The sequence below is a fragment of the Falco cherrug genome, chromosome 2 (genome assembly GCF_023634085.1).
Source record: "Falco cherrug isolate bFalChe1 chromosome 2, bFalChe1.pri, whole genome shotgun sequence".
NCBI classification, from domain to species: Eukaryota; Metazoa; Chordata; class Aves; order Falconiformes; family Falconidae; genus Falco; species Falco cherrug.
The window spans coordinates 31,165,999-31,310,177 of NC_073698.1; the positions used below are offsets into that span (position 1 = coordinate 31,165,999).

Genomic DNA, 144,179 nt, shown 5'->3' on the forward strand with positions numbered 1-144,179 from the left:
GGCTTTTATTCATGCTATATGTATCATCTGACCTGGATGTGATAGTATTACGTTCATAGAGGCACTTATTTATTTAATTTTTTAAACTTTCATTGCATGCACTTTCCTTGGCACTTAAAGGTCAATGTTTAAAAAAAAACATACTGGCTTAGGTGGTTAAATGTGGATACCTGTATATAAATATGTGCTTGAAACCTGATCGCAGGACATTTTAGAAGAAATTAGGCATGCATTTTACCATTGTGAGATGGTCTGCAACAAACTTAATTTTGTGGATCTTGCAGGTTAAACACTTAAAAGTATTTAAGTATGTGTAACTCTGTTCTAGGACATCACAGACAAAAAGGTATTCATTAAAAAGTGAAAATAATGTCAAGTGTAAACTCATCTGGGGTTTAAACAGAGGGACGTTCCACTTTGCAGAAAGGGAACCAGGTGGGTAACTTTCTGAATCAAATGGCATTTGAAAGAAAAAGAAATTACAGGAATAGGGTCATTCAAAGCTTCTCTTAAGTTACTGAAGCTAAGAGCCAGCATTGTATTGTCATCTAGTACCTACCCCTAGAGTTCTGTTACAATGCCTGATAACTATGTAAACTGCTGGGTGTATATGATCTGAACAATTTCTGTGGGGTTTTCCTCATAAGACAAAGCATTTATTTACTCCATAGAGACAGGACTCATTGGCTATTGCCTAATGATGTAGAACGTTTACAACCTGAACATAAAACTATGTTTTCATTTCCTGTTTCTTTATAAACTTGCCTGGTTTTAACAGACCATTAATAAAAATGCTGTAATATATAAAAAGTACGAGTGGAAGTTTTTTCCTTCCTTTTCAGTAAGTGATGCTTGTAAACAGAATTGACTGCTTAGTAGCGTGGGGGGAAAAGAGAGATAAAACATATTTCAGAGAGATAGTCTGAAGACTATTTGTGTTCTTGAGGAAGTAACTGCCACCAGATAAAGCATTTGTATGCAGAATGAAAACTGAGACACAAAAAAAAAAAAGCTGGAGAATTTGCATAAGTGTATTTCCACCTTTCAAAGAAATTAATGCCCTTGTGACTTAATTACTAAAACCATCCTCAAAACACCAATAATTGTTTCTGAAGCAAACACAGCCATCATCATCTTCAGCTGTTTCACATTTGACACAGGTTATCTTCCTCCAGCCACTCGTGCACTTCAAAAGACGCAGTTTACACATTCCCTGCATCTGTTCAGGTACCTGTGAGGAACTCGCTATTTACTACAGCCTCTCTGGACCAGCACTGCGTAATACCTTATTATGAAAAGCAGGGTGGCGAAATGATGGGAACACTTCTAAATGCAGGCACCAGCTTCTCTGCGGGACTGCCTGATGCGCCTCCACGAGGGCTGTGCCAGCGACCCAGACCATGATAGGGGCCTGCATCAGCCAGAAGCATTACCAGTGGTGACCCTGAAACAAAAGCCCTGGTGAGAACAACATTTCCAGAATGTCCTATGGACACTCCTGAAGGTAACTGCAAGCCCAACCTGGACCTCTGCACCAAGAGGGAATTACTGGAGATGGAGTGACCTCTGCTTGTACCAAGCTGCTGAATCCTGGTGGAAGTATGACAGAAGGACCTCATTACCATATGACGTCACCTTCTCTCTAATAAAAGAAAACTACTACCAACTATAAATCTTTTTAAAGCTATTTTATTTACCTTGAAAGGAAACTGATTAGTTGTATAAAACATTATCATACGTTTGTTGTAAAGCCTTCCATCTGTTTGAACAAAAAAAAAAAAATACATTGTCACAGTAAAATAATAAATCTTGTTTAGGTACTAGACTCCGTAATGTCACCCCTGTAGCTAAAGGATCATGGAAGAACTTCAACTGCTGTAACAGAGCTTATGGTCAGTGTACCTTAATGTTAACATATATTCTGTCTGTAAAACTCTGCAAAAAGTGAAAAAATAAAACAAGGTACTCTTAACACTTCTGTACATGTTGCAGGAGAAAGTTGAAGCCATACAGAGACTAAAAAAATATTTTTATTTTAAAATTCACTGACAAATCAAGTGTGCTGCTTGTCGATATTTTAGTAGCTCTAGGATTAGCTCCCATTCAACACAAGACGTGGTCTTTAAAATGTACTACTGTGAGTATTCTAGGATCAGCTAAACAATTTCTAAATAAGCTACCCAGAGAAGACTTCGTTTTAAAATGTTTGTGTAATGAATAAATGGCATGCTCTTCTACTATAACTGTTTTAAGTAGCTGCATAAGCTAAAATTCATAAAAATGTGTAATTTTAAAGCAAGACTAAATTTGTTTATTTATGTTTTAATCCACTGGAAGTAAAACATGTGCTTTCCTTAACAGGCTATTTTGTAAACACTTGCCTTTGCAAGAAAAATTCCAGTATCTGGAATCAGTAACTTAGAAATACGTAAGATGAAAAGGGTTTGGGGTTTGGTTTTTTTTGCTAGTTGCCAAGAGTTCACAAGTTGCCTATTTAAACTCTGCCTTTCAGTAAAATAAGGCAGACTGATTTTTCCTAGTGTGAGCTCATCAAGTTCAGCTTTTGTGCAGACGCTGCAGTAAGGCCAATGGGAAAGGCCCTGTGCTTTTACAGACCAGGCTACTCTTACCTGGAACCCAACTGGAGCCACCCAGCTTTCAGCTACAGGAAAGAGGTTTGGTGCCTGTTCCTCAAGGTGTTTGGATCGGCTACAGCAGTTAGGTGAAAATTGGAAGAAATCAAGACCATTCTGCATAAATAGAATTTTGAAATCTTGCGCGTACGAGGTGGGATTTAGGGTTGGGGTTCTTTCTTTTGTCTTTTAAAATAATTGAGATCTTCAAAGATAAGAAAGTGCACATAAGGTACTCTGCACATGAGAAGAAGCTTCGGCTTCTGGAAAGATTCTCTGTGGGATTCATATTCCATGAAATTCAAGCTGATGGACAGTGGCCCTCTAAAAGGCCACTGGGGTGAGAGCTGGGGAAGGAAAACTACAGGACGCTAAGTATTGGTTTCAGTAGTATGACTACATAATGAGTTCACTTTGAATTCAGGCTGTACTTGTCATGTGAGGCCCTGACTCCACGAGGCCTACGACTCCTATGCAGTTTAAGGTAGTGGGAATTTGATGCGCTAATTATATACAGAGACAGAAATCTTTGCAGTATCTGGCCCCTCGTTTTCAAAATTTGCAAGTAATGAAAATCTAGAAATGAAATCTAAGAAACAAAATTAGTGCATTTCAAATCATTCTAGCTAACATCTTGTCTTTAGACAGACAAATTCAATCCACGTAGACTGAATTGGCCTAAATCAGTAATGTTGCAATAGGAAACTAAGACACCTTCCAAGTCTGTTTTTTAAATCCTCAAAAAAAATATAAATTAAATTCAGTGGCTTACATTGTATATATGCTACATCATAAGGCAAAGTATCATGAAAACCATTTAAAAATTTTAAAAGTCCAAATGCTTTCAACTAGCAGTTCAGCATAAAAAGCAACTAAAAAAGCAATTCCATTAATAGCGGCTGTAAAACAAAATCTTAGAGGGCCTGCAGTGCAGCCCCTGGTCCTGAGAAGAATCTCACTTTTCTTCACTGGCTGAGGTATCATTTCCATCATTCAGTTTCTGTTTTTGCATTCTTGTTCGAGTAGATGCTAAAAAAAAAACAAAAAAAAACCCCAAATAAACAAAAAAAACCACAAAACAAACAAAAAAGAAATACTTTCTTCAGAATTACTTTGAATGTGATTATTGTAAAAATTTGTAATGGCGCGAGGAATAGAAGTACACCATTTAAATAAAAAAAAATCCTCATTTTAAAATAAACACATAATTCTGAGTTGCTTCAGCAATTCTTGTTCAGTCTCACACATCTGAAGAAATTCATTCCACCTGTTCACTCAAGTTGTCACTGCTTCCGTACCCTCACTTGGTCTGTTTTCACCCTCAAGGTGGGCAGATGGACTGCATCACGTAGGGATCTCGTGGGCTCAGCCCAGGCAGATGCCGCGGGCTGAGCAGTCCCTGCATCCCAGAGCCCACCTGCCCAGGAAATGCCCTTTCCCCACACTAACACAACAGGACATGTGACAGAACACCCCCTCCTCCTGACCTCTGCCACGAGTAAACACTGAAACATCTCCCCTACCCTAAAACAAACAACGCGTGCCTGGATCCGTACTTATACCTATCTTGATGAGCAAACAATTGCTAAGTAAGAATTTTTAATGAGCAACTCTGCTCAGCTACAGAGCTCAGATTCCACCAGCGAGTGAGAATGCCTGGTCAGACCAAGCGTGTTCCTTCTCAGGAGTGGAAAATGCAACTCAGAAGTGGGAATGGGGCTGGTTTGCCTTTCATGAGCCACAATTGAGTTTCGTTTGAGAAACAGAAAAGTGATCCTATAAAATCTGAAAGAAATGCTGATCCACAGTAGAAGAAAAAGCAGTCTCAGGCATTTTAGTATAAAAGACAGCAAAGCAACACACACAATTACGTACAATTTTCCTGTGTATATAATTTTCCTTTACTATGCCATAATCGCCTGAAAAGGTGTTACGGCCCACTAAATGCTGCTGCAATTTCCACTGATTTCTACCTGTGAGCTCTCAGCTAAGGGTCTGTCATGACAACAAATGGAAAGCCTTGGCATGCACTGAATTCCATTTCAAGAATTCCAGCGTTTAGGAAGAATGTGTCATGCTCATTTTCTTATTCACATGTAATACAGCATCGTCTGTGCTGCTGTGCCATTTAACATCCTCAAAAAGGCTTCTGAGGATTTCCATTTTATAATCTGCTTTCTCAAGATTAAATGGAACAAGTACAAAGAACTAAGCAAATTACCAAAATGACATCAGTGGTGAGGGATGTTTTTATCTGAGTGAGCACAAACTGCTTTATGCAAGGCACTCACTGCTGTGCAGATAATGAAAAAAATAGTACTCACTCATTTCTGCAAGCTTTTGTTGGAACTTGGATTCCTGGGGTAGGTGTTTGCTGCAGACAGAAAGCATATGATTAAGCAGAAGTTAAAACCTTTTTATTCTCATAACCTAACTTTAAATCAAGGTTAGTTCAATTCAGTGCTATCGCCTCTTACAAAGATGCAAACTCTTTTTTCATCCACACAAAATTCAAGAGTTGCTGATTTCTCATGTCTTAGATTTGTTTTTTGATTTTTAAAAGACTGACTAAAGACAACAAGATGGTTAAGCGCTCAGCTGTAACACTGGGATGCTGGATATATAAGCACTGAAAATCATCCTTGCTTCTGAGACCAAAGCATCTAATTGAGAAGCATTATGCTACCATCCCTCACGTAACGTATTTACTGAAGTTCACAAATGAACAGAAGTTAGGATGTCAGGAAAAAGTTGAAGGCCCCGAGAACCAAATATATGTAAGATCAGTGAAAAGCCAAGAACAATTTCTCACCTTCCATCTGCTTCGTCTTGTCCTTCTATATCAAAGCGCAGCCTCTTCAGTGGCTTAGGAGCAGCACTTACTTCTGCGCTGCGTTTTAGCTGGCAGTCACTGTTGCATACCATCTGGTTTATTTTTTGAAACTTTTCAGAAGTCTGAAATGACAAGAAAATAAGGAAAGAATTTCCTATAGATCCTGAAACTGCTCAAACTTTCCAGATTATCCACTAAAAAAATTAGGAGTCCTAAAACTCTGTGGCTTAAGAACTCTATTTTCTGTCAAAACAACTAAAATAAAATGCAAAACATATTAAAAGTGAAGTCTACATATTTTTTTGAAAGGAGTTAACAGAACACCCCTGTAATCTTTGTGCGTGCAGATTCCATAAAACAATACATTAATTTAGAGGCACTCACTGGCCAGTTCTACAGGTGTCAGCAAGCTCTCCCATTCCTCCGAAAGTTACATGCATTCAAGACCAGACATTAAAAATGTTAAAACTCACCCCAAATGATTCACCAATTGACACCAAAATTCTGCCAAATGAAGAAGAGAAATGTTTAAGATTAAGCTACATTTAACAATGACAGAAGCATCCACTGATTTGCACAGCTTATCAAAGTTAACACAGTCTTCCTCCCTCTCTGCATTAACAGTGCAAACCCACACTACGCTTTGTTGTGTTGGGAGCATTTACGTTTCTATTCAGGCCAGTGAATGCTGAATCACCAAATCAGCCGTACCATATAGACAGAAAAGAAACTGTGGCTTGATAGAATCAGAGGCACTCGCAGTCCGTCTCTTATCAGCAGGAAGACACTTCAGTGCTGGGTACCCAGATAATCGTCCTCTCATCTTTACCTTTAAGTGTTTGCTCATCAAAACCGTGTGGGACTTCAATATAAAAAATAAAATAATATTTTAACTTTTGTACACAGTGGGCCAGGTGCAATGGGACTCACTTGATCCTAGTTTGAAAAGTCCGCTGGAAACTGGCACATTTGCTGTCATCCTCGCCTGCTAAGAACTAGCAACCAGCAGTTTGAAATGTTCTGCGCAGTCAACTAAATGCTCTGGACCATTTTGTTCCAAAAAAGTATGTTCTCTTTAAACAAGTGTACAAAGCTCATCTATGTTTTTCAGGAGTGTGATCCAGAGTCAAAGCCAACAACATTTAAGCACCTAGGTCAGAAAACCCCTCTTGGATGTGACTATTCAAAAAAAAAGAAAAGGAAAAAAAAAAAGAAAAAAAAAAAAAGAAAAACTCCTTGAGCACACTGACTAAACTGAAACAGAGAAGTGCTCAAATATGAATAAAGATTCCAAATACAGGACACAAACTTTTAACCAGAAAAGATTTAACCACCACAGACCACTGGCAAACTAGACTGTGTGGATTTCTTTTTGCTTCCACTAAAATCCCCTAAATACCTTTAATTTACTCAAAGAAATGCCTGTCAACAACCTACCTAGACCTTGGAGTCATCTTTGTGGGCGACTGAAACCCATCAGAGAATTTGTATGGGCTCTTCAAGGGCGAGATGTAGATGTTATTGCCAGCAGGGACACGCCGAGGCGAGTTGGAAAACTGGTAAGGGCTCCGAGGAATGTGTGGGATAGGTGACAGAGTGGGAGGCTATAAAAGTAATAAAATAATCACAAGGTTTTACTGTCTCTATATTCCTAGTCTATTAAATAATGAATACGGAACACAGCTAACAGCTTACCCTGTTGGAGGCATACTGCAATATGTTTGTTTTCAGCTTCTGCATAAACACTAAGTTGTAGAAGACTATAATGGAGTCATACTTTTCTTCCCTGATAAGAACACGTTTGAAAGTCTACATAGGGTGAGAAAATCATACACAGATTTAAAAAAAAGATAAAAAAAAATTACATTTGACAAACTCATAAAGCCATTCATGAAGTCTGTGTTAGATAACAGCTAAAATGGCACGTGTATTGTATGCGAGCCATTTTAACTACTATTTAGAACTGTTCTAAATTGTTGGGTTTTTTCCTAGTGTGTATGAACAGCAGCAGAAAAATATACTTAATTAACTGGCACAGCCCCTTAGTGCAAACAGTTCATCAGTACTTTATCAACATTTTCCAGATTCAAGCTCCATTTACTTCCACACACACAACTGTCAAAAAAAGGCTTCCCTACTCTGCATGCCTTGGAAGGCTAAAAAAAATCATTACTGAACTGCTGTGGCTAAAATAATTCTTTACACATTTGGAGACAAAAGTCTGGAGTTCAGCCAAGGTGCACAAACACACTATAAGAAATTCTGTTACTAAAAGGATGCCCACGGTTCAGTTAACTGTTTGGTGAGCTTTTTTTCTGTTGATTTAATCACTGTTTTGTGCAAAAGTTTAAGTACAGTAAGGCCCTTAACAAAGAAAGGAACTTCTTAATGTTAGAATTAAGACTGGAACGCCTATTTGATATATAACCTTACATGTCTATTTGATATCCAACCACATTTCTATTGAAAGCTGCTACAGAAAGTTATCTGCTTCTCTCCCCTTAATGCTCCATGGAAGTAGGTAACTCTTAAAGAAACTTGGGTTGCTTTTGAAAATCCTGTTGGCTCTAGACCCAAGCCTTTCATCTAGTCTCCAAATAGAATCATAAACCATTATTTAGTAACTTAAAGTAAAAACGTGGAATGAAGTCTACTTTCTGAGGAAAGTTACCAAACTATTTGTGCGAGATGTTTAAAGACACATTTAGTATTAGAGCCAGTTTCCTCCTCCACAAAACAGAGATGCAGTGAAGCAGAAGTTTTCTTTTGTATGGTCAAGTGTAGTTTGGTTTGGTTTGGTTTAGACAGAGAAATAACGAGTTTATTACATTTTTATGGAGGGATAATGTTAAACAATTTCCATACCTCTTGATTTGTGTTGGGGAGCTCCTTGTATGCCGAAACTATTATTTTAAATCTAAGATCTACATTCTTTACTTTGCATATGCCATACATGGAACACATCATGATCTATTAAAGAAACAAGACAAGACAACTAGAAATGCAGAAAATTAATTCAGCTTCTTCATTTCAAGTCAAGAAATCAATTGATGAGCTTTCTACTACTGGCTGTGCTCTAGAAACTAGCATGCAAGGTAACTTCGTAAGAACTTCCAGAATACAACTACTGTTCACTCCATTTCTATATGACAATCAACTAATTTGAGCTGGTAATATCGTCTCGAACTCATCTCACACGTTGCCGTTTTAGGGTAGAATAGCAATACATTTATCAGCCACACATGTTGTCTTCCCAAAGAAAATCAGTATTTTCTTACGTAAATTATTAGAAGATTTGGTGTGTCTTCACTATTCTGAAAATAGCTGTAAATGGTGTTTGAAGATCCCAAAATAAGTAACTGCCAGTACTTTAAAAAACCTGAGATGACAGACTTCACTCTAAATTAGTTTTTCCTTTGAGTGATCAACACAGAGATAAAAACTCAGAAGACAACTTCTAATGGCTAACAAACACATAAGGAACATTTTGTTCAGGAGAGTCTTTTTAAACTTTTTAAAACGTTTTTGTTAATGTTACCTGGTCCAAGTGCCTGTCTCTCATAAGCTCATACTCATTCTGCAGTGTGTGCTGGAAGAGGGTCCAGATCAAGGGTTCCAGGTCAGGATGTTCAGAGAGAAGCCGAAAGAACAGGGTACGCAGTCGTAGATACGCCAGTAGATACACTTCAGAAACAGAAAAAATACGAAACCGAATTGTAATAATAGGGGTAAACAAAATAAAAGGAACATGATGAAGGATGGACAGCAGCTGGACGTGAACCATCTCCCAATACAAAAACTATAAGCCATCAAATGAAGGTAGTAAAAGCCAGGTTCAAAACAAATGAGAAAGATTCTTCATACAACAGCCAGCGGACCCACAAAGCCCACACCAAACGATACTGCACATATTTATCTACGTTGATTCCAAAAGAGTCTGAGGAAGCATTTGGAACATGAATCTACTGAGAGTTACTAAGCAGACACGTCGCAAAATGCTCAGGAAAAACCCTGAGTTGGAGAAAGTCAGAGCTCGGGAAAGATTCAGGGGAAGCACCACATATGCTTGCCCAATTCTTAAGCTTCCCATGAGGTCTATTTATGATCACTGCTGGAAAAAGGATGCTATAACAGAAGAACTCTCCACCTGAGCCCACATGGCTATTCTTACAATCAGTAAGTTAGTTTTCAGGTTGAACTTGCAGTGTGTAGAGTGTACGCATTAACTTGCTGGCACTGTTTTACTGTTTCTTCCAGAGGCAGCTGAGGGTTTGCATTGTGTTTACTACAGAATCTACAATAATCTCTTAAGAAATACTGAGCTCCAAAACCCAAAAAGAATCTCTAACAAGAGAGAACTTCATAACTTCAGCAGGTACAGAAGCAACAAACCTTTTTTGTAGAACAGAGAGAGGGAGGTAGATTTCTGTGGTTTCTGTGTTTGGGGGGTCACACCTGGTGGAGCATCTGGAGTGGAAGTAGCACTTAAAGGAGGTCCAGATGCTTTCTTCTTAGGAGATCTCACAGGAGAAAGATAGCTGGAGATTCAACATACATTAAGCATTTAACATCACAGGTTAAAGGAACAATTGTCTATGAATAGTACTTGCAGGAACTCTTCCCTCTTCCCCCATAAGAAGAAATTAATTTCTACTGTAACCTGCTATTCCCTTATCAGGAATTAAACATTCAGGTTCTTGATTAAATACCTGATATAGGGACTTACTTATTCCTAGGCAAGAAAGGCAACAATTTGCAATTACAAGTTTGATAGGGCTTGGAAAAAAATATTTCAGAATTTGATTTAGTGAAATGTACATGTGTAACAAGCAGCAGCAAATACAACAGTTCAACATAACCTAAGCACCAAGCTTAACAAGTACAAAAACAGAATACAAGTGGATTTAATGATTAAGGGTGATATTAACTTCACATTTTACCAGACCTCAAGCATGCATAGCACTCACAGGTCTGCTGCGGTGTGATTATGTTGGAGAGGCAGATTAAGAGTGGAAGTGGGCTCAGGCTGGTCAGTTTGGCCTTCTCGTTCTTTTGACTGCTTGATTAGATCAAACAGAGGTGACCCCTAGAAAAATGACAGTAACAGTACATTGTACTGAGAACAGACAACGACATTGTATGGATTTTGTTCCTTCTCTAAAAACAACCCCCAAAATATGAGCCTAAACAGAAGACTAATGCTTTGAAATACTTCAGAACACTCACATTTTGCCAGAAAAAATTAAACTGTCTGACAAACTCTAACAAATTAAAATTCTAATCTACATTTTAAATACACCAAACGATTTCTATTTCAACAGCACTTCATTAGATACAGACTAACTGTTGAGACACAGTTGTGTTCTAGAGTCTCTCATTACTCCCTATTAAATAGCCATTCCTGAAAAGAAAAGCAAACAATACAAGACAATACATAAATAGTCATATTTCAAAAAAAAACTGAAATACACACATACGCACACAAAAAAAACAAAACCCCAAAACCCCAACCAACCTGCTGGTGACTGAAAGTTCCTGCTATACCTAGTGTCAATCCATTTCTCCTACAACATCTACCCAATATTTTACATACAATGACATACAAACCATGGTCATAACTCATCTAACTGCACCTGGGACTATTTCAGTCTCTGCAGTATCATGTTCTAGATCTATCTCTGCCAAGAGTTACAGTCTGTTTGAATACATTTAAGTGTCTGCCCTCACGCCCAAACACAAAAAAAAAACCATTTTGATTTTAGGTCAATTATCAGTACTTTAGGCAAGGCAGCTGGAACAAGTGTGACCCTACTAAGATGCAGATGCAGAGAGGATGTAAGCGGAATGGAGAAGCTTCTGGCTGAAGCAACGTTAGTACTACTGCTGATGTTAGTAATAAAGAGCACGCTTGCAGAAACAAGATCTCGGGCTTTTGCTGCTTACGCGTCACGTACAAAACGGAATTATGCTGACACAGCAAGAGTGCATGGGAAAATATTTTGGCACCATATTTATAATTAATTTTGAGAAGTCAGAGTTGCTGGCTTCTGGGTTTTTTTGTTTTCTTTATACAGGCAACTCATCCTTGAGCACAATGTTGCCTTCTAACCACGCAGCATCAGTACTCCAGAAGCAACACAAGAACACTTCGTTAGCAAATACCCGCATTTTCAGGGGGAAAGCAGTATCCGTAAGACTGGGAATGAGGTGAGCAAAACCAGACATTCAGCATTTTCCTCCAGATGATCCTCCAAAACACAGCAGTAAAATCAATCAGCTCAGCACTTTGTACATAAAGCATCGTCCAATTGTACAAGATCTATTTGATCCTACAAATGCATGTTACTAATTAAAATATGATAGCACAGATGACAAATCCATAGCTACAATGATAAACAGCAGAGCACACATGTAAAGCGACCTGCATCACCAGGCTAAGGCAGTAAGAAAAGGCCTAGTAAAAGTAGACAAGATTTACTAGAATTAAAACTAGCATTAAGGCTTTCCTCATTTACACGTATTTCTAAAACAAGAACAACTTTTCTCTGAAGTGCATCAACTAAAAATTCACAGCAACAAGATGAGAGAGATATGAGATTTAAAATCTTTCACACTGTGCAATTTTTAAATTACTATTTTGGCAATACTGGAGCTATATCTTCTATAATAGAAAAAAAAATAGTTAATGACTCATAACCACACAGTTATTTCTCCATCATCTCTCAACCAGATTAGCTCTTGAGCTGGTTTGCATCATCTTTCCCTGTACTTAGCAGTGCCTGCACTTCTCACTTGTTTCTTTCAGTGCTGCCCTTGCTGGAAATGCAGACAAGACCGTCTCCATTTCTCATTCTTCCGGCCACTTGGCCTCTTCCTTTTTATTATTCCCATCAGCATTTCACTATGCTCTGAAGAACCGAAGCTTCTTTCCTAGAGCATTCGCTAATTGGTTGCTGAAACACCACTTGATTCCCTGACTAAGAGTGAATCCTAATTCATTCAGTTCACATTTTAGCTATTAATGATTGGGAAAGTATTGTTTCTAATGAAGCATTAGTAATAGGAAAAGGGGTTGATAAAGGGGAATGAAAGGTCAAGAAAGAAGCAGAAGTTATATTTTTGAAGTTACCGTTTGAAACCAGCAGTTCCTGGTCCTCTCAACCCTGCTCCAATTTTCACTACCCAGAGTGTGATTTCATTAGATAAGATGAGGGGACACAGCAGCTTGCTACCTACGGAAGGGACCTGCCTACCTTTGCATCATTTCCACTCCTCCTCTTCTACTTGCCAGCCTGGAAATTAGTCGACCTCCACATAAGTAATCTGATGCACTAAACCAGCAGAAAGATATCAGAGAAAGTAAAACGAGATTTAAGCCAGCTCTGCAGAGCATCACAAGCGGAGCCAGAACAAGCATTAACACAGGGCAGCAACACCATGGAAGTTGGGAGCAAAGCAGGAAAGAGCAGAAAACGGGGAGTACGAGATGTCCCATGTTTAGCTACCACAAGCTGTTCAGTCAGCTGACCGGCGTGCAAAACTTTACCCTGCAACAATTTAGGAAACCTACTGCTGCTTTCCATCCGTTAGATGAACTACAGTTAGCAAAAGGCTATTCCTTGTGTAGAAACACCTACTTATAGACACGAAGTAGCCAGACATAGAGTCCAATACATCTTTTTTGGCTCCCAGAAATACTAATTGACACTGTGGTTAAAAATGTGGTAAGATAAATGGGGTGTTGTTATCCAGCTGGCCCCCAGTAGCGCAGACCAGCCAGCATTGGCAATGGTGGGATGCTGGAAGGCACCAACTGAACCCATGCCCTTGGGCAAACCATGGTCACGTCGCCTAACCTGACTGCAGGAACTTTGTTAGCGCTGTGGTTCCACGGGCAGGAAAAGGTTATTTAGTTTTCCAACCTGGTGAAATTGAAGGTGGGTGTTTTGCCGATCACAATTTCCACATTACACCTGAAAGGACTTTAGATGAAGCACTCCGTGCTCTTTCCCCAGAGACCCCTATCACTCCCACTGGTAGCTTTGCAAATACACAGGCACGCAGTTGGAGAAGCAGGTGTTACACTGAGGAGAATGGTGCCTCACAAAGAAATGAGGATGCCATAACGCAGAAATACACAGAGACAAGTTTTCTCAAATGCATTTACCCCCTACCTTGCAAACCTGATGGTTTCATTCACATCCTTGCCTCCTTTCTTTATACTTAAACATGAAAAAGACTTCTATTTAGTGAATCTGAAGCACATTCTGCAACTTGCAAGGAGTTTTCAAGCTTATCACAGCAAAGTCTGTTCAGCTTCCATCCCACTATTTGGTATTCAACAATCTACCTCTCACTCGAATGAGCAAAATACAATATCATTAACCAGACAACTATCAGTCCTCTAATAGTCACAGAAGAACTTTAACACCCGGGTCCAGCTTTATCAAACAGGAATGTTTCTCAGTAACTCATTTCTAAAGCAGCATTATGCACACCATCTTTTACAAATTGCATATTGCTTTTCAAAGCTTTTAAGCCGCACTTCAGGTCCTCTCCAATGCATTCCTATCATATGAAAGGAGTTTTGCAGGTTTTACTTGAATTTAATTCTCAGTAAGTGATTAATGTTTCTAGATGCAGACACAAAATAAATTTTACTGATTAAGTGAAATGCTGCTTTTCACTTGAGACCTCCCTGTGACGCCTAGAGAAGCCCCATTTTATTAGTGCAAAAAGGGAGAAAGCAATTAAGGCCTAAAATTTCTCAGGGTCAAACAGCCACTGGCATCAGAATGAAGAGTAAGACTGAAATTTGACTCAAGTCTCTCTCACACTACTCGGGACTTACTGTAACTCTACAACGCTAAACTCCCATGAAATAAGCGGAATTTCATTAAGTGAGCTGCAGGGTGCTCCTCTGCAGCAACACCAACATCGCGCGCGCCTGCAGTGGTTTTTCCCAGTCTGAAAGCTCCTTCCATGGCCAGAACAGGCAGAATTTCTTGTTGGCTAACACTTATTTGGCGATGGTGAAACTACAGGACACACATGTGCCTCCCAGCTTCCTGATCTTTACACCAGCTCTGTCCCAACAACATGTTTAACTGGACTTTGGCTTCCATGAAAACGTTAAACAAAAGACAAAACCCCCTGAATACAGGGAACAGCCACCCTGGGGTTTGGGTGTATCCCACTGACTACAAAGGCAGTCCCGGAGCAGCTTTACTCTGGGCAGTGCTAATTAGCAGTTCGTAGTTTTTAAAACTGCTTTTGTCTTTGTTTTCTATTGGTTTATGTTTCTAATCTTTGTAATGATTCCCTAATCAATTTTCAGGTTTTAGTTATTTGTCCACAATGAATTTTAATGCAGTGTTTATCACTAAACGATGTATGTATCTCACTGCCACGCTCCCTTGGGGTTGTTCTGGGGGTTGTTCATTTCTGTGGGTTTTTGTTTTAAATAATTAACACCACCTCAAATTACTGATTCAGTCAATACAATACATGACATTAAGAAGTGTTCTTCTTGATAATATGCTAAAGGATGGTTGTGATTTTGCAAGGCAAAACAACGCCTATTTAGCATTGACACCTTTGGCATGGAAGCACAAGGACTGGATCGGCACAAGATATTTCCACCCCTTTTCCCATGACAGAATGCATGCTCAGAAAGTTGACTTTTTCTTGCAATTGTATTTTTGAAAGCTTCAAGTGACAATTAGTATTCAGAATTCTGAAATAATTTAGGCCTGCCAAAACAAAATATATTTCACAGTCTACATTTAAATAGTATTTACCATGAAAAAACAGTAAGATTAAGAACCATGTTTTAATTTCATACATAAGAGTTGTGATATATAAACTATGCTCCTACTGGGGCTTGTTCTTACCAAATTTATGAAGAAAAACATTAACAACTTCAGTGTTAATGATATAATTCATATGAGAATAGTGACAGATCTGCTTTTAACTCCTTAGAGCAAATACATGTTTAACACAAATCCTATTCCTATTTTACTCATCTCCAGCATTTAAGATCAAGTAATACTGTCATCAAGCTTTGTGAGGATCTCCTTTTACCTAAACGTGTAGTATCCAGAGGGAGAAAAAAAGGCAGAAAAGAAACACTGACTTAATTAGTTCTGGTCATTTGACAGCAATATTTTGACAGGCTTTTCCTCCTCACACAAGAGGCTTAGAAAGTCAGAAGCTACAGAGGAAGTGACAAGCACATACTGATACACATCAAAATAACACAAATGTGTTTATCTGAAGTCCTTGACGCAAAGCACGTGAGCAGCTGACCTGAAAGCAGATGCCCTAGCCTCAAGTCTGTTCGGAATTTTCAAGTTCAGTTCTCTTTACATTCCAGTTTCTTCTAAAATTTTTAAAAAAAAATAATTATCGCACCAGAAAAAGAGTAACAGCTCCTGGTCTGGCACACAGGACCTGTTGTGGAAACATGGAACCAATTCAGGCAGTCTCTAGTGAATATAGATACTTATTAATATGAAATGAAGCATCTCTAATGGGAGAAACCGAGATTTCTTATGAAAAGCTGTCTGAAGGCCTAATGCAAAAAGGAGTTCAAATCTGTCCAGTCAGAGAAGGAAAGCCAGGTCACCACAACCTGGGTACACACCTTAAAAGTGTGTTGCTTTAAATGATGCTGCAAATCCATTCTCTTTACCATTTTGCAATAATTTAGTCTTCCTCAAAAGCCTCTGGAGAGACCTGGAAAATCTTGATAAATTTTATACATTATTTCAGAATAATTAATACCACAATTTTCAGCCCCTCCACCCCCAAAACTGCTCGTCACCAGATGGTTTTTCATTAACCAATCCTCTATGTTTTACCCGGTCTCTCAGCAAAGGTCCACAGGGCCACCTCACTGCAGCATACAGAGGCATCATCAAAATATGCTTCCTAGCAATGGAGAAGGATGTATGTGAAAACAGCCATCAAACTTCTGAAAACCCACCACATGTGTTTTCCCTCGATATTATGGGAAGGTGTGGGGACAGATGAAAAAAAAAACAAACAACTCAAGCAGCATATCAGAGCAAGATAAACAGCTGACAGGCACAGAGAGAGATCTGGAGTGATAGCTGCTTTTAAAAAACAGCAGCAACAAAGTTGAGATAAATTTAAAAGTGAAACAAATTTAAGACAACCTGGGGGTTTCATCAACTTCAATTTTTTTTTCTTCAGTTTTTAAATTTTAACCGTAAAGATGACAGACCTTCTGTGTTGACAGTGACTAACACTATCGGTATGTTAAAAATTATAACAGACTGATGATAACGCTCTGCAAATAGGGAAACTACTGACACAGTTACTGCTTTGTAGCTCTGCAAACTAATCACCAGCTGAATATTGAAGAGCAAAATAAACCATGGTCACCAGGACTGCTCCTATTTGCCAAGTCTGTGAGACTAACTTTTTAAAGTTAAAGTTCTAAAAAGGAGTTTTCAAAAGGCGTCAACAAGCGGAACTACATTTTGATTCAACTGTTTTGTTTAAACTACTCGGGATGACCCTGAGAGGACTGCTACTACATGGCTTGCAGGTGGCTCTTGCACCACTTCAGTAGTTCATCTGCTCAAGACTCACACAACTTACAGCGCTTTTTATAAAGAAAATTTCCTTTTCTTGCTAAGTAACTGAAGAGTTAATATTCAGCACATTAAAGCCTTAATTACACAAATACTCTGAGTCAGTACAAGCCAGTCATCCACCAAGAGACAGTCCCAAACGTCTCCATCTACCTGCGCCTGCTCTCCCTCCTCCCCAACATCCCCAGTCCCTCTTCTGTCAGCACGCTCTGACACCTGGCCAAGGGACCTGATGTTTTGTTGCTGTTTTTATTTAGTTGGAGGTTTTTTGTTGTTTTATGTAAACACATTTGGCAGGGGAGTCCTTAGTTTTACATTCAGAGCAGCTTCCCTACCCAGTTCACCTTTGGCGATGCAACTGTTTGCGTTTTGTCAAATGACAAGACAGGAACGAGCTGCTGGAGTGTAACATCAGACACCACCTTTCAGTGGCAGTACCAGGGCAGAGAAAGAAGACATGCCTTGCAAATTCCCAGGTTTCTCCCCTAAAGCAGTCAATGCACCTTTGAATGGGGTGATCCTGCAGAAGATCTTCAGATCTGAGGCTCTGACAGGGTCGTTCAGGTAAGGCTCTTTAAAGTAAGTGCTGCCACAGGGCAGATGCCAATGCAGTTACTGGCTAAATGACAGCTATTGAAAGTACGAATAAATGATCAATTTTCACAGTGGAGAGAAGTTATGAGTGAAGTCTCATGCTCTCTGCTGGGACTGCTGCTGTTTAACATTCACAAATGACAGGAAAACCTGGTGAGGCAGGGAAGACAAAAGTGCTAGAAGCACAAAATTATTTTTAGGAAAAACAAACACACTACAATAAGAACTCATGATTTTCAGTGACCAGATGAGAATGATAAAATAGCTGTAAGTGTCAGTGATGATAAAAGCAAAAACAATGAAGAGGGGGAAATGACCTTAACTTTACATTTTAAAAAAGGGCTGTAATGTTGCCATTATTAAAAAAAAAAATTTTTTTTTCAGGGTGAGTACGTGTAATTCTGAAAACACCAACTCAACACTCAAAGGCCAAAGCTTAAAGAATTAACAGAAAAATAATAAAACAGTTATCATTATGCCAGTATAGTAGCCCATGGATTATTAGAGTCACCAAACGAAATTATCAAGCAATAGCCAAAACCAACTACTTTATTGTACAGCTCAAGTGTTCAGCTGTGGAAGTAACCACTACAAAATGTGAATGTGGAAAATCCACTTTGCCTTTAAATAAAACTGCACATGTAGGTCCACAAAGCACTACAGAATACAAAAACCCTTACTGTGTATTGTTTGCTGAACATTATCCAAGAAAATAGCATAGTAGGCTTGTCCTCCACATGTTTTTTTCCCCAAAGCAATTGCTACAAGCCTCTTCCAGATGGATCTGTGGTCTGCACTAGCAGTGGTGCTACCGAAATAATCTATATCTGAAGTAATTAACATGTTTATTACCTAGCTTCCCAGTGTAACCAGGCTTCAGCGTGACTAATTCTTGGACAAAGTTTACTTCTCAAGACTTTTGGGTGAAAGCCAAAGGTCTCAAAAACAAACCGAGCTGATACTAGTTTTCCCCCCTTTCCACGCAAGAAATCACATACAATATGTAAACTAAAACCTACCCAATGTGAATCATTTAACTGTCAGAAATGATACTTCATCAGTCAGCAACACAATGTCCTGCCAAATGTTTTGAGGTTGAGAATTACACCAACAACCTTCAACTAGGAAAACATTAGAAAGTGTGAAGACTTTTTCGTACAGGAATTAGAGAAGAGATGCTTTGGAGAACTATTACGTTAACTGACATTACACAGTATTAAGAAAAACCACTTCTGTAGTTATTTCCACAGATGAAAAATTACACTCAGGCACAAAACAGCACTCAAGCACTTACTTTCTTCAGAAGAACTCTGGGGTCACAAAATGCCTATCTCAGTAAAAAGTATTTCTGTAATGGCTGTTGTAACAATCAAACAGATTGCCACGGTATCACATCAAGCTTTCTAGAAGTTTCATTTCTAATTGACTTACACAGCCTTGGCTCCCAGAAGAACAATAAAGGGCAGTTCCAGGAACTATCTTTCAAAGTACAAGTGCAGACATGACAACAACGAAGTGCCTCTGAGATACTTGGTTAAAGCCAGTGTCGTGGTTTAACCCTGCAGACAGTTAACACCACACAGCCGTTCACTTATTCCACCTCCTCCCAGTGGGATGGGGAAAGAATTGGAAAAAAAAAAAACCCCACCAAACAGTAAAATTCATGGGTTGAGATAAAAGACAATTTAATAGCACAGAAAAGGAAGGGAAAATAATACCAACAACAATAACAATAAAGAATTAGATAAAAATAATTAGACAAAAGCATTCTCCCCGGCTGCACTGTAAAGATTACTTTTAACACCCTGTCCTGCCGGGACTGGCCCAAGGACTATTCCATACCATACGGTGCCATGCTCAGCATATAAACCAGGGGCAAAGCTGGCCGGGGGCTGCTGCTCGGGAACTGGCTGGGCATCGGTCAGCGGGTGGTGGGAAACCGCATTGTGCGTCATTTACTTTGTATATTCAAATTCTTTTATCATTACTATTTTCCCTTCCTTTTCTGTCCTATTAAACCATCTTTATCTCAACCCATGAATTTTACATTCCCCCCCCTCCCAGTTCTCTCCCCATCCCACGGCAGGGCAGGGTGGGATGAGTGAGCAGCTGTGTGGTCCTTCGCTGCCTGCTGGGTTAAACCACAGCCCAGCTGAAACAGGACAGCCAGTAATTCAGTTTCAAGTCTCACGTTCTATCCAGTTTCTCATTAGCTGGACAAATTTAGGTACAACATACCACCACCACCCCTCCTAATCCAGCTAAAAGCGGCAAGTGTGCCAGGAAACTTTGTAGGCAGCAGTTTCTGAAAGAGCAGGATGGTATCTTTTACCAACATGACCAAGGAGTAAACATACTATGAACAGAAAAGGAAACCAACTGACAATCTAAAGAGGATGTGGATGAGCTACATGTGCAAAAAGACCAATTCTCCAGATAAAGTAATATTAGCTAGGGGACGGTACATGTCCTGAAACCATTAAGAACAGACCACGATATTTAAAAGCAAAAAGACTATCAATATCTTGCAATGTGCTTCATATAATCTTAAAAACAGGACAAAGAAATTGGAATTCCAAAACTAATATGCCATGTTTCATAACAAAATATGGCAACATGAGCATGAAAACTGTTTTATACAGTGGACTTAGAAGCTCTGCATATGTTTCTGCATTGAAAGCTGAGCGCAGCATGATGACTGCCAGGTTTGTCTCCCTTCAGCAAATACTAGGTATAAACCAAGGTAACAGCTTGAGATATTCCGTAAAGGTAGTCACAGAAATATTGGCTCAAATTTAGATCAAAACTCTTTTATGGCATGGGTTCATGCCCAAGATGTTGTCACACTGATAGTTTTGTCACAACTTTAGTTTTTTCTTTCTTCTCTTCGTCATGTGTGATTTTCTTCAGATTGAAATGTTTTCTAAAAGTGGCTGCTGAGTGCTCAGTTGACAGAATTTAACAAGATGTCTTCAGTTAAACACTTCTGCCTTACAAGCAGTTATTTCATGATCAGACAAAATATAAGAGAGGTAAGGAGTAGTGCACTGGAGATCACATTAACAAAAGATGATTAAAAAACCCACTTGGGCTATTGTGTAGTCTTCATTAAAAATACATTCTTCCCAATCTCACAATCAATAATTGCATTTTGACAGCGTGATACAGAACAGTATAAAAATCACTCAAAATACCCCAAACTTTTCAATATCCTTTCTGAACAGATCTGAAACAAAAACTTGGAAGACACTGGTATCAGTATTTTTTGATGTTACACCAATTTCATACTTATTTCTTAGTAATTTTACAAATCTAGTATTTGAACATTTCCTGACTGTTGTTCCTACTGTTTCGTCTCGAAGTGTTGCAGCTAGTTCTGAGGTAGCTATTACAGTGCTCATGCCACCCCGCTCCTTGAGGGCAATTTCACTGATTTACAGCATTAGTCGGCTTCCTTCACTACAAACTGTAAATTTGTACAACCGTGCCACAAACAGCTCTCAAATTAGTATGTCAGCACTGGCTTTTCATAGATCTGAGATGGAAAAAATCTAACTAATTATGTCAAACATATGCGTGTCCCTTAGTTAATGATAAAAGTCAGAAGTATCTTACTCTAAAACACGTGGAGTATCCATGGAGCTACTCTAGGATCTTTAAAAAAGACTGAAGAAACCCTAACACAATGTAATATATCTGCTTCAATTTTTTTCTAACAACAAAAGATGTAGCTGAACTAGCAAAGAAGGGCAAAAAAAAATAAAAAGGGGAAGAAAATCTGAACAATTTATACAAGATCTGGGTACATTTACCTGGTAAACTAGCTACAGCTATGGTCACTTGGACCTCAGCAACATCTGCAAGAAGGTTGTGCTAATACTTCCCCAAATAAAGCCAGTATTATTTTTCGGAAAATACTATAAGACATGATTTTCAGTGCCTTTTCTCATGTCCATACACAAAAATCTTTTTTGAAGACTGATCAGTAAAGACTAGCTCAGGCTCTGCAAAATATGCTGAACGGCAGAACATTTCCCCCTTAGGTATTCAGAAAAGGAGATGCAGGAAATTATTGATTTATACAGTGCTTTACAACACTTTGTTTCTAGTTTACAGCATAAGGTCAAGCCTAAATGCTTTTATATGTAAATAAAACAGCCTAATACGAAATGTCTGACTACTGGATGTCACAGAGGACAATCGCTGGCCACTACATTGTATAAAATGCGCTACTTGCATTCACCTCGGCAGTTTAGGGAATAGCAGAAAGCATGGTTGCAAATAACGGCACACCATCATTCTGAGTTATCTGACTAACAAATAACAGATAGGGCGCTGCAGCACAGTCAGGTGGCAGTACCATAAAATTTTTGTTGCCAACTTAACCTTCTCATGTTTAGCTTCCTTCAAGCTTGTTAAAAATTAGACTGAGGTTGTTTTGGGGGTTTTTTTTTAAGCTGTCTGAATTACATAACTACAGGACTAGAATGTAAACGTAAGTAACTTTAGAGAAAATGTGTTTGTGAACACAAGTGTCTGAGTGCTGAAGTACAAAAGCAAATTACATCCTGCTGATGCCCAGGGAAAAGACAAAAATTTGCATTTAAAACTCAGTGCACTTTTATCTAGATAACTTCACAGGGATCTAGGAAGGCAAGTTAATCTGCTTCAAGTTTTAAAATCAACAGTTACAAAAGACAAAGATCATGGGGGAGGTGGTGTGTGTGTGTGTGTGTGTGTGTTCTGAAATACCACCCACCATATCGCCCACGTCACATCTGAATAGCACCGATGCAAAACCTTCCCTCCCCATGGGAAGGCCTTGTGCTACACACACAAGCAATGAAGGAACCATACTCAGCATCCAGCCTTCCCATCTGCAGCCCCTCTGCCCACCCCTTCTGGCACCTGAAGCCAGAACTGGGTTTGGAGGCTCCTTGTAAGACCCACGAGGGCAACCAGCTGCCTCAGAAGGGCCTGGCAAAAGCCATGCTGGTCAAGGAGCACGTGCCCAGCTGGGGACCTAAAAGCAAGGTTTTAACCTTGCTGAGACTCGGGCGTGAGGGTCTTGGGTCTTTAGGAGGATGATGAGGAAGCTAACCTTCCTTTTATAACTGCAAAATTAAAATAGCAGCATATCTTAAAAGTAACATATCATAAAAAATCTCAAAATTTTGAGAACGCTTTTGATGCCTAGATACTCCTGAGTGTAGAGAGCAGATGTGTTTATGAAAACCAAGAAATTTGCGTGGCCTCTGCTGTCTCCTTCCTCTGTGCAACACTTACTCCTTGACTGCTTATCTTTCTATTGGCCTATAATGAAAAACAGCAACACGTACAGAAAGGAATGTATGTGACACTCCCTGAAGCAATAAATCAGTGACATTAGGCAATACTAAGAGCACCTATCAACAAAGCAGTAAAACTGACTTAGCTGACAAAGTACATTGAATTACAAAATTATCAAAACCTGTGTTTCTCTTTATCTCATTAAATTACAAATATCCTGCTGTTTCCACAATTGCAAAACCCTTCAGTAACAAAGTGCTTTTCTATTCAAGCTCTCTGAATTTTTATTCATAAACATTTTATTCAATGAATTTTTATTCAATAAACAGAGAGTTTATTGTGAGAAACTCTGAGTAGTTAGTAAACAGGGCAAAACCACAGTTTCAATGTTTCTGATGAAACCACTATGTTTTACATCCTACTTTGAGGAAACTGAAGTCTTTTGCTCCTAGTTTTACTTCCTGAAATTTAAGGAAAATTAAATTAGCTTCTAAAGTTGTTTAAAAAAAAAAATCAGCTGGCTTTTTTGGAAGAAATTTCACTGAAAATTATTACTACAGAAACCTTACATGTTGGCAGTATGATTTCTGACAAAAAGCATTTCAAACCCTTTCTGCTAGTCCTACAATCAAGTTGCAGTATCTCTTTTAGTGATTTCAAAGTAGAAGATCACTGATCGGTGTTTTAAAAGGCATCATACTAATTTTAAAACTTGATCATGCCATGAACTAACATCGTGCATGATTTAATTGAAACGTTTGAACACTTTTACTGAAGTTCACACAATCATGTCAACCTTGGTACTGTTTATTTCCTATGACTTGAGCAAATGCAGGAAGGTTGGGATGACCTGGAAGCTTTCCTCTCCCTCCAAGGAATTTTAAATGGCCAGGCTCATAAAAGCCCCCCAGAACGTTTTCCTTCAGCTCTCAAACTCCAGAGTGTGTAAAGGTCACACATTACATAGAGAATGATGCAATTTGAAGCCTGTTGAATTTTACAGCTTCTCCTACTATTTGCACTAGAAAAACAAACCTGAACCAAGCAGCTTAGCCATTTCTTCCAAACCCACCTTGCACATACTTTCTGCTGTGACCACTTCCCGCCATCAGCACACCGTGCAGTAACTGCAGCTTAGCATGCTTAGACTGTGTAGGTGTGGAGTAAAACCTGCCTCTTACAGGCATGAAGGCTTGAGCTACACCTACGGCCTTGAGCACAGCTAGCACAGCCACAGCAAAAGCAACTAAAAGCGCATTGTGATTGACAGGTCTGTGCAGGAAGAAGAGTGCTGATGCACAGCATGTTCAGACGGATTAAATAAACAGTTTCCAATCCCAGTTATACAGATCTCCAAACACTGTTCTCCCTCCCACCAGAAACTGAAAATAATTTCAAAGAAAGGCTGGGGAACAGAAACAAAGGGTTCACTTAAAAAAAAAATAAAAATCACACTGACTGAGGTACATACATTTAAGTTGTATGTATCTATACACTCTAGATTTGATATCTCAGAGGAAGACAAAGAACACATGGAAATAAATGTCAAATTTAAAGGAGCTCCTTTGGTTTTCACTTTTGGCAATTTCACTCTGCTGTCTTCACTTTCACTGTAGAGAAAATGCCCGTTTCTGCTTTTGGTTAGTGTGGTATCTGTTATGGGCATCTCCACTGACTTCACTACAAATATACTGATATAAAACTCACATAGAAACCAAAGTAAATACACAAAGTATTACAGTCCAGTGTGCGCCCACAAGTACAGCAAAACAGCAGACAGACGCCTTACATATAAACGTTCCTGTTTAAGAAAAGCTTGTACAAGGCACCTCAACTCAGATGCAACAATCCATCAGTAGGACTTCTCCTATGTAGGCTTCTCTTCCTTTTTTTTTTTTTTAACTTAATTATCTAATGAGTCCCTCATTTGTCATTCAGTGGGGATCCTCTATGGCTAATCTGAAGCATATAAATTAATACCTAATCCACAGCAAAAACAAGACAGGTTTTACCATTCACTTCTAATAAAACCAAAGGCTGCAAATTAATGCACTTCTGAAGTTAGACCCAAAAATGACAATCTCAAAGAACCTGAATTTATCTCTCTGCTACCTGACTCTGTTCTGTCTGTTTTAACTGCAGGTGATGTGAGGCGCCTGTAGCATATTTGACTGTGATTTTCTAACTCTCTAGATTAGTTGAAATGAGTCCTTAGACTGTGACATGATAAGGAAAATGGAAACCAATACCAATACTGAAGACAGTTGGCCCTAAACACTCATAATCCTGACATCAGTAAGAAAATTTACAGCACGTTCAATTGAATTCAGATCAGGTATTTGCCTTGCTGTCATCCTTTATCATCCCTATTCATCTCAAATAGGAAAGCATGACCATGCACAGTATTGTCTGTATTACTGCTCATTTTTATCCTCCTTTGTGGAAAAATTAATAAAAAAGACCTATGCATACCTGTTTATGTTATAAATATCACTATTTCAAACCATTTACATGAAAATAGATTAGAGGGTAGTAGACCAGAAGCATAGATCTCACTCTTGAGCTTAGCAGAGGCTTTTAAACCTCACAAAACCAACACTAAGTTAACGTCTGGCCAAGAATCAAAAAAACAAAGATTTGAAAGCCTCAAAGTTGAACATTCTGCCCACAACACTTACAGCTCAGTTTCACAGTTGGGCTTACATCAGTTTAAGTGCACTGCAGCTTCTCTGAGTTACACAACTGCACTTCCTACTTCATCCCCTGCTTCAGTGTCAGCACAGCTATGACTGTGGCAGTTACGAATTTGTTATGGTTAGTTTCAAACCAGAGTTCTCCTCATTCAGCTGAGCACGTATGTATATGCACACAGCACAAGGGAAGAAGCAGAGAGAGGCCTGAAGGGATGACAGTAGGATTACTTTGGGCAACAGCCTATGTTTAAATTGTCAATCATAAAAACCGTATCAGAACCTCAGATTCGAAGAACTTGCATAGCCGAAAGTTAACTTTTTCCATCTATACCACTGAACCACTAAATCACCACACACAGCAGCTGAAAAAATGTGACAAAACCCAGAAGCCTGAGTGAGGGGTGTGCATGCCACAACCTGGATCTCACTGCAAGACCACCACTGCAAGTACCTGGAGGAGCCAAACTGTGCTGCATGGCAGCTCACTGGGAACTGCAGTGGAAAGCTTCTGTTCCCAATGTAGTGCCGCCTTCTGGTGCTAAACACCTTGTTTCAGAGGACTCACTCTTCCAGCAAAAGGATGAGGATCTCTCATAATGACAGCACTTGCTCAGAAGGTGAGTGTGGGTTCCAGCATCCCCTCTCCTGCCAGGGTCAAACTAACGTCTCCCAAACACTTCCAGTAAGATTATTCACAGATTCAAGTGAAAATGGCTCATTTGTGAAAATGTTCTTTCAACCAGCCTTCAGACCTCTGCAGAACTCAGTTGATGTAAAAATGGCTTTTCCTTTTCTAATGTACACTATGTCTTTTGCGTTTAAGAGCCTCACTCCACTCCTTCCAAGATTTCAGCAGAAAATTCTAAAATATCACAAGAAGCATGTCCTTTGTCCCTCCTCCAAAGTTTTGACATTTCCTTTCTTACATTCTAGGTATTAACTGATTGCCACACTAAAAATACAACTGCTAAATGTGGTCAACAATGTAATAAAAAAATGTTCATAAAGTATTGAATTTGTTTCATAAAACCAGGATAAAGGCTAGAAGGAAAAAGAAGTTGGGGTGGGGGAACTAAGCTGAAGTATTTGTAAATGATATGCTAAATAATCATTGAAGTGATCTTACAATACAGAATTTAAAGAGGTTATTTGCTGACTTACACATTTAGAACATTATAGTTCTTCACATTAATCAAGTCCAAGTTCTGCTTTTTGGCAGCAGTTCTCTCTTGACAAGCATTTTCATGTCAGTATTTATCTACACTAATTAGCTTACCAGCTTGAAAAACTTGTATGAAACCTTTTTTTCCCCCCTAACTTCTTACATTGCAGTTTTGTGAAGGAAACCAAATTAATACCATAGGTTTGGGGTTTTAAAATATATGAATTCATATAAATCTTATTGAATGACTACGGTAAATTCTTTCAATAGCTTCATAATGTTATCCTTTATAAAAAAGGGACTAGGAATGGGACTGTGGGCTTTCTGCTGTGCCTGACAAGTAGAGGTTAAAATCTTCTCTTAGAAAGTGAGGGGCCTCCATTCAGCCAAAACTGCAAGAGGTTGCAAGCACTTGATGTGGTGGTTGCAAGTAATTTGGCATGGAAGTGAAATACATCCTCAAGAGCTATGTGGATAAAGACCAGTGATCCTGACATGGAACCAGCCTACCTCAGTATTGGCCAGAGAATGTATCTTGGGCAAAAACTTAAAGACCTGAAAACTGAAAAGTAATTGCCTTAGAACTAAACAAATTATAAATGTATTTCTACAAGTTCTGTCCCCTGACCTGTTTCATCCTGTATGTTTGGAATAGCTCTAAAATAATTCATGACGCTTCTTCCATTTTTTTCCTATCATTCCTAGTATTTGCTTACTACAGCAGCAGATTTCTTTCTTTTTCTGAAACAGTCATGTTTTGCACTTGCAGAGTATTTTGAATAAGAATGTTTAGTCAAGGAACATTTGGCAAACTTCTGCCAAGTCCAATTAAACTTTTAATTTCTAATCCTTTAACTTAGAAAGTATAAGCTTGGGTATAGCCAGATTTGCCACAATGTTAGGGAAAGCCATTTAACTTATGTCCTGCATATAAGGTGGAGAGAAATTTCAAATACTGCCATTATTTCAATCATGTTTGCAGAGTAATTGAATAAACTTTATCCAAAAAGTTTGAAAAAAATCCATGTGAGAGTTCAGGAACTCAGGTATTTCGTTCTAGTTAAGGCACCTCTCTTCCTACCTGACATTCTAGGAATTCCCTTCATCCTATTCCTATCCATTGAAAATCATGTTGCTGAGATTATTTATTGATCCTTTTTCCATTTTTCTTTCCTCTGAACAATATCAATGTCCATTTCTCAAGCTTTTCATTTTATGATCATTTACTTTGCTTTTTAGCCCATCCCTTTTAAACTACTCAATCCATTAAAGCTCAAAAAGACTCCATGTTATCCAACCTCTTAACAAGCCTACTCTAAGATCAACTAGACTTACATGTCATAATCATCTGATGCCTAACATGCACTTCTAATGCTCAATGCCATGCTGCCTCTTCTCCAAGGGAATACACTGCAGAGCACAAAGCTTTCCTGAATTAATCTATAAAGCACAACTCTGAACAGCACCTCAGGACGTATCTGGATAGCTGTTAAAAACTGCCAACTCTCCATGTCACCGTCCCGAACAAACCTCTGTACAACACCTACCTATTCATATTCTAGGGCCTCTGAGAAATACTGCACTACACAGCAGCAGAACCATTTTTTATCACCTTTCATGAGCTCCTTATCTTGCCAAGTGGCCTCATCAAATTACTCCAAAGATGCAATGGAAATGGTGATTTTGTCCTTTGTCCAAACTAATTTCTCCCTTGAAGTGAGACTGTATAAAGCAGGGGTCCTCAAACTACGGCCCGTGGGCTGGATACAGCCCCCCAGGGTCCTCAATCTGGCCCCCAGTATTTACAGACCCCCCCGCCGGGGGTTGGGGGGGGAAACCAAGCAGCCGCAGATGGCTGCCTGCCACTGCATCCACGCGCCGGCCCCCTGGTTAAAAAGTGTGAGGACCCCTGGTATAAAGGGTCAGAGGCTTAAATCAGCAACCCCTAACGCACATACACACACGCTGTTCATAACTACAGAAAATGAAGAATTTAAAAGTTGAGGCTGCAGGGAGGGGTAAGTAGGTGTGGCATTTCTTACCTGTTCTTGTTGCATATATTAGAGCGAGGTGAGGGTCACCATTTTAAAATGTATCAGATAACAAGTGGCGGTAACATCTTACCCAATTCTTGCTTGCTCCCTCTGGATACCTTTATAATCATGTTCTCAGAAAAATTTACTTTGCACATCAAAACATTTGAGAATGTAAGCAAAACCTGCTGCTGGGACTTTCCAGAAGTTACATAAAAAACGTAACTCAAGAACCTTCATGCAAATATTTATCAGTCATCTGTTAGCGGCCTAAAACACTGCTGTAACTGCTCATGTGTATTTACAATGTAAACAACCAATCTGCATATTCCATGATACCCTTTACATAATTCCAGGTAAACCTAACATGTTCATTAGCATTAACTGGACCTTTGAGATCACAAAGCTGCTTTTACCATTAGAAACCGCACATTTCTGTTTGTGCTATAACAAAAACTACTTTCAAACTTGCAACTATTGTGCTTTAAAAAATGAATCCCATATTTTTAATCTCTGTCTCAACTACTGTGGTCAACAAACCAAATAATGCCAAGAACAAGCTCTAAAATGTAAGCAGAGGGAACATATAATACTTTCTGAAATGAAATATTCTAAAAATATCTTCAGAACTTGGATGACAAACTCCAGGACACAGTTCTGCACTTTTCTCCATCACTGTGCATGGAAAGCTTTTCCCAAAACCCTGCTTCAAAAAAAACTTTTGTGCAAAATCAAAATGAAAGCAGAAAAAGAATGTCAAATTAGTAGTATTTTTAAAGATTCTCCCATCTTCTCATTTTCTTAAGAACTTGTCCTGTAAATTACAGAGTATTCAGAAAGCCTCAAGTAGACTTGTAAGTATGCTGAAGGATTATATTATGCTAAGGGATACTGAGATAACTGAACACAGTCCCAACAGCAGCACTTCAGATCTGAAATTCCCCTTCACAGGAGAGGGTTCCAGCTAGGAAAGCAACAGAATATACTTACTTGGCTCTTAGTTGCTTGAAAATTATTCACCAATACATCTTGGTTTTCCTTTCTACCTATATCAGCTTTTACATGGCATTCCTTAAGTAAAAACATATTGTCTGTAGTCCACTTCTCTTTGTAATACTAAGTATATAAAGGACAGTATAGGAAACACCAATGAAGGGACTTCATAGAACTAATTCAAGTTCAAAGAAACTGCTTACTCACACAAACATACCACAAATACTGTGAAGATGTGTTTCAGAACTAGAATTTGACTAAAAGTAGCATTTCTTAAAGTATGATTGTTCTTAATAATATGTGCAGTGAATAGGACAAAGAACCAAAGCAATCCATTGTTTTCAAGTTAGAGAGACTGCAAAAATAAAATACCTTTGCTATAAATGTATGTGGGGTTTAAAACCCCTTCCCTCCATGAATCCAAGGCTATGGGGGGGGGGGTGTGTGTGTGTGTGTAAGGCCCTAGCAGCCTGAATTTATACAAAAGGAGAGAAATTTTTTCCTCTTCCTGCAAGCAGGAGAGGAGCAGTAAGCAGGAGAGGAGCAGCTGTGTTTCCTATAAAGGAAATTGAAACTATTATAAAGAGAAGAGAGAAGCATTTCAAACGCACAGGAATTAAGACCTCTCATTTTCTTTTGAGCTCCCTTTTACCTTTTTAAGCAATTACACACATAGAGAAACTATTTTGACTTAAGAGAACCTAACAGACTCAGAGCCCAAATACTTTAGATTCTCTTGCTTTTGGCTTTTTTAATTACTTTTTAATATTTGAAAGATTTTTGGCAGCTGTGTATTAAAACATAGCTAGTAAAACAAAAACTACTCAGGAAGACTGGTTCTAGGTCAGTCAAACTTTCAGCAGAAAATATTTACAGTTTCCTTTTAACTTTTACTTACAATTTGTAGATGTATCTTTATTTGCATTAAATTAACAAGTTTCCTGATACGGAGGAGTCTTTAACTGGCTATGCAATAGCTCTGCAGGATTAGTCTGGCTAAATAAAAATAGTCCATTCACTCTAAGTCTAAAAATGCTCATTTAAAGACTTGCCTACTACGCTGGAAACTTTTAAAGGGGGGGGAAAAAAAAAAAGAGAATTTCAGTGCATTAACTACTTCACACTGTCTCTGTAAGTGGACACCATCGCTCCTTTTTAAGAGGGCAGGAAGCCGCTTACCAGGGGCAGTCTCGCAGTGACTGACGAGTGTCTGCAAGGCAGTGCCTGGAAGGTAGCTGAGAGGGTCAAAGTTCCCAGCTCTGTTTTCTCTGCACCTACTTCCCCCATAGACTTACGGAGTTGAATTAAATGAAGTCTCTCAATAGGGTCCTTTTGCTTGGCAAGAATCTAATCTAAAAATACAAAGTGTTAATCTTCCTACATTTTTATGGCATTCACTAGCCACTGTAATTATCTCAATATCCTATTTAATAAAGGGTTCTCCATCCACGACTTCAACCTATATTTAACATTTAAGGTGGCCTCACACCCCGGTGAGGAAGTGAACAACCTCTTACATGAAGGGAAGCTAAAAGCACAAAGTCATAGAAAACTTTGCCAGGATTGGAACAGAAAATCTGTGGCGCAGCCAGAAACAACTTCCTGACTCGCAGCCCTACTTCTCAACCATAATAAATTCCTTCCTGTACATACACATGCTCAAAGAGAAACTCCAGTAAACAGACTAAAAATGCTAAAACTCATGAAAATGGTTGAATAAGTAATAACATTTAGTGCAAAGAAAACATTGTCCTGACAGGATTTGTCTTACTGAAACAGTAGCACTTGTTGAGCTCTTTTGCCTAAGCTTGCTTAACCGGAGCAAGAACAAATGCCTGTACCATGATAGCCATGCTTCTAAAAGCAGTAATATTAGTTATAGAATAACGGAGTTATATACAGTGTTCTGCGCATTTGACAACCTTCTTTTAACAGTGCATACTCTGGCTTTGGAAGCATTGTAAGAATTTATTATGTTATTAATGTTGAAGTTGGCTTTTTCCTCTAAAGTAAGAGCTTTTAGTAGTATCATCAGTGCCAGACTAAATGCAGTACGAAAGAACAAGTTCAAAATTCATTTCACCTTTGATTACAATTCTGTTTGATTCCAGCACTGAAGACTAGGGTAGTGCCAGAGGAACACAAAACACTGGCCAAAATAACTCCAAAGGTTTGGAAAGCCTTCCAGTACTTGTGTTGTTTCAGTGGAAATATTTCGTCAGCACTCAACTTGGACTTCGGAATTTAAGGGACCCTGCCCCAGTGTCCTAGGTGACAGCAAGTACCCAGCTCTGTAACTCTGTGGCATTGAGGGGTAGGAGAAAGCAGCAGCTGTGGGTTGGCAGAGCATCCTACAGCTGCTTTATTAGCACACTGTGAGAGTTGTAAGGACTTTTCCTCCTGACCCCCTGTTCAATGCAGGAATAGGTTTGCCACACAAATCCAAGATCACTCAAGGGTGTAAAGAGTCCTAGATATCTAAACCTGGATATCTAAATTAATACAAGCAGAATTAAGTGGGAACTGACTGAAGGAGTGTACAAAATCTGTTCGCTGCTGAAGTGAAAGATGATTTCAAGCATCTCATCAGCTCTCAGCTTTAAGGAGCCCAGGAGCCACAAGAAACCTGTTGATACAGTCTTTGCTCATTTAGCACTAGCAACAAATGACAGATCCTAACTCATTCCCGTCTCTGATGGAGAAAGGCAGACAGACTTAACACAGCATTTCCCTGCAGTGGCAGCTTTGTTTCCTTTGGAGAAAAAACAACCCTCAGTGTACAGGTCCCTCCCTGCAGCTGCTTCCTCCTGCCTACAGCCCCTCCTCATCACAAAGGAAAATCTGCTGGTGGTGAAGGAGCATAAGCAAGGTCATTATCACGTCAATTCTTCCTCTTCTTTTAACTTTTTACAGTGTTGGGGCTTACCAACGGCTTTCCCAAATCTGACAGCACAGAACCCAACATCTTGAAAGATGATCCCACGAAAGGAAAGCATGCGATGAGGTTTCCTCTCTACCCACGCAGGAGCCCGGCCAGAAGGGAGGCTGCTCTCAGCTCCCACGGCTCGCGGTGCACTAACGCAGGTTCTTCAACTCTGAGCGGTTCACACAAATTAAAACACTGCTCGATAACATTCAGGCACATCAAATTCAAGAAAACGGGTATGCAGTTCACCTTTGCCATTCACGCTTTCGCACTAAAATGACTCAGACTGCCTGCTCAGACATATACCCCCTCACTGAAACGCGATACAAAGTAAAAACCTGTCAACTTGCAGTTTTCAAATTTTCTTCTGCATCTGGAAAAACCCTGCAGTTCAATGCTATTTCTGGAAGTACACAAATATCACTTGGTTCTTCGCTTACTGTAAAGTGCATGTACCGTTCTGCACCAAAAAGCTGCAGGGGCAAAAGAAGGTCCTAAAGGCAATACAAGCAAATACCCAAGCCCCTAAAATACAGCTCCAAGTAGTGCCTAAGTTCGTAACAGGAGCAACAACAGGGCCACAGCAAGGCAGGGGTTCTAACGGACAAAATGAAGGCTGAGGACACACCTTTACAATTGCTCTAAAGCACATTTACCGTGGTAAAATGGACAGCGTCCCTGGTCAGACATCCCTGCTCTGTCTCTATGCACCCACACCTTTGCCCAAATGGAAATTCAAGTACTAAAGAATATGAGAGACACACTTCCATTAGTTTCACTCTCTAAAGGTGAATTATTGATTGAGGTTTTGACATGCAATGTCAAATTTCTGTACTTCAGGGATTTTCACTCCAGTAACTGAGCCTGCCCCACACAATTTTCCTGTGCAAACGAAGCTGGAGCAGGAAAACAGAGCTCAGAGCTCGACAGTGCAATGCAGAACTCAAGGACTCTTGCAGGAAAACCCCTTTTATCATGCAAGGCTGCCGGGAATAGACACAGAAGTTAACCACATGTTATGACTGCTTTTCTGATGAAAGCCAGGTAAGGCAACTTGATGCTAAGGTACAAGTTAAGCTGGACACACAAGAGACTCTGCCATGCTCACATTTTCATTTCTTGTTGCCTTCAAGTGGAAAATGCACTACACTTCACAGTTGAGCATGAATTTCAGAAACAGTCAAAAAGTTTTCTTGTGGTTCTAGCCTACTGAAGTGAAGCTGCTTGATTTCACCACAAAATTAAGGTGAAAAGAGATTCACAGAAGAAACCAAGAAAACTTGAAATAAAATAAGCAAGACCCACTTCTGCATGTTTCTGATTTTTGTCTGACATACCTTACACTAAGAAACTACACCAAAAACGTGTGAAGAGCTATTATTTACTCTTCTTTACAGCAGACTAGAAAGGTTTTGCCCAGAGCCTTGCTTAGGTACAACTGATTAAAATCTAGTTCAAAAGAACCATGCCACCCAGTCAGATACGAAGAGATTTGTTATTCTAAGACTTAGAAATAGACTGGTTTTGATGCCAGAAGTGAGTCTACCCAAGCTGTTGTTAAATAAATGAATCTGTCTAAACAAAGATTTATCTTGTATCTGCCCCTAAAGGCAATAAGAGCTTCTTTTTTTATATTTATTTAATTTAATTAGTTGCAACATCATTTTGTTTCATTAATCAGTGACCAATGGGAGTAGTTTGTATATGTGCAGTAATTGGCCCCCTTTAAATCACGAGAAACAACTGCATAGCACAGTATTTATTTTGGTATAATAATTCTGTGCTTACCTATTGAAGAAAATACTTTTTTTACCACAAAATTTAACAAAAACAATTTGAAGATTTTTTTTTAAAAAAAAGAACCATCTTTCTGATTAGAAGTACACCCTGGAATATGCTTTCTAATATGGAACGAGTTAAAATTTTCTCCTCCCACTGCAACGCATCTCAGTCCTGGGAACATCCAAAAGCAACCCACAGGTTCATAATATTTATGCTTCTCTCTTTCAGCAATTATTTTGCAAATTTATTTAATTACCTATCAATGTTATTTTGTCCCTCCTGAGGTGTAACTGAGGGAATTGAGATAGAACCACTCAGCTGATTGCTGGTGAATAAAATGTTCTGCATTGTGAGCAAAGGTATCTGTCAAAAAACTTAACGTTAGTTCAGTCCCACATAATATGTAAAATGACACTACTATCTCCAAAGCCAAAGGGGAATTTCAGACACTGGAAAGTCTCCTCACAACTGAAGAAAAAAGATTTTTGTGATGAAGTTTTTGGACTCCAGCACTGCCGACAAGGCCCTTCCAGGGAGTTCGGAAAGAGTTAACAGGAGGCTGCAGCAGCAGCGCTCTGCTGGTGACTGCCTGCAGCCTGCAAGGTACAGCCCCAGCAGACACGCTATCAGACCGGGCAAGGCAAACAAACTGAACTGAAACCATCCTTCAGCCAGCCCATCCTCTTCCTCCCGTGATGTCACGCTACAAATTGCCTGAGCTCTCTCCTCTCCTCCCCAGAAGGAGCCGGGCTGGCGAGAGGCTGCAGGGGCGCGGGACGCCGGGGCCGTGCTCTGCAGGAACAAACACGCTCTGGAATTTAATTTCTGCCCTCACAAGCAGCTTGCTTCCCACCCCGTGGGGCCGGCCAGCCAGCCAGCCAGCGCTCGGAGCAGCCAAAAAGCTCGTTTCACAGAAAGAAGGCTGAGGGAGAAACCCAAGTGCCGACCCTGCGTGGCATCGGGGAGAGCGTTTTCTAAAGCATCCGAAGCATCCGTACCCCACCGACAAAACTCCAACACCATGATCCGCAGCCGTGAACAAGGCAGAAAGTTCTACAACAGCTTCATCGAACTGAGGGAGCAAAGGGAGCTAAGCAAGCTTTGGGATGACCTCATCTGCCACAAATTATATGGGTTTTGACTTTTGAAGCCTGGCTATGTGATTACAAACACCACTGGGAAGAGAGGAGCGACCTCCTGGTGATCACTGCTGGAGATGTACTCCCCTGCCACAGAGATTATGTTTCTCCTCTGAAGCTTTACCCTGCAACAAACTTACTAAAGCACAGGGTTCAAATACATCTGCAAGTTCTTCTGGAATTTAAAAAAAGTTGCGATAAAAATATTAGAGAAACCTCCAAATCACAGGACTTTTTAAATATACCATTATAATGGTAAGCTCTAATTGCTCCACTGAGGACTCCTTTAAATATACTTTATATGGATGTATCTTTAGTATGGTGTTTGTTCTTGGCCTCATAGCAAACTGTGTTGCTATCTACATTTTTATTTGTACTTTAAAAGTGCGAAATGAAACTACAACTTACATGCTGAATTTAGCAATATCAGATCTGCTTTTTGTGTTTACATTACCCTTCAGGATTTATTACTTTGTAGCGAGAAACTGGCCTTTTGGAGACATTCTTTGCAAGATTTCTGTCACCCTCTTTTATACAAATATGTACGGGAGCATTTTATTTCTGACTTGCATAAGTGTAGATCGCTTTTTGGCTATAGTACACCCTTTTCGATCTAAGACTCTCCGAACCAAAAGGAATGCAAAAATTGTCTGCGCTGCAGTATGGATAACAGTGTTAGCAGGCAGCACACCAGCAAGCTTTTTCCAGTCTACAAACCGCCGCAATAATACTGAACAAAGAACATGTTTTGAAAACTTTTCAGAGGACACATGGAAAACCTACCTATCTCGAATTGTTATCTTCATTGAAATAGTTGGGTTTTTTATTCCACTCATCTTGAACGTGACCTGCTCCACCATGGTCTTACGGACTTTGAATAAACCTCTTACATTAAGTCGGAATAAATTAAGCAAGAAAAAGGTACTCAAAATGATTTTTGTCCATTTGGTGATATTCTGCTTCTGCTTTGTGCCTTATAACATTACCTTAATACTTTACTCCCTTATGAGAACACAGACCTGGATTAACTGTTCAGTGGTAACTGCAGTCAGGACTATGTACCCCGTCACTCTGTGCATTGCCGTTTCAAACTGCTGTTTTGACCCTATAGTCTACTATTTTACATCAGATACAATTCAAAATTCCATAAAAAAGAACCGGACCACTAGGCCACGGGACATCAGATTCTCTGAAAGGCCAGTTTCTGAAAACTTCATTCAACACAGCCTTCAGACCATAAAGATGAAAATATTTGACAGTGACTCTACAATATAAACTGTATTAAAAGACTACTGGGACTAAACTGGAATTAGAAGCCTGCACATTTCTTCAGCCGTGGAAATATGTTCTGATATGTAAATGTTACGCTTCCTTCACATCAGAAAAGTTTATGAGTGTAAAAGTGTTAGGCATAACAGTACACAGAAAAAGTGTTTTAAGAATTTATGTCAAATGTCTTTTCTGACAGGTTGTATGTTAAAAATGAACTTTCGGGGTTGGAATAGATTAACCAAAGTCTAAAGACTGTCTATCAAATCAAACATAGATGAAAAAGTAGGTGGGTTTTTTTTCTAAAGTTAAAACAACTGCTAATTTGTAATAATGATGTCTGTTTCCAAGTTACTGAGGATGGGGGTGAAACTACCTGGTTTACACTGCAGGTTCCAGCTGCTGAGGAAAACAGCACCACTTCGTTCATACCGCCTCAGCTACTGTGCCTGCTCCGGAGTTTCCTCTGTCTTACCCTTCCCTCCTGTCTTTTCTCCTTGCAGCTTCCTTCTTAGGAACTATTACGTTCATATGAGGCTTTGATGACTGGGCTACACAACTTCATTTCTCCCAGGTTTATCTGATAAAATACATTTTCTCTGCACAAGCCTGGCCCCCATAAAGCAATTAAATCTTCTGGTAGTTGAGGGCATCTGCAAACAACTCAGACAAACTGGTTTTTCTTCTCACCTCTGTCTCAGATGTCTGTGTAATTATAACCAAATAACCTTTGATGACTGAAGTTAGTGCTTTAGGTACAGTAACACTTTATTAAACTCTTTTGTGAGAAGCTCTTCGACTTAGCACAACTTCTGAGCAAAATAACATCCTCCAAATAAGGGAATTCAATCTCAAAGTGGTAGTTTCTTAGAAAAACGTGACCTTCGCTAACTATCAATGAGCATCTGTATCAACCCAATTAATTCTAGGAAACTCTTTTATGTCCCATAAACAAATTAAAGACATGGTAATTTTTAGAATGAAACTTCCTCTCAAGTCTTTGTGTCCTAGAAACATTTTTAACATGAGCATTGAAAATTTCAAATGCTATTTTCTTGCAAACTTTATAAGGTATTAAAAATAAACTACCTGGGGCTATGTGGTGGCAAAATCAATCAAGACACTTGGAAAAGTCAAAGCCATGTAAAAGGAACAATCTACGTACATTACTGTTACAAACCAGAATATATAGAGAAAAGTGCTTTAAAACGTCCTGCTATGTATGTTTCCCAGCTATTAGAACACTGTGTACATTTTCCTCAAAATTAACATTACAGCAAAATAAAATAAATATTTAAAGGGTAAAAGTAAGCAGTGTTGGTTTTTTCCTCCTCAAAAACAATGGAGTGAGTCAAGAATGAAAATGGAGTTAAAAATTAATTTGCACTTTGGATTTAAAGTAGTCATCTGCAACACAGATAGAGCACTGAGGCATTTTTACTTCAGAGCAGCATACAGAAGCATGAATCAATGTTGGAGGAAATGCATATTGTGCTGTCAGAATACATGGCATGTTACCTGTGAGTTTCAAAGTTTGCAAAGCTTTTGCTTAATTGTTATAAATCAACTGTACACTGCTTACTACTACAGGAAACCTGAGTTACTCAAAGACTGCTAGAAACTAATGCCAACTGGATTTTAAATTTAACAGCATGCTAAATTTTTATGCACACAACCTATGAAAGGAAATTCAAATAGCATGAGCTTAAGCTACAAGGATAGTCAGTGTCTGCATTGTATCTGAAAATAGACAGTTATCTAAGCTGGGCATCCTAAACTCTTCTGATTCATATCAGACTTCAGAAAAACACATGAAACTCTCAGCATGAATAGAAACTCTTTACATTTTCCGTATGCCACTGACAAATCCTACGTTACTGACAATTCCAAAGTTCAAAAGCCAGGCACTCATCTCTGACATCTCAATGCATCTATCTCTAAAAAGCCTGTTTAATAGAAGACTCCCTCTAAAGACTTTGAGACTAAAAGTTCTTCATGTCACTGCTGGGCTCTTTCTAGGCTACTACTCTTCCCAAGCTTATCAAAGCTGTTACTTGTCTGAGTGACAACTTGTTCAGCAACACCTCTGTATTACGGCAGCAAGCACCCCGGAGCTTCACCCTGGTAAACAGAAGCTACTCCTTCTGAGATTACAAAACTCCAGAAAAATGAAAAATAATCACTGGCTTAAAAGTAGAACAAGCAGATAGTCACATGTATGGGTACCCCCTTTTAAACTAGGCTTTCCTTGGTGTATTAGCTCAAAGAGCCTGGGGAAGCATGGAGAGTAGCTCTTTCTGCTTGGCGCTCGCTCTCTAGGACTGTTGCACTACACTACTGCAAAAAGCAGAAGCTACTCAGTGCAATAGCTTTCCAACCAGTTAACAGCTTGATACCTTGAAACTGTTTGAGGAAGCTTCGTATTTTTAATTATTAAACATACTTCACTCTTTCCACAAAAGGAAAAACAAAAAACAAAACAAAAAAAAGCCCCAGCAAAAAAGAACACAGCCAAAAAAGCAACATCTGTAATTTAGAGAATCTGACCATTACTTGAGAAATTCCTGATCAGACTGATTCAGAAGAGGGGGAGCGAACCTGTACCTCCCACAACAAGCCACTATAAAGCCAAGCTACCAGCTATTCAGGACTGGACAAGGTTTTCTCCACCTTTTCTGGTTCTGCAGCAGGATTATCCTGGAGAGCTGTGGATGAAGCAATGCTTTCACTGGAACATTCCTGAACAGTTGCACTCCTTTCGCTCTGCTCCTGCCGTTAGTATCAACTCTTCTGTCTCTCTGGTACGAGCTTATGCCAACATTTAAATTTAGATGAGGGGATATGCTCCTAAGTCGTGTCCAGGCATCTCAAATAAAAAAGGCTTATATTATCAGAGCTCCTGAGCATGTGAATTGTTGCATCCAGTACTTCCCTAAAAGTACATTATTTTTACTCATATGCCTATGCAGAGGGGGTTAGGAGTTCAGTTTTAGTTACGAATTTGTTCTTTGTAGTCTGGTTTCTTCATCTACAGAGTGCAGATACTGTACACTTACCATAAAAATAAAAGCAGTGGAAATGTAGTTGATTCTAAGCATTTTTCTCATCTAAAGCAGGATAGGCAGCCATTGATAACTACATAATTAACCAGCACTTTCAAAAGACAAGGAAAAAGAAACCAACTTTCTATCACCATCTCTGATTTACCTCAACATACCATTACTTTAAAAGCAAAAGATTTCCCGTTTTATAGTTTTTATGTTCGACTTGAAATTTTAATTTCTGGCTTTCTCAGGAACAGAACGCAAGTCAAAGTTTGTTTCATTCAGTATACATGACTTGACATTTAAAGAAATACCAATACTAGGTCAAATATATCTTCTATATTTTTCATCTAAAAGTGCTTAAAAAAAACCACACAGGTTTGAATTGCACTTCAGGCAGGTGAAACCCTTAACTGAAATCGGCCTCCAAACTTCAATTTCTTAAGAAAGTAACCTCAGTCATAGGAATGCAAAGACTGAAAGAGAGCTCCCGAGATCAGGTAAAAGATATGAATGGTTTTACTGGATCAGATTCCAAACATTCAGCTAATCTACAATCCTGCCTCCAACAGTGGCCAAGGCTGGATGCCTGGGGAAGAAGATAACAGCAGGAGAGCATACAGGGCTTTCTCCTGTCCAAGTGCTGTCCCACTTCAGCTGTATCTCAGGACTTTCTTTGTCAGATGTGTGTGTGATTTCGGCAACACTAAAATTTTTCTTCTGTGAGCTTGTCCCGTCTCCCTTTGAATGCACGTAAACTTTTTAACATCCACAGTATTCTGCAGTAAAAAGTTCACATTGCATGTGTGTGTGTGGGAAGCAAAACGAAAAAAATAAAACAAAACCTCCTGTTTCAAATCCACTAGTTTCATTGCTCCATCTTCATTTCTTTTGGAAGAGGCAAGTAACACTTGATTGACACTCAGCCTTTCCATATCACTCATGATTATAGTGTCTTCCACCACCCCTTGCCAATGAGAAAGTGATTTTAATTTGTAATTTCAACCAGCATCTTTGCCAAAGATGACATTTTCAGAATTACATAAAGAATTCAGCTAAAATTGCAACAAACCCAGCAAGGTTCACTTTGAGATCGGTAACTTTGAAAATTCTACTTGAGCATAGTATCCTCTAGAATTACTTATTCTTTTATTTTCTAAGAGTTTTATCAATGAAGAGTGATTTTTCATATTTTTCCAGCAGTAAATGTAATACTGTAAGGTTCTTGTACCTGGGTAGACTCGTAAATCCTGACAAGTTCCCTTTGTTGCTAGACCATTACCATTTATACCTCAGGGTTACTGGTATTTGAGCATCACTGACAAATGAAAGAGGATACATTTCAAGAGCTAAGACAAAATGCAAACAAGAAAAATTCTACATCTAGAAGTTGCAAATGTCTGGGCTGCATTTGTTATCCGATTATCAGAGTGCTGAAAAACATTGTATAAATGCAATTGACAAACACTGAATTAGCACATTTTCAAACATATTCAGTAGAGCTCATTTAAAATGAATACAAATTCAGAAAGATATACTTGCACAGTCTAATACTTCTGCAAGAAGCTGGATGGAGAAGTCTGTTCTAATCCTGCTTTGACACTGAAGCCTTTCACATTTTTCACCTCCCCCCCATCCAGTTCCTGTTACACAACTACTTAAAAAGTAAGCCCAGTTTTTCCTGTAAGAAAACTGAACTTACCACAAAATTAAAACAAATGAAAAGAACACTGCACATATAATCTGGTCTTACCACACTGTTGGAAAACTAAAAATTCCAGAACTAAGCATTTAGATTTTAAATTATTATTCCTAATTTAACAAGCAGTCTTGTTCACTCCAGTTATAACAAAACTAAAAGCTGTCCTGCACTAAGAAGGGGTAAGTTTTCTACAGTTTAAGCACAAGCAAAGGCCAGCCTCTAACAAGAAGTTCCTGTCTTTTCCTGAAGAGATAAAAGAACACTTTTCCGCACACATAGCTTTAAGATTTGCCCTAACCCCCCTTTTTTCAAACACTGAATTGCTGCCTTAATCTTAAATAACAATGCTAGTAATAGGAGGTATGCAAGATTAATGCTGTTATCTTGGGAATATTATCAAGCTTATCTCGCATGAAAACTCTTCTGCTTTTCAAATGAATTCTGCAAAAATTGCTGCTTTATGAAAGGAAGTCAATTGTACACATTAGTTGCAAGTCTTCACCCTTCTGTAAAATTATGCAACATTAGATCTACTAATTTTTGGAAGTTCATCCTGGTAAGTACTTTCTAAAAGCAGATATTAATGTAATAAAAACTGAAGATGCTCCTGGCCACTAAGAAGCAATACTGCATTGCAAAAAATTTACTATTCATCACAGCAACAAGAACTACACTTGACTAAAGTTGAAAGTATCTAGAATAAAACTGATGCTTTTATGAAGTAATGCAAAAAGTACCCACAGCGTTGCAGGTATTTCTTAATGGAGAAATTTGTTAAGTATATAGCAATACATGAAACTGAGAATACGGATGGTATAGCAAGTACTGAAATATCTGCCTTTTCAGCCCCAACAAAAACACCTTTCAAAAAAATAAAAAAAAACAAACCTCTTTGTCTACTCCCTTACTGAAGTTTTTTAACACTTCTCAGGTGTGAAAGAAACCTTCCCATATATACTGCACACTCACATTGTGTTTCACATGCTCCTGTGGGTGGGTAAGTGCAAAAAAAACCAAACCAAAACAAAACCACTCCCAACTAGCAGACAAGATCTGTGAGTTCCTCTAAGCTGCTGGAAGGTGCAACAGGCACAGACAGAGCATGCCAAGCACAGGCTCTGTTCTGGGCAGGCTAACTCCCAAATGGGAAGGACAGGGCGATGACAGTTCAGGTACTTAACTAAGCCAAGTTCAGACTAACTGGGTGGCCCCAAAGTCTCTGCTCAGGGGTTCAGGTGAACACGATGCACACAGATCCAGGCGTTAGTGGCACAGCACTCAGCCGTACCACAGGCACCTACCTGTCTGCATCTAACCCATTCTGACAAGCAAACCCAACCCAAAGGAAGAGCTTCAACAAAACCTAGAGGGATTCACTTTCTGGAGGACTGTGAACACTATGGCTACTCAACAGTTGTAAACAGGAAGATTCTCATCCCTGACAAGGACTTTTTATTACCGGAGTAAGACATTTATTCAGTGATACGAACATATAACTGAAATACTGTACATTTATACAGTATAAAAGCAGGCACAAAAGCACTTATTTAGGCTACAAAAAAAAATAGTAAGAAACCAAAACAAACCAAACCCCATGCATTTATGCATGCAGTAACTCAGAGAAAATGGAGCAGAGAGACAAAAACCCACTGCCAAGGACATATAATTTGGCAGTTTTGAGTTTGACAAGATACTGTTAAACCCTTAAGAGCTTGAAAACTGAGCATATAGCTGCAAAAAAACCTCCACATTAGACTATTTGTTTGGCACCTACTTTGCTTCCTAACAGAAGCCAATTCCTTCTTCCACAGAAAACTTAACTACAGAATGGGTCAAATAACACAGCAATAAGGATAGAAAGAGCAATAAAAGCTTACGACAGTTATTTGGGACTGTGGCTCAGACAAAATAAGCAAGATCAAAACTAACTCCAAACAAAACAAAACAAAACTCCATTCTAGTAATTTCACCAGTTTTGCTTCACTACAATGATTTAAAAAACTGCAAACTTAAGAGAGCATAATCCCATCCCACTGTGGTATGACCAACAAAACATTGGACAATATAACAAAAACCTGAAAACCAGGCATTCACAAAACACTATTTCACTGGGTTTTGTTAAAATGTTACTAATAATTAGGGCAAACTTAAGAAAAAAAGGACTAAAAAAAAAGTATATCACGTTAAACAAGTCTTATTTCTGTGGCTAACTTTGTACTTGGGACCAATGTAGACACAGGCACGATATCTTCACACTACACCAACAAAGCTGGAAGCTCCACTGAGCACAAGCTCTAAAATCCAGATCCCCATTTACAGCTGTACATCCATGGCCAGAGAGATCATGACACATCCTCAGCTTCTGTAGCCATGCTGGTAACAGTACGAGACCTCTACATAAACAGAAACCACAACAGTGACTGTAAGTGAAACACATAGCACCAGTAACCACCTAAAGCAAAGCAAGGTGTAATTAACTTCCTCTTGCTAATGTCCCCTTAATGCTGAAAGGAAGGGGGAAACATCGTTATGAAAACTAATATTAATCATACGATTCACTTCTACTAACCTTAACTCACAAACATTATACATCTAGTTTAGTTTTGTCATTGAGACAGATGCTCTCTACAGTCAGTGGAGAGAGGTATCTTGAAAAAGCGAATCATCACATTGTAAAATACATAATAACAAATTAAATAGAATTAATTGCTTATTGGAAGTACAGCTGTTTCAAGTATAGAGGGAGCCTAAATACCTATTTTATAGAAGTCCAACAATGCAGGACTCACATTCCCCTACTAAGAGAAACTCTACTTTAAAGCAGTAGATGAAGTAGAGGAAAACTTAAATCCTTAATCAAAATCGGCATCCAAATTTCACAGAATGAAAACTCCACATAGTTGCTGTGCCTTAGGTAATCCCTTCAGTCGTGTTTGTACTTGAACCAAAATAGCATCTTAAGGGTTGGGCTGACTTGGGTCTACCTGCAACAGATAAATCCATTAATACTGTGCTAACACAGCCAATACCTTACAACCCTAGCGAGTGTTTTGTACACTTAGTGCGTGCCTACCAAGAAGTGAATACATTGCCAACACAGACAAAAGCAGGAAACACAGGACCTCAGCTTTACGTGTTCTGGTTTCTCTTCCAGCAGCCTAGAGGATTTGCTTGGATTGTAACACCCAAGCCTGAAAAACAGCTTGAGTCATCCTCACGATAAATAGGAGTGGCAGGGAAGATTTTCAAAGTGATGGTGCAGACAGCGAAGATTATCATTCAGATAAAAGTTTCAAGCTTCAAAAAGCACAGCATGATTTTCATAAAAGGAAACTCTTCAGGAGTACAAGGGCATGGGAGAAACACTCATGTATTTTATTTATGCATTTATTGAAAAAGTGTGTGTGTCTATATATGCTCAAACTAAAAAAGCATATAAACATACATAAATATGTTTGTATTTATATGGTATTATATGGTGTATTCACAAATATCCAAAAGGCAACCATCTTACAGACTTCTAAGAATGTGCCTTGTATGATAAAGGCGAAAATCACAGAAGGCTTACCAGCCACAGCTGTGGCAACTGAAGTGTCAGAGCTAATTCATGACCTTAAAAAAAAAAAAAAAAAAAAAAAAAAAAAGAGCACACACAGCAGAACCAGTGTGATCCTTTAGCACTATCACGCCAAGCAGCAGTGGTAGCAGTGACCTCCCTCTCATCACACACGCTTCTGGAACACACTCACAATGCAAGCAGAAATATATTTAGTATGTACAGACAGAAAACCTCAAATCAATTCTCGGTTCCTCCTTTAAGGTTAAAGCTGCACCATCCTAACACTCCTTCTTTGAAAGGAGCATGGCAAGCATGTGAAATGGCATAGTTCGGTGACCCTTAGCACACTTTTTCCCCTGTATGAAAAACCCTATAAAATTCCACATTAAAAATCTTGGTCCACAGCAACCTCCATGCTGAGACCAGATACTAGGTGCCTAAAATCCAGAAGATCACAGGACATAAGTGATGTCTGCAAGAGCAATCCGATGCCTGCAATTCCTGAGCTGCCTGTCTTTACACCGGTGAAGTCCCCTATGTAGTTCTTATTCTGCCAGTGACCGTGTTTGCAAATACCATTCTGGATAAGCTGAGCGTTTTTTTGTGCCTAAGGCTGTCCCCCATTCACAAATTAGGTATTCCCATATCTAAGGAAAGCCAAATGTAGTAGGTATGAAAAGAGTATGTCTGACATACACTAGCCATTCAAAGAGAAGCCGGCTGCTGTGCAGAAACACATACAGCTCCTGGAGCCTACAGCAAAGACAGTAAAGGAACGTGTGACTCATTTGCCAGCGCTGAAGTCACTCGTGGCTGAACCCACAACTACATCTGTAGCTGGTAACACAACAAGCCACGGCCGGTCCCAAGGCCTTGAGGCCAAGCAGCAAAGCACAGCTTGCACCCACACAGCTGAACGTTCTCAACTTCTAATCCATGCCAGCAGTTGAAAATAGTCCCTGAGCTGCATCATGCCCCAAATTTTGCCTAGGCCTTGTCCAGAGGACTGCTGACACATGCCAAAACATGCCAGGGAACACGTTACCAACAGAACACCACTGATGATGGTGGGGCAATACTCAAGCCTGAACTATTGTCCCTTAGAGGCCAGTAGAACAGATGCAGTCCCGATACCCGGTCCTTCAACAAGGTTTTAGCGTCATTCTTTTAATACAACAGTAAAGTATTTATCCAGTACCCCACTGTATAAAATGTTGATGGCATCACCATTCCTACTTCGTCCAGATTTAAAGGAAATGACTTAAGACATCGAAATCAAAGACAAGACTTCAAATTGCATATAGACACCTACCCTCCAGGAGAGGTGTAGGACTTCAGACATAAACAACAGAAAACACTACTGAGAAGGATACATACCACAGGAAAATACATCAACTCCCATTCCTAGATGCTTAATTCCTCCTTACAAGGAGCACAGAAACCTCATTTAAAATCGTACACTGCATGTGAGAAAATGGGCACTAAGCACTTGAGTATGGTGAGCTCCATTGTGTCCTTGTACAATCAAAGACCAGGAGACTGCATAGTTAAGCTTGTACCACACCAAAGCACTAAGGAGTACTTGCTTACCTGTAACTTCTTACAGCTTTAGACTGACCTGGATTTGTCTAACACTTTTTAAGCAAATCATAGAATCATTTAGATTAGAAATCTAAATTTAAGATCATCAAGTCCAACCATAAACCTAACACTGCCAAGTCCAACTTAAACATACCTGTTTAATATTTTTCTCCCTGCTGCACAATCAAAATAGGTCTGCTGTTAATCCAGCTCAGTGAGTTTGTCATATTTATGCAATAAAATGTATTCTTTGGGAATACATGATTTTCCTCAGAAAGGCATTTCTGCCACAATGACCTGCATAATTTAAAACCAACAGAAGTCTTTGGTGTGGGATGAGGTATCTGAGTATAAATATTAACTGCATAGTTAGTCGACAAATACTTGTTGCAAACCCTGAGTCATGTTAATTCGACACGTGATGAAACAGTACTGTAGATTTCACTGCAGATGTTTAATTGACAAAAAAAAACCCACAGAGAAGAGGGAGCTGATAAAGGAGAAGCATTATGAAGCACAGTTTAGGCAATGCTACAGGGAAGAAGTTATGAATAAAGCAAAGCACGCTTGTCTACTAATCAAATTTTAACCATTAAGAGAGGTAGCCTTGTAGAGCCATCTTTATCTTGCATCAGTCATTAACACTCCAAACCACACTACAACTCTAAATCGCAACAGAAATCAATACTGGTGTTTCTTTCTCCTTTGAAAAATACAAATACTGATTAGGATAGCAAGTGTTAAAGAGCAATACAATCAAATAAGGCTACAGCGTCAACAGCTGTAGTGCAATCATTACTTTGGTTCAATATCTGTTTGTCCCTCACACATAAACAAACACCAAAAAACCACAGTTGTAGCTAACTGAGCAAATCAGACTGTGAATTACTCCTTTATAGCCCACCACAGTGCAACTCCCCATTCTGTTCTGGGCTGTTGTGGGGGTTGTGGAAATTGGTGCAGCTGCCTCTCATCCCTGTTAACAGCAAAAGCTACCACACAACCTTTGAAAACTGCAGTCCAAAGAGGAATTAATATCCCTTGGACTCCTGGCACTCATTTGGATGAGTTAACAAGTTAACAATGGAGCTTTTTACCCTCTGCAGAGCTAACCAGGAAAGTGTGGCTGTGCTTTCTCTAACCTGCCATACAGGGCTGGCATGTACTGCCTCATCTTTGGACAAGGTTGCATTTGGTCTGCAACTCCCGTGAAGCAGAACAAGACCCTTTCATTACTTCAGTATTGGGCAGCTGAAGCTTGACAAAGCAGAAGGGCTTCACACACCTCTTCTCTGACATCCCACCAAAGGCTGGCTTGCAGAAGTGGTATTTTGTAGCACGGCCCAAACTATTTTAAGTATGCCTAATGGGAGGATTTAGAACGTGTACGCTCCCCACTCTTTCACCTACTGTACATGTGAAAAGGCATTTGCAGGAAGCATATTCTCTATGCAGCATTATGAAAGAAATCTAATACTTTGCTTGTTCCTCCCCATTCACAGCTTATGAGCAGAATGCAAGCTCATGAGAGGAGGGGAAACAGAACTGGGGTTGCTTTGCAGACACAAATAGCAAAGGCGGATACTCCATAGGTGTTTGCTTTCTTAAATGAGCCAGCAAAAAATCCACCAAACCTAAGTCATGCTGTTCCCAGAAACAAATGCATTTCAGATATTACAGCTATATCACTCTTAAAATAGACCACGAAAGTTGATAGACTTTGTATCTGATTTGCTTAAGCTGAAAACCTTGCTCTTCCTTGTTTCTTCTCAACATACTCCAGTAAGCAGCAACACTTTAGTCAAATACATGACATGGCAGTTGACAGGGCTTTCTCTAAGGGAAGTTCAGATCCCGGAATTTGTTCACACAACCTTCAAAACAACTCAAATTCATTTGATTTTCAAATTTGATATTCAAAACAATTACTTTTTTGGCTTGCCACAAGAGAGACCAGTTTGACAGAACTATGGAAAAGACTGAGCATGAATCCCAGGCTGGCTGGTAACTATCTCTTTTGTAGAATCACAGAATCATTTAGATTCTGTGGAAAGGACCTTTTAAAATTGAGTCCAGTTGTTAACCTAACACTGCCAAGTCCACTACTAAATCGTTTCCCTAAGCACCACATCTACGCATCTTTTAAATACTTCCCAAGATGGTGACTCCACCACTTCCTGGAAACAGATTTTAACCATGCCAAAGTTTATATCTTATTTATACAACTATGCTAAAAATTAAGCAAAGGCTATAGACATCTTTGAGTCTAAAATAATTTCAGTTCCCTTTAAATAAAGTTGTGAAATTAAAATAGTGCCCAAAATACTGCAGTGAGATGAAGCACAAATGTTCTACAGTAGAAAAAGAATATTATACAGTATATTTCTATTCTGTTAATAAAAACTATGTAGTATTATTAACATATTCTGAACTGATCTCCACATAATCTGCATCTGGAAGCACCATAACCTCACTGGTAAATAATATTTGAGTGGATAAACGGCGCTTCTCCCTTCAGGGTTCAACAATAAAGATTTAAGGAAAAGGAAGTACTTTCCACATGATTTACTCAGTATGAACACTTGCCCCTTTTCAAAACTAAGAATTATTGAGAGGAACCTTCAACTTTTTTCCACCCTTTATTTTGCGTGCTTATGCTTTTTTTGTTAAAAGAAAGGATGACCTAGAAAAGTTTCATCTTCCTCTTCAAGCACAGATGACTAAATCAGCTAGCTATGCAAAAGCAATAAATGTATTCACAACGACTAGCAAAGGAGTGATATATTATCTTCAGGTACTAAGAAACAGAATCCTTCACATTCATTCAATACAGCCTCCAAAGTCAAATAAAGGTCAGATGCATTTAAGATTCTTTTCTTCAGAGAACTTATGCAAGGCAGTTTTCCTCACAAAAGCTCTGTGACAAGTAAAACTAAAATAAATTCAAGCTATTCTGTATTCAATTGCTCAGTTCCTTTAAATATCATACTGAAATCCTGATTCCTAGAGCAGTCAGGAGAACGAGGAAAGACTGGATAAATACAGGCCTGACTTTCCAAAGAGCAGACAAGCCCTGTAATGAAATGTACTACCTGTGGGGGAAGGTAAGAACAAAACAAAAAAACATGGCAAATAACTGGAGGAAACCAAGTTGCATTATGCAAATATTTATAAACAAACATTTTTTCAAAGGTTTTTATTCTTATTTACCAAGCTAGAATTTCTTTTTTGCATAAGCTTTACTCATGCCATATTTTTCAATTCCCTACATTTTAACACTTTTCAAAAAAAATACATTCTCTAACTGTATTAGGAAACTTGAACCTTCTTGAGATTCCATCTGTTTTGGATTATCAAGTAGTTTAAGATTAACCCAAAGCAATCACTTATGGTGAGATACTCTTCATGACTAAGCAGAAGTCATCTGGCTTTCCTCTCCTCCTTTATTGAGTGTTTGCAGGTAAGAGAGATATACTAGTATGAGCTACTCCTGGTATGAACACTTCTCTAATTGCGTGCCCCTTCTTCAGGGAATTAGAAATTAAGCAGACACTACGTAAATCTTGGACACCATTACGTGGAGACAATATGCAGGTAATGAACTGCAAAAGAATACGGTAAACACCACTCCTTCCTTCGCTATCTAAACCTGTCTGGGACATCTGACCTCAACAGCCTTGCAAGTCAGCCCTGGAAGCATTTTTCTCCTGTTGCTAATAACTTACACTTTTCAGACTAAACCAGCCAATATTTAGATGGGAGGCACGGGGGGATTTTCTGTACTAGAGGACTCAGGGCTTTATATTTCTACATGCAGCCTTATAACGTACGGGCCTTGGGTCTTTCACTGCAGTGGCCCACAGTCCCTGCAAGACATCTGAACATAGATAATGTCCCACTACTTGTCGTCTCCTGAGCCACCGCTATGCAATCTGCTGCTTACACCTCACAGCTTTTCCCTTACGGCCAGCTGGAGGCAACGGAGGCCAGTGCAGAATCACAGGGTGCCCGCACACAGGCTCCAGCTGCCTGTAGCTGTCCCTCAGCTGTTGCCCACCGCTGACAAACCCCTGGCAGCAGGAGACTGAACGCTGTCCTGCACCTGGGGACATCAAGGTGAGACATGAAGCACAGGTCAATGAAGCAGAAAGGCCCTTGGATAGCTGTACTGCACGTTTCTTTTTATCCCCTCCACTGCGCTCCACTCCACATACCTCAGTGGCACGAGATGGTTGTTCTAGGTCCCTTCCACCTGAACTATTCTATTAACACTCACATCAGCTATATCAGCCACCCCAAAACAGTACCAAACATACCTCTGGAAACTCAAGAAGATAGATTCAACACAGTAAAATGCATTCAAACAGAGCACTCAGAAAACAGAAAATAATCCTGTGCTTGTTGATGATGTTACAATTTATTTCACAAAAGCCTGCAACTACGCCCGTATTTTTTGAAAATGCAAAGCTTTGGATTTTCCAGTCTGAAAGCCCAAACCCAAATCAGGTTATCTGCATGCAGTGCTTGAATTACTGGGTGGAAACTGGTAGATATCGCTTATTGCTGATCAGTAAGCTGACTTCAAACTGGTTTGCAGAAGGTACCAGGCGCCACTTTTTGCTTGTAGAGTCAAACTTTGGAATCTGTACCTCTGTCTTTTGTCCTCTGAGTGTTACAACTCTCAAATAAGCACTTTTTATAGGCCTGCAAGCTTCTTAAAATATTGCCTGCCTCTTGAAATACTGCCTTACTTTCCCTGTTTCTGTAAGCTCTTGCGTGCTTTTAGTGGTACTATTCAAAGAATGGCAAAATCATGAAGAAATTAATACAGCAATGGAAAGACCATGTGCATTTCCCAAGACAACACACAAACATGCAAAAGCATTATAAAGGGAAAAATTTACACTCTGGTACAGCTGCTATAGCACTGCACCAGAAACCCTGGGGCACATTACAGTGTTGTGGTAATGAGCATAGAGCTGGATACACACGCCTTGGGTCCCCCAGTGGAAAAGTCACTTGTAACACGGCATATTCAGAGCGCCACATGTGCCGACTGACTTTGTCCACAAGGAAAATCCAGTGGCAAGAGCTGGCTGGTACAAGCTGGTCCACTAAACTCAGCTTGAAGCATGGCAATTGCTGTCATACAACCCTGAGTCAGCATGCTGAACATGGATGGGGCACTCACTGCTCAGGCACAACAATCCTCCTTGAATCCAGAAGTATAACCCCACAGCCTGGTAGAGTATCACCCATACTAGAAAACTAAATTTTTCACTCTGAAGTCATACACAAACCAAACACAGATTATCCTGAAAAGAAAAACTTGCTTCACAATTAAACTACCCATCAGCTACAGCACACCATGTTTTTTAAACTTCCCAGAACTGATATGGGATAGGCTCTTAAACAGTTTCTTTATGTCTCTCTGGTCAAACTTACCTGTCTTGATAGCCTCCTGTTTTGTGCCGTAAATAGCCTACTTTCGGCTTATATGTAACACACAGTTCAAAGAAACAATGTTTGATTTATTAAGATCCAGCCTAAAAAACATGCCAACTGCCAGCATTTTATTTTAATGGTATCCAAAAATACCGAAGTGACTGAAGCACAAAGGACAATGCGAATCAATATTTTAAAGCACTATTAACAAACATATCAGATGCATAGAACTAAGGCCCTATTGCCAAGTGGGAATAGCAACTGGATAAAAATTAACTTACAAATAAAAGCACAGAATTTATTGCCTTGTCTTTGACACCGAAATACCGTTTAAGGGTATTACCCTTATGATTCAGGCCAGACTAGTAAGATGATGTTGGCTTACAATCACATAAATCAGCAGAGCTATGTCACCTTCTTCCTCTTATGTACTCCTTTTTTCCAAAACCTGAAGACATGCCAAAACTAAGCTTGTTTTGCTCTTGTAACTTATTTTGCTAGAAATAAATCTCAGCAAGACCACAACTTATTTGACAGAGTTAGGCGTGACTTCCTTTTTCTAGATGTGCTCACTGTATAAGGACAAATACTAGTTTAAAACATTACTTACAGATTGCCACGCAAGCGACTCCATAATTCGATGTTCACAGTGTTCTAGATGCTTTATCATTTCCCTTGTTAGGCTTGGCTCCGCTCTAATAAAGCTTTCAATCACCTTGTAGAAGTCAAAAGCTTTTAAATCAAATACATCGAGTATCCACGGGAAAGACAAGTCTGTTTCAGCACTGGTACCATCACTTTGTGAAGCATTTCCTGCAAGGAAAACAGACTAAAATTGTCAGGAGTGCTACATTCTTTCACTTCTGACGTTTTTTCTTTTTTGTATTTATTGAATCACTGCTAGTTCAGAACTTTCAGCAAGCACTTTTTTATTTTTTGCTGTTTACTTCATGTGTTAGAAAAAATGGCAATAATTATCAATAAAAAACAATGCTATTTAGGACTTTAGATTCAACTTACTACCATATGTCGCCATGACAACCTCAACAGCACACGCCAGAAGAGATGTGTGGAAGATGTTATCATTCAGAAGTTTGCTAAGGAGAAAGAAAGTTATTAATACTTGTCCTAACACTAAAATAGAAGACTTCATTAACAATTAGGGGCACATACCTGAAATTCTGCACTGAAAGGCGCTCTTCCTCCTGAAATAAACCAAACTTGTGAATATTCTTTGTATTTGTAAATACAGTGACAGTACTAAGCTACCAGTACTAAACTTACCGACTTTAGCATAGACTCCATTACTCTGTAATACAGACGTACTCCAAGCTTGTACCTCTGTTAAAAAAAGAAGAAATTGAAGAACATTACAAGAAATTTTAACAGACTACAATACGCAGACTCTCACGTTTTAACAACTCAGAACATTTCCATTTTTTGGAAGAACCACAACAAAGAAGTCATTGTCCCCAGTTCCATTTGCCAAAAGCACTGGAGAGGCTTCAAAGGCTACTAAGGTTTGTGACTCTCAACCACATGAAGACTTAATCAAGTGTTTATGTTGATTCACAGCTAACAAGATAAAAAGCAAGGCTGACAGACAGGATACTGTCAAGTACAAATGTGGTTGGATTTGTTTTCCAAAGTCCTTGCTGGAAGCACAGCTGGCCCACTGATTTCATAAGGAAGTGAGTCACCTTCTGCAGTTCTAGGATGTTACCTTAACAAATGCAAATACGTTTCACTAAATGTATTGTGCCCATTTTCCCATTCTTCATTAATGTATTTCCCACATATTTCCACCCAGTTCCTATTGTTCCTTATATATGAAGAATAATTTGTTGAATATTATCTTTACAGTGCTTTAGAAAAAAATGCCACTCCATTCCCATGGTTGAATACAATATTGTTACTTTCTACCATTATTGATCTGTGCTGAAGAAGGACAGTCCGTAAGTCAGATCTCACATTAGCTAGTATCAACAGAGGCCAAATGAGTAACACTCAACCAAAGTGCTAGTTACCTGTGAGCCAATTTCAGCACATCCCTGTCCAACTGCTTCAGCAAATTTCTTTTTGAAAATGCGGTCAAGACTTTCCACTCTTTTGAGGACACTATCCTTAGGATTCACTGTGCAATTCTATGGAGTACAGAAAGGAGGACAGAGGAAGGAAAGGCAAAGAAAGAACATTTTACTTCAAAAACATTTTAATGATTTCATCATATGAGTCCTGCTTCACTTTGTAGCATCTCTCTTCATACATAGGAGTATTTAAAGAAAGAGAATCATTATACACATTCAACAATTTCCAGTAACTACAACTTCATGTCTCACATGCAACCAGCTGCAACTAACCCAGCTAATATGCGAACAGCTTACAGTAACATTGATGTTAATGTCTTTAAATTTAGAAATATGCTTAAGTTGCTGCATGTAGACATGAAATCCTGTGAGTACATGCTCCTTCTCTTTGTTGTCTCTGTTTTATATTCCCTTCTTTTTCCACCTGATACATACACAAATAAATCTTAATATTTAGTGCAGTAACAAAAATTATTTAAGAACTTTTAAGGTTCTAGTATGCATCAGTTAGAAGTGCTTTCTAAAATAATCGCATTTAAACCATCCCAGTTAAAATGTACCTCTTCAAAAAACAGTTGTTAGTAAAGGAGTTTCCCAAAACATGTGCAACAGATCTACAGATGTATATTCTACTTGTGTGATAATTCCAAGAATCTTTCACAAATCTTCCTTCTAGTCACTTACATTGAAGTACATGATGAGAGTATCCGATGGTTTATCAGTTGCTGAGTTTAAAATCATAATCAATTGTTGAATGTTATTCATTGCAGCTCTGGAAAAATACAATGCATAAAATGCATAATAAACATTAATGTTGGCATGACAGTTTTCCAGAAATTGAACAGCAATTCTACAAAAGAAAAAAAATATTATTTTAGTTCTTGCCCCAGTTATCAAACAACCTGCTGGGAAAAAACTGTTGTACTTTGTTAACCATTGTGAATTCTAATAATCTAATTTATCTAATAATTTAATTATTTGAATGATTACAGCCCATAAGTAAATAACCAAAAGAATGTAAATTAAGTAATAAACACAAACAAGCAGTTTTAAAAGCAGTAAAATGGTGGAACTGCAATCCTACGTGAAAATATTCAGTTAAATCCAGCAACTCCCAACAAAAAGAAAACGCTTTGGCTTTTGTAGAAAAATAAGACGCAAGACTAGTAAATGAAGACAGCTTTTATGTTTCAAGTCACCTGTTCACAAGTGTGATAAGTAAGATGTAAGTAAAATATGACAGCCACAAGAAAATACTGACCTGTCAGTCTCACCTCTGCGCCTGGGAAGATCATGGCACAGATCCTCCTAGAAACTATGCTAAAGCACACGGAGGACAGGGAGGCGATTCAAAACAGCCAGCACGGCTTCACCAAGGACAACTCCTGCCTGATCAGTCTACCGGCCTTCTATGATAGAGTGACATTATTAGACAAGGGAAGAGCAACAGATGTTGTCTATCTGGACTTCTGTAAGGCCTTTGACACACTCTCACACAACATAATTGGAGCTATGGATTTAATGGAGGGACTGTTCAGCGAACGAGGAATGGGTTGGATGGCTCCACCCAGAGGGTAGCAGTCAACAGCTCAATGTCCAGATGGAGACTGGTGACAAGTGGTATCCCTCAGGGGTCTGTATTGGGATCAGTACTGTTTAATACCTTCATCAGTGACACAGTGGGATCAAGTGCACCCTCAGCAAGTTTGCAGACAAAGCCAAGCTGAGTGGTGTGGTTGACACGCCTGAGGGACAGGATGCCATCCAGAGGGACTGGGACAAGCTCAGGAAGTGGGCCCGTGGGAACCTCATGAGTACAAAGTCCTGCACCTGGGTCAGGGCAACCCCCCATATCAATACAGGCTGGGGGATGAAGGGATTGAGAGCAGCCCTGCAGAGAAGGACTTGGGGCTGCTGGCAGACAAAAAACTGGACACGAGCTGGCAATGTGCGCTCACAGCCCAGAAAGCCAACACTATCCTGGGCTGTGTCAAAAAAGCATGACCAGGAGGTTGAGGGAGGTCATCCTCCCCCTCTGCTCTGCTCTTGTGAGACCCCACCTGCAGTACTGCCTCCAGCTCTGGAGCCCCCAGCATAAGGAGAACGTGGACCTGTTGGAGTAAGCTCAGAGGGGGGCCACGAAGGTGATCAGAGGGCTGGAGCACCCCTGCTGTGAAAACAGGCTGAGAGAGCTGGGCTTATTGAGCCTGGAGAAGAGAAGGTTCAGGAGAAGACCTCATTGCAGCCTTTTGGTATGTAAAGGGAGTTCATAAGAAAGATGAGAACAAGCATTTTAGCAGGACCCGTTGTGATAAGACAAGGGGTAATGGTTTTAAACTAAAAAAGGGTAGATATAGACTAGATATAAGGAAGACGTGTTTTGCGATGAGGGTGGTGAAACACGAGAATAGGTTGCCTAAAGAGGTGGTAGATGCCCCATCCCTGGAAGCATTCAAGATCAGGTTGGACGGGGCTCTGAGCAACCTCATCTAGCTGGAGAGGTCCCTGCTCATTGCAGGGGAGCTGGGCTAGGTGACGTTTAAAGGTCCCTTCCAACCCAAACTATTCTATGATTCTATGTCCTTGTTTGTTCCCTTTATCATTTTCCCCTGAAGACATAAGCCTGTCTCTGGTGAAGTGAAAGCCTTGCCATGGGCTAAAGCCTGAACCTCATTCTGGTCTTCATTGCTGCAAGTGATGTTCCAAAATCACTCATCAGTCAAGAATGGCATGGGTCTGAGATGCAAAACACTGATTTGCCTATTCTGGTGTATAGATTCCATCAGTCCCCCAAACACTCAAGTTTCAGGTCCAGAAGAACATCAAGTATTGAGGTATGCCTCCATATATGAACTTATTAGCAATACTTTACAAGTACAAAATAACCAATCAAACAAAAAAACCCAATGACATCAAAAGTGTTTCTATCTCTACTTAATGCCTAGAATTTTCTTGCTAAAACCAGATTCAGAGCCACAAGTAATAACCATTGATCCATATCCAACATCTTAATGTAGAAAACTAAAGCTAACCCAAAGTAACAGTAGTATTTCAGAAAAGCTGTAATAATTTAAAGAAATAAGAATACGTTGAAGACAAGTGCATAGGATGCTGGGTTTTATTGCACAAAGTTAAATGCCTTTTTAGGGTGAGTGGGTACCTCTCTGAAGAAAGCATTTTTCAGTTTCTGTTCTATGACTGAAATACTAACGACAAACATTTTTCATGACTTTCGGGATCATTATGTTAAGATAACAGAACATGGCCTCTTCTCCAATAGCATGAATTATCCAGGAGGTGACTGAACTATCCATATGTGGGAAAATAAGAACAGTAATGCCCTCATCATACGGGATAAACAGACACATGAGCTAGCATCTAAACAGCCCACATATCCAGCTTCTGAGGATATCATGTATTGTTCTGCCTTTGCTATTTACTATCAAATCAGGAGGAACAGAGGTGCTGGAGCATGTCCAGAGACGGGCAACGGAGCTGGTGAAGGGTCTGGAGCACAAGTCTGGTGAGGAGCGGCTGAGGGAACTGGGGCTGTTCGGCCTGGAGAGGAGGAGGCTCTGGGGAGACCTTATCGCTCTCTGCAACTACCTGAAAGGAGGGTGTAGGTAGGTAGGGGTCGGTCTTTCCTCTCAGATAAAAAATAATAGGACAAGAGGAAATGGCCTCAAGTTGCACCAGAGGAGGTTTAGATCGGGTATTAGGAAAAATTTCTTCACTGCAAGGGTGGTCAAGCAGTGGAACAGGCTGCCCAGGGAATGTGACAGAATCCCCATCCCCAGAAGTGTTTTAAAAAATGCACACATGTGGCACCTAGGGACATGGTTTAGTGGTGGATTTGGCAGTCCTGGGTCAACAGTTGGACGTAATTATCTTAAAGGTCTTTTCCAAACTATATGATTCTCTATAAACAACCAGATACAAATCCACTGATGAAAAGTACTAGATTCTCAACAATTTCAGCGGGCTTTAGAGCAGAGCCCAAGCGTCTAAGTCCAGAAAGAAGACAGTATAAGAAGATTCAAAGTAGTAAGTATGCTGTTTTCAACACAACCTATAAGGAGTTCTAATGCACAGCGAGTTAACGATACACTTTTCACTCCACGCCGGTGATCAAAGGTTTACTGCCATCTAGTGACACTGCTGTGGCTTTGTGAAAAACAGTTTCTACAGCCCAAGTCACTGCTGGTGAGTAAGTCTTCACACGAACCGTCTCTAAAAGTCATCAGTTTTGGAAAACTCAAGAGAACAGCCCAAGTGCAGATGGAGAGAATCTAAGTATCTCACTAGACTTCCTCTCAAGAACAAAGTTGGTTTAGCACATTTCAAATTTTTAGCAATGCAGAAACTTGGTACTCCCCAGCTTTTTTAGTAAGACTTCCATGTCAAGAACTTCAATCATGCTTCTTTCTCAGCATTAGAGGGCTTTAATTCCAGTATAATTGAAATGTGTCAATAGTTACCCGTATTTGTCAAAAATGGGGTTTGTTGTCAATGGCCTTCTTGTTATACAGACTGCATGTTGTACATAGTCTAGTTCCTGATAGTGCACATTCAATCTGGGAACTGAAAGGCAAACTTGCCTTTATGGGTAAAAAAGCATCACTGACAGTTAAAGATTTGAAGCATATGACCAAAAGGGACTACTAAGGCAATCAAATAAAGCCTTTCACAGTCACAGGTCATTAAAAGTTCTTCCATATACTGATCAATATATCTCTTCAGCTGCATGTCTTTTTTTTAAGAAGCAGTTTTTCAGAACCTTGCTGCTCTGTTGGCTAGAAAACAGTTAGTTTCCACAGACGGCATTTGGTAGATGTATAGCAGATACACAAGCCCAGTGCCCAATCCATTCTTCTACAAGCATATAAACGCTGTAGAAGCATTTTTAATAAAAACAAAAATTTTACTCATTGGAGAAAACTGAAGTAATAATATCTTAACTTCTGTCACCTCCACAGCACGCTAAAATGAAAGGTATTTATACAGCAACCACGGAACAAGAACTTCACTGTCTGATTTTATTAAACCCGATACCTTAAGAATGACTGCCTGTGCAGATGCTTACTGTTTGTCCACAGAGCACACGGCATTTCAGTAACACAGTTGGATCGTTCTTGAGCATCCAGGAATTTCCAAGCGCCATCATGCAAAAACATACCGATTTTGTCAAAAAACTCAACTGTGTGGCACAAGGGAAAAATGTTCCATGCAAATCTCCTTTCCTTTGTTAACTGAATTCAAGCTTGCAGTTCTTCTGCATTTGACTGTAGATCAATCTCCAATTAATACCACATTTCTACCACATCTGTTCATTTTCCCAAGAGACCAAAGTATGGTGGTACTCTGAAATGTTAATCTTCCCATACAGAAAAAACAATACTAAGAAAAAGATCATGGCAGAAGAAATGTGTGTGCATATACAATTTGGTACCAGGGAAGGAAGCCAGAAGATACAGAGCTAGAGTGGAAATTGGAAAGGAAGGTGGATGTATAACAAACAAAACTACTACCATAGAAGTATGAAGTTGCATTCTCACAAGAACAAATACAGTAATCTATTTTACAGACATCTTGCACTTCTTCAACAACTCAATAAAAAGCTTTCTGTTTTCCAACTTCAATAGGAGCTGAGGGCATTCAGCACCCCCTCAGTACATGCTCAGTGATCATTAGTGACCAGGACTACGGTCTGTTTTATGAAAGAAAAGAATCCCCAAAGTCAATTGCTTTAAAGTTAAAATAACTGCTCTAAAGAGGAATATTTCTAGTTAGGATATTAAACAAAAGAACACAGCTTTTAAAAGAAAAACTCATACCGAACAGGAGTCTGTGGAAGTATAAGATTAAGTTCCTCATCTGGATTGTTTTTTAGTGGTGTCCTCTCCAACTGTGAGCTACAGAAATGGAAAATAAACTTATGAAGAACTAATGTAATTCAAAAGAAGTATGTTTTCTATAAAGACTTGTAATCTGAAAACTGTGGAACAGATTGTTAGAAGAGCTACATGCCCAACCACTCCAGCTGTTAGAACAATGTAATTTAAAAACCCAAGTAGACCTGCTTTGATTAAGATGTTGGACTAGATGACCTCCAAAGTTCCTTTCCAACTTTTTTTTTCCCCCCTCTAGAATTCTATTTATAAACAGCCTAATTTCTATTTACAGCTAGTATTAGCTCCATTTTAATCCAATTGTAATGAATGTATTTTTCTAGTATAAAGTCACAGACTCACATCAAGTTACAAAAATGCTGAATTGTCAGGAGCCACTGGAATTTCAGTGAATGATGAAAAAAAAATAATCAAACAGAACAAGAGAATAGCTTTGGTTGGAAGGGATCTTTAAAGGTCATCTAGTTCAACCCCCCACCCTCCCAGCCCCACAATGAGCAAGGACATCTCCAGCTAGATGAGGTTGCTCAGAGCCCCGTCCAGCCTGACCTTGAATGTTTCCAGGAATGAGGCATCTACCACCTCTCTGGACAACCTGTACCAGTGTTTCACCACCCTCACTGTAAAAAGAAGTCTTCTTGATATCTAATCTAAATCTACCCTTTTTTAGTTTAAAACCATTACAACCCTTGTCCGACTGCAACAGGATGTGCCAAAACGCCTGTCCCCATCTTTCTTATAGGCCCCCTTTAAGAGCTGAAAGGCCACAACCAGGTCTCCCCAAAGCCTTCTCTTCTCCAGGCTGAACAAGCCCAGCTCTCAGCCTGTCTCCACCGGAGAGGCGCCCCAGCCCTCTGGCCATTTTTGCGGCTCAGCAGGTCCATGGTTCCCATATTACCAAGCAACACCAGGCAGCGTGCCAGCGCACAGGACCGTTCGCTCTGGCTAAACCATCAACGGCACACTTATGTCCCGTGCAGGCTACCATCACCCAAATAACTCATGGGTACAGGTCAGAAGTCAGAATGGGCTGAGGGCCACTCCCAGTGGGCAGCTTCCTAATGTCACCACGTGGTTTTAGGCAGGAGAATCTTTTAGGCAGGGAGGACGTAAGCAAGCTATTCCACGGCAGCTGGCCTCAGAGCCGTAACACTGTCTCAGGCACATCTAGCCAACTGACATGACATGGCCTCTGCCTCCTCCTCACGATTCCTCAGTTTCCCCTGGACAAATGGGGTTTGCACAGAGTAAGAATTAAAGCAGAGCTTCCAAAGCATTCTAAGTTGAGTCACAGTCATATATTTTCTAATTATTTAAGGATAATATAAAGTAATGCCGGCAATGCCACAAATACCTTCCTGAACTATAAACATTAGAGGTCAACAGGACAGAGAGATCCGCATTTATAACATGAGGAGGCAGAAAACAATGCAAGTTCACATTTTCTATTATAAAATGAAAGCAGTAAATGGAAATATTACCATGCTATGACATCAGGCTGTAGAGTTTCATCGTGATCCAGAAATAATCTTGCATCTATGTCTTTGTTTTTGAGATACAGCTCGTTATATTGTTTTGAGATAACCTCAACCTCAAAGAACATTGGGAGGAAAAAAAAACAAACCACACAACACTTTATTTTATAGGAACAAGTTTGACAATTTCCTGAATAATGTAAGCTAGTCCTACCTCATTAATACCATGCTGAAATGGTAAGAGAATTAATTACCTTGGAGCTCACAAAGCCACTTTTTAACAGCAGCTGAAACACACCCAGAGGAAAATTATTGTTCCCACACACAAAGATAATCTTTTATAAGAGAAAACAATCCATGATCATGAGATTTTTTTTTCTGAAGAAATGTAGGTCTTGACACTGTAAAAGAGCTAAAAACAGCTAGAGTGGGAGAAACAGACTTGCAAATCAAACTAACACTTCCAGGCTTTTATATCTCTCGTTCCAGAAAGAAGGGGTGTCTCCAGCAGCAGGAAATGTAAAACGATTGTTCTTAGAACAGCTGTTGGACAACTGGCTCGATCCCTGTCTCTGCTAGTTTGGAGATGAAGGCCAAGACCCGAATTCAACCCTTGTTCCGAGTTTAAGAATTTTCCTCATGTCATATTAATATCTGTACTGGTGTAGCTCTTGAGACATGCCTATGACTACAAAAACATAGACCATTATTTCATATCCACATTGTCATTTTTAACGTTACTGTTAAAAGTCAGTTGATTAGATCCATATTGATATGACTTGATTTTGCATGGAAAAGTTTGTTGGGTTTTGGTTGTGGATTTTTTTATATTTTTATTTTGAGTGACTAACATTAACTACAAGTCTGGAAAATTTTTATCAGGGCCAGATACTAGCCTCCACTTCAAATGTGCTGCTGTGCTCCTGCAGAAGTAAGCAATCACCTCAATTATCTGTTTCCTATGCCCTTAAACGTGCTAAATGATGCTGTGCTCTGGCAAATTCCTGCTAGAAAAACAGGCAACAGTGCATATGAACCCAAATTAGTCCCTCCCACTCCCAAGAAAGAGCAAGCTGCAAATACCTCCTACACAGCTTCGCTCCTTATCCTCTCTTACCACTGCTAAATAAATTTGCTCCAAACTGATCCCAGAGTTAAAACCTTGAGATCAGGACTATGAAATCAAAGATTATCTTTCAATTCCTATTATCACTATCTTTTTTTATTTAAAAAGTTTATCATCTTTTCATTATCTTCCTAATGGTTTATGCATTCTTTTTGTCCAGAATATTTCAGTATTTCATGGATTTCTAGAAAATTCAGATTCTCACTGCAAAAAACAGCAGCTCAGACAAAATGGCTGTATCAGGCTAACTGGGAAGAAACCTTCAGCCAAAAACAAGAGTGCTGAATCAATCTATTCATCAGTTTATAAAGCCTTACCATCAAACACATTGTGAAAACAAATGAAATACTAACAGTAAAAACAAATGAAATACTAACATTAAGCCTCAAAAGCTTTTCTGACTTTAGAAACGTAAAAATTTAGCAAAAGCTCAGTAGTTTTTTATGACAATGAAAGTAAATTTCAGTGTCCCATACTACTAGCTATTGTACTGATGAGCTCAGCTATGATTGAAGGGTAGCTGAATTACATACATGAACTGGCTACCTCTGAAAAATAGCTGTAACTTTCTGCTTTGTTTTAGAACATCCCCTCAGGCACTGAACTTTCAGAAGCAAGGATCATATGACTGGATTTTTCTTCAAATGCAACATTTTATAGATTTCTCATCAGCAGAGTCTTAGACTGCTAATTTTGATACTATGCTTAAATTGAGCAGCCTTGGATGAGAACACTCAATCTGAGATTAAGCTGCATAATGACCTTTGCTTAGAAGTTCACACAGGGCTTCCTAGCTATACCCATAAACGAAAAAGTTTAAACAGACTACTGATATCCTGAAATTAATTTTGGAAGGGATTAAGATCTTTAGCAGGTCTCGTATTTTGTCCCCCACCCAACACACTATGAAACCGAACAGAATATATACTGGGCTGAACCTTGCAGACCTTCAGTCCGATAAGCTTCAGAACTGCTTATTTTCAGGTTAACGCATCTATTGGCAACAGACAGCTAAACCTACTCTTTTAGGAATGATTAACGTAAATATATTGCAAGAAGTTACCTACTAAGGTACACTCTTGCATGCCACTGCACAGAGGTAGTCTGCTGCAGCCAGGCTGTAACTCAGATGAAAGTAATTCTGCACGAACACAGCAGTCCAAACTCTGCCAGCTGTGAAACTGAGCCTAATTTTTGGGTATCTCTCCAAAATGACTACAGTAACATGTCTCAATTATAATTTAAATTAAGTTGTGTAATTTAAGGCTATATATATTTATTGACTGACTTCAGACACCTGATATTGTAATAATTTTAGACTAATGGCCTCACCGAGATTGTGGATATGTAACTCTTATGTCGTGTTTCGCTTTGAGCAAAAGCACTGGTTCAGCCTCAGGAAATTAATTTAATAAAATTCAAATGTGAAAGCTAAATATACTCCATGAATACTGGAATCCCTGCTAAGACACATTCCTGAAAAACAATGTCTGTTTCTAGATGATTTTAGGAGAACCTATTAGAACTTCATCGATGCGTAAGGGGAATCTTAAATGATTTAGCATGAAGTAAAAACCGTTGTTGAACTGTCTTAAATTCCTCCAATTACCTCTGGTAGTCCATTTGCAGCTACAATACCCACAGAATTCAAGAAAGGAATAAAGCTTGTGAAATACACGTTTTTGACCTAAAAGAAGAAAAAACATAACATTAGCAATTTATAAGGCAGTCATGCATACATTACTTTCATGTCTTTGAATCAAGAAACTAAACTATACATTTTTGTAATACACTGTGGTTTGTTTTCAATAAAGTACAAGTGAAATTGTTTATATATCCAAAACATAGTGATATGTAAGCATGCAGAGCATAATCCATCGTTGGAACATTAAATGACTAAACTTGGAAAAAACTGCATTCTTCCCAGCCCTCTTGTATTTCTGCTTCCATCATCTGTTTGGATATTCAAAAAAAATCAGTCCTTTTCACACAGAAATATGTTTATCAGTGAAGGGAAAGGGGAATGAGATCTTTAAGATCCCACACAGAAGCAATGTGCTTGTGTACATTTTCTCATCACGGGATGCAGCTGCAAAACCCCATCAGAGCAGCCCTGCATCCACATGCCACACACTGTGATCAGCCTATAAAATTGTACTGCATTCTTCACAGTTCATTTTCCCTAGCAAAGTTATCACCCATACCAAAGGGCTTGTTTGGGGGTGGTGTGGAGTGTGTTGTTTGTTTGGTTTGGGTTTTTTTCTAAACTACCTACTAGAGAAATTACAGAATGGTAGAATACCTTTGCTACTGAATGCGAGGATGACAGAACAATTAAGCAGGCACAAGTATTGAGATTTAAGAAGACCACTGAAATAAATGCATATTCCAGATGGGGTTTAGCAGCAAGATCAAACAGATTCTAAAACACAGGCTTACCTCATCTAAATTGCAATCATGCTCTTTACAAAGGACTTCAATAACTTTTGTATCGGTATCAATTTGCTTTGAAGTCCGTGTACTCCTGTTCTGACCTCTTCTTGGAGTTCGAGCTGAACCATTAACAGTCACTGCAGTCACAGCAGACTCTGGAAAAATTGTTAGAACCCATCACAAAGTTAGAGCCATCTTAAGAAAGAAGATATTTAAATTTTTAAACCTAAAAATTTAAAATTTTATATGATTTTTCAGGTCCTCTTCTTAAGTATTTCCTTTTTCATCTGTTCAGCTGGGTAAGAAACCCTCATTACAGAAAACCTACACAAAAATAAATCTAATTTTTAAAATCCTGTATCAGTATTTGGACATTTTGTTTTTAAAAAGCTATCCAACACGGAATGCAATAGCATGGCTTTTAAAGTAGCTTTGAATAAGCAGCATCTGTTTCGCAGAGCCAGGAAAGCCTTGTCTTGTCACAGATGAGTATTATTTCTATTTTTATGGAAGTGTAAAACAAGGAGCTGAAAGAGTAACTTCACTTTACGTGTCTGAAGGTTAATAAAGTCAATGCAGGCCTTAAGTGCTGGTGGGAGCCTGCAATACAGTCCTGCAGGGGATTTTTCCTTTCTCCAAATACCCCCAGGCAAACAAGCAGGAACAAGTAAGTTCACCTTGAAGAAGATACTGAAAAACCTTAATTCAATGAGGTAAAAAGATTCCATTTTGTTAAGCTCAAAGTAGATGGCTTCAGTATCGTCAGCTTGAAACATGAATGATATTAATAACATATGTTAAGATCATTAAACGTTGTTGGTTTAAAACTGACACTCGAACCAGCAGGCTGTTCTCATCTGTAACCTCATTTGTATTTGATAACTGTTCTGAAAAAGTCTGACAAACTACACTGCTCGAGTGGTTGCATTTTAATCCCCTCAGCCTTAGTCAGATTATAAAGCTTGACATCATTCACCACAATGTGAAGCCTCTTGGTCACGTGGGCTTGAACAATACATTGTGTTGTTTGCTAAAAGAATGAAGTGCTGTTCGACAGTTTACGCAGCACCTGCACATATCACACAGCTTTAAGTTAGAAATCAAATGTTTTACATCTATGACAGTGATGTGATACCCACGTTTGCAATTCAGTCTGAAGTGGTAGCATTTCTTTTCAAAATACAGTAATACAATGCATAAACCCAAACTTTTTCCAATAATGAGCTCGTAGTCTTCACAGTTTCACTAAAAAAAACCTTTAAAAACAGAGTTCAAAACCCGGTAGTTTCAGTTCAGTGTTCTTAGAAAAAGACCTGCTTTATAACATATGAAATAAGCAGTAGCATATGCTTGTCCTGCTATGAAGGACAAATTTAAATTCAGAATGATACAGGAGGAAGGCAGGCACTTGCTTGCCAAAAGCCCATCCTCTCCCACCCTTTATTTGTATTGGTATTAGATTAAAAGTGAGGTTATTTGTTCTTACTTGCAACAAATAATTACTATGTCAGATAAATATCCTCCAAAACATGTACTCATTACTATATTCTTTAAATTCCATCTTCTATGACGTTATAACCCAAGTGGATATTTATTTGTGAAACAAAAGAAATAAAGCAAGTAGATTTAGGCTATAAATCCTAGGATCATAGAATATCTCAAGTTGGAAGGGACCCATAAGGATCATCAAGTCCAACTACCTGCTCCTCACAGGACTACTAAAACTAAATCACATGACTAAGAGCATTGTCCAGACACTCCTTGAACTCTGAGCACCACATCCAAACCCATCAGAGGATAAAAAAATAGTATAAAAAAAACCTGTTTTCTACACACTGTGTCTCCAAATACTTCAGTATATTGATTCCACAGCTTGCAGAAGAAAATATTCAACAGCAATAGAATCCTATCTTTGAAAGTTACCATAAACGCTTACTTTCTCTACCTTTTTAGGGAGCTTTTCCAGGTATTATGTATAAAAACTGAATGTACAAAAAATTACTGCGGAACAGAAGTTTCTATAGTGAAGACCCATTATATATTTTTTTACTTAAAATAGAGATACTAGTTAAGAACAAAGGGGATGTAATAAAAGCTAAGCTATCTACATTTTATCTCTACCATTTTATTTTGAGCTACCACTGCAATTAGGTTTTCTATCCAGCGTGTATTTGTTTTAAATGTCTGTATAGTTCAGTATCTTGTACTTTTCTGTTGTCATCATATTGTTATACGCCAATGCAGTAACAGAGTCATAGCACTATCTCTTCCTTTCGTAACTCAAAGCAAACCTCAATAATAGTTCTTGTTCATCATCAATTCAGAAGCTGAATTCGTTTACCAAAGTAAAACCACTGTTTTAACAAGCCCCTGAACAACTTGTATGGGCAAAGGACATAGCAAATGGATAGCAGCAATAGAAAAAAAAAATTATACGACATACACTGCCACTTTCAGATAGGTAATCGTGAACCTGGATTAAATTAAGTTGAACTAAGCCCCTTTTAATAAGCTTAAGAAGTTTTATTATGTTAATTATGAATGGCAGCATGACTCTAATAGAAATTTAACCAATTTACTTTCTACTTTAGAGAATACGGAACTAAAATCCTTACTGTATGGTTCCTTGAGCATAGCAGGAGGTGACAGTTTGATAAAATAATCTAAGACACACAGCAACAACTGGAAAGAAATCACCAGGTCATCTTCCACTTGCAACACTTTACCTGCAAACATTTAAAAAGGTAAAGAAAACCTCTGTAAGATGTTTGACTTAAAAGTAATTTTGAAAAAATAAAATAAGTCGACTTAATAAAACACTACAATCAGAATTCAGAAAGCATCACACAGGATGCCAGTGTTCTTTAAAGGCTATTCATTTTAAATCACATGGTGCCCAAGAGGTTTGTTGCTTTAGATATACCATATATATAAATATACTGTGCAAAGAATTCTTACCTCTCAGCCCTCCTTCCTGATTTCCTTTGCATTTTACTATAGTGGAGTAACTGTGTAGACTATTTTACCTACATGTACATCTTATTTCTGTGCAATTCTTCCTCACCTTCGTTTTTGTGGTCTTCCATTAGCTTTGTGTTCAGAAAGGAGGAGCTGCTGGTATATAGTGAAAAGAAATTCAAAACGTGCTCTCACACTACATGCTCAGCCTGTCAAATTTATATGAAATTACTTAAAAGTCACAAAAATATGAGCATGAAGAGCACTTTTTAAACTACGTTATTCCAGCTGTTCCCAAATTATGAACAGCAGCCAGAGAAGATCCATGTAGTGATTCCAAACAGCTACAGACCACTACACTGTGCTCTATTTACACATGCAGGTTTTGTATTTATTTCCTATCAGAATGAGCAAGCATCATTCAAGCTCTCCTGTGACTTCAACTATTTGCTGGTAAATTTTAGCTTCCCTTACTCTCAATGAAAAGGCAGGCTAGAAAAGTTTTGTGGGTTTTGTTTTATGCTTATGCTTGGAGAATTCCAGTGAAAAAAGCTCCACAAAAACTCAGCTGATCCAAGACCAGTTTTGATGGCAGAGATGTGTACACTTCACTGATAACAGATCTGGAGTAAGTAGCAATTATGATACACAATTCAGTTCTTCTTGCAGTAGTGCAATGAGACAGGACTCCAAGGACTAATACAATTGTTTCATCACTCAGCTTTAAGTGGAACTTCTGCTTCTCAAGGAAGAATTGTAGCATTCAAAGAATAATCTCAGGGACTTAGTATTTTGTATTTTATTTATAGATTTTATATATGATATATATAAAGCCTATTTTAAAAAAAATCTGCCAGTCTTTTCAGGTAATCACCCATTATTAAAATACTGGCAGACTATAAAGCATCACAGAATACACTAAAATACAGAATACCAACCTTTAAAGTAAAAAAAAAAAAAAAAAAGAAATCTTGGCAAGCTGAACAATATCTATATATTTACATGCAGGAAGTACTACCAGTGAAAAGAATAGCCAGATTACATTTAAAAAAAGAAAATATTAACTAAGTAGTTACAAAAGCCACACAATCAAAACAGTCCAGGAATGATGCTAGTTTCATACTGGACATTTAAAACAAACCCATAAAACCACCTCAACAGTATTTATTAAAATAACTATCTTTTAATCAGAACTCACCTTTTGCCAGCAAAAAAGTAATCCAGTAATTTTTTAGGACTAATACCGAACTGAGTTCAGCCGAAATCCTGTAGACACACAGAAATAAAGACTTTGCATTAACAGTTCTGTAATAATAATGTAATAAAAACATGCTTCAGTCTATGGAACAACTTAAGACAACGTGTAACATGTCCCATATAGTTAGGTTTATTAATAATCTCACTCCATTCCCTATGTAATTATGTAAGTCTCTGTAAAGCTATTCAAGAATCAGGAAATATCTATATTGTCCTTGGAAAATAAAGTGAATGCAGGTAATTCACTTAACAGTTACAAGTTGTTTTCTCTCTTATGCCTTTGACTAATGCCCTATTCTCCAGTCACAGCATGAATTCAAGCTCATTTGGGAGTTGCTAAGGCACCTTTTCATCCACTCATTTGCTGCCGTGATTAGGAAGCTCACTCTCCAAATGTTCCTTTCCACCATGCTGAGACACCTGCCACTGGGTGGCGATCCTCCATGGAGGAAGCGATCAAATATATATCTCATTTCTGCCACCCTCATCATCTCACTGAAATTCAAAGTCCACACTAAACCCCAATTAAACATACGACATACTATGACTTCAGTCAATCTTAATGTAAAAGATAAAATGCTGACACATTTTACATCTTGACAAACGCTCAAAGAGAAACTCAAACTTACTCACTACTAGGTTGTTCCAAATAAATAAGGCCACAAGTCCTAGAAAATTAAAAAAAAAAAATCTTATTTTTAAACACCTTTCAGAAAGCAAACTATGCAGTATCTTTGACTTCAATGTAGCAAAAAATACGCCAGTTCAAAAAAACATTATTCTAACTTTAAAAAAATGCTGACTCTTGATGAACAGATTAACAAAAGACCAACTACAGCCCTGCCAGAGCTGAACTAATGCTGTTGCTTGTGTGTTTAGGTCAAAGCTTAAAAAGCGAAACAATCTTAATTTGGTATAATAAAGTTTGTTACTGTTTTCTTCCAGAAAGACAAGATTCATATGTACATTGTTACTCAGTGGCTTGTAAAACACAGCACAATAGTGCTACAGCTGCATGGAACATTCTATAAAACAGTATTTTAAAATCTGTACTATTTCTGCAGTGTCACTGCAAACCTTGTGGTGTAATGTTGCTTCTTAATTATTCTAGGTACCTGCAATTTCAAGAAATAAATTCAGTTTATTCAAAAACAAAGCAGGGGAAAAAATCTTTCAAATCCTGTTTGAAGAAAATTGTTACTGCAATTCAAGTTTGAAAAAAAGTAAGCAAGTGAAAAAGAGCTAGAGGAGGGACAAAACTCAAAAATGTGCCTGTGTAAATCGCAATGACACTATTACAGCACAGAAGGACTTGCAATTAGTAAAACCAAATTATTTACAACTTTCATAGAACTTCATAGCTTTAGGGCAACTACAAACTTCACAAAAATAGAGATATAAACATTACCCAGGATAATGCTAAGTATGACTGATTAGACTTTGAACAGACAAATGAAAGTTCTATCACATTTATGCCTTGATTCTACAAATTATCAAGAGGTGACCTGCTTTCAAGGGTAACTTAAGGGACATAGGAGAGTCTTTTGTGGTTTGCGAGGCAGTCCTGTAGGTGAAAAATACCACCACAGCATTCTGAAGCAATGGCATCAAGTAATACAAGCATCATGGAATAATGCTTCAATGTTTCATAATATGAAACAGTTATCTACTGGTATATGCTACTGAGAATTTGAGACTGATTAAAAACTGCCTCAGAGGATATCAGATCTGGCCAATATGCATCTGTGCTAGCACATATTAGCCTGTAAAAGGACATACAGTGCAGCAATCTATCACCTTAGAGTAACATCAACTCAAAAAATATGCATTTGAGAATCTCCTGATTTTCAGTTACACACAGAAAGCTCTTAGCAGTCTGACAGAAGTACATTCAATTGATTCTGTACAAAGAGAATGCCCCTCGATTTTCATGGTACAGTCAGCGAAAATACTTGGGAAGGTTTACCTTGATTACAAGTGCGAACTACTAATAGAGCAGGCTCTGCAACACCCCTAGACACTTGAAGAAACAGCCTTCAGTTCCAGATCTGAGAGAAGACCCATCTTATTTGTGCTTTTTTTCTTTCCAAAGCTCCTTAGAAAGAAACTTCTGGATTGAGATTTAGGGAGGGGTGGGCAAGTGGAAATGTAAAGTCTATTATACACAGTATTAGATAGTAAACCAATCCTCTTTATATCTGTGAAAAGATTAATGAAGGGACTAGCAATCACTTGTCACGCTACTCTTACTATTGTTTGTACTGCAACAAGGAGATTGTTTAACAAAGCACTGTAATAGTTACGGAGTAAAATGTAAGATATATTTATTCAACATATGTAAACAGTTCCATTTCACTATTCTGTAAATATTAGTGCACAGTTTAAATGGGCTCTTCTAATATACAGTTTGAAAAATCTAAATACTTAAATGTTGACAGCCATAAAGAATTCATAATTTCAAAATGAAAAACATATACTACCTTTCAAACTTGTGGTATAGTGCAAGTAATACATCATATTTCTTTTTCAGCCTTGATACAGTGCTATCAACTTTAGTGCTTACAGTATCCATGTTAACATCCACCTCTTTCAGAAACTGAAAAAACGTGCATACACTGGTGAAAAAAAAAAAGGAAAAAGATGACAGATTATTATAACTCTGAGAAAGAGTATTCTGAAACAGCTCTTCAAAAAAACCAAACCCACTGCCTTACTTCACTAGACTCCAGCATCTTCTTCCTACAGCTAGCAGCGGCTGGGAAACACTAAACGTTTACCTTGAGCCCCACCTTTACGTTTTCCAGATGTAGGAACACTGGTAACTAGGTGGCAGAGGCATCTTGCGATATGGGCTCTAGACCGAAAGATAATTTTCTTGGCAAGCACAGATATTATCCTTGGCAATCAGAATTTGCTAACTAGACACATCTTTCTTCCTTGCCCTGCCAGCAAAACTACAAATATCCAACACAGACATCTCAATTCCTTTTCTACCTAAAAGTTCTGCTTTAGAAATGTCCTTACTATTCTAAGAACATGAACCTTGTCTCCATCCACATTAAAGAGACACCTGGGAATGAAAACTGAGATGAATGCATTGAATTATATGGAATTTCAAGCCTTGCAACAGATACTGGGTGCAAGGGCATCTCTACCCTTTAGAAATACCATTACACAGGGGACCAAAGTTTTCCCTACTCATCCATGTAATATTATGGCCATCAAGAAAGCATCTTATTGTTATGTTCATAACCAAAATGAGCAGATTGCTAAAAATTAATGAGGAAGCTATCAAATATGTTCAATATAGTATTCTGAGAGATTTTTGGATCTTTGTCAGATTAAAAAACAGAATATAAAACCAGTTCAGAAGTCGATTTAGGAATTCTTTTACTGTGGAATGAAAAATCTTTCCAATATATCTGGGTGACTCTAGAGGATAAGAAAATTGGTAGAAATCTCTGCCAGTTTGGCTTTATAGCTGACGAAAAGCCCAGGGCTAACAAACAACTGAGTATTGCTAGAATCAAAATCAGAGTAACAGCTTAACTCTCTGAAACCCTAAGGGAAAAAAAATCTCTTTCAGTTTGCAGCACAAGTTGGTCTGTACTCAGGTGGAACATGCTGATTGTTGCTGCACAAATGCAATTGGATTTCATCCCTGCAGTTCCAAGTCAGTCAAGGAAGAGATGAAGTCTAAACACAGGACCTGACCACTGTGCTGAGATTGTGCAAGGCAGAAGAGGTATGGAGAAATCTAATCGTAACAGATGACTTCCAGGAAAAGAATATTCTGGCCCAAGTCTGGGGCTACTGCCATGATGTGCCCAGCATTCTGCCTTAGCCCCCTACCCTAGAGCATCAAAAAGCTCTGCCTCCTGCACATGCTTTTGACACACGGCAGAGTTATCAGGCAGACAGCACGGGAATTCTTTTCTTAGATAAATCTAAACACAAGGTATGCCTATTGCTGTTGCTGCCTAAATTTACCTTAAAAGCAGATACTGTCCTATAATCTTAATTTCTGTATTATGAACTTAGTGAATGTACAATGTAACAGTAACAATCCCCTAGCAAAAAGCATGTACAAAAGTATGAAAGTTAGAGTGGTATTAAAATGTTTGAAAAAGAGCAGCATGCTGGAAAACTAAAGAGTAAAGGTGTGGTTTTTTCCCCACTTCTTGATTTAGCCTAAGCCTGATGTTGGAAAAAAGGTTTTTACAGGAAATCTTGATACAGGGAAAGAAAGGAAAATATTTTAAGTGTAATTTACACCAAGTTCAATTGATGAAGACTTTAGGTTAAACAAGAACAATAATCAGCCGTGTGATGCAATCAAAGCCAATCATGGTTGAATCAAGCCAAGTACCATTGCTCCCTCAACTAAAACATGACAGCAAGACTCACTAGTTTATCGAAGAATTCAGAATTCCAATAAGTAACCTTCACTTTATAATCAACTAACCTGTTATGCACAAAGATTTACAATGCTTTAAAAACATTCTCTGTATATATAAATTCACTTACCTTATGCTTATACTTTTCAAAAGCTCTGTGAAAGTGAATGTCATTTCATCCAGGTCAATTGCTACAATAAAGATACAGACTCCCCATGTTTCCTTTTTCTTTTTGTTATAAGCCTTTTAGAAAAAGAGAAAACAGGTTTTATTTTTATTATGCAATAAAAGTGGGTAATATTTGGAAAGCAATCATTTGTCCAAACAGGATTAGAAACGGTAAAACAGAACACCCTCAAGCCAACACTTGACTGTAATAGGCAATTATTTGATAACTGTAAACCATTAAAAGTTTCACATTACAGATGAAAGACCAAGCACTTCAACACTTATTCCTAGAGTACAAGATCAATTTTACCCATACAATTCAGCAAAACTTTGAAATAGAAGCTTTGGTTCCACTAAATGTTTATGCAAAGCAGAAACCACGACTGTTTTTTAAGTCACTATATTTGACCATATAAGACACTGACGGTTGAGGAATCGGGAGAGAAGCCATAAGAAAGAAAACCAAAATCATTACAAGGGCAGGCAATACGTACTCACACACTTCCTTCTCCAGCTAGGTCTCAACCACTTATCACAGCTGAACCACAAACCAATCTCTTTGTTTAGTAAGTCTCTTTGCTTAGTAAAGCCTGATAGTAACAAGCACCTTCAGGCATTTTCCTACCATACATCCGCACTTAAGGTCTGTCTTCCACTGCTTAGAAGTACAGGCTGTCACCGACCATCCTTCACAAAGAAAAGCCACCCCGCAGTGACAGGCGTGCCACCCACAGGGAGATCACTCTTGATGGTTCACAAGCTGGTCACTTGGCATCAGTTCTGATTCCAGTACCCTTCCAAGAAAACAGCATCTCAACAGAAATCCTCTAGAACGCGACGTTTTGCAGAAGCACGGAATTAAAATCTTAAGCAGGTATATCACAGGTTTCAGAAAGAAAGCTATTTTGGAGACAGACTAGGTGTGGGTGCAGCCCTGCAAGACTCCTAGAACAGAAAACTCATAAAATATTCTTCGGACATTTGGCATCCTTGTAAAGAAACCTCCAACACCACCCAGGCCCACAGCACTACGGCAGAGGAGCGGCACTTGAGTATGTCCTTCAGCAGCAATAGGTCAGATGTGACATCTGTTAGAGGGTGCGGCTGAAACAGACCCCCAGAAATGAACAAGCTGAAATACCAAACTTCTATGCTTTTCTATGCTGCTTAGCCTTAGCTCACTCCCTGGCCTGCTTTTTTTAATGCTTTCCCCGATTGCTCCACCTAGCTGCCCCCTAGACAACACCCCTGCAAGCCACAGGGGCCAGGTGACTAGAAAATACGCCCAAAACAAGAATAAGACTTCACCAGACCTGGCTCCCTCCATCTTATGGGGTCTTCCAAAACTAACCTGAAAGGCTCTGCTCTTCAGCACCTGATCATGTCCTCACTTACTCAGAGGTGTAACTGTAACAAATAGCTTGCCATGCCCATAAATGACACAACAATTCTACTAACACCGTCAACAACAGTTATATTTTTCCTCAATTGTTCTGCTTCTTTCTTGGGACCACTGTTTATACATCCATGAAGACTGGCTGGGGCCTCCTCCAGAGAATGTAGTTTTATCGATTTGTGCAATTGATGAGTTATAGTACAGGCTTCAATGCTAAAGTAACGAGCCACCTTCAACAACATGGTAACTGACTGTTATTTAAGTTACTACTTTCTTCCTGCATTCCAACACGTTGTACAACAGAAAACGATTTTGAAAGAAGCTATTAACAGACAGATGCATTTGATAATACATAAAGGAATGGATATTAATATCAAAGTCACTGTCTCTTTGTTTATGTACCATCACATACCACCAGCAACCTAAAGATGAGGCAAAAATATTGCTCTCGAGGGGTCTTTGCACCGAAGAAAAACTTTGCTAAGAAATGCACTCCCGCAGTCTCAGCCAGTCTCAACAATCCTTTGCTGACAGGTACAACAAGCTACCAGGCACGCAAGAACAAAAAAACGTTCTGTAGGATGAGGATGTCTTGTCTTCCTGCATTAGTGTATCTGTGACATAATATAAAAAGCGTTGAGTGTTGAAGCTAAGTAATGACCTACTGAGAAGGAGGACAACTACTTGCTTACCAAGAACACCACTGCCATTGGAGTCGGTTGACCTTGTTTAATAAATAAGTTTCCTTCACTTCGTGCTCCTGCAAACTCGGACCATGACGCCGCTCTGTAAATCATCTCATAGGGCAGAAGGACAGAGTGCTAGGAAGCAGTGAAACTGTTCCTGGTTTGCTGCCTGTTCAAACAAGCCTATCTCTGCTAGGCAGCTTAGCTCTACCCTGGAAGATGAATGCTTGAAGGCTATAGCAATGATTTATTTGGTAAGAGTGAGGTCTGGTTTTGCAAGAACAATCTTTAAACTCCTTATCCAGTATGGTCGGGGGTAACACCTCATTTGTTTCTACCATTAAACAAGACCGCAGCCCCAGAGGCAGCCTGTTACTAGATTCAAACCATTACAGCGTACAGCAAACCAAACTCGTATTGGGTCTACTCCCATACCGACTGCTGGCGTTACAGGATGCTTTGGGCACCTTCTCAACCAGACAGAAGATGCTGAATGACTGCTGGCCTAACAAAAAAAAAATAAATTACACAGAACCCAGGATAAACAGATTAATTTTTTTTTCTAGTAGCAAAGAAAAGGTAAGCCACGCCTAAGCCTGCCTGCTGCTTAACATCAGCTGAGGCAGCGAGGAAAGCATGAAAAAACACCAGACTGGGACTATCCCATCAGCTACTGCTGATTAAAACATCCAAAGATGCAGGTGAACTGCACGTTACTCAGGAAACAAGATTATCTGCCCATACCTGTGCATGAGGATTTCAGTGATTTTTAATATACAAACCATAAACATCATGGGGTAGAAAGGGAGAAGAGGTAAGGAAGTCTTCCTGAGTATTCTCTTCATATCCTTTCCCTCCCAAAGCTCACAGACATTTCTCAAGTTCTTTCCTACAAAAGGAGTTAAAGCTGACCACAGAACAAAAATGCAGCAGCATCACTCCACTCAACTATTTTGCCAGTGTCATAACTACAGGGGAGCCAATTCTGAGACACAAATTAATAGTTTTTAATAGTCAAAAAATCCACCCCAGATGGACTTGAGGGCATGGGAATGGACGTAAGACAAACTCACAGCCAGAAATGCATTTCTGAGGGTTTTTCTCTTGACCACAGCTTGACTCAAGATCTTTGTTGATAAAGCACTGCTACAGAAAACTGGCAGGACAATTGTTCAACATTTGCCCTTGACTGTCAGTCAGTTTCAGTTAAGATGACTTCCAGTGACCTTATTTCAAATCAAAGCCTACCAATCACTAACTCAAATATTATTTAGTACCTAGTAGTCTACATAGTTTTTATTTCAGATTCTGGGGAACCAATGCTATAACTTTGGGCAATGTAGCTCAGTTCTGTTGAATCAGTATAGTTTTCTGTAGGAAAAGATCTCTTACAAACTCTTTCGAAGTATTTGTTTCTCATTCTGGACTTACTATTACTACTATTTAATCCATCAGATCGCCAGTTTGCCTAAATCTAGTGAAAACAACCTGCAGGAGTCACAGGCTTAAAATGCTCAAATTGAACTATTGTGAATTGGGATTCTTGCAACAACGTCTGGAAAGAAGAGGCAGGGTGTTAAAGGCACTGAGAGAAGTAACTTCCGTTCTCTCCTTCAAGAAGTTCTCCAGTGCTAAACCACTCATGATGAGATGGGCACAGGAAGTCTCAGTTCTAATTTGCAGTTAAAGATGTTTATTATTCTGCCAACACTGATAACAGTTTTGATGTCAGCCTGCAAAAGTGATCCAGGAATAGGAACTTGAAATGACGATGCGTAAATGAAAGTCAAGAGAAATGTACATGAGAAACAGCAAACACAGATCCGCACTTGAATTAAATGGGATAGAGGATGTCACACTATAAATACTAAAAAACGAACTTTTGAAGGGGAAGGTGTGGAACTTGCTGACTTACTGAAACCTCAGCTACCACGTCCCTATCAATATAGAGAACTAGCTAGAGGATACAAGAAACATTCACAGGTATGTTTATGATTACAGGGCAGGAAAGATGGCAGGAAAAAAGAATCAAGAAGCATTCACGACAGAAAACTGATCAGAATTAAAACTAGCATGAAAAAAATCTTAGTAAAAAATTCTGAAAGTGAACACTGTATGCACCACCTACACATATGAAGTTCTGCGTAAAGACAGTTAGATCCTCCACTTTTCAGCAAGTATGGATTTAAATTTTCTATTGAACATTGTCTAGAATGGAAGATTACTATTTGTTTGCAGCAGTTTAAATCAAATTCAAATATAATACTAACTAATGGAAGTCAACAGAAAGTTTTGAACCAATGAAACTAGTTCTTCCAATATGAAAACTTCCCATTACACTTTTCTTCATGTAGCAGGATTGGAGGGTACATCAGTCTTTCCCCAGGACAGGCAGAAGATGAATAAAAAAACCCTGTAGGCCAGTTAGTTATGCTTTTAAAGCACAAGGGCACAACACATACAGGCAATACATCTGCTTCGAAGATACTGAGTATGACCAGCAAGAGGCCACGGTGATGATTTATGTTTTCTTTGGGACTTTCAGTAGCTCTTTCTTTAATAACAGAGGATCCTAAAATACATGTAATTTTGGTCATCCATCCAAAGCTTCAGTGGAAAAAGACAATTCCTATGCATTTCATGCTTTTGCCAAAAGCCAGAAGCCTCTGCGTGTCTTTTAACATGAGGATAGGTGGTTTACCAGCTACAGTGGTTTATTTTTCATAAGAAACTACAACCAAAAGGAACTGATTTAACTTAAATGTGAAATTTTATGGATTGGGAACATTTGACCTGCTGATCACAAACTTTTTGGTCTATACAGAGCATTAGGAACTAATTATTTCATTCCTCCACTTAAACTACAGTTCATCTTTTAAGTTTTCTTCACTAAGACCATACTTCAACTCTTGTGCAAATCAAACACTCTACAGCATTTGCATACCAGTGTAAGTCACCAGTTAGAGAGAACTTCAGAATTTAAGATGAGCAATTAGAAAGAAGGAAAGATGACAGAAACATCTTCAGATGCTAGTCTTTCAGGGGGGGTGGGGGGAAGGGAGCAATAACTTCCTCACAGCCACAGGGTACAGAATAATCGCCACTGGCTTGAATTACAACACAGAAACAGATGAGTGTAGTACTTAGGGAAAAAATTCATGAGCAAAGGAAGTTAAACTAGGAAGGCCTAACTATGCAGACTGCACATCTTTCATTATCAGAATTTTTTAATAGTGGGTTAGACAGACACTTAATAAAAGTGACTCAGGAATTCATGAGTCTGAACAGCTGAGCAGCAGCAGGACAACAGCGGGCCACACTTCCCGAACACTGCTATGAAGAGCAAACAACAAAAGGAAGCTCCTGCCCACACACCACATGCTACAGCAAGCTGCACTGAGGAGGCTGAAGCACACCAGACCCTACGCCTCAAGGTCCTTGGCAGACTAATTTCTATCAATTTCCTAAACCACTTCAATTTTGTTTGCAGAAGTTTGGTTCCAATTTAGTCGCCATGTCATATGTTCCTCATGTTGGTTCTTTCCAATGTATTAAACAACAATTCACTCACGTTTCTTTTTCCTGCTTACATCACCCAACATGCTACTTCAGATTCTCCTTTTGCTGTTCTTAACCAAAACAAACAGTAGCAGAACGTAACAAATGCCCTGAACTTTTTCCTAGCAGTATTAGTATGGCTTCCTGGACCTCTCCTAGTCTTTTACTCTAACAATCACATGTTGCTCAAAGTACACTAGTAATTCCTCTGAATCTATTCACTCCATCTAGAGTTTACAGGCACTATTGATTCATAATACAGATTTCAGGACAGTTGTAAAAAAAATAAAAGTACAACAGCAGCAAGCATCAGAGCCAGCTGTTAAGCCAACAACTGTCAGTATGCAACAGTTTTGAAATTAAGACAGTAAGAACTGCAACTTTAAGAAAACATTTTGTTTAACTAGGTAGCTTGGTTTGGTAAAAAAAAGAAATGAGAGAAAGAACAAAAGTCTCTGTACAACATTAATGTAAAAGCTCTTATTTATATGTACACTTCCAGGGTTACAATAAACTTGTGCAGGAGTTCACCAGATTTAAAAATAAAACACCTTCCCAATCATGCATCAGATACCTTCCTTCATACCATACACCAACAGCACTGATTCAGTATGACATTTCTGGAACTAGCATTTGGGGTTTTATCCAAGAGATTTTATTTTATTGTAGAAGTGCGTCATTAAACTCTCGCTGTCACAGAGGGAAGCTTTATGTTCTACAGCTACAAAGGGAAACACCACCATATTTAACAGATAGTTGTATTGTTTTAAACAATCTCTCTCTGCAGGTCTAGTTTTTCCAACTACAAGTCAGCCTCATTTTCCAGAAAGACTGCGTAGCCATCTCTCTCCTGTCACCTTTCTCCTCCTCTACACCTCTCACAGGGGTTCAGCTGTTTTAAGGATTCAAGTCCCAGCTGTGATAAGGTGTAGCTGTATTATCCTCAACCCAAACTGCTGCAGAAACAGGTAAGTTGAGAGCACAGTAAGAAAAGCTACAATGCAGAGCTATGCAAAGTAAGAAAGATATTTCAGCGAGAAGTAGGATCATCAGCAACTCCAAGACACAAAAGAAAAACTATCCATGTGGAAAGATGTGACATCCTGAAGGAAAAAAAGACAGCGAGTCAGCCAGTTCCAGCGGCACCAGTGGCTTCAGCGGGTGTTGGCACAGAGGATTCATTCCAGGGAGCAGCAGACACCAACCTTTCTTCTCCTGACTGATGCCCACCTGGCCAGCAAAGACTTTTAGGTGTCTGACTGAAGTGCAGGCACACTTAGGCTGATAAGTTACTACACTCTAACAATCTTTTGCGTATGTGTGCCAAAAACAATTGCTTTATACTTGCAAGCTACATATACCTTGCTTGCAAAGTCTCTTTGCACATGATTACGTGTACCCTAAGTGACCCAAAAAGTACTAACAGATGTTTTCACTTTAAGTCACTAAATATTCATTGAACAAGGATACAGCAGGCGTTCAGACTAGGTCTAAGCCCACATCTGCACCCTGATTCTCTGCCAGTTACCACTGCACCTAATGTCTGGGCCACACCACTTCCTACTTAGCACTGCAAGTCTCCTCCACATCCTCAGAGGCTTGGCAAACGCAACTCGGAGATCAACCACAAAGAACAAGGCCAGTGCACCAGGTAAAGTAAGATTTCAGGTCTTTATGCTCTGTAAACGGCTTGAGAGTGGGATCATTAGATGCCACCTCTATTCCATCAGCAGTCTGTTGATTTAAGCTAACCCTGTAGCTGGTTTGACTTGAGGAACACAGACATGATCTTGTAGGTATTTGGACAGCTGGCGTCCTGCTATTTCCCTTGTTGCTTGAGAACAGAAAGTTGCTGCATAATCAGCCTCTGTTCCAGTTCAGAGGTGAACAGGTTAGCACTGAACCATGTTGATTTAAACACATACAGCTGGTGCTTGCAGGACAAACACTGGGACAGCCCCTCCAACACAATACCTTTACCAGAGGGGAGAAAGGAGTAGGTATTTAAACACAGCCTCCTCTCATGAGTCCCTGCAACATGAACCAGAGTGTCACCCTGAGGAGCTGGGCTCCCGGTGATAACAGCTTGACTCTGAAAGAGAAGCAGCACTTAATCAGGCTGTTAATTTACTTGACTCACCAACACTCAAGGGAAGCCTGCACTGGTCTCAGCTAAAGCAGCAACTCCTATGCCTGCCAGGTCCCCAGGGAAACACATGCTTGCCAGCTTTGTCATTTCAACACTTTGCTGACACTTTAGAAAGTTTGAGGAAAAGGCCTTGAACCACAACGTAACACAGATTTTTTCCTATACGCTGAAAGGCTCTTAGCATAGTTGAAATAGAAAAATGAAATTGCATTTCAACTGCAAGACAATACATATTAGCTATATGTCATAATGACTATCTAGTCATTGCCACGTTTGAATAGGTAAAGGAGGTCATCTTCAGATGCTGAAAGGAAGGGTTTCAAATGTCCTCTGTCTTGCTTGGTCACCACTAGGTAATGATCAGTAAAAACAAAATTCCGCCTGCAAGTGAAGCTTGCAGAATTACACCAACAACCTGCCTTGTTTTTTTCACTCAATAGAACTGAAAACTTCTAATTTAGTTCATACAGAGGAGCTTGACTATGCTTTTAAGTAAATGTTCTCTGGGAACATCCATGGTCAGAAATGTACCTGTTACTGAAAGAGCTGTACACAGTCTCCCTCCCACACTGCTACTGTATTGCATTGTGAAACCCAAATGCCCCAAGAGCTGGTATACCCACACTGCGGTTTAAAAACCACAGACAATAAGGTATTCCTAGTGACAGCATAGCTGTGGCAGGTCAGCTCAAGTTGCAGAAGAATAAGCAGAGGTCGCAACAAATACATGGATGCTGGACCACCCAGCGCAAACACTACCCCAGCTAAGTATTTTAAATCTAATTCAGTTCTGTATAACAAAGCTTTGGTCATGATTTAATTCTATTGTAGCTGTTCTCTGAGTCAGCACTAATACACTGAGAAGAAGGGGGGGCGGGGAATCAGGAAAGGGCATAACACTTTAATCTGTTTACACATGCCCAATGACTAACTTTGAACGGAAATACCGCGACAGTAAGTACGTACAGATTAACATTATGTAGTAGAAAGAAAAAAAAAAACCAACAGTTTAGCATACAAACATCCCTTTCTCTGCAATAGCCTTCTCCAGACCCCTTCTGCAGCCTCATAAAAAAGGAAGAAGAAATACACAGAAAGAGACGATGAGATGACCTGTAGAAAGTGACTCAGACATATCTGAAATAACTTGCGGGTCGAAGAATTTGCCGATCACATGGTGGTGACGTCTACTGTCATTTAGTAGTAACCTACAAGAATTCTAGAGTCCAGACCTTTAAGGGAAAATATTAAAAGGGAGATGTATAGAAACCAGTTTATACAGATACGTGCACGGCACCATCCAACATCAGCCTAACCGCCCTTGGAAAAAACAAAGCCATGCCACAGGAGCCCTGGCTGCGAGGCACTCGTCCCCCAGCCCGGCCGGGTCACAGCTCGCTGAGGGGGCACAGGCCAGACGCGACAAGCGGGACGAGTTACACGGCGGTACTCACCGGGGCGCCGTCCGCAGCCGACAGGCTCTCGTAGGTCCGCCACGCCTTCTCCCTCGCGCCCTCCGACACCTTCAGCGCATCGCAGAGCGCGACGAAGTCCGCCTCGCCGACCTCCAGCCTAGCGAGAGCAAAACCCGTCACCAGCGGCACTCCGGCCCCACACCGGCCCGCAGCCCCGCGCGGCCGCGCCAGCTGCCGGGGGGCGCCCCGGCCGCCCCCGCTGAGGAGCCCGGGGGGGAGGCACAGCGCGGACCCCCGGGGGCGGGGAGCCCCGGCAGCACCCCGGGCCCGCCGCCTGCCCGGCCCGCCGCGGCCCGCCTAGCTCACCGGGGGGCGGCGGGCGGCGCGGAGCCGCCGTCGGGGCTGGCGCGCTGGCTCCTGGCGGCGCCCGCCCTGCGGGGGGACTTGGGCGGCATGGCGGCCCGCGGCCGTCGGGCCCCGCCGTTCAAGCGCCCGCCGCGGGCGGCAGTAACGACGGGCCGCCGGCTACCGCTCCCCTGCCCGCCGCCCAAACCGCGGGAAAACTGCGTCACCGCTGCGCCGTCACTTCCGGCCCGGCTGCCGCTCCCCCGCCTCACCCGCCGGCGAGGAGCCGCGACCGCGCCCCCTCGGCACCCGGAAAGAGAAGCTGCCCGCGCCAGCCGGCTCAGCCAATGAACGCGCGCCTTTCTCCGCGCTAGCCAATAGGAGCCCGCTCCGCTTCGGGCGGATGGGCGACCTGGAGTGAGGGCGCGGCTCGAGGGCGGCGGCGGCGGGCGGGGCCGGGCCGGGCCCCTGAGGGAGCGGCGGGGCGGGTGGGTACCGGTCCCGGGGTTGGGGCTTCTCGCCCTCCCAGGCTGGGTTCCGCGGCTGGGGTGACTCACGGCTGAAAAGGCAGCAGGAGCGATGGCATCTGACTGCCGCAGGTGACAGGTGACCGAGGGAGCAGGGACGTCGTGGTGAGGTGCTGGGCGCCGCCTCCTCGCAAAACGAGCAGTTGCCCCCGCGGCGGGGCAGGCCCTTCAGGGCCCTTCGGTCACCCCAGGGACGACAATCCGGCTATGGCGGGTATTTCAGGTGCTCAGCAAGCTGGAGGCAGCCGGTAACATCTCTTCTGTAACGTGGGAAGAACCAGAGCCCGTGCATTAGAAATAAGTAACCGGATGGGTGTAGAGCAGGACAGAAATTTCAAATCCTTTATAACCATCTCTCACCCTGAAATTCATCCAAGTCCTAAATAAAATGTAACTTTTAACGCTGTGCATTGCAATTACATTTAATGTAAAAAAATCTCCAGGCTTTGGGCATCTTCTGGATTTTAAGCCAATGAGATTCAAATCCCCAATGCCCCAATTCACAGATCTTAAAAATCTACTCTGCCGTCTGCAGTTGCAGACGTCTGCAGTCCATGTTTAGAAGGCAGATCGCTGCTGCAAGCGAGCACATTTAATTTCATATTTTTATGATTACAACTTCTTGGAAGAAGCAAAAATATTTGTATGTAAGGACTCTTCCTACATGCACGTATTTTTCTTTCGTCTGTAAAGCAACTAGTTTTAGTGAGGTTGCTGTCAAAGCTTCAGATTTTAAAAAACAATGTGAGTACAACTATGGCATACAATAAAAATTCGTTAGTATTTAAAGATTCACACACTTTATTCATTTGTTCAGGCTTTTCCTTTATATTCATTAACTTAATTTAAAATAGGAAACAGTATTTTTCTGGTTCATAATTAGAATTAAAGCAACTACAGTAAAGTGAGGACAACAAATGGGATTTCTGAGGCAAATCAAAGCACATCAACTCCAAATTAAATGTCTGAGTTGTAGACTGTAGTGGGATTAGACATTCCTTATTATGATTCTAGTAAAACTGTGACAGTAACTTTACCCTTCTTCTAAGCACATTTAAATAATTCTTGTAATCAGATAATACCAGATTCTGTGAAAGGTTTGGAGTCTAGAAATACATGTAATCTATAGCTGAACCACAGACAACGAGGCAGTTCTACCAGCTTGGAAAAGTGAGCTAAAACCCTAAACCACAGATGAGTCCATTGCCATCTCCTTCCAACTGGCTGAAAGAGCACAGATGAATTTAAAATGAGAGCAAAGCATCTCAGAAAATGGTCACAGCCAGCGGAGACCCTCCCAGCTGTCAGCAAGAAGGGAACACACCCTCCAGGATATCTTCCCTCACAGCTGCTTTAACATGCTTTTAGAGCCAGGCCCTAGATTAACCAAATGATAGGCAGAGAATTTGTGTTGCTCTTACAACACCCTGTGCATTAATGCTTAGGGAACATCATATCCTTTGAAACAGTTGACAACCAGCCTCAGTGTAAATACTAATTTTCTAAAATAGTTAGTCGGCCAAGCACCTTCTCAAGTCAAATTTTAGGCACCTTTTTTCATCAAGCAAGGTATTTCGGGCTCCCCCCTCCATAAGCAGGTATAACCAAAACAATCTCAGAATGCTTCAAATTACAACTGGAGGGAGAAGAAGGGAGGCAGCAGATGAATCGAGCTCAAATAACCTTGAATCCTCTGTCCCAGAGCCTCACATGTAGTAACTACCTACACCTAAACTGTAGTGAGACTTAAAATGTATGTATGTACTTCCAAAGAAAGGCACATGCATGTCTAAAACCATATGTAAATTGCTACGCTGTTTTTCTCCCCCCTTGTTAGATACACTGATTTGAATGTTTTAATCCTGTATTCAAAAATGTTTTTCTTTTAAATGGAGCCTTTGGGCTTTTGGAATAAAATGACAAAGGAAAGAAGAAAAGCAGCTTCTACTGGGGAAAAAAAAAGAAACACTGCAAAGTTAAATATAGTATTAATGATTATTTCTCATCTGATCTGACAATATTCTAAACATCTTGCTGCAACAGCTTTTAAAGTGTAGGTCATAGACAGATGGTAATTTGTGAAACATTGCCCAGTCAAACAGTCCTGACTCATTGTTTCCAGCTGTTACACAGTCTTAAGTAATTTTATTATCTTAATTTTTCCCACTTAAAACTGTTGCTATAGTTTCTTGGTAATTGCAAGTGGGAATAGAAGTCATGCTTTCACTGCAAATGAAACTAAGCCTTTTTATTTTTACTTTTACTGCTCAGATATGATAGAAGCTTGCTACTTTTTTAGTCTTCATAAAAATGAAATATTTGTGATGCAGGGAAAACTTTATTTATTAAGACCTCAAGACTAGCTGCTTATTTCTACATTATCACAGACCTCTACCACTTAAGTTGCAATTATAAGAAAATCAGTTCTGGAGATGGATGACAGAAATGTAGGCACTAAAACCGCTAAATTGGGAGCTTCTGGATATTAGTCCAAGTACTGCAGCTTGAATAAAGCCCACAGGCTGTAAAATTCCTGGACTGTAAAAACATCTGCCTGAATCACCCCTCATTTCCCTGCTTGTAACAGGCAGGATTAACCAGGGAGAGGGTGTAAGCTCTCCTGGCCAGCCTCTTCTGTGCGCGGACATCCCTTGCACCATGCAGCAGCCATCAGCCCCCTGCTATCAGTGTCATCTAGAGCCCACCTGTCCCTCTCAAAGCCCCAGCACAAGTGCTAACAGGAGTAAAGTGGTGATGGACCTGCCCCATGCCCTGTGGGGCAGCTCTTGTCTGGCTGCCGCCCTACAGGCCCCAGGCCTTAAGAACAACTTCCCTAGAGTACCACCTAGAGCAACAGATGGACTTAAGTGACAGTGTCCCTTCAGGAGTGCCTCAGGGACACCAAGGCCATGGTTTGAACCAGGCCTTTTCCACCTGCCGCCATGCTCTATGATTCTGTGAACTCCGCTGGTAACACTGCCTTGCGATTGCACTGGCATCAGCTCTGCCTTTGAAACTGGAAATGGTTTATGGGTGTGATGGGGCAAAGCTGGCTGGTTGCACCCCTTGTTGGTCAGCCTGGCCCCTAGTATCCTACATAAAGACCTTGTTCAAAATATGAAGGATAAAAACCATTTCTAAAAGTTCAATCCATTTCTTGCTAAACAGAGGTATTTCTTAGATATTGCCTCCCCTAACAGTTCAAAGCCTAGATATATATTATATATACACACACAAACATTATTAATAAAGGGTATTTTCATTCCACGTTTATATGCACCTGTGATATGCTCTTCTTAGAACATTACGTAGTGAACTGCTGGAATCTGAGATACTGCAGTGATGAATTTAAGGCAGGAATCTTTATCAATAGTGTTTGACCAAATTGCTAGTGGGATCTAAAAGGACACTGTGACTATTGCTGCTGGATGGAGAAACGCTTGCACATATGACGCCTATATGCAAAACTTCAACCCAGGCCATTGCAGGGATACTTCTAGTTCTCTCCCTCTGAGATGAGTTTAGAGAGGTTTCTGCTGATTGAAGTTTTTAGACTTGTCATTTTTTTCCTCTTTTTACTCAGATAAGCCTATTTACCTGTTCATAGAAAAACTGAACTACTTATAACTGTGTAAGGACCTTACACATTGCATGTTCTTTGTAAATGAAAATGGCTGTTGGAGTCATGTCTATTTTACAGAGCTGTGCTAGCACTAAGGACCAGGGTACTAAAAAATAAAATCCCTGGCTGATGCAATTCATCAGGTGAAGCCCTGGTGCAAGTGTAATTACAGCAGAAAAACCTAATCATTCCTGTTACAGCTTTCCTTGCTTATGGAAAGTTTCCAAACATGAGTATAAAACATACCTTTGCATGCACAGCAGCAATACACCATGTGCTCTGTCAGGCAGGTAGTCCTGCGTGTCCCCAGCAGGCAAAGCGCTTCTAACCCCAGATACATTCTGCCCCTGGGGTGTGCAGGGCATCCTGTGCCCCCTCTGCAGGGCAGTTCATTTCGGTTGGTACTGCCAGCTGTTAATGAAATAAAGGTCAACAAACAAACCACAACCCTCTTGTTGGTTGCAATTACAGAGTCACATTAATGACCCCATTGTGATCCCTCCCTTCCCGTCCTGCTCAGTCCCAGGTTCTGCTTCCTCTCGCTGCTTGAGAAAGTGTGCACCGGCACAGGCAACACCCTGTCCTGCTGCTGGCGGTCTCCCCAGTGAGGATGTTTCCCATGACTCCTCTTCCAAGATTTCCTAAGCCCACCAGAAGCAGAATATGCTCTACTGGAAGCAGCTCTCAGGAATCAAATTAATCTTAACCAACAACCTGAAAACCAATTGAAAATTAGCAACCGTAGCCTGCAGTGAACAGACATACACATTTCTCTGAACTAAACCAACCTGTGGTGTTGTTTTTTTCTTTTTAGGAGTGCACCAAAGAGATTACATTTTTTACCAAGCCATGGCAGTGAAATATTCTTATTAAGTGAAAACATTTGTCTATAGTACTCCAGAAAAACTCAATAGTATGACAACAGCACTATAGGCTTTTCTATGTTGCTCCTTCCATAATAGTAAAATGTTCTCCTACGACCAGAACAAGCAATGACAGTGAAAGTACAGCTCTGCTAGTATTTCCAAACCACAAGCTTCTGCTAGCACAGACACGTCAAGACTTCCATCCTCCCACCCAATTCATATAAACAAAAGCGTGCACCCACCTTTCTGGAGGACAGCGTTGCGCCAGATAACCTAACTCTTGCGTTTTCTGTCTTGCAAGCCTTCAGTATATTCTTCAAGCCAAAACTCGCCCTGTGGCTCTTTACTAAAGCTGCAAGACTTCAACTACAGAAGGAGGGAAGACTCAGAGCTTTTATTGTGCTTTGCAAGCCCAGATCATACACACTGACTGACCACATCAGCCATACATGTGCGAAGACCCACTGAACATCAGAGGCTGCTTGGGACCCATGAGAGTAACACAGCCCCCTCCACCAAATAAATACAGTAGCATAGGATAGCGGCACTGTGATTTTGCTGCTTCAGTGACAACATGTGTCCCAGCATTAGGATTGATTTTCTTTCTTACAAGGAGTTTTAGAAATATTTGCAAAGATAATTGTCCAGCGAGGTAATTTTTATACTAACCCTTTTCTGGAATTCATTGGGCTAGAAACGTGGCTTTCTTCAGTATAGCATAGCTATGTTTGTTTATTACACTTTTTTTATATATATAAAAAATAAAAAAAGGAAAAAAGCCCAAGCAGCTCCTAGAGCTAGTTTTTTCCATGGATTTGTGTCCTATGCTTCGACTTCGTCTAAGAGGGCAGAAGTTCCAACGAGAGCTTTTCCTGCACTCAGGGTGTTTTACGTCTTCTTCCCATACAAACTGCCTGGTGTTTAATAAGATGTGAGCACATGCTGGGAGCTTTCCCTCCATGCACACAAGTTTCTCCCTCCTTCCCCATGCTTATTTTCACACTACTGATAGAAATAAATTTCCCTCTACCATCCGACAGGCTCAGAAGTTATTAGGGACACAAGCATGCAGCATGATCAAATAAACCTCCTGCCTGTAAGAACAGATCTATTCCTCCCCTGCCCCACCACCTCTTCAGCAGCCTCGTTTGCTGGTGTCTCTGTTACAGGCCACACCACAGGTCACAAAGTTTCCTACTGAGTTCTATTTTGAAAACAAGTTAAAGATGATGCAAGGCTTACATAAAAATTTGTTTCATGTTTCACTTACAGAAAGCAGCAACAGTACGCTCATCAAAAGGCAGAAAACATACTTAAAAGTACTTCAGCATGAATCTCATGTCATACAGGGCTCCATAGAATGCACCAGTAACCCTGTCTTGACATATGCACACAATTGCAACATCCTGAATGTCTGTAGCTGAAGTTTTCCCAGTGGATTTGCCAGCTTGCTTACATGTATAGTGAAGTGTAGCTATGTAAGTATAAATTATATATGAGCATCTAACTTGTACCTACGTGAGGTTTTATTTGATATCCATGACTGCCATGCACCATCAAAGAATGGATTAAAGAAGTCTGGCCTTTGGAAAATAACAATTAGACTTTTCATTTTATATATAATGCACCCACACTAAGACTAAACTGCAAACTAAGCCAAATGCTGATGGAGAAAAAAAATCTCATGTCTTGTGTATTTAAGAAACTTCCTTTAAAACAAATTATTTTATCTCGATCCAGACATTCACAATAGCAGGAAGCTGGATGATAGCATGTTTAAAATTGTATAATAGCTCCAAAACCAGTAAAGCATCCTCCCACTATATTAAGAAAAGATCCTTTAAAAGATGAAAAATAAGATTAGTCCAAAACCTCTTGACTGAATTAATCCAAGACAAAAGATTTGGACACCTATGGTGCATATTATTTTAAAATTGCTTTAAACGGTAGGGGGGGGGTTTGCAAACAAATATGCAAATAGTCTATTAAACGTTCCTACTTTCCTGATGAATCTATGCTCAAAATTTGATCAGAAAGACAAGTCAGTTCCCCTATCATGGAGGCTTAGAAGTGGATTTTGGAGATTTTCCAGCCTTGGTTTTGAGTGCTACTCCCTTCTTTTCTCTCCCATAATTTTTCTTGCAACCAGCTTCAAAACAGCAGGTACTATGATACAACTTACCCTACACTCTCCCCAACAAAAGCTGCCATTATAAAAATCCCAATCCTATGAAAAAAACCCCAAACTTGCTTTAAGAATAGCAGTTTTAAGTGTAAATGGCACAATAAAGAACAGTATTAGCGATATTTGAGCTAGCTCCTGATGAACTGGCCAAGCTCAATCGGACATACTGACAGGAACACCATGAAGCTGAACAAAGGGAAATGCAACGTCCTGCTTGCAGTGAACACTCCCAGCTCTCAGCTGGGTCAGCCTGAATCATGGCATGCTCTAGATTATGTACACCATTTGACAAATACCCAGGACAGGGATATCAGATATTAACAATATATTAAGTAAGCTCTGAATCTACAGTCTAATTCTAATTATTGTGGAAATACCAACCCGGAATTTAAGCAAGCAGCAGAATATTGCCTTTAAATGAGAAACAAACAGAAAACACACGCTTCTCTGCTCGTATTTCGTTTCTCAGTCATCACCTATTCTGTTTTAATCTTCTCACTTTTCAAGATCGCACTGCAAGCAAGAAGCATTGATTTTGACTTTAAATTTAATTCTAGTCCACTCCTCTAAAAAACCCACCCTGGGTAACAGCAAAAGAAAACACAAGAGTTTTAGACAAACAGGTTTATAAGGTTTATTTTCCATTGCACATACATGGATTATATACAAGTTAGTAACATAAGTTACTTCTTAATTTTCTAAAAGATTGTTACAGCAAACACTTGCCATTTTAAAACATCAAGTCAGAAATCAATCTTAAAAAGGTAAATATGACAGTATTTTAAAACCAAAACAAATTGCACTTAGGGAGAGTCAAATACAGGTTTGTCTATACGCTGTAACAAACTATATAGCAGGTAATATTACAGTTAGAAGTAGCTCTTGCAGTCCATTTGTACATTAATAATTCTTTTCAATTTTACTTAATTAAAAACTGGTGGATATTTTGAAGACTTTCTCTTCTTCCTAGTATTCAAGATTCATCACATGAAATGCACTAGCAACTAAGTCTTTATACAATTGCTATTCAAATATAAGAAGAACACCACACCTGAAAATAAGGAAAAAACTAAAACATACTGATTTTACATGTATCATGAGATGAAAAGTATGGAACATGTTCAGCAATAAAGCCCTGTCCACTACTTACATAAAAGAAGATTTTAAAAAATAATCACTGCACACAATACAAAGGGTGGGGTCATACTGTAGTTTTTAAGTCTCCTGTAACAGTAATATTCCTCATTACTGTTCACAGATGACTGTTTCCATAGCAAACCTGTTCTCAAAGTGTCGAATCTTTCGGCAATTAACGGCTTCACGCTTCTGAATTCCTGTAGTAGTAAAGAGCAATGGAGGGTAAACAGAAGAAGTGATGAGGTGCATCACAGACATAATAGTAAGATGTCACCCAAAATCAGAACTACTGCCCTCTCTGATCCCCCTCTCAGAGGAAACACACACGGGCACACATTCAAACATAGGAAGTCAATAAGCAGGCAATGACCCTGAAGGTGTGGTGAACCAAACTGCAGTGTTAGTTCAGTTAAAACCAACCTGCCGCACACCCCCCCACTGGCCAGTCTTAACCCAGATCAGTGCCCAATCTCCCTCTCTGTGTATCTGTAAAAATGCCTGTGGGGACGTGAAAGAAGGAACAGCAAAGGAATAAACGCTACAGGCAAAATGAGTGGACTAGAAGTATTTAAACACCACCACCTTGGATTTGCAGAAAGACAGAATTTAACCCAATTTTAGCTAAACTAATGCTCACTGCCAGCCTATGGTCATCCTTTATTACCACAGGATCAGCATACTGAATGTTGAATTGGATTTTGCTATTAGGATGTTTTACTTTTTAAACATTTTTCTAAATTATTTTTATAAAATGTACTTATTTTCCATATTTTCCCAAGCAGTCAGCTCCAACAATATGACTAAAGCAATTAAACTGCTTCAGTGTGCATCACATCACAGAGTTTTTAATTTATTTAAATAAGTCTGAGTGAAAATTTTAAGGCAGTATTTAATAGCTTGTCAAGATTCCTCCAAATTATGTTTTTCAAACATTTTCCATGAAGGAGGAACAAGCACTACAATTCTCCTGCAAACACAACTCTTACTCACATTTCAGTGATGCAAATAGCAAGACGTGGAACGATTTATAGATTCCTTTAATGACAAGAAGAACCTGCAATTCTGTACTTGGACTACAAGGCTATGGCTTCTCATATATTAAAGGTTTTTTTGGTTTTGGGGTGGATCAAGAAACAAGATTAAAGCAAAGCATCAACGAAAGCCTGAACCCCAGAAAACAAACCCATGCATACACACACATTCTAGCAGCTCCTAGCTCACTGGGCCCTTGAGCACTTTTGCACAATAAAAAGACGTATTTCCATACCTACACAGAAAATATCAGATGTACTTAAGCCCACAGAGCTGGTTACTGCAATAAGCAATGCTGGCTTTAATAAGAGTCATTCCTTTCAACACAATCAAGCCTATTTATTGAACTCGAGTGGCACTGAAATTTCTGCCAACACAAAAGATCGCAGGAGGAACATTTACCTTTCATGGCCTCTTTGCGCTGTAGTTTATAGGTTTCCTTGCCACGGCAGAGGCGGTAAATAAAGAATCCCAGCTGATCCACGTTTTCAATACGATCAGTAACAATCATCTGTTCATGAATCAAATAGGACTGAGGCAAGTATGTTCCAGCCTGTTGAACAAAAATGTAACAGCTCTGTCAAAAGCCATCTCTTCATAGTCTTAAGTAGACACGAAATACTTTGCAATGTGTTTCTTGAACATGGCTGTGACATGTTTTCTTTGATTTTTTTCAAAATATGTATTACCTACAGAATTTTCTTCTAAATGTGCAAACATGACTGCACTGCACTACAGAAATATGTAATGATGATCTTCAAAAAGGTCATAAAACTTTCGCTGATGCCTGTGCCTACTGCCCTCCTGCTACAGTAACGTCAATCTTCATCAGAGAAGAAAGGTTTATCTCCCAGGAGCACCCACTGTCATGGGTAAGTCCTGCACTTAACATCCAAACTTCTCACTTAATTAACAGCCCAACAGATCTCAGTGGGAACTATTCCCGAATAGGAGTTAGCATAAACACGTTCTACATGGAGACACCCTGGCTGATGAAGCACGCCAGCTGCAGTGTACTCCAGCCGCAGTCCACAGGGTTTGGGAAACCTTGAGCATATTCACAGCTCTCAAGCCAAATGCAAGACAAGACTACCTAGCTATTATGTCGGCTCCCACAACTGTTTATACGGAAAGGTATTAGAGAGCCATAGTGGTATACCAGCGTTAAGGCAATACACTGAAAAAGTGAAAAGCCATGACGACATGCAAAGGCTTCCCAAGCCTTTTCTAGTCCCTTCAGGGTTATTTTGCCACAGCTGAAATGATGGAGCAATCCGTCTCCGTACACACCTCACCATACACAGCTGAAGATGCACATTCTTAGCTATCAGCCAATTTCCTAATACTGGCACTGGTAAATAATCATCAACTTTAAAAAAATATCACTTAATTTAAGAAATCCTGTAGTGTGATTCTAATTTATGGCAGTAGAGAAGGTGTTGCTTGCTTTCTAAAAGTAAAATGATCACTTATTATGGAAACAAATTCAGCTTCTTCAGTGAAAGATTGCTGTATTTTTTTGTTGACAATAACCACTTGAAATTTCCATTGCAAAACAAGACTATCTTTTCAGTCCAAGCAACATGTTGAGAAGAAGCTGATTAAATGCTATTCTTTTCAGTAAAGAAAGGATCATATAAAATTCACTTTAGATTATGAAAATTTTCTTCAGCGCATACTACGAGGAAAACAACAGTAATTTTTTTTTTTTTTCTTTAAATGACAGCTTGGAAGACTTCACACTCCCGAATTATCCCATTCGTTACTTGCTAATTAAATCATTGTAAATTACTGTATCTTAACCCCTAGTCTCTTCAATTTCAGGAGGGTTCCCTGAGGGAGCCCCAAAGAAACGCAGCAGTGCAGGGCACCGGCAGGGTGGGCAGTGGTACCGAGGACTTAGAGCAGCCTGCAAGGACACTCCTGGGCTCCTGCTCTCCAAACCACAGGACCTCCCAGGATCTCCCAGACCATCCTGTGGACCTGGCCTTCTCAGCCCTCCCTGAGGGTACCAAAGGAAAGGGAGCTCAGTGCAGGAACCACCTCTACCCACCTGCTACACGAGCATTTACCCAGCACGGGGACCCAGCACTGGGACCCAGCACAGCCACAAATACCATCCGTCACCTTTGAGACATCCTGTGCATCAGATGCGGTTAAAATCAACCAGTTGGCTCAACAATGGGAACAAGGTGGATGAACAGATAAACCTGGGTTTTCAGCCTCATTTCCCAAGGAAAGGAGGCCTTTCACTGTCTGCACATTCAACCAAACTGCATCAATACACAGAAATGTGGTTCTTTTTTTTTTAAAAAAAAAGAGGTCAGAGCACCTTCATTTGCATAAAATGTCCTCTGCATGTTTTCAGAGCTCATTTGAATGAAACAAGTCCTTTAATTCATGCATTTTTCTTCCTTGTGCAACCAATGTGACTGCAGGACAGTGAACAGAAATTTACTCACTTTATGCATCTGCAGAATAGTTCCCCAAATTTCAGTTACAAAACATTTAGCCTGATTTTGTGAGACATCAAACGCCCACCAGTTTTTGTTAATACAATAAGAATTAAACAGATGTCTCACAAAATTAGGGCACTCACTGCTGGGGACAATGATCAAAACAGTTTGCTTTTGCACAGATTTTCAATTAAATGCATGATGCCTGGTTATCCCTCTTACTTGCAATCCACAAGCATATTTGATTTAGTACTAATGACAAACCAGGAAATTAACAGATTTTAATACTGCAATTTGTGTGAACTAAAAATGGAAACAAAACTGCATACACAAAGTAAAAAAATAGGGGGTCACTGTGTGTTACAGAGAGTTACCACGTCATCCTCATGTACAGGAAATTAAAGTGTGGTTAAATCTCAAAACAGGCAGCAAAATCTCATCTCAAAACCGGCAGCAAAAAAGCAGCAGAGGCCTTACTTGCGAAGGCATTTTTCACATGGAATTTATTTATATACACAAACCACTCAGAAATGGCTAAAATGGTTCCTGGAGTCCTAATTTCAAAGCCTTGTTTGAAAGATTCAAACCCAAGATGTTATAAACAATTCCAAAGTTACAAAAGCCCAGTAAAATAAAATTTAAAACTCTCCCCCCAAATCTTACACACAAGTTAGCTTATTAGCTCTCTTCCCCACCTGGAGTGTTTTGCTGTTCTGGAAAGAAACCAGAGGGCTGAAAAACAAGGTAAATACTATTCAAATCTGCACACATATGTAAGTTAAAAAAAAAAAAAAAAGGATGATTCATACTAAATTAGTAAGAGACCCCATTAGATTATCTGCTTGGGCCTCCTCAATTTCACAGGCCATTATGTTTCACCCAGTTACTACTACTAACAGAACAGCATGTCCCTGTGGTGGCAACAAGCCAGCCAGCACCAGCACCACAAGCCCAGCAGTAGTGTTCAATTATCACACTCTGCTGGGAAGTGATTAGGAGCTCCCAGAACATCATACTGCAAATTCGTGTTTGGTTCTTCAGCGATTGTGGTACCTCAGTCCTTTCCACAGTTCTTGTTTTTAAGGACAACAAACCTTGTTCTAAAGGTCTGGTTCTTGCAGAACCAGGAATCTGGCTATACTAAAAACCCTCTTGCTTAAATGGCCCTCACTAATCATACAATCCAAATCCTGATCACTCCTACAAAACCTCCCAAGAAACAGGAAGATCCATCTTAAGGCTGCTGGAAGCCTCAGGAACTCATGCAGTGCGAGTCCATCATACCTAGTGCCACATCTGATTTGCCTGAGCACACAGCGCAGATCCAAGACACCTCACGTACACTACCCTCAAGCCACGGGAACAGTATGAAGTGGGGGCCAACGCTAGGGACCTATGCTTTTAGACAATGCCCGTGTCAAAACAATTTCCCAGTATATCTACTTCAAGCCTCTCAGCTAACCAGCCTAAGAGTCCAGCGCATATATGCTTTATGGAAACTTCAGTCACAATGCGTTATAAATTAAAAACCACACAGACTACTATCAAAGAGTCTAAGTACACCACATTTACGCAATTTTGTCAGCCAAATTTGTAGCATTGAAGAATAAAATCAGGTTTACCTTCCTCTGAATTAATAACTCCTTCATGATTGTAGTTCATTAACTAAGGTTATAGACTTTTTTCCTTGCTTTGCAAAGATCTCTAGTGATTAGTTAATTTTCTAACACGTGCACCTTGTGTGAAAGGTACAGTTCAGGGGCGGGGGTGTGTGTGTGCAGAAAAAAAAAATATCTCCTTTTTCTCTGTCTTAAGAACAAATTACTTATGATTTAACCATACCTTGATGTTGATGAGCAGCTCCAGGAAATTTTTTGGTGGCATAACAACTGAAGTGTTCAGAGGAATCACATAGCACTTATCCAGGCTAAGGTCAAGATAGGCAGTGAGCCTCTGTTGAGGAAATATTTTAATCAAAATTACATGAACATCCCAAAATTCACACACAGACTTTGCTAACTGCTATTGCCTCATGTTGTTCTTCAGATTATTGTTTTGTTCCCTATAAAGTCTGTCCAACAAACTGCAATTTTGAGAGTAGGTAAATGCAGAAACAAATGGCAGTCTTGACGAGTTTAAATCTTTTTTTTTTTTTTTTTTTTCCCACAAGGCAGCAGGCAATGAGTACCTCAAATACACTATAGTAATGAAATTACAAAGGTGTATCTGAACTGTTACGGAATCCAGTACAGTATTCATTTATTCCTAGTGCCTGCGTTTTGAAACAACAGAGCAAAAGCCTTGCTCTAATCTCCACACTTTTATTGTTGTGTAAAGGGGAAATGCTGCTGGTAAGAACAAAATATAGAAAGAAAAAAAAGACTGTTACACATAATGCAATAAAAATCCTTTTATTTTCAAAAATATTACTGACTTGAAGTGTTAACGATTATTCATAGCTGAATTATTATCTTTATAGTACCTGAACTGCAATATTTGTCATGATGTGATAAAAACAGAGACATAAAAGCACAGGGAATTATCCTGATGAATCCTATGACTCTGTTCAGTGAGCTGTGTTTTACTGCATCTGTTCTTGCTAAAGAAGACATTATCTCAAGCTGCTGAAAGCTCTAAGGCTGCGGACATATATGAAACACTGAGCATCAAGAACCCAACAGTCAAAATAGTACCAGGACAGCAACCATCAGTGCAACTAATCTCATTACATGGAAGTAAGTGCTGAGCCTATGGCAAATTATCCTCACACTGACCTTTAGAGCAAAGCCTTTAACCCATTAAATCAAAAAGTAAATTTGTAATATTATATTGTTCCTGTCCACTTCTTAAGATACTGCTTTTTTTTTTCTCTGGTTTTCACTCTTCAGACTCTTTGCTCTTAACTCTTAACAGAAGCTCCCTAAAAATATTCAGGAATATTTTTAAATTACATAGCTTGAGCAAGCAATGTTTTCCTCCAAATCTGGTTATGAATATTTGATAGATAGCACTCATTTTGCCTGGAAAACTTTAAACTGAAGCTTGCATAAAAAAAATAGGACGCTTCCCTATTCTTCTTTTCCAGCCTTGCTTAAAAAAGCTGTTCAGTGAAGTCTTCAAACATTCACAGAAATTTAGCTTTCTGAAAACCAGCTGTAGAACATTTCATCGCTATCAGACAGCTTCCATCAGGCTGATACAGAAAAGAAGGGCTTCTAATTGTTTTACGGCTGTCGTTAATACCAAGAGATGTAGGCCTGTCAACTGCCTTAGCAAAAATTCATTACCATTGATTCTTATCAAGTTTTCTACAAAAAAGGAAGAAACTACTAAAAATGCTTTGATACCCTAGTTCAGTGCCTTTAGGAACACAGGAGTCGTGCACAAGATAAAATGAGCTTCAGGTAGGCTTCCTACAGCATCTGGCAAACCAGCTCTCTTCCATGGTCAGTCAGCCGGTCACTTCCTTCCCTTTCTGCTGCTGCTTTGGGGTTTTTGAGCCACGCTAGGACAGCACCTCTGGGGGTGCTTCAACACACCCAGTGGTGTCAGACACAACCAATCCCTTCCAGCTGAGGTCAAAGCTATGACAGCCCTTTCCAAACTTTCCTCAACACCGTAACAACTGGTCAAACTCTGGCTCAGTGGACTTAGCACAGCAAGAATTTTATTTTCTTTACTTCCCCATACTAAGGAAAGGAAATACCTCTAAGATTTCTCCCTTTCTAAATCCAGAACTGCGTTTGCAAATGGTGATTTACATACTACCTCATGACGACTCTATAATGCTGTACTTTGTATGCCCAGTTAATAACTGCTTGCTGCTGATCAAAACATTTCTGCTGCCTCCTCCACCCTCTGCTTTCCCCCACCACAATAATTAAGGAGTACATTTAGCAGCATGACTGAGGGGGAACATTTTTCAAGTTTTAAATGCTTCCAACTTTTTCAGAAATATTTCTTACCCGGTGGAAGTCATGGACGATATCAGCAGGATCGCTATCAGCAAACTCGGGGACTGGCACACTGATAAACTCAACATCTTCCTCCTCCAGGATCTGAATATTTTGCTCAATCGTGTGGTAGCGAGCACTCTGAGCCTCTGCCCCAGGCTCAGGTAAACTTAAGCCATCTTCAATGTACTTTATTCCACAGAAATACACGCCACCCTGCTAAAAAAAGTAAACAACCAGGCAAGAAAAACATCAGTCGCCTAGGAGTTTAATATTCTCAAAGCACTGTGGAGACGAAAAACTTGTCAGACTAGATTAAATGTTTTCCTTCTAATTTGATTCATACACCAAAGTAGGAGCCAGTTGCTATCTACAACAGGACCATGAGTAAAACCTTGATTGTATTGAACCCAGAGGGAGTCCTTCCCTTTAATTCAAAGAAAACAGGATTCCAAAAGCCGGATCTTAAAATCTAGTCTTCTATTTTGCATCCATTATCTGTGACACACTGTATTTTTCTTTTAGAAAGACAATGAAGTTCCTACATCTATATGCATGCATATTATTATTTAATATATTATAATTTAATTATGATTAATTATAAAATATTATTTAACTGCAGTCAATAATTACAATTTAAAACATAGAAACCGGTCATCCAATTGACCTTTAAAAAGCAAGTCTAACTCTAAATTTGGTCCTCCTTGCAGCAGTGAAGTGATGACTTCAAGAGTCTTCTTCCAACCTCAATTATTCTGTGAAGCTGCTTAGTTTTGCAATGCTTCAGAAGTTTTGAACATTAGTTTCTAAATTTTTTTTACCAGTTTTAAACCCCAAAAGGTAATAAAAAGAAATTAAACCAACCAATTTGTGTCCTTCTGTCACAGTACACATGGCAAGTTACCTATGTGACATGTGAAGTACAGTTCTGTGTCATAGATAGGAAGTCATAAACCAAATTTATAGGCCTGACAGTTTTAGAAACATGCAGCTTACACATATGCATATGCACATACCATTAATTTGAAGTTTTGCATTGAAAACATGTCTTCAGTGCAATATTAGCTCAACTCCTGAACGTTTCCTTCAACCCAGATCTGACTCATAAACAAATACCACAGGTTTGAATTAAATGGCACTTTCAGGTGGATGGCATGTGAAAGGTGGAGCACCATGGTTCTAAGCACAGCTGAAACATGCATTAGTAACACAGCAGGCCTTCAGCTACTCTCATCTCGTTAAATCCACCAAGATACATGCTGTTTAAGCATCGTTTGCAGCACCAGTGCTCCCCTGTAAATTATGTTAACATGATAGCCAACGAGACTATAAACTGCAAGTTCAGCTAGAATTTCTCATGTCTCACTTTGCCTTCCAGATCAGCAGCTACTAAAATGGAGAAAAATAATAATCCTGGTAGCAGGGACAAGAACACAGAACTTCTGTCTTATAAGTAAGTGCAATAACCAGTGGGCTAGAGGGATTTATGTTTTGCTTATACTCTCCCTTTCTGACCCCATGAATCTTGTAACCCCAGCAGTTTCTGAAGGAGGGAGGGTGTGCTTACGCCATCTGGGTGACAGCTCAGCACATCCAGTGCTGCCCAGTGACAATTCACCCTGAGGAAGACAATATTTAACTGAGATCTCCCATGTTTCAGGTAAATGCTCCACTTCCCTGGCACCACTGCCTTCACAGGGCTCCTCTTGCAGCAGTGCCATTTGTTCAAGACTGAAAATACATTTTCTCAGAGGTCTAATCTTGTCAGCATGGATTAGACTTGACAGAGCATGTTTAACTACCTTGACTGTGCTTTCCCAAGTCCCCTGCAGGGCCTGTATTTCTTATCCCTATGGAAGTCGGGAAGGAGAGCCAAAGCACTGCTGTAACAGGCAGTCCCTTTCCTGTGCATGAGCAGTATCGCATGCATCCGCATGCGTCCAGGAAATCCGGGATCAAACAAGGAAGCTTTGGAGGGGTTAATGCACTTCCAATATGCAGCACTTTGAAACAGGAGAGAGAGCAGGTGAAAATCTGGGACACCACTGGAGTTCCTAAACCCAAGTCCTATTTAGATATAATCCTTTCTCTGCAAAGTAAGGTTTTCAAAAGTGCTTTTCTTTGCCAGCTTTGCTCCTGCCCTCACCTGCTAATAGGTAACTTCAGAGCAGGCCATCACTTTGCCTTTAGAAAAGCTGAACTTTTTTTTTTTTTTTTGGTGTGTGTGTTGGGGGGGGGGAGTAGAAAGACTATCTGGTTTAGTCTGTTGCTCCTCTTCTGAATGTAAGGCATAACAGAGAAAAATACAACCATCCTATAACAAAATGTATTTGACTTACCTGGAATGCAAAATATTTGTACAGATAGGCACCACCCAGGATCACACCAGCCAGCATAAAGGCCAATCCAAAGCACATGCACCAGCACCAGGCCCTCCTCTGCCCAACAGGCACAGCATCCTCAGGGTCCTGCAATGCACCAGAGAAAGACCTTCAACACACTGTTCTCAAGACACGTATGACAGCAAATGCTTCAGGCCCAGCAAGTACAAACACTGCATCCATCAGAAAAAGCTATATGCACTTTATCACAATTGGTTGGAAACTTATTTTATTTGGTAAAGTTTAAAAAAGATCTGTTCAACTTGAGGTTTACGAAGACTTGTACCAACATTCACTTTTAATGCTATTGTCACCAACAAAATCAGCAGCCTCAAGGAAGAGAAAAATCTCCCAAGACACCTAATAACACACAGTGAACCACTTTACAGATTGCAGACAGAAAAATATCCATTCTCAGGCAACCTCCATGCAACAACAGCAGAGCAAGGAAGTCAATTCAGAAAGGTCAGATAAAAAATAATCTTTGTATATGCAATTTAAGTGAACTTGAAGAACCAACAACAGATCAAAGGTAATAAGAGCAGCAAAGTATAACCTTTTCTATGTTTTCATCAGGACGAAAGAGACTTTACCACCTCTTTGCTTGCGGAATAATATGACTGGGAATGAAAAAAGTGCTTTTTAAGTTGTTGTTAAGGTAGCTTTCTGTTCTAAACCAGCATTGGCCATGCCTCTATCTGCTGTTTGGTTAAGCTAAAGGAATGACAGGATGTTTCCCCTTTGGGGAACTAGTTTGCATAACCATGCAGTCCCCACAGGCATCCTAAGCAATGAACTGCTGCTTGCAAAATCTTTCCTCTATCAGCCACATTACAATGCTCTTTCTTCCCCCAAGTGTTTGCATAACTTACATCCGAAAAAAAAAACCCAAAACCCACGACCAAAAACAAAGTAAACCTTATCACTGAGTCACCCTCTTCCAAGCCATGATAATCCTGGGAAAATACAAGAGTTAAAATAAAGACAAAGCAATTCATTGCTCCTTTGCAACCAAAAAGCCAACAGGGTAGAACGATGACCAGGGCAAAATCATTATGGCCAAATAAACAAAAAAACCCAAACCAGAAAACGGAGGAAGGCATGAGGGAAGCACGTGTGAGAAGGCACTGATAACTATGGCTGTCAGTGAATGTTCTGCCTATGTGAGGCTTTTGCCATATTTGTTAATTAGGGTGATTTCCCACTTGAACAAAGTAGTGGGTGTAGTCCCCACACTGCCTGGGCCCCTCGGGGAAGGGATTCCCCCTCATCTGACCGAAGCCATCTAAGCAAATCTGACACCAAATGGAAAGGGGCCCCTCCCTGCAAATGGTGGGGATAAAGAGGAGCTTCCCCAGAGCGACTCATCCCAACCACCCCTGAGAGGGACAAGCAGTCTTTTGGAGGGACTTACTTTTTTTTCACGGATTATCGAGGGAAATTCCGTGGTTAACAAACCAGGTAAATTCATATGTAGCTAAAATTGAGCTATGCGAAACCCACCTTTACAGTACACTGCAATTATCTTTCACGCAGAAGTGGCAATGCAGCTTCTTTGCCAGGCAACAGCTGCCAAAATCCGATTCAGAAATATTTAGAGTCAAACTGAAGATACTCCACAGATTTTGTTTTACATTAGCGTGCAAACTACCACAGTAGATCAGATTGTAAAATCTCCATCTTTGGAGGTTTTCAAGACTCAACTAGACAAAGCCATGGGTGATCTTGTTTTGGCAAGCATCCCTGTTTCTAAAGGGATGCTGGACCAGGTGACTTCTAGAGGCCCCTTCCAACCAACTTTTCTGGGATACATTACAAGGCAAAGTGAGCGTGGCTAGAAAACAATTGCTGTGGACTGACAAGACAAGTAACAGCTGTTAAAATTTTTTACACTACTAATTATTTAAGGAATTCAGCGTAAAGAATTACAGGATTACTAGCTGTGTGGTTTTTAACCTGGCTGTTTGCAAATAGGACATAATACCCATGGTAATCTAATTAACTTTCAGGTCAGGTTAAGATTCACTGTGGATTCTTCTATAAATCACCTCAATTATAAATCTAAACCAGGTAAAACAAGGATTTTTATTTTTATGTTGCCCTGTATCATTAGGTAACTATTTCCCTAGATATTTCAAAGCATAAAGGACACCCGACTGAAACTTTTTAAATAGCTGTAAAACTGTTGTAAGTTAATGGCAGAAAAACAGATAGCAGACTGGCTCCAGGATACAATGCCAAAATACTCCCTAGTGAAGAATATAAAGAGTATCTTTATTCTTTCCCAGTGCTGCTTTTATTCACCACCCCCCACACCCCCACCTTTTTTCACTCTAAGCAGAATTATCCATTAGTGGAATAACTGCCTCTTCCATTTTTATATCATTTTGTAAATTCAGAAAGACTAACAAAACATGCATCTGGGAAATGGCGCAGAAGGCACAGACCAGTGTGAACACCTACCTGGAAATGGGAATTAATGTCAAATTAATTTTGCATAGGCCACAAAAATAATCAGAAAAAGGAAAGTAACTTTTACCATGTTAGGGGGAACCTGAAGGACAGGTTTATCAGTATTCCACCCCAAATAATTTTGCTTTGATATACGAGATGACAGATCTACACAACAAGTTTAATACAACTCTCTCGTCCTTTACCGCTATTTCTGAAGGCATCCCTAGCAGTGGCATGTTAAGCTATTTTGTATTTGTAGTTGCCTGTTGCATTGATTTGTCCACAGCCTTCTGAAAACAGCACACCAAATTTAGAGCAAGAGTTCCAACCCAGTTTAGCCTCTTGCTTAGGAGAGTGCATGGAAGTTCTACACCTCAGTACACAAGCATTAGGTAACCCTGAACACATTTTATGCTGTTGAAGGAGAACACTGAACTGATGTCATCTTCTGAATCTGAAAACTAAGTACATTATCAAGCATTTTAAAACCACCTTAAATTAAAATATTATGAATAACCTACTAAAGCTAAATTACACTCTTATTAGTAGCTGTGCTGTGGCTAAGCTTGCTAAGCTTTTGTATTGTTGTCATGACAGCTTAGTTTTTGGGCTGAATTGACCCAAAAGAGTAATTCATCCCTCGCTATATAAATTTGACCCTCTGCACTGCAAGAGAAGAAAGTGCAATGGACACTCGGCCTCCTTCCAGGTGACTCATGTTCTGAAAGAAAAAACTTGAAGTGAAAGTGGATCCCCACTAAGAGGGACAGTGCTGAATTAGCACCTTTCCCCACATAGTTTCGACCCCAGTTTGTTCCCTGATAGCAGCGCTGGCTTCTGAAGCCAGAGCACAACATGAGACTGCAGCCTCACTAATATTTCTCTAGGTCAGCTTTCCACTGCCAGAAGTGTCTGACAACAGAAAGCATCATACACTTGAAGTGAAGACTGACCTCTACAAATACGCCTCTCTACTTCTGTAAACAGTAATAATTAATCATTGCTGTTCTGGTCCTTTTCTTTCCCCTCTTCTGCTTCATCCCTGCCCCATGTACTTCAACTCCCTGGTGAATCCTCAACCTTAAGATGATGCCACAGAACTAATCTCCTCTGATGCAAAATGCCTTAGGAGGAACTGGATGTAAGCCCAATACTGGCTTGTTTCCCTTGATGAGATGATTGTTCTAATTGGAAAACATTTGATTAGCCTGTTTCCTATGGACAAGACATGAAACAGAAGCATCTCTCTGCCACTTGTACACTACATCCTACAGTGTTAAAATTAAATGGTTCAGAACTTCCCAACCCAAATAGTTTCAAGCTCCGCAGGAACAATCTTCCTGCAGACAGAAAATGAGAAGTATTAAATTCTCTATTATTTGAGATTGGCAAGCTTCAAAACTGTCATCTTCTCACAAAGAAGTTAAAAGATAACTGTAGCTTTCAGTAAAGATTCCTTCATCAGTGACCACAGCAGCTAACGTAAAGCTGCACTCTGTCTTGTTACCGGAATCATGAAACACTTTGGAGGTGGACAAATAACACAAACTATTTACCAAAGCACCTTTCAACTACAGAGAGATCTTCACATGAACATATTTATGACAACTAACATTAACTGTTCTGGAGTGAATCAAAAGAAAAAAAAAGTTAACACACACCCACACACATCCCCAAATCTGCAAACATTAGCAGTTATCAGTGGGTACTAGCCATATATTCTCTTGCGCTTTTCAGTTCAATTTTAATGCTACTTTTTTTTTTTTTTTTTTTTTTTTAATAAATGCTGAAATGTCAGAAGGACCAAATTCATGTTTGGGGTAATCTCACAAAATTCTTCTGTTAAGCTCCAATACTGAGCCACAAATGTGTATAATTAGACTTGGTAATTACTTAGATTTTCCCCTTGTGGCTTTTTGTACATAGTGGAATATAATTGCTTTAGCATTTTAAAAGTAAAGCAAGTCTAAAAACTTACAAGGCATATGTCTAGCTCATACTAAAATGGGTGAGAAGATTATCAGACCTTGTTCCTTTGCAGAAATTAAGGACACATCAATTATATGACTAAAAAAAATAATCATATGGATCAATTAGGTAAGAATCACCTAACCAGACACGGTGGACATGCTGTGGGGAGTCCAGAATATTCTATCACCATCACTATTCAAAAGATAATGGCCCAAATTTAAAAATAGGTAACGACAGCAATAAAAATAATTTTGAGAGGAGGGAAAGTCTTTCAGAACCAACACACAGTCCTTGATTCACAGAGAAACCAGATGCAGAGTGTTACTGAGCATTATAAATATTACTAAAAATGTCTGCAGCATACGACACAAGCCATCCATAATTATGCATCTGAGAGTAACATCTAATATATATACACACGCGCATATAAAAGCTTACAATTAATGTGGGTAGAACTGGCTGGAAGCTGTTCAGAACAGTTTTCTTCCGAGGTGCTTTAGCTCACATGGATGGACAGAATGCATTGGACAGAATGCACTGGGGCAGACTTGAGCTTCCTAAAGGCAAATGTTGACCAACTGCAGCTTTAATTAGTGGAATGGGGAGAAGGGAAGTTACTGATGATTCCCTTAAAGTGCTTTTTAATGAGGGAGGCTAAAAAGTCTTCAACTAAAGTACTGACCAATGGCTGCATAAACTGAATTTTGTTGGTCAGGCTTGCCTCCTCTGACTTGTAAATCTGACATCTGTAGAAAACCCTCCTAAAAGACAGTGAATTTAAAATGAACTTATTTTAGAAAGAGCTCTGCATTCCTCCCGTGGTATTCCTGCCTGAAGACTGCTCCAAGCCGGGTGTTCTATTTATTACTTGTTGCAGATGGGAAATTAAGTCAGGCTTTTGCAAGACTCCTCACTTAGCAGATGCTGTGAATCTGGAAGGCCATCATACTGATCTGCCCCTCAAGCAGCAATTTTACGCTTCCTAATAAAATTAAATTTAAGTTTTAAGTACAATGATCTTTTAACTTGCTAGTTGGAAAAACAGACTCTATATACAATAGATGCTTCAGAGATTTTTCGCTTATCACAAGGAGTGACGTACTTTTTCTACTCAGATGATGAAGCCTGGAAACAGGCTATGGTTGTTTACGTGCAGTTGATATCTGAACACTGCAACCCTTCTGTGACAGTACTGCCAGTTCCTCTTCTGTCAAGACGGACAGGGACTTGTCCATCTGGCCAAATGCTCTCTGCCTACAGAATATCATGAAAACCAGACCTCAGTTCTGGTTGCCTGCTGTAGTCACGTAGCCTGGATAACCAAGGAGATTCATTAATTAGAATTATCTGTTAGGCAGCTGGTACTATTAACCTCTTCCTGCATTTCTAGTATCTGTGTGTGTTCAATAAAATAATATTGTAAATACAAAGTCTGTTGTACAGCACTAGGAAATCCAGCAGGGAAAAGAAATACATTCCAAGAGCTTTCCAAAATCCAAGGTCATTCTGATATTAGTTGAATGCTACCTTTCACCAAATAACCGGGGTGTTTTATTAAAAAATGAGGTGTCTGTCAAATTATGCATGTCATGGTTCAAACATCATAACCATCATGGAATAAAAACATCAATATAAACAGCCAGGTCAAGATCATCTTTAAAAGGGCATCTGTGCTAGCAGGTAGGACAGCAGCTGCAAGTATTGGGAAAGATGGAGGCAAAGGGTGAAAAACAAATTAGAAAACAGGTGAGAAAAGGGAGGCAGGAAAAACTAGAGAGAAACGTGATGGAACATGAAGAGTTCCATTTCTCTGCAGGAAGTCAAGAAAGATTACAACTATAAAGTGAATGTAAAGGATATGAATCAGTGTTTACAGAGCTACACGCTAGTGGGACAATAAAAGAAGTGCATCTTGGAAAAGTAATCCTGCAACTCTTTACTGATGTGAGTAATCCCGATTTACCTAAACGCTGCCTTCAACTTCAGAGGCAAGAGATTACGAAACTTGTTAGCAGCCAACAATTAAAGAGGATGGGTAAAGAAGGAAAAGAACTCTGTTTAGTCTGCTGCTTTGGTTGAAACTGGGAGCAGTATTGGTTTTGTTAGCTTTGGTCTTACATGGGACAAGAAAGTGGGGGGAAACAAAAAACCAAACAAACAACCCACAAACCAAACATACTTATTTAAATGGCCTGAAAGTTCTGTCTTCGCAGACCAGGCAAGGACTCTCTTCAGGTGATTCACACTCACAGCTTTTGGCTATATCCTCATCCCAGGCTGTGTACAGCAATTGTACAACTAACCCACGGATGATACATTACCAGTTTTCTTCAAACTGTGTTCCCCAAATCGTTCCTCTTTTCTCTGCTCAGTTCCAAGACCCACCAACTCCCTTCGCTCACCACCAAGCCCGGTGGTTTCAGGTCTTGCTGTAATTTCCTTCCTGCCCTGTGTCTATGCCCCCTGTACTTCTCCCCATCCCAAAGCAGAGTTCTCTGGTCTCCGCCACATGCCAGAGTACCAGGCACACCTTATTTCCATTTCCTCCCTTCATTACTGCTACAAGATAAACCGTATCAGTGTCCTACGTTCTTAGGAAGATGAGCTGGGCTGTGGCCACAGAAGTGCTTTATCCTGCCCACCAGCCAGCACTCCCGTGTCTCTTGTCCTGCATTTTCACTGTAAACACTCAGGGCCAAGGACTGCCTTCCTTTCTGTGTAGCAATTAGCACAAGATCTTATTACCCTCTTATATGCTTTCTGAATGTGAGGAAATACTTTTTTACTGTGTGACCAAGCACTGGCACAGGTTGTCCAAGGGAGACTGTGGAGTCTCCATCCTTGGAGATATTCAAAAGCTGTCTGGACAGAGTCCTGGGAACCAGCTCTAGCTGGCCCTGCTTGAGCAGGGGGGTGGCCCAGGTGGCCTCCAGAGGTCCCTTCCGATCACAGCCGTTCTGTGATACACAAAGACGTTTTTTAAGTAACGCTGATACTACAACAGGCAGAGGGTTAACAAGCCTAACCACTTGCTTCATTTAAAAAACAAAACCCCAGGAGCACTGGGTCTCTACTAGACAAGTAAAAAAGCTCCATACATGCTTTACTTCTTTTGGGGCTTTATGATTCTTCTGCCTTCTCCCCCACTGGCCCCTTGCCCCCAAAATGAAACGTCAAGAAAACCTACAACACTTGGAAGAAGTGTTGTCTTTAAATGCCCAGATGCTGAATTCAGAAGTTCTTGTGCCTCTAACAGCCACAGAAATCTGCAATTGTCACTGTACTGTAACAAATACAAAAAGTTTTCGTAAGCTTGGCTAGTGAAAAGGTGGTGGAAGCCAGATTTTTTTATGATACATAAACATTGATGAGTTTACCTGTAATTTTCATAAATTAGAATGATGGAAACTTGTTCTGCATTCCACGCCTATTTTTCTCAAGTATTTTAAGAAGAGAGAAGTGTTCTGGTGCAACACTTTCCAAGTCATAGACCAAAACACACAGATGAAAGCTTGCACAGATATCTGGCAAAAGGTGCCAGAGGGTTATTTATTTTTTAAAAACAAGAAACTGCAAACCTAAGAGGTTATATGGGATGTTTTTCAGAATGCATTCTGATTTTAGAAAACAAAATCGCTACACCCTTTATGGTTACAGCACCTTAAACACGGCATTTCATTAAACTGTCCAGTTTTGAAAAATGCTTCATTTTTTACACATTGCCAAAATAAATCCTTTTCTCCAGCTGCATTCTTTGATTTATAATCAACTTGCATTCTACCATACTTATAAAACCTACACTAAATCAATCTGTAACTTTAAATGCAATATGCCTCTCGACTTTATCCTGAATTAGATCAATGTTTGAAAACAGGAACCTAGAAGGTTCCTATTCCACTTAAAATGGATCAATACTAAATTATCTTTTTGACCTTGATCGTTCCAGTTCCTGTCTCTTCCTTATCCTGCTCGCTTATGTCTGAAATTTCTCTGCTTTTTTTCCCTGCCTGAATCTCAGACATCAATATGATGGAACGCTATGTGAATTTAACCTAGATTTCTCTCAAGGCTATTTTCCCAAGCGGTGTTGGCTCTTTCACCCAAGAGATCTCATTAGCATGCACATATGCACCACTGAGCCTCAGAATTTAATAACTCTATTCCCAGTTCAGCCACAGATGGTATGTCATCTCAAGCAAGTTACAAACGTCGTGTCTCAGTTTCTCTCAAGAGCAGAGTCTAGCATCACAGAAACCACTGGGGAGGTCTCTACTCCAGCCTCTTGCTCAAAAGGAAAGTGGACTCTGAAGCCTGTCCAGGTCGCTCAGGGCTCTTGTCCAGTCAAGTTTTTAAAACCTCCAAGGACTGACACTTCAAAGCTTCTCTGGGTAACCTGCTCAGCGTTCAGTTCTCCTCATACTGACAAATATTTTGCTTACACTCAGTTAGAAGGTCTCCTTTTTCAATTTATGGCCACTGCTTTTTCAGTCCCCTCCCCAGGTGCCAGGAGGCTGCTGTGAAGTCTACTCACAAGCCACTTCATCTCCAGGCTGAACAAGCCCCATGCCCTTGGCCTCACATATGCTGTCACCCCCAACCATCGCAGTGGCCCCTACTGGACTCACACCAGTTTGTCAATGTCAGTTTTTGGATTGGAAAGCTCTCAGCCTTCAGCAATACCAGTGACTAGCACCCAGCTGACTGTCCATCAGGAGCCCTGGGTCTTCCTCAAGCAGAGCAGTTTCCCAGCCAGGTAGTCCACATGCTGTCCTGATGGAGGGCATGAGTCTGCTCCAGGTCCATGACTTTGCATTTTTTATTTCTGAAACTCACAAGGTTTTGTTCAGTCCCTTCCTGTAGCCTGTCGGGGTTCCTCTGAATGGCAGTTCTGCCCTCAAACCAACACACCTTACTAATACATATATCAGTGAATTAAGATGCGTGGTACCTGTACAGCAAGCAGAGCTCCCCAAGTGGGAGCCATTCTGCATGCAAATACAGAATAGCATTTAATTGTAGCACTTAGGAGTATCAGCACAGAAGAGCTGACCTTGAAAGGCTCACATTTAATTACGCTCTCTTTCTAAAGGAACTGTTGGAACAATCTAAACGGTTTCACTGCAATTAGACTATTCAAAGCCTGAAGTGGACGCACTCCACTACCCAGCACCTGGAAGCATCACACCCTGCAGAGACACAGATGCTGGCCAGTGTTCAAACACCTCAGCAAGAGAGCTTCCCAAAAACCTCAGGCAAGACAACTCACCGCATTGTGCGGCAGCCTTGGAAAGTCATGTTCAGCCTCCCACTCTGCAAAGGGTACTGCGTTTTCAAACATGTAAATGCAAGGGTTTTTTATGTAGATGGTATCTTTTAAAATAAATAAATAAATCTTTGTGATTCAGCAACCACGCAAGATCCACCTGACAGATATAGCCCCTTCCCAGGTATGATCTCCGTGTGCTTTTTTGCCAGCCATTCCATTGCCTCATTCTACCCTCAAAACAGCAGAAAGCTGCCATCAAAAGCAGGAGTTTACTGAACCCTAGGAGGAAGACAACCACAAATTATCCAAGGGTTTGCATTCAAGGAACTCTACTCTTAAAATGCCTGTGGGTTTTATTTTTCTGTGTATATATATAAAAATACTATATACTTAATAATATATAAACTTTATAAATATACTTGTGTACACACACAGACACTACAGAAAGGACAAGCAAAGCATCTACTTATTTTTTCCACGACCTCTATAATAACTGTTGGGCAAATGTTACTTGACTTTTTTTTCATGGTCAATGTCGTACGGCAGTTGCACAAAGGACCCTTGCTTGTAAATGACGCATGGATCGCTCAGGAGCTACTGTCTCTCTGTACGTCCATTGTGGTCCAAACCCTAGGCCACGTGATGTCTGCTGCAAAACCATTTCTGACTTTATTGCAGAGCTCAATCTTATTAATTATCTCATTCCTTTGGTTTACCACATCTGTAAAATTAGGACAGATATCTGAGTTTTATAAATTAGCATGCTTTTCATCTGTAGATTCAAAGTAATTTCCACTGAGGATAAAAAGCAGCACATAAATAGTAAGAAAATGAATGTTGTATAATTCATATGGATCAGGAGACTAAAAACAGATAATGCTAACCTTTGTCAATCATAGCCGGGGGGTGGCAGGGAATAAAAAAAGGAACTTATGCAATAAGTAACAGAACACACCACTACTTATCCCAGCTGTAGTTATGGTTTTGGAAGCACAAAATAAAGAACATTTAAAATTAATAGGACTTAAAAATTCAGTGTTTGCTTTCGAAGATATTTCCTGAGAGTCACAGAAAGAACTATTTTCTTTGTATGTAAGCTCTGTGGTGCCTGTAGCTAGTGGCTACTGGATAGAAAATATGTATAATGCTGACAAATATTCCAAAACTGCAACTGCAGAAGAGTTAGCTGAAAACATTACTGGAGGCAAGTATGCTTACCCTTCTTATACCTCCCCTCAAATAACCATTAGCATCAAAACTTGTTAAATTGCTGATAAAAAAATGGAAAGAAACACCCAAATAACAGAGAAAATTTATTTGAGTCTATAAAAAAACAACTGTTAAGATTACATTTGCAAATGTAAACATTTCATTACAATACTTAACAGGGAAAAAACCCTATATACACATTGTATTTTGAAATTAAACTTTTCTGGAAATAGACATTCATGTGTTGGATTAAATATTCATTATAATGGAAGGAGTCTAAACCATTTCCCTTGAAAATATTGGTGATTCCGGGAACATTTTCTTTCAAATGTTTGTCTCTCCTGTAAAGTTCAGCATTTCATCTTGATCCACATCTTCAGAAATGAATTAATTTAACTTTTCCCACTGAACAGAAATTTTGGTTCCAACAGCCTCTGTTTAAGTAGTATCCTTCAGACCACTACGCAATGTTAATATCCAAACTAGTTTCTTGAAGCTTATCAGAAAGAAGAGTACTGTAGCGCAGAAAGAAGGAGTGAACACAAGAGAAGTATTTATGGCATTAACTATACATTACAGCACAGGACAGTTTTTCCAGATATTGCACTGTATATAGCTTCAACTAATTACAGAGTTTTCCACATGACAATGTTGAGGAAAACAAAAAATTCTCCAAATACATTTTTTAGGGCAAGGAGCCTCAGCCAAATATAAATTTGTTAATTTGAAAAAACAAACTATTTAGAACTGCATAAAGTATTTGCATTGTCTCTGTGTTCATCCCTGCACTGAATTCATATAAGCTGTAATGTACAGACACCAGCTCTTGCTCAGTCAGCCAAAACCACAAATGATACAAACAACTGACAAAGCAGTTATTACAAAGGTCTGGTAGAATGCATCCTGTTTGAAATATTATTCTTCTGTGAAATGGCTGTATTTCCCAACCAAAGTTTTGTATTTGTTATTCAGGTTGGGAAGCGATGAGAAACAGAAAAGGAAATGAGATAGGGATCACTGACAGAACTCCTCTGTCCCACAAGTTCATTTCCATCACTGGGGGGATGAGGATGACACAAGCTCTTCCAGATCGCTTTTTGGATTTTCTAATTCCAAAACTCGCTTCAAAAAAGTAAGAGATTCTCAGAAGAGTACCACAAATTTTTAAAGATCTTGGGGTTTTAGCATTGTCCTCTCAATTACCAGTAACCTCTATGGAATAGCTTTAGGAGCCAAATGCCTCAAGACCACAGCCATCTTATTTTCAGGAAGCTGCACTACTTGGCCAGTAGCACAGATTCACCATGTAAAAGGATGCAGGGGGTGACATCAGCCACAAGGCTTCTTTTCTTAGGAAGAATTCTTCATCAACACCTGCCACAGATCTTCTTTACATAAGTTCTGTTTCCCTGAATTTATGCTTGCAGGTACCCATAAAGCCCAGTAAGTAACAGAATCCTGGGTACCCTTTGTTTCTGAAACTGGAGGGTTTTCATTTGAGGTTTGGTGGCTTTGCATTAAAATCTCAGCGAAAGTCAGGGAGGAGAAGGGAGAGAGAATTAAGTTTGCTACGATTTTTTTTTTTACTTCTGGTCCTCTTTTAAACAATCATGCCTTAATCCAGAATCCCCTGACAGACAGCAGAAGCTGGCTGGTTTAATGACCCACTTGCATGACAGAAAATACAGGAAAATGCAAAGACTGCTCCTTCCCCAACGGCGACAGATGAAAGGCCTATAGAAAATCTGAGTGGAGGAAGGCTATAAAGAGAATAAGGAAGCTCCTCCAAGAAAAAAAGAAACCAAAACCAAACCAAACAACCCCAAAGCCTCCATCTGCAGACATATCCCATGAGGTGAGAAAGGCTGCTTCCCTGACAGCAAAACAATAAAAAAGTCACGATTTATTAGTGTGTATACTAACATATATAGCACACATGTTATATAGTATTTACATATTTTTACACACATACAGAGTATAGCAACTGTAAACATAATACCTTCATATTAGAAATATCTAAGGTCAATTACACAAAATCTAAGGATTCTTCCACATTGAAAAATAGTGCTCATCAGTTGCTCAACAGTATTTCCTAAGTGGACCATCTTACTCTTTGATACAAGTGCCTATTTTAGTATGCTTTAGAAAAGATTAACCTAAACTGAAAAAAAGTAAGATTAGAGTGCAGAGTAATAATGTTCTCATAAGGAATAAACACAGAAAGCTGCTGCTTTCAGAATTCTTAACACTTACACTTTCACATTGAACTCTCTGCAGACCCAAAGGTCAGATATGATACATACGTGTGAATCCACAGCTTCTGCATGCAAAGCTGTATTTGGCAAGTATGCGCCGAATTGAGCACCTCAAGAAAAAAAAAAAAAAAAAAAAAAAAAAAAAAAAAAGGTTGCCATCTACCCCAGCAGAAGGGAGCAACTGCCTGAGAGTTACTGAGTGCCCAAAGAGCTTGGGGGAGGACTTAAATCTATTGAATGGACTCTGCAAAATGTCTGGAAACTTCAACTATGCTCAGAACCATCTTTGGCTCTCCAAAGATCTATTGTAGGAAGAAATGTTAAAATACCATACATGGTTTGTTTGTTGGGAAACTGGGTCATAAAACACCCTATTGTACTGACAATGAGCAAAGTGGAAAATTAAATGCTGCCTGATACTTCACTAAGATACTTCACTAAGAGTATTCTGTATTTTGGCCAAGACTTAAGGCACAGAAGTATCACCCCAACAGCAGCAGCAGAGTTGTAATGGCTGCCTACAGTATGAAGCCAGTTTCACAACACACAATAATACTGACAGGTGATTTATGCTGAGATAGGATTAGCACTCTTGATTTTTAAACTCCTTTTTAAGTAGCATACTCCAATGCATAAGACCATTGCCTTTTGCAAAAGCTTTATTAAGCTCTTGTTCCCCTGATACATCCTGTACTCTTCTCCCATGTTCCTCTCCTCCCTTCCCCAATTAATTTCCTATTGGTGTCTGCATCAGAGGTTACTGGGCAAATTTTGCTTGAGACCAGAGTATTTATGTGGCACATCATCAGCATATTTTGGCCGCAAACACTGTTTAATAAGCCCTAGGAAGATTATCTGCTTGACAGTAATCCCACGATGGCAGACAGAGTAGCAGTCTTCATAACACTGTGCTGGGAAAAGCAGCAGAACGAGGCTGTTCAAAGGACTAGTCCAAAAGCTCATTCCACAAATCTGTTTTCTGGATGCTTCAGAGTATTGGGCTTTATTAATTAATATCTCTTGCTCAAATCTTTGGAAGTGATTGATGATAAAATTCTGAATGTGCAATTCTGCCTATCCTCTTCCATTCTTAAAGTTTTCCCTTTACTTCAGTCCAGAATGCCTCCCAGGACTTTCATCATAAGATGTTGTAATATTTTTTCAAATTCACACTTGTGATCCAGATCTATTTATTGTCCTACAGATACAATGTTGGTAAAGATACTGGAAAGGGGAATTCACTCTTCTATATACATCCTCATATTGCCTTCAAACCTCACCTGAGGCTCAGGGTTTTCCAGCAATGAAGTGACATGGCTCATACATTTGTTAGATGTGGTTTATTTTTCCCCTTCCCTCCGATGAACTGCATAGGCAGTAGAAGTTCCTTGTGGAGGGATGGGAAAAGATTTGTTTCTAATGCATTTGCATTAAAGAGGGCAAAGGTCAAAAGGCATATCTTGCACTTCTCTCAAAGGTGTATTTTACAATGGCCCTCAGTTCCATTTTTTTTTGTCTGAGATCTAAGAATAAATTCCCAGACTCAGAGGTTCAAATACCTCTGCAGCTACATGACATGAGCTGTTTCAGTATTGTCAATCCTGCACAGATTGCATAGCCTTTTCTACTAAACTACAGATGACGCTACTGTACTCAGATCTGCTTTTATTTACACTCTAAAACACGCAAGCTGGAAAAAAGCTTATTCAAGAGAATTCTGCACACTGGTAGGTAAAGGTCTGCAGTTCTGCTGAAAAAAAAGACGGAAATGTGTCAAAGAGAACGTCAAAGGCTCCATGTCCCTTAAGAGCAGTCATTTGCTTTTGGAATTTTCATCTGTACAGAGCATCCGCTCCTAGCATGCTATTTTAGGACTGTTTTAAGCCTTGTTCATGCATGTTCATCCCCTGATAACAGTGCAAGAACTTAGAAGTAGCTACTGTGAGACCAGACCACCTTTTGACCTGCTTAATAAACGTCTGCAAGTCCCACTGCTAGGCAAGGAAAGCAGTACCAGGGCAAAGTTAAGGCAGATCCTGTATCTTACCCTCAGCTGCAAGAATTTACAGCTCTGTGTTAAGGAAATCACAGTGGAACAACACACTTCCATTAGTATCTGGACAGGGTCAGGAGGATTTGCTCCCCAGTGTACAATTAGCCAGATGTATTTTGTTTGTTTAGCAGTTGGAACACAAGCCAAAATTGGTAGGCTATCTGGAAACAAACATCATCCAGGGCAGATCTGGATTCCAAGGTAGTATGAAAACCCCATTTTCTGGAACTTGTAGTCTGTGTCTTGCTGACGTGCTCAATGTCAAACCAATCACCAAAACTAGGGTCAGGAAGAAACTCCAAAGCTCAAGCTGGGCTCAGGGAATCCATTACCTTCAGGAGAAGGGCACTCCCACTAGGAACAGTTAGGCACACAGATCACCTAACGGATTTCCCGTAATTGCAAGCAATTTGAGTAATGATACCATCTCATTTATTGTGGCACACCGTTCTAAGAACTGAAAAGCTTTGCCCCCAGCTTTGTAAAGTGCCATACCACCAGTAGAAGCATGAAATTTAACCACCTGCTGTGCCAGGAATATATCACTAGAAAACATCTTGTGGTTCCCCCCTTAGCTTTGAAAGGACAGCGGATTGTGCAGGTGAAGAACCTGGCCCCATCACAATCAGAGGAAAACCTGCACCAGGGCACAATTTCATGCCAAAAAACTCAACAGCTATTGTCTTCCCATGCAGAAGTTAATCACAAAGATTTAGGAAATTAATTAACACTACCTCTTTTGCAGATCCAGTCAGGTAATTCAGGAGCCTGATGCACAAAAGATTGTGAAAACAACTGAAAACAGCAAGGCATGCTGTTTATGTGCAGCTGGCCATTTTTCAAGTTTTCATTCTCTTTTCCAAGAGCTTAGAGCAAATTACGGTACTCTTAATTAAAAACTGGTTTGATTATGGGAGCACAGAAATCACAACCAAAGAACTTTACATTCTGGGCGGTTTTGCACTTCAGAAACTTTAAAAGCCGTTGCTGTTCCGAGGCGCGGAGGGAAGGCGACGACGACTGGACTTTGGGTGCCGTTTCGGGGGCGGGGGCGCAGCTCTTTGTTTCTTTATTTAAACCAGCCCAAGTTTTCCAGGCGAAGTTCGCCGTCACAGACAACCACCAGGCTCCGCAAACACGCTGCGGCACAGGCACGGCCAAGCCCACCTCCGACTTCACCCTCGCCAAGCGCTCTCTGCCCTGAAGCCTCTGGCGTTCCCCAGCTCGCCCGCCGCACTCAGCCGCGGGGACTAACGGCGGAACGGGGAGCAGACGCGCCCCGCCGCCTCCCCGCCACACAACTTCCGCGCCCGAGCCGGGCGCGCCGACGGGCCGTCCCCGCCTCTCCCCCCAGGCAGCGGCCGGGCACCGGCTGCGGGGCCGGGTGGGCGGCCGGGCTCGGCGCCGCCGGCCCGGCCCCGCGCCCCCGCCCAACCGCGGTGGGCCGGCGGGGCAGCCCCTCGCCGGGCCGGCCCCCACCGCTCGCCGCGGCTCGGCGGGTCTGGACGGGACGCCGCAAAGGAGAGGAAAGCGCCCTAAAAGCCGAGCTGGACGCGGTCCAAGCGCTGTCGGGCTAAACCCCCCCCAAAAAAAAAAACCAAAAAAACCCCCCAAAAAAAGCAAACCACCAAAAAAATCCCCGAAGTAGGGAGAAGCGGAGCTTTAATAAAGCTCGTTCTCCTGTCAGCCATTTTAGAAGCGTGAGCTGAGAGGGGCGGCGGGGCACGCCGCGGCGCAGCTTTCCCTGCTGGCCCGCCCGCGGTTCATCGCCGCAGGGGGGGAGGCACATAAAGAATAAAATCGTCCCCGGCGCGCGTCCCTCCCCTCGGCAGCGCCGAGCCGCCCAGCGGAGCGCAGCGGAACCGAGCGGAGCGGAACGCAGCTCCCGCCGCCGCCGCGCAGCCGGGCCAGCCCCTGCGGCTCGGTCCCCCGCCGCCCTCACCTTGGCGTCCGGCGGCAGGATCAGCACCTGGCTGTTCTCCTCCTCCTTCTTCGCCGCCTCCTTCTGCGCCAACGCGGAGTTGAACGACACCTTCACCATGGCCGCTCACCCGACACCCCGCACGCAGGAGAAGGAGGACGAGAAGGAGCCCGAACCGGCGGAGCTTCGAACGCTCCCTCCTGCCCTGCCGCCCCGCCGCTGCCGCCTCGCCGCGACTGCCGCCCCCGGCCCCTTGTCAGCGGCGGAGGAGAGGAGGAGGCGGCGCCTGACAGGGCGGGCGGGAAGGGGGGAGGCGGGGGCGGCGGGGCCTCGCCCTCCGCCCGCCCCGCCCCGGCGCGGTAGGGGGGCCGGTGGCTGGGCTGCCGCCCCCCGCAGCTCCCCGCCCGGCCGCCCGGGGCTGCGCGCCCCGCGGGGACCGCCAGGCCGCCGCTGCCTGGCCGTGCCCTCGAGCGGCGTTGCCTGCAGCGGCCCAGTGCCCGTGCCCTGGCCTCAGCGGGGAGCCCCGCGGGGGCCCGGCCCCCTCAGCCCCGGGCCCGGCTCCTCGGTGAGGCCGGGGGGGCAGGCCCGCGTCCCCCCCAGGCTCGGCGGCGGGCTGACGGGCCGCAGGGCCTGCTCTCGGTTGCAGCCGGGCATGGGGGTGCCACCTTCCCCGGGGGTCTGAGGCTGGCGCTGTGCGGTTTGGTTCACTCGGTGCAGCATCGGCATTTCTGGCGTTGCCGTTTTAATATAGGTTTTGTTACAAGAAGATTTGTGGGCACTACAGTCAGGAAGAAAATCCCCAAAATCCTATAGAGTTAGCCTGAAGGTGAAGTCCACCAGCTCTTAAACCCTTTGGGCTTAACAAGGAGTTCTGGGGCAGTGGAGGCGTGACCTGCCCCCTTCCTCTCCGACACAGTGGGTGTAAGAAGTCAAGTGAACCCAACGCACCATGCCGAGTAGGGTGCTCCTCAGTAAAACTGCGACGCACACAGTTGAGTTGTGGATGCGGTTATAGCCTGCTCCGAGGATTTCATTTTGGTGACTCAACTGGACAGAGTCGATTTCCTGGCAAGAGCTTGGCAGGGTAACTTTTTTGTCGCTCTCAGTAAGATAACCTGGCAAGCATAATGCAGTCCTTGAGCTCGGCGGGTGCTCTTCTGCTGACTTTGGCAAAATCTGGTCTTTCCCTCTAAGGTATCAGATGGCACCATGACTGAATTGTCTTTATGCTGTGTGCTTGGTCATCTGTGTCCTTTAAAATTGTTGACCTAAAATGACTGGCAGAAAAGCTAACAACCTGATTCATGCTTTCCTCCTAAAGTATTTTCACCCGGAGATCTATGGATAAGTAAAGGATATTTTTTTTCTGGTAAAGATATAAAGTCCACAAAGCAAACCATGATAATTTTACATGATCTCAAAACAGGTGATGGTACAGCTTGCACCAAAGACTGCAAATTGCCCCAGGTATTCCAAGAATTTAGTCTAACTACCTTAAAATTCATCAGAAGTTAACTGAATCATTTGCAGATATTTCACTGAAGTATAGTAAGTCATTGGTGCCAAGGAAGACAGAAATGGAGATTTCACTAGGCACTTTCTGACCATATTTGGTATGATCCTGGAGGTTTTGCTTTAGTAGGAACTTTCGTTAAAAGTATTTGAGCATTCTACTTGAAAACCATCAAGTACTTCAATAAGGCTACCATAAACTACAGTTTCTGAGGCTACTACTATGGCTTCTTTTTTTCTTTTCTTTTTTTTTCCTTTTTTTTTTTTTTTTTTTTGTTGTATGTGGTACTTTATTGTCCCATTCCTGGATTGAGAAAAGCAATGGGCGACACCTCTGCTCCTATTTCAATGGGAATCTGTGCAGGTGCATTGTGTATTCAGGACAATATTTAGCATGCAAAAGCTGCAGTAAAGTTTTGCTTTGCTTTGTTCTCCTTAATGACATCTTCAGATATTCCTCACAGAAAGGTGGATATGCAAAAGACAGTCAAGGCTAAGGCATGCCATTTTATTATCTGTGTCAAAGTATATCTAACTCTTTCCCTGGGAAGCACACACTCTTATCTTTCCAGATCAGATATACTCTGTCTGCTTCTTGAATCATATTTACAAATCATGGCGGCTTACTGCAGCTCTATTAGAGCAGCACCCTTATGGTGTTGCCAGTTCAGACCTTTTGATTAGCAAGAATTTAGGATATTTGGGGTTCTTTCTATTAGAGAACAGAATAAGAAGCACCAGGAGAACCTCTCGGCTTGCTTTCAAACTGTGCTTTGCTTCTACAGGCTTGCTTTCAGGCTGTGGTTTCACCGGCAGCTGAGCCAACTGGATAGCTGTCGTCCTCCAAAAGGAAATACTGCTTCGTCTTCTTCCTCCTCTTGCCTTTCAACTTTCCACTCGTCTCACTCTTTGTACTCCTCTCCTTCCACTAGTAATCCTACCCAGTGCCTGTACCACATGTATCACCCATGTGTATTTAAGTTTTTCTGGGTTAGTTTTCTGCTGGGCTGGTGATTTATGTCAGTTCACAGAGATATAAGGACCAGCACCAGTATAAACAGTGGGCTTGCAAAGGCAGGGATGGGGAGGAGGGGGGAAATCGGGGGGAAGTCCTCCCCACTTCTGTATAGATACAAGTATCAAATCAGCCCATCACATCTCTCAAAACCACAGCCTTGTTTTTTTCTCAGACAAGTAGGTGCATCTCAGTTTATATCTGGACAATTTTCTCATTCTCCCTCACATTTCTGGCCCTTCTGTCTCATGTACAAGGCTTCGTTTCTTCCAGGCCCCTGCCCCATCGTTTATCGGATATCGGGACCCTCCGCTATGAGCAGATGACCTATGCTGTTTAGATCTGTGTGTTTGTGTCCTTGGGCAGACGTTTTCCATTGTTTCAGCTGACACTAAAAAGGGGGCATCTCATTGATTCCTTGTTTACCCTGAGTGGAAAATAGCTATTATATCCATCAGAACTGGGAGTCACTTTCTCTTTCTGATGCTTCTTTTAAAATGCCATGATCCTCCAAGCTGTACCTCTGCTTGCCCATCTACAATTCAAGATCAGCCTACATGCTGTCTCTTATACCGGGATCACAATTTTCTAACGCCTGTACTAGACAATCTGTGAATTCAAACACGTAAAACTGCAGGGGGTTTAAATAATGATACTGTCTTCCAACAGAGGACACTATTCTGAGGTGACAAGAATGTAGTTGTTTTTAACGTTTCTTTCATAAAGCTTTTAAATGCAACTGAACGTGGAAAGTTCCATATGGTGTCATGGTATTTTTTAATTGTTTCTTCTAATCCTTGTTTTTTGTTAACTGCATGACATTTTGATATGGTGTGTCTTACTTTTCCCTCAACCACTCTTCCCAGTTTTATGTCTATACCTATCTGTCTATCTCTCTCTAGCTGTATATCATTCTCATTTCTTGGGGCAGGGGGAGGGAGGAGACAAGCACAAATTGTGTCTGTGACAGACATTTCTTCAGCTTCCTTTCTTAGCTGGAAGTTGATATCTATTTACACTGTTTCAAGGCTTTTCACACCATGGTTGGCTGTTCCTCTCTGCCCTGTTCTGCCTTCCGCCTCCCCTTCTCCGCACAGCCCCCTCAGCTCCACCTGAAAGAAGTCTCATCTACCAGATTCTTACCCAAATGGCCCACAAAAAGCTTGTTGTCACACTGTCCCTTTTGCGCAATCCCTGAATTAATTTGCAAGAACTTGTACTAAAAGTTGACTTAATCTTAGACATGTTAGTACACAGGTAAGACTAGTACTTTTACCTGTATAATTCCAGTGACAAAACCCTGCACTAGGAATGGCAGTTGATCAGCAAAAGGAATTTTTTTTGCCATTGCTTGATGCGTTGAGCTTGGAAATTTTTTCCAGATAGTTTGTTTTGGTTAGATGGCGGAATATGGCCATGGCAGCATTTTTTTAGCTTTGTCCCAAGTTAAATCTGCTACTACCTCCAAATCTACCTTTCCTGTAACAACTCAAACAACATAAATTCCTGATGGCTAAAGCAGAAGTGAAAAGATGACACTTACTGTTGTAAATTGGATAGAGTAGAAAAGAAAACATATCAAAAGGCATCTGAGTCTGTTAATCAGCCTCTATATTAATATCCCTGAGCCTGCTGAAGTTGGCAAACTAAATGGTACATAAATTTTTGCCATTCTTTAGCTTGCAGTTGGGATTGCAGACTGTCGGTGTTCTCACACATTTTGGGACCCAACCATTTCAGCAGAATCCCCAATTTTCATTAGTCTCTAGGCAGTATTGTAAGCTAAATCTTAAAAATAACATAATTTACACAATCTGTCTAAAATGTAGCCACTACAACAAAGCATGAAATAAGCTTGACGAATCTATTTCAACTTGGCTTGTGCCTCCCGGCACCTCAGTCATCCCTGCTGTGAATAAAGCCCATTAGAGTGCGTAAGTGGCACCACAGCAATGAATTATGCCATAATCCAGCAAGCTGCTTTGCATGGCCAGCTTCTGCACCCACGTGGAACCCCAGGGTCCACCAAGACACAGCAGCTTGCCTGACTGGGTCTGTAGTTTGTCTGGTGGGAAATTACCGTATGCAGTATGCAGAAACGTACCTGTGTGTACAGTACCCAGCTGCACACTCTTTAGTTTCAAAGAATTGTTTGCAACATGAGCCAGATCCTCCCTCTTTTGAAGGCAGTGGAAGGACTCTCACGCTCTTCTCTTAAAGCTGATCCTGTGCTCAGGTTCAATACAAATGCTTTTACTTCACTTCTAAGTAGGTGTGTTCTATTAAGTGCCAGACTACAGAACGGCAACCTTTATATTAATTTATCAACATTTTATTTGCTCATTAAGCACCAATGATTCTTCACCAGTGGTGAAGAAGACTCAAATTAAAGACTATTGCCGCCCCAGGGATTTTATAATCTAAATCAGATACAGAAAGAAAAAATTCTCAGGGAAGCTAAGGGCACAGAATAACTTTGAAGGCTCACTCTCTTTTCCCTTAAGCTCTTTTCCATTCCTCATTTCCGTTCACAGAAATAAAAAATATGTGCAGGCCCTTGTTCTCTAGTATCCTAGCAGCTGCCACCTTGTCCTTACTGGCCCAATAAATGCTGTTTTCCCATTTTTTACACATCAAATACACGCTGCAAATATCTTTTGTTTTTTAGGCTTTATTGAGCTGCTATTATCACTCCTTTTTGCTTTGTCCATTAGCACCCAAGACTGCCAGATCTGTTGGGTGCAGGTGGTTAATTTACCCCAGGACACCTGCTTTAGGAGGTTAGAGATTAATCCAGCTTGCTCCATTACAATCTATCCTAGCATGGAGAGTCATAGTCTCAAATCTGTGTTTAGGCTTCAGGAGTTTTTCGTACGTGTTCTTTGTCTCCTGATGCATCAAATGCAGACTTCCTCACCTGGCCTTCCAGGCTTTCCCTGGCTGGCACCTGGCCCTGTCCATATTGGTCATTAGATTTTATGGCAGGTCCTACAGATCATTACTGGTGCAGACTTTCTTTGGCTCTGGGTCACATGGAAATAGCTGTCCTGTCCATCAAACCCCATAATATTGCTAAAGTTTTGTGTGATCATAGGCCAACAGAAGAATCACATCTGTGGCAGCTGGGTCACCACACATTTGTGAGGTTGCCCTTATCTCATACTTCCCAGCCAGATCACTAGGATCTCACATATTTGCACTTAATGCTATAGCATTGCTCTTGCTTGGGGCAGACAATACAAACAAGAAGACGAAGTCACACTTGAAGCACTGAGTCTGCTGGATGGACCCACACACTGTGAGACCCTACTTCTACTGTTCCTCTGCAGCCCTGGGACTCGGGATACCAACTCCTGTGCGCCGATGTGCAGATAAGATGAGAGCTCTTGCTGAGGTGAAGTGATAGGCTGCTCATGTCACTAGTCCAAATCATTTTATCATTGCTCTGCACCCTTGTTTTCACCCCTTTGCCCCCCATTTGCTGTATTTGGCTATGTTCTCATGGCTCTTCTGGGCCTGCGATTGTCTTTTTATAGACCCTGTGTGTGAGTGTGAGCACAGTGCTTTCTGACAGCCGCTAGCTAGCCTGGTACCCTTAGGCACTCTTGTGGTACAAGCCATTCAAATAGCATCCTTGCTGTTCCTTTGGGGGTTTGAAGCAAGCAGGGGGGTGGAATGTCAGTGGTGTGGGATTGGAACAAAATTCTCAGTTATCAAATTTATCAAAATTTCTTTTAGTCAAGGTTGGTTTGGGTTTTTTTTTTTCCCTTCCCTAAAGCTTCTGTTGGCTTTGTTGATTTTCAAATCTCTTCTATGCTTACCAGCATTTGGCAAAAAACTAAGGAACTGACCTTTCCAGCCTGATACTGTAAGATTAGTTCTACCTAGCAACTTGTGCTTTTTCGGATAAAACTTCTGCAAAGTTGCATGAGTTACACAACAGAAAGCCTGAAAGGCTTGGTCCTGTTTAAACAGGTTTCAATGTGTTTGGCTCACAACACTGCTCAGAGACAGCAAATTTGATGTCTTGTGCTGAAGGGTTAATTTCTTTGCTTGCTGCTCAGCCACACCTAAGACAAACCTTTCAGAACATCAGGAACATCAGAACATCACGAGTCAGAGGCTGCACCCAGCGGTGCCTGTTTAAAGCATCACCTGAAAGTAAATTTCAGACAACTGTGCATGTCTTCTGCTATAGTGGCACCCCCATTGCTTCCTGTAAGTCAGGCCTTGGTGTGGTCCTAGATAAACTGGACCCGAGAGTAAAATGCTTCTTTTTTTTTTTTTATTACTGCATTTGCTTGGTCGATGAGCTTGCACCGGCCCAGCTCTGAGCCACGCACCATTCAGCTGCACAGTCCCTAGAGCTGCCTCCAGGGCAGCAGCCAGAGCTCACTGGTGGGGAAGGAAGGGGAGGGAAGGAGCAGTGACAGGACTCCTCGCAGGCAGCAGCGCAGTCACTTTGCTTTATATGTAATACAAACCTCACTCAAATGTTGGAACAACTGACATTGTCAGCCTGGTAATGAAGATGGGGGGCGGGGGGCACGGAGTGAATGGGCCAGATGCTGAGATCTCTGTGTTCATCAGTTCTTTTTCTGTCTTCCTCATAGGCAGAGCGTCCTGGAAGACAGAAAGAGCAGCAACATGAATTAAGAGGGGCTGCAGGAGAATACTGGTAACAGAGGATGTGATCCACCAGTTGTCCCATGGCAGTTGTCAGAGGTATCCCTACTTGCATTTGAGGTAAGTTTTTAAGATGCTTGGACATTTAGTTAACTTTCTACTCAATTTACAGACTTGTAAAATAGCCCACCCCATTTTATATATTTTAAAAACCATCTGTAAGTTCAATAAGATCACCTGGCTTAATAAGAACAAGGAAAGATTCCCCAGGAATGCTTGGCATGAAGGAAGTTTCCTTCATGATATGGTAATTCTAGTAAAGCAGAGCAATAAGCATGTGTCCCCTGTCTGTGGCTTGTTCACATCATACAGCCCAGCCAGACTTCTCAGTATTGCTCACAATGAGGTGAGAAAAGGAGAAGGGAAGGGAAGGGAAGGGAAGGAAAGGGAAGGGAAGGGAAGGGAGGGTGTAAACCATGTGTTGTAACAACAGCAGAATTTGGAGTGGGCTGCAGCATACTGCTTGTTAAGTATTGTCCCTGAGCCAAAGAGAGTTAGGTATCTGGTAATAATTAAATTATTAATTATCTGGCCTGTTTTAAAAGTTCCTTCAGGAAAATTTACTAAAAGACCACCTTCTCAAATCCTGAATGGATTTGTGGAAAGATATTTACTACATCAAGCCTCATCTTCTGCCTGATTATAGAGACAAAAAAAATAGTACCATGCAATCTGTCCCCTACATTTTTCTCTTCAGGATTATTTAAAGCTAACAAATTGAGTTTCCCTTATATTTTTGAGGCTTATTAGTGGGGTAGTGATATGATTATGAGGATGAAACACTGAAGAAGCTGAAAGAAATGTAAGAAGTATTTCCCACTGTCTCAGGAAATCCCTGTGGTCTGTTGCTATGAACTTCTCTGTATCCAACATTGTTAGTGCATTGTTAGTGCATTGACTGCACTAACGCAGGGTGAAACAAGCGGCGGCAAGGTGACTACCTACTTATTCAGGATGGCTCAGACTCTGCACTAGGGAGATAAATTATGCAGGAAAAATAAAGGTCATGGTAATTTATAAGGAAACGCCAAGATTCAGAGAGACTTCCGGCCCCTTCTGAGTGGAAACCATTCATAAATTCATTACATAGATTGTAAGTGGAAACATAGTATTTAACTGGTCGTCTGAAATGAAATCTGAGGTTACTTGTATATTGGTGATTATTTCTACCAGCATGCAGCTTGCCACAGAAGCAAGATCCTAATAGGAAAACCATGGATCATTTCCGTTGCCTTTTGCCCAGTAAGACTGCCATTTGCTTTCAATAAAGCATTGCCTGAGTAAAGACAATAGAAGCAGGTCCCATATTTGAAAAACAAGAACAAAAACAAATAAATATGAACCAGGAATTATGGAGGAGCCAAAAATAAATAAACCAGAGGAAAAAGATCAAGAGAAATAGCCAGTTGAATGAGACTGGTAGTGCAGAGATTAAGACAATTTTCATGCTAGTTTAAAACCCAAATTAAGAAGAAAGTGATAAGTATTTTATTAAGAAAAATGGGTAGACATGTTTTGGCATATCATGCTTTTTTCAGTATGCATGGGGGTTATTGCCTTGTTTTGGTTTAGGAGGCCTAAAGAGATGTTCTTCACTGTGAAAACATCTTTGAATAAATCACATTACCATATTTTCTGGAGTCTGTGTTTTCTCCCCTGTTCTGTACAAGTTATGGGCTGATTTGTGAGCCCTGCACTCAGCCTCATACTACCTTTGTCTTCTCTAAAGCAGCAACTTCTGAACACAGTTTCCATTTATTGCTCAAGTTTCAGGGAGTATTCTTGGCACAAGTGGGAAAAAGTCCCTTGATTTTAGTAAATAGTTAATAATGAAGAAGGAAGAAAAAAAATTAAGAGGGCACAGAGCTTTTCCCTGATAAAACATATTTATCAAAACTATAGTCTCAGGCACTTTTGTGTAAGTGTATAGTGAACTAAAATTCCATTAACAGCTTCCAAGATAACAGTGCCCATCCATCTTCTTGTTTGTCCTTTGAATACAGCTGGGACTCACCCACACTTTGATTAATTCCCCTCCCAGACAGAAAAAAACCCCATAACAATAGTGGGGGGAATGGGTATGAACCCAGCCCTGGAGGTAGGGAGGTAAGGAGGTGAAAGGAGCCTGAATTAAAAGAAAAAAAAGTCCTTAGCACAGAAAGAAAGAACATGAAGTCCTTAGCGTAAGGAAATTAGGGTCATCTGAGCTCTGAGTAGGAAAATGAGAGGAAGACAAAATCCTTGCACTGCACAGGAGGGTAAATGGCAAGGGAAAATGGTATGGACAGAGAGCCTTTGGCGTGGGAAGAGAACTGAGATCCTAGCAGAAAAATTGGGGTACGGTGGTGTGTGTGTCTCTGTGGAGGGTGGGAGGTAGGGGTGATCATGGTACTTTTTATGTAGAGAGCAGGTAAAGAGGGACACTGAGCTACCAGCCAGGTGGTAACATAATGACCATGTGATGTCTTAGGTATGAAACATGGGACTGAGGGAACCCTGAAACTGAAATGGGAGGTGTCACATAGAAAGGGTTTTTGTGTGCAGTGTGAAAGGTGGCTTTATAAGGAACACATCTTACAGATTCATAGAGTGAGGCAAGACAAATCAGGGTTCCAGTCCAGCTGGATGTTTCCAGGAATTGGCTCCTCTGAGGGCCCTTTGCTTTGTCGTAAATTCCCCCACATTTCCTTAAGGTGACTGGGGACAGAGACCTGCTGTCTTCAAAAGGCTTTTCAGTCACTGGGGTGGGAACAGTTCCAGACAGACCCTCATGCAGGACAGTTAACCCTAGCCACTTCCACAGCCACCATGAACATGAACTTGCCTCCTGGCTGTCCATCTCCTCCGAGGAGCCATGTGTCACTTTGGAGAAGGGTAAGCAAGGATGTGCTCTGCTAGGGCAGCACATGCTCATAGCCTGAACAGAAATTTTTTATGAGCTATGGCAAGTTGTGTTCAGTCTGTCCAGCACTATCAGGGTGCATTCACATGACAACAGAACGAACAGATGCTGAAAAGACAGTTTGAAGGGAGCAATTTCTCAGTACTCCACCACACTAGTAACCCTGCACATATGGCCTGTCTATCCATACTCCAGTATGCCCCGGTTTTGTCTCTCTGACAATGTAGAGATGTTAGTATCTTTTCAAGATTCTTTTGCATTACTGTCACACAACAGTTCATATATTTTTCTAGTCTAACATATTAAGTTTAGGTATATACTTGCACTGTTACTAAAACACATCCTGAACTACACAGCTTCAGACAGCTTTCTCTCCACCACAGAGCAACCACCAAATACTCAGCGACACAGGATCTTTTTTTAACACTGTGGTTGTAACAACTGACTTCATCTAACAGATTCATGTCTGCCTCGGGAAGCACCAGCGCAGGAGCAAGACTGTGCTCCCAGTACCATCTCAAACTGGCTGATTCATGCTTGGAAAGAGATACAGGGAAGGCAGATCTGGCTGGGAACTTTTGCTACCTGTATGTGCTACAGGCAGAGGCTGCCCATTTGGGGGTGAAGTAGCAGAAATCTTTAGTGGTGGCAGGTTTGAGTGGCCTTTTACAGTGTGGCTGTAGCACTTTCATAGGCCTAGGGCACAAAAATCCTGGTAGCAGCCCTTGAGGAGACACAGTATAGCCCTAAAAATTAATGAGAAGCCAAGGAAATAGTTTTTGTTCCCCACCCCTGCTAGTGAATGGAGTCACATCCAGCTGGTGGCCGGTCACAGGTGGTGCTCCCCAGGGTTCTGTGTTGGTGCCAGTTCTATTTAATATCTTTATCAATGATCTGGATGAGAGGATCGAGTGCACCCTCAGTAAGCTGGCAGATGACACCAAACTGGGTGGGAGTGTTGATCTGCTTGGGGGCAGGAAGGCTCTGCAGAGGGATCTGGACAGGCTGGACCGATGGGCTGATGCCAATTGTATGAGGTTCCACAAGGAGAAGTGTCGGGTCCTGCATGGGGTCACAGCAACCCCAGGCAGCGCTACAGGCTGGGGGCAGAGCGGCTGGGAAGCTGCCCGGTGGGAAAGGCCCTGGGGTGCTGGTCAAGAGCCGGCTGGACAGGAGCCAGCAGTGTGCCCAGGTGGCCAGGAGGGCCAGTAGCATCCTGGCTGGTACCAGGAACAGTGTGGCCAGCAGGACCAGGGCAGTGATTGTCCCCTGTACTGGGCACTGGTGAGGCCACACCTCGAATCCTGTGTTCAGTGTTGGGCCCCTCACTGCAAGACAGACACTGAGGTGCTGGAGCGTGTCCAGAGACGGACAGCGGAGCTGGTGAAGGGTCTGGAGCACAAGTCTGGTGAGGACCGGCTGAGGGAACTGGGGCTGTTCGGCCTGGAGAGGAGGAGGCTCAGGGAGACCTTATCGCTCTCTACAGCTGCCTGACAGGGGGGTGTAGGCAGGTGGGGGTCGGTCTGTTCTCCCAGGTAACAAGTGACAGGGCAAGAGGAAACGGCCTCAAGTTGTGCCAGGGGAGGTTTAGACTGGATATTAGGAAAAATATCTTCACTGCAAGGGTGGTCAAGCATTGGAACAGGCTGCCCAGGGACACGATAGAGTCACCATCCCTGGAGGTATTTAAAAATGCATAGATGTGGTGCTTAGGGACATGGTTTAGTGGTGGACTTGGCAGTGCTGGGTTAATGGTTGGACTTAATGATCCTAATGATCTTTTCCAACCTAAATGATTCTATGTTTTTGCTGCTCTGAGTAAAATTTCATACTCATTTAGGCAGTGGGAGTAGGATTACACAAAATATGATTAAACATTAGAAGTGGAGAAGAGCAATTGGGATCAATCAGAGTGCATGCATTTTTAGAAACATGAAACAATGTACACAGGATACCACAGTGCTATGTGTTGTACAGACACAAAACAGAAGGTCCCTAAGTCTCAGGACTGAGCAGTTAAGCTTTAAACTGGAGACAACAGACTAGAACAGACAAACCAGACAGGACAACAACGCAGGCATCATGACAGACTTGCATGACAGTCTACACACTGTTGTCAGCTCTTCTCAAAAAGGATTTTTTGAAGAGTGTAATGAAGTACCTGAGGGATAGTGTAAGATGACAAGCTTACTGATGTTTCTCCCTTCCCAGGAGAAAGATGTGAGGGCAGAAAGCACGGAGACCTCTGTCTAACTGAGCCACAGCATTAGCAGATTCAGTGCATACATTTGTTATGGCTGTTGTAGCTTCTTTGAAGAACACCTGAACTAGCTTTTTGTTGGCCTAATCAGTTGAACTGATGATCAAAAAAGAGGTTGGATGGAGGGAGGTGGGAGGAGAGAGAAAGAAGAAAAGCCACATCTGCTATGTAATGAGAGCCATGCCATGGGCTGGTTGGAAATGTGGCAGCGTATTGCAAGTACACACTACGCCCCACTTTGAAGCGATCCCATTTTTTTCCTCTGTGGCTGAGATCAAGGCTGGATGGGGAGAGGGAAATGGACCTTTGCAGAAATGCAGTGTTTTGCCTGTCTTGTGACCAGGCACATATTTAGCTCTGAATCTGGGTAGTGTCAGTCAAAAAAGTAGGATGTGTTAGTAAATTCCCTGCTGGAATTGCTTTTATTCAATCCACTTCAAGTTCTTGCATGGTACCCATTGACTTGATGCTGAGTGGCTCTGTGGTAAATGAAGCGTTTTGCATTTCCAACTTGGGACATGGCAGAAAATAAACAGGTTTTGTACTCAGAAAAAAATTTAACCTTGTGCAGGAAGGAAGGACATTCTGAGCAGTCCTTTCACAATATCTCCAGGCAAAGAAGGGGGCTGGTTCTGTCCCTTAGCACTTCTCAGAGCTGGAAGCCAGCCTTGACCCATGGGACCCCCTTTAGTCTCCAACTATTGATTAAGCTTGGATGGACTCTTCCCTCCAGTTTTCTTGGGATGCCACAATTGGTAACCACATGTTTGTTGCCCACTTACCATGAAAAGGGCAAAGACTGGTCATGATGGGGAGATGCTTGTGCGCCAAAAGTGATGTGTGAAGTACAAAATAAATAACAAAGTATGCCTACACAGCACATACAGAGTATGCAAACTTTTTCACTGCCCCGGATGGATCACCTTGAAGGAATTTCCTGATGTAAATCAGCTTCCCTTGAAACATCCCAGAAAAAAATGCCAGTCTGCTGCAGGGAAACTGAAATACTTCTCATAGATGAAGAGTAATAACAGAAATACAAATTGAAAAAAACCGTGATCTATAGGTGAGTATCAGGGACAGGGAAAATGTGGCTGTAGAGAGAGGTTATAGATTAACTGATCATAGGAAGGAAATCTGTTGGTTTCTCAGATTTACTATCACAAGTTGCTTTCTAAAAAGGAGAGATTAAATTGCACAGAGTATTATTTTGCAACTGTAATATGAATTTGTAATACCATCGTATCCAGAGTAGTTCTGTGGTGGCAAACAAACAGAAATGAAGGAAAGAATGGTTCTGGAATAAGACAAAAACACTGAATTTTTTTTTTTTTAAAAAGTACCCTGGTTCTATATTTGCCAGGAAGTTCCTTGACCCAGACCCCAACGCTAATGGAAGTTTTTCACCCTACATATCTACTATAATAGGTGACAGGCAATGTGTGGGGTACTATGTACGGGTTTCAGAGTGTGTCCCTCCTCTGTCCTTCCCCTTCCCTGTGCTCACTCTTGTGATCCTTTGCCTGTCCAGACGGAGACCAGTTGGAGCACTCTGTAGAGCCTTCTTTCCCCATACACCTGAATTTCCTTCCAGGAAACCAGTGGAAACCAGGATGCAGGAAAGGGGAAGAAACTGTACATCAGAACCTTATCCCCATATGCAGTTACAATGTGGTCAGGGTACATTTTGGGAACTGAAAAGTCTCAGGTCCCACAATTTTAGACACACCCAGAGGGTACAAGTTGCCTGATAAGAACTTTCAAAAATTAGGGATTAAACTGTGTTTCCTACTGCCCTCCTCTGTAAAACAGGGATAATACTTTACAGCAAAGCAAGGAATGCTGACACCAGCTCTTTTCATGATCAAACAAGTGCACTAAGAGAATAATTGTTTGTCTGTAAGCACTTGATTTGCAGGTAGCTTCAAAATTACCAATGAAAGGTTGTGTTAATATAGATATTCTGCACAACTAAATGTGAAATGGCTGCAGTTACAATTAAAAGGGCAAAGGAAGCCATCAGAAAAATGATAGGTAAATGTCTGGCTGAGATTTCTCTTAGTTAAAGTGTGTAATTTATTAAAACAACAAAACACAGTGAACTGATTCAAGACCATCTGTCTATGGTAATCATAAGTATATATTCATAGTATTGCATCATTTGAGTAATAACCATAGTTGAACAAACATTTTGAAAGAAAGATAAACCTATCAAATGTAAATCCTTGGTGTGAACAAAATGAGGACCCTAGTCCTCAGCCAGGACTGGGCCTCTAGATGCTTTGACAATATAAAAAAATAGCAATAAAGAAAGGGAATGAAAAGTAATTGAGGATTACTCAGCAGGTTTTAGCATGTTTAAAACTGTTGACTAATATACATCTATGACTAATAAAAAGCATATTTTGGCTTTTTAATTACTCATCTTTTGCCCTGCTTAAACAGTATTTTATTATTTTTCACTTTTCCTCCACAGACTTTTACCACAAGCAGAATAAACAATAAACAAAGTATATGCTCTGGAATGTTTTCCTTTGGGGGGAAAAAACTTAAGAAAAACATCTTTTTCCTATGACAGTGTTTGAATTTTAATGTAAAATGCACTCTGAGCTAATCCTCTCTTACACAGGCTTGTTCTTGCATTGAGAGATGACAGGCTTTTAAATCTGCCAAAGATGAGTTCAGGCCTTTCTCTCCGGCTCTGCATTGTTTCTGCAATACTGTCTGACATCACTGCTACTTAGGGGAGCATAGGGAGTCTACCTTCGTTTAAGGGTGAGCTGTGGAAACAGGAAATGCTGACAGCTAGGCCTCCAAGGTGAAGGAGGAACCGATGTTAAAACCATCTTTGAAAGAACAAAATGGATAAGCCAAAGTAGCAAACAATTAGTCAGACTTTAAAGAAGATTCTTTCTATATTCACAAATTCAAATTAGCTGTATCCATGTTAGCAACTGCAAGATACTAAGTCTGTGCCTATGCTAGTAAATGAAATCTGCTCATGATCCCACCGAGGCTCGCTGTGACTACCTATTTTGCAGAAATCTCTTATCTCCCAAAACAGGGTGGCTGCTTCCAAATCGCTTGCTGTGAATGGTCCCCGACTGATTACCACACAGCTAGGAGCTGCGTGGGCAAGGGCTGCACACCCTAGGTCAAGTGTCGTAAGATCTTTCTGGCAAGATCGCTTGCCAGAGATTCCTCTTCCAGTTTAATAGTCTGGATGTTCAAATTCTCGTTCCAGGGGACATTCACTGTGTACTTCACCGGTATAGAGAGGACAGTGCATTTGTCTAACATGAATAAACGTGCTGATGTCAACAGAATAACTCGTACTAATGAAGGTACAGGGCTAGTATGTTGCACTATATATGTAAAACTACAATATGATTAGCAATTATTACAACATCGGTCTCTGCATGCTCACATGTATTTGTTCTGTGAAGCCACAGACCTCCAAATACTTGTGAAGATCTGGTGGTTATTTACATGCATAGAGTTACTTGCATACTTAAGGGTTTGACATACTGTGGCTGAGACAAAGAGAGACAGTAAAAGCCACCAAAAATGCACATTATAACATTTACTTTATTTCTTTTGGCAACTGAAATTTATATTATATTTTTGTTAGTAATTCACTATGTCCTGATTTAGAAAATTGATAGTATGAATGATTCAGTTTTGGGAAGGTAAAGCACTCACCACAAGATAGGAGATGTATGGATTGTTGAAAGTAGCTAGAAGCCTACCAGAATTTTAAAGCTAGCACAGTTTTATTGTGTTTCTCTCCAATAAAGCCTTTTAATTCACCTATGGGGATACTATATTTTATCATTTCAGAGATTAACTTCATAAACATGCAGTGGCCTGCTAAGATCTAACCAATGTGGGGTTAAGGGAAAGATGTACAAGACCATGGGAAGTAAAATATTCCTTGCTCAAATTCAAAGGATAAGTTGCATGAACATTCTCTTAAAATTAAGTCTTCTGTGCATAGTTATCAACCCTCACTTCCTGGTCACACGGGATCTGGTTCTATATTACACGCCTGCAGCAAAGGAAGCAAAGCAAGGGAGCAGGCAAGAGTGGGAGACAAAATTAGTATTTATTTTTTACTCTCCCAAGTAATCAAGTATTTCCATATGCCACATATGAAACCACATATGAAACCATATGAAACCTGGTTTCCAACTCATTCTCATCTGATGGTGGGATCCTTTGGTGATGCTACCTCTGATTAAAACTTTTCATGAGGGTGGGACATAGAATATTGCTCTCCTGTGTAGATTCTTTCATGCCTAACATGGCTTGGGTCGATGGTATACATTTTCTTCCATATAAGGCTGTAGGCTTTCCCTCTGCTATATTCAGTTGCCTGCTTTCATGAAACATGTAGGGACTCAGTATGTCTGAAGCTGCTAGCTTTAAGTGAAACTTGGCTCAGAGTGGCTAGGAGTTATTTGCAAAGGGCAGACAGACAGACAGACACACAGGAGCACACACATGCTCTGAGCATGACTGCATCATTGTAATTTCCATAGAAGCTAGAAATAAATAAACACAGAAGTCTGATTTTGCTGCACAATGTCTTCCTTGATTAGAAAAGTTCAGCTGGGCTAGAAACCGAGTTAACCACATTTTAATGCTAAGCATATCTGAAGACTCATGCTGCAAGCCTAAGGCAAGCGTGTTGTCAGAAGGCAGGCTCCACACCAAGCACTGAATGCAGCCACAACAAATCATCCTTTGCACAACCACATCCTGAAATGGGGTGCAAAGACCACGTACACTGTGGCCTAAGTGTGGAAAACCAGAAAATGCAACCACCTTCCTGAATGAAAACATGGATGCTTTGCTGCATCACCGATGACAGATCTGCTTCCTTTGCCCCTATCAAGAAACCCGGGACACCTCCTCTTCAGAAATCCCTGGCCATGTTACTGAAACACATGCACTTCCCAAATCCTGTCAGAAAGTGCACACATCCTTTTTCCAGATCTTGGCTGCATAAACCCACAGAAATTGAATGATTTTGTAAGGAATAATCTGCAGTCCGGGGTTCCTATGGCTCCATTACATACTCAACAATAGCTCAGCAACAACAGATGCTGTTGGTAGGAACTCGGTGTATATACCACACAGAGGAATTTTCACTGAAGCAAATTGTCTTCAGTGTAAAGGATGTTGGAAAGCTCATGTTGTTCATTGTGTGGGAGGGGAAGAAAAGTTCCCATGTCTCCACCACAGCTTCTACCAAGTCACTGTGGGTCTCAGCTGCTCTGAGTGGATTCTGTTGCCTGGGTGTCTGGGATTCAGGGACAGAGTCAATTGTTTTTCTGTCCAAGGAATGTGGATGACTTTGTAGATCGTAATCACTCAAACTGGATCCTGTTTTCGGAGGGGCAAAAGAGCTCTCCTTCCTGCTTGACTCTTGGTCAACTGAAATCAGTTTTGTTTGGAGAACAGGGAAGGGCCAGAACTGTGACCTATGAAACAGATCTGGGAATCTCTTGGTTTAGAAATACTAGCAGAGAGAGGCTATGCCCATTATGACAGCTGCCTGTAAAAACTGTGACCTGACAGCAAACAAAACATCAACTCCTCTTAACAAAGGAAGCCCTAGACTGCTGCTCAAAGAGAGGAAGTTCTCAAGTAGGTATTTTGTCATGTAAGTGTCATTCTTCCCTACTGCATGCAGGCTTCATCGCAGCATTTCCTACTATTGTAGCCTAGCATCTGGATTACTGCAGCTCCCCTCCAGGGGGCTGGTGATACACATTCTCCAAAAGCTTCAAGCACATAATTAGATTGCTCCCTTAGTAAACAGAATTTCCCGGAGGGGAAGCACATTGCAGCACTGTTCCACAACTTGCCCAAGTTGCCAGCAAGAGTTCTTGAATCTACAAGGATCTGGAAATTCATTTGGTCCATAATGTGTAGCAGTAGAAGTTTGGCAGTGTTCTGCCACAGAAATTGCATGCATTTAATAATGTGCTTTGGATAGCAAAGTCCGAGAAGAGCAGGGCTGCAATTTGGCAGGAAAGTGAGCCAACCTAGCAGCTTGGTGTTGCCAGCCAGCTGTGATCCTACTCCCACCTCCCTCCACACCCTCCTTCTCCCAGCTGGGCCTACCGGCCTTTCCCTGGATTGCTCTGTGCGATGCTCATCCGACCAAGCCAGGTGATCAAGAAAGCTGATTCAGCTCCTAAGCCCAGTGGACCACTCACTTTTTTGCTGGCTTTGTTTTCTGATGTGGTTAGCAAGACAAACTGACCCACTCAAACTAAGTGCAAGATGAACGCTGGAGTTGGTGCAAGGCAAGCATTAGAGGCATGTGCCTGTGGGGGAGGAAATGCAGGAGAAAAAAAGAAGAGCAACCCTCTTTCAGCAGCAGCAAGCTGTTAAATTGCATTCAGCATCACATGAAACCCCACCCTTGGGCCTGCTCATTGCCAAGTCTTTTTTTTTTTTTTTTTTTTTGAATCACAAAACCCTACAGTGGGTGATATTTAATCTATTTTGGGACTCAGTGTGCAGTTCAAACAGATTTATTTTACAGGAGGTATGGATGATGGCAACCCACTGGGCTGATAACAGCCCAAACTGTACCCTGGAGTATGATTCCAGCACAGCATAAGCTGCTCTAAATTTGGGCTACTGCTGCCTGGTTCCTTTCCCTCCTCACTCACATTTCTCCCTTTCCCGCATGTTTTGGCCTCATGTCTTGCATGGCATTGGTGCCAGTGGAACCAGAAGACAAACCAAGCTCAGGGAGCTAATCCAGCTACAATCTAACCTGTCAGAAAGTGGTTTGCTTCCTCAAGAATCTGTTTTCTGAATCGGACCACAGCACAAGTCCATCTCATGCAAGGGAAGGGGTACAAACATTTAGCTGAAGGCGTAAACAAAGGAAAGATAGACACTTTGCCTTTTTAACAACCTTTTAGTTTTTTAACATGCATCGTAGGCATACTTTCAAGCTTAGGCACTAGGAACAAAAGGGGAAGATCACAAGGGATTTAGGCTGAGTATTTTGACTCTAGGCAGGTACTCAAGGACTGTAATTCATGACCTTGATTTAGGCATCTCTGTCCCCTTCCATGAAGAGAGGGAGTTAGGCAGCAGTGCATCCTCTTCATAGCAACAAAACCTCTGAATAAGGGAGAGCAGCATCTGTTGAAACCAGCCAGTGGGAAATGAGAAGGCAAAGGAGAGCTGAGAGTCTTCCTTTTCTCAGATTTAGACTTCTGCATGTGTGAGACTGGAACATATTTTGAGACCTCCTTCCTTTCATTCACTTCTAGATTTAAGTAACTAGCTTCTGCCTTGGGGAACAAAAGTGTCCTGCTGAAAAATGGCCTCCACGGAGAAATATGTAATGGTTTGTATATCCACCCAAATAAAAAGAGATCAGGGTTTTCCTCAGAGGGATGGTGTTCAAACCTGCAGCTCCCTTCTTCTCAAAGGGCAGCTGCTTCTGCTGGAGCTAGAAGACTAAGCTGCATGAGTCTTCCCTCCCACAGTAGAGACCACCGAACAAAAAAGCACTGAAGAATCACAAAGGCAGGAAAAGCACAAGCAATAATAAGAAACCCAACTCTGTACCTTAATTATAGAAGTGCTCCCCTGAGAGATAGAGATCTTGGGCGCCAGACCTTGATTCCAGCATAGATTACATATTTTTATCTAGTGACTCCTTGAAGCAAAACGCATAAGCAAATCCAGGGTAAGGGCTATAGTGAAGGTATTCATTCTCCTTACTCACTAATTCCTTTGATTTTTCAAAACACAAGACATTTGTACAGTTGCTAATAACACTCTGTAAATGCCCAACAGCTCCAAACAGGAGAGAGAATGAATGCTTTGTTATTCTAGGAAAATAGATGCGGAATTTTACTGTAGCCATAACAAAGAAGGCTTCAAGCGTTCCTCTGCATGCCAGTTGGGTTGGTTTTCTCATCAAAGATATTAATCTCCCTGCAGTCTGCAATGTCTTTCTGTGTTCACATGTGATGCATTCTGACAGGTCTTTTACAGTTAAAATCTGGTATTTCAAGAAATCCATTCACAGTCTGGCTTTGGATATAGCACGTGAAGTTACTTTAGCTTCCGCATCACTTTCCATTTTATTTTCAGCAAACTTCAGTTAGCATATTCCTGTAAATGTGTGAAACTTCAAATTGGAAAGGACTTGTTTCAGTTCTCCTTTTTTTAATAGAAGTTTGTCATCTCTCCAAAAGATAGAGGCAACAGGGTTTGAATGAGTCTTAGATTCCCTTCCTACATACTGTTAGTTCTGGAAAGTTAGTGCATGTCAGGTGTTTGGAAGTGAACATCTAATGTTGTTATTCCACCAGGAAGTAGGATTGCCAGAGGTCAGTCTGAAACTAGGGTCATTGCACAGCTCCCCCAGCTAACTTACCTCTGATGTTCAGATGTTGAAACAAATCACAGCATTCTGTTTTGATAAAAACAAGCCTTGAGGTAATTGGGCACATGGGATTAACAGCAAATACTTGTATGAGGACTACAACAAACAGACACTAAAACCATGTAAAAAAGAAAAACTAAAATCTCTTTGCAAAAGTTTTAAGGTTTAAAGATTTTAAAGAGTGGAATTTATCAAATCTGAAATCTTTTTTCTCACTACCTATGTCAGAACAGAATTTCTATATTATTTCCTTGCATAAATAATCTTAAAAACTTGCTTTGAGTCCTCCTCTTGTTTACAAAATCCTGTAGCATTAGGCTACTATTTATAAAAGATCTATTCCCTCCTTCAAATTCTGCATTTTTTGTTTCCTTGACACCTATGTTCAGACCACGAAGAGGAGCTAGGTGAAAAGGAGAGTTATGGAGTCAGGATCTGATCTCTGCGGAGTCTAGCATGGTCCTCTCTTGTGAGGCCACACCTTGGTACCTGGGTTGTGTGTTTTGGTGAGACAGAGACAACTTTGCCTAGGAAAATGACAGACCAAAGGTGTGTGTGTGAATTCATAAGACAGGAGTTTTATGTGGGTCCCTAATGAACCATGGACACTTTTGCGAGGCATCTGATAGCCTGAGAGAAGCAGAAATCCCAGTGGGATAGGATAACCTTTTCACAGAGACAAAAGCAAGCTTGTTTATGAAATACCTATGTTTCATGAAAAATAAATTTTAAAAACCATATTGCAAGACAGGTGGTGTGAGTTAACAGAGAAGGCCTTAAGTCCCTAAAACAACACAGGGCATGTGGCTACATGCAGAATGCAGGTCTGGAATACTTGACAGTATGTTCCCTGCTTGGGGGTCTGGAAGAATGTGTCACGGTTGTCTTTTAGCCTGAGTTTACTTCCCATAAAACGAAGGTGGGAAGAAGTGGGTAAGGCAAAAGGAAAGGTTGGTGCACACCCAAGGCTCACCCTGACATACCAGAGGCATGTGTCTGGACTTGGGACAACCATGGAGTCACTCCTGGGTTCTGGAGTTTAGGCATACCCCATGAGAGTCTCTGATTTCACTTGCAGCTGCACCTAACAGAAAAGTATAGTCAGTGCTGTCAGGGAGTGTACAGTATAGTGCCATCTCCAGCACTAACATATAATCTATACTGGTCATGTAGGGAGTTTGAGCTGTTGGGTGAATGGAAGGATATTCTCCTGTGACAGGGGAATGGTCGCATCAGCAGCAACCCAGTCAGTCCATACAACTGCCCACAATTCCGTAAGCATCCTGTCTGCATCCATGCTGGACGCAATTCCATGCTTGTGGAAATGTTCCAGGAACAGTAGAACTATACTGTATTTTACAGGACAAAATGTCACGGCTTGGAAGGCAAGGTGTATAGAACCACTTGGCAGAGTTATCAGCATCTAGAATAAATGTATTTGTGCAGCCCTAGCACAAATGTGTCCCCAAGTACTCTGTTCTGCAAGACTGGAATCTGCCAGGTACTACATACTCAGGCCACAATCTACCAAACAGCTTAAACATGTGCTTAATTGCAAGCAAGAGTCCAAAGCTTAAAGCTAAACACAGGGATAGGCATGCTATTGAACTGAGGGCAAAAAAGCTCGGCACTTCACAAGGTCAACCCTTGGCAAATGTGAACCTTAATTTCTTGACGTATCTTAATTGTTCATGTGTCTTTGAGGCTTGAATTTGGATACGAGGGTGACTCTTATTTCAAGGTATATGATTCAGGCCCTGAGCAACCAGAGGCAAGGGAGAATTAGAAGCACAAGAGATACTGTGAGGAAGCAGCAGACGACTGAGTAAGAGGGTTCCCTGGGGTGAACTCCTTGCCACACTACCTGCAAATGCCTATAACTCACTGCTACAACATCCTTTTCATTGCCAACTTTATTACCAGATAATCTAAATGTGTGATTTATGAAGCACCTGGGGACAAGCATTATGTGCGATCCCAGCCTGGCCACCTTTCCTCCTATTGTAATGACTATATCTCTTACTGGGGTGGGGGCAGGGCAGGTGAGGGATTATGAAAGGAATTTGGTGAGGTTAAGAGAAACAACATGTAAATTATTTTCCTGTAATGACAGTTGTCAGGGTCTGTAAAAACGTGACAGATTGTGCTGGTTGCTTTTCATATTCTGTATTCCACAGTGCATTTTGCATATATATGCTTTATGTGCCCAAGTTCATGCCTACAAAGCGGCTCTTAATGAAGCATTTTCCCATGCTAGTGTTGCCATATATATAACGTATGAAATTCTGACAAGCAGCTTGCATCTGAGCAACATTCTGTGTCCTTACAAGGCACAAGAGACAATTCCTGGCACAAAAAAGCTTAGATTAACAGGCAAAACACCCAGAATAATTTCAAAATGCCCTGAATATCAGTGATACATATGAACTCTTGGCAGATTATTTTTATTGACTGCCACCTATCTAGTACAAGGTGGCATGATACGACTGCATGGCTTTGAATGATCTCATGTCAATACTATGTTGCAGTTTGAGCTAAAGAGGAAATACGACTCACGTAAACATGAACTGTAGTTAGGATTTACCTACTGGAGGGAGGTTTGGTGTGAATTTGAGCTGCTGTCTCTGATTCTGTACTGACGATGTTGCTGAATGGCTTCATCCACTTTGGAAGCAGATGAGGTGACTCTAAAGGCCTCTCTTGGCCACCTGAAAGCATCCACCTAAGTCACTAATGAAGAATGGCTGTTCAATGTGCTTTCAGTATCTATGTTTATGGATGATCAAAACTACGGAAATAACTCCTCACTTGGCCCCACCACCAACCCTTGAACAACTCATCTACAGACATCATAAATCTACCAGCACTTAAATGAAAAGCAGGGTTTGCTTCTGCATGATCTATTAATGTCCAAACAAACGGCACAATCCTGAAGTAGAGATGCATGCATGTAGTTGTCAGGCCTGCTTCACACAGGACAGGCTACTACTGATCTTAATAGGCTTTCCCAAGCTTAATAGCTATGAACTCGCCCCTCATTTCACATGGAACTAGCATTGTTAGTAGTCTGTAAGATTTTAGAATCTCCCATGGGATCCTACTTGGCTGCTGAGCACAAGACATTCTTTAATTGCTTTTGGAATAGTTTATCATACTGCTTTCCCAGCTGCCAATAAAAGCCTGCCCCACTTCTCCCAAGACTCATCTTTCGCAAGGAGTTTTACCTCTATCCATCTCCAACTGCTAGGAGAGAAACCGCTTTTTTCACTTCTGCTCCTGTAGGTTCCTAAATAAATCTTCCTTTATATCTTCATCTTAGAACTCAGTCCTCACAGCTAATTTAAGCCAGCCACCTCTGTTTCTGGCTGGTGTTCTGCTCTTTCTGAATCTCATGGGCAGAAGTTGATGTCAGTTGCAGGTATTTGAAAACCTGTCTGGAAGCTGCATTACTGTGAGGCAGGTGAAGATCTGAGTGGCATTTTGGAGATCAGAAGATGAACTCACCCACTTAAAAGACAGGTGACCTAGTCTAAATGGGAAGAGATGACAGCTATATCTTTAGCCGGCAATGGGGTGCAATAAAAGGATGAGGGAAGTGTGGGAAGGGATTCGTCCTAAGCGAATTACAATTCCGATGTGCCTAGCTGGAATTCAGCATACAGGAGAGCAGGGACTGCTGCTGTCATCACTGCCCTTGGATTTTCTGTGAGGGGAAGTAAACAACTCTGAAGTTCAGCCTGGCTTCTATAGAAGCTTGTGTGGGTGTCCCAGTAGTGTTTGGTAAACAGGTTACAGCAGGAGCCGCAAGGAAAATAGGGCTTTTTTTCCAAATAAACAAGTTTAACTTAATGAAGACTCAAAATTAATATGTGTTGGGGGGTGACCTCAGGAGTCTCATTATCCCTAATTGGATGTTTTATTTCATGAAGTAGTCAGTGTTAACTTTTAGCTTGGTGAGGGAAAAGATCTCATATTTAATTGCTCCCAAATTTTCCTTTATTCCTGGGAACACTTGGCAGGATTGCAAGTATCTCTAGTGGCCAAGCTGTCAAACAAACTTTCCCTTTTCAAAGGACATTCTTCACGCCACCCCCCACCTCCCCTCACTATCTGGGGCTAGTTTTGATTCTCTCTCCTACTCAACACCTCCTACTCCATAGGCAGCTCTGGTCCCAACAAGCCCTCGAGCAGACTGAAAGCCACAACTGCTTTCTGCCTGGGTGACTTCCTGTCTTGAGGGTTCTGTGCCCAAATTTATAACAGCAGAAATAAGTGTAACTCAGGTTTAATATAGCTCAAAGCAGAGCTAATTTTGTGCTGGAACAGTCTGGAATGGTGTACCACACTCTGGTTTTGGCCATATGTACTAGTGTTTCACACTCCTTCCACAAAAAAAATAAGCTTTGGCTCATAGTATTATCTATTTTT

At 40.7% G+C, this 144,179-nt stretch overlaps 3 protein-coding genes across 7 annotated transcripts; 1 reads left to right on the forward strand and 2 right to left on the reverse strand.

Moving 5' to 3' along the window:
• Positions 1-1,673: 1,673 nt before the first annotated feature.
• Positions 1,674-83,927, reverse strand: RB1 (RB transcriptional corepressor 1). 5 transcript variants are annotated; one of them, XM_055701854.1, is made up of 27 exons: positions 83,679-83,927; positions 83,352-83,469; positions 74,071-74,183; positions 72,024-72,158; positions 70,173-70,211; positions 69,485-69,552; positions 67,944-68,054; positions 65,335-65,483; positions 64,505-64,582; positions 61,776-61,885; positions 60,220-60,297; positions 55,070-55,157; positions 54,326-54,442; positions 53,583-53,639; positions 53,472-53,503; positions 53,319-53,395; positions 52,909-53,111; positions 10,434-10,552; positions 9,859-10,004; positions 9,005-9,150; positions 8,332-8,436; positions 7,162-7,275; positions 6,904-7,070; positions 5,940-5,970; positions 5,446-5,588; positions 4,958-5,007; positions 1,674-3,662 (listed from the first exon to the last, which is right to left on the reverse strand). In XM_055701854.1, the coding sequence occupies exons 1-27, from the start codon at positions 83,765-83,767 to the stop codon at positions 3,589-3,591; spliced, it is 2,757 nt and encodes a 918-aa protein (XP_055557829.1). In that variant the 5' UTR covers positions 83,768-83,927; the 3' UTR covers positions 1,674-3,588. The 5 variants fall into 5 exon arrangements, 4 of the variants coding, with proteins under 4 accessions (XP_055557829.1, XP_055557832.1, XP_055557830.1 ...); XM_055701855.1 differs by lacking the exons at positions 1,674-3,662; positions 4,958-5,007; positions 5,446-5,588; ... (3 more) ...; positions 8,332-8,436; positions 9,005-9,150 and having other exon boundaries at positions 9,885-10,004; positions 10,412-10,552; XR_008730869.1 differs by lacking the exons at positions 1,674-3,662; positions 4,958-5,007; positions 5,446-5,588; ... (5 more) ...; positions 9,859-10,004; positions 10,434-10,552 and adding exons at positions 39,615-40,189; positions 40,312-44,106.
• LPAR6 (lysophosphatidic acid receptor 6) lies at positions 35,273-38,274 on the forward strand. Its single transcript, XM_027815860.2, has one exon. It carries the CDS (start codon positions 35,951-35,953, stop codon positions 36,971-36,973), a length of 1,023 nt encoding a protein of 340 aa, XP_027671661.1. The 5' UTR covers positions 35,273-35,950; the 3' UTR covers positions 36,974-38,274.
• A 7,539-nt stretch (positions 83,928-91,466) lies between the features above and the next one.
• On the reverse strand, positions 91,467-119,221 carry ITM2B (integral membrane protein 2B). Its single transcript, XM_055702363.1, has 6 exons — positions 118,967-119,221; positions 101,775-101,903; positions 99,448-99,654; positions 97,325-97,435; positions 93,429-93,579; positions 91,467-92,191 (listed from the first exon to the last, which is right to left on the reverse strand). The coding sequence occupies exons 1-6, from the start codon at positions 119,063-119,065 to the stop codon at positions 92,103-92,105; spliced, it is 786 nt and encodes a 261-aa protein (XP_055558338.1). The 5' UTR covers positions 119,066-119,221; the 3' UTR covers positions 91,467-92,102.
• Between the last annotated feature and the right edge of the window lie 24,958 nt (positions 119,222-144,179).

Coding starts and splice junctions, on each gene's coding strand:
- ITM2B (XM_055702363.1), bottom strand. CDS start 119,065: ATGGTGAAGGTGTCGTTCAACTCCGCGTTGGCGCAGAAGGAGGCGGCG. Junction 99,655..101,774: donor ACAAATATTTTGCATTCCAG/GTAAGTCAAATA, acceptor TACTTTTTTTAG/CAGGGTGGCGTGTATTTCTG. Junction 97,436..99,447: donor TCGTCCATGACTTCCACCGG/GTAAGAAATATT, acceptor TTTCCTCAACAG/AGGCTCACTGCCTATCTTGA.
- LPAR6 (XM_027815860.2), top strand. CDS start 35,951: ATGGTAAGCTCTAATTGCTCCACTGAGGACTCCTTTAAATATACTTTA.
- RB1 (XM_055701854.1), bottom strand. CDS start 83,767: ATGCCGCCCAAGTCCCCCCGCAGGGCGGGCGCCGCCAGGAGCCAGCGC. Junction 53,640..54,325: donor GTGCTGAAATTGGCTCACAG/GTAACTAGCACT, acceptor TTTTTTTAACAG/AGGTACAAGCTTGGAGTACG. Junction 53,504..53,582: donor TGGAGTCTATGCTAAAGTCG/GTAAGTTTAGTA, acceptor GGTTTATTTCAG/GAGGAAGAGCGCCTTTCAGT.